Source organism: Rhinolophus sinicus, linkage group LG01, assembly GCF_036562045.2.
Source record: "Rhinolophus sinicus isolate RSC01 linkage group LG01, ASM3656204v1, whole genome shotgun sequence".
Taxonomy (NCBI): domain Eukaryota; kingdom Metazoa; phylum Chordata; class Mammalia; order Chiroptera; family Rhinolophidae; genus Rhinolophus; species Rhinolophus sinicus.
In genome coordinates this window covers 119,923,344-120,067,522 of record NC_133751.1, presented here as the reverse complement: position 1 = coordinate 120,067,522, position 144,179 = coordinate 119,923,344, and the positions used below count along the sequence as shown (strand labels likewise).

The following is a 144,179-nucleotide window of genomic DNA, read 5'->3' as shown; positions in this document are numbered from 1 at the left end:
TTGAGAGACTTGAAATAAAAATATGACTCTCCAGGAGTTTCTAGTCAAGATGGCAGATTAGGTAAACGCTGTGCTTCCCTTCTCTCACAACCACATCAAAATTACAACTAAACTATGAAACAAAGAGAGGTCCCAATAACTTCTGGCTGTGAAAACTATCAGAGATTGTGGCTGAGATGGACGGCAGGTGGAATCCAAGGCATTCCTCTTAAATGGCCCACATATGGACTTACTCACTGAAGGATTCACTCACTCTGAGTTTCAGTAGTCGGACAGCAGTTCAAAAGGCGCCAGGGACATACAGTGAAGAACTGAATTATCTGGCTGCAGGGCAGAAGCTGGAGGGGCAGCTTTCTCTCAGATAGAAGTGCTAGAAGGAACCATTGTTCCTTTTTTGAGTCCTCCCCCATCCAGGGTGCAGATGCAGGCCACTCTATATCTGAGTCTCCATCAACCTGCCTAACACCATTCTCCCCACCCTGGTGATTCCCTGAGACCCTACCCCATCCAAATTGCAGGCCCACCCAAGGCACTTCCAGTGACTTTTTGGTACAAATAGCCTATCTTGGCTCATGCTACAGACTTTCCTAAAATCTCTCAAAGGTTTGCAAGCCCCAAGCAAGCAGCATCTGGCCTCAGCATGCCCCATACCTCTTGCTATGCTGCCCAGAGCCCGGCATTAACAGCAGCCAGCTTTGGCCTCTCCCAGGCACCTCCAAGCCCAACACATGTGGCAGCCATCTGCTGATCACTTTGTAGCTCATACCAGGTAAGGCACAGGCAGCAGCTGACTTTGGCCTGCAACAGAGCCACTCCCAAGAGGCCCCAGATCCAAGATACCCAGTCTCCAGCTTCAGACCACAAAGAGAACCACCCAACCACCTCCACAAAAGACACACCCAGTGGGCACACTGGGCAGTTACAAGAGCTCTGCTAAAGCAAATCATACCCCTGCACAACAGTACCTCCACTGTAGTTAGGGTCAGTCCTCACAACCAATCAGCCTAACGGTCACCCCTTCCCATGGATGTTCCAGGAGCAACCAAAGCTCAACTACAACAGAAAGGCAAACACAACCCACACACCTGGAGCACTCTGCTCAGGTGACCAGGGAGACTGCACCACTAAGACCTACAGCACACCTACCACATAAGGCCACTCTACTAAGACCAGGAGACATAGCAATTCTACCTAATACATAGAAACAAACACAGGGAGGCAGCCAAAATGGGGAGACAAAGAAACATATCCCTAGTGAAACAGCAAAACAAAGCTCCAGGAAAAGAACTAAACAAAATGGAGACAAGCAGTCTACCAAATTCAGAGTTCATAGCTCAGTGATCTCAGCAAGAACTTCAATAAAGAAACAGGAAACATTAAAATGGAGATAGAAAACATAAAAATGACTACTTCATCTTGTAGTCAAAAATGAAGACTACGATAATTGAAATGAAGAATACATTGTAGGGGGGCCGGCCCGGTGGCTCAGGTGGTTAGAGCTCCGTGCTCCTAACTCCGAAGGCTGCCGGTTCGATTCCCACATGGGCCAGTGGGCTCTCAACCACAAGGTTGCCAGTTCAATTCCTCGAGTCCCGCAAGGGATGGTGGGCTCTGTCCCCTGCAACTAAGATTGAACACAGCACCTTGAGCTGAGCTGCCTCCCGGATGGCTCAGTTGTTGGTTGGAGCACGGGCTCTCAACCACAGGGTTGCCAGTTCAATTCCTCGAGTCCCGCAAGGGATGGTGGGCAGCGCCCCCTGCAACTAAAATTGAACACGGCACCTTGAACTGAGCTACCGCTGAGCTCCCGGATGGCTCAGTTGGTTGGAGCGTGTCCTCTGAACCACAGGCTTGCTGGTTCGACTCCCGCAAGGGATGGTGGGCTGTGCCCCCTGCAACTAGCAACGGCAACTGGACCTGGAGCTGAGCTGCGCCCTCCACAACTAAGATTGAAAGGACAACAACTAGACTTAAATAAAATAAATTAATTAAAAAAAAAAAAAAAAAAAAAAAGAATACATTGTAGGAAATCAACAGTAGATTAGATGAAGCAGAGGATCAAACCAGCAATTTGGAAGATAAGGTAGCAAAAAACATCCACCAGAACAGCAAAAAGAAAAGAGAACCCAAAAAAATGAGGATTGTTTACGCGGCCTCTGGGACATCAAATGTACCAACATTTGCATCATTGGGTTATCAGAAGGAGAAGAGAGAGAGAAAGGAATTGAAAACCTATTTGAAGAAATAATGACAGAAACTACCTAACCTGATGAAGGAAATAAATATATAAGCCCAGGGAGTTCAGAGAGTACCAAACAAGATGAGCCCAAAGAGGCCCACACTAAGACACATCATAATTAAAATGTCAAAGGTTAAAGACAAAGACAAAACCTTAAAAGCAGCAAGAGAAAAGCAGTTAAGGGAAGCATCCTTGTTATCTGCAGTTCCCCCAAAGGCACAAATCCCAACTTTGCCACAGAACTCCATATGTTCATTGCAGCATTATTTACAATAGCCAAGATATGGAGGCAACCAGGGTAACCATCAATGGATGGATAAAGAAAAGGTGGTACACACAAGATGGTCATGGGGGTTTGAAAATTAATTTGGGGAACGTACAGAGGGATAGTGGATGGGGGGAGGGGGGTTCACACAGTGTGAGGGATATAAATGATAAACGTCTAAGTTTTGCTTTGTCTTATGCACCTGAAACTAATAAAAAAAAAAGTGGTACAGTGGAATATATACAGTGGAATATTACTCGGCCATAAGAAGGAATGAAATTTTGCCAATTGTAACAACATAGATGGACCTAGAGAGTACTGTGCTCAGTGGAGTAAGTCAGGCAGAAAAAGACAAATGTCATGATTTCACTTATATGTGGAATCTAGAGAACAGGATAAACAAGCAAACAGAAACAAGCTCATAGTTACAGAGAGGATTTTGATGGTTGCTGAATTGGAAGGCAAGGTTGGGAGGATGGGTGAAAGGGGAAGGGGGTTTAGAGGTACAAATTGGTAGTTACAAAATAGTCATGGGGATATAGAGCATAGCACGGGGAATACAGTTATTAGTATTATAATAATTAAGTATGGTGTCAGATGGGTACTGGATTTATTGGGGTGATCACTTTACAAGTTATGTAAATGTCTAATCACTGTATTGTATATCTGAAACTAATATAATGTTGCATGTCAACTATAATTTAAAAATTTTTTTAATATGACTCTCCAGCTTCATTTGAAAAATCAGACCTGTCAATCCTGGGCTTTCGTTCTTACAGTCTGATGGAGTGAAGAAAAGGTGCGCTCCCCAGGCCAGGGGCGCTTTCCAGACGGCCACAGCTCAGATTAGGTTCCTCCCTCCTTTACTCCATCTGCCTAACGACTGTAGGCATTCAAGTTTGCAGCCTCCACCCTAGATAACCTTTGACATCCCTTCTAACTCCAAAAGTCTAGTAAGGGCTATCTAGAAAAGAGTCTTAAGCAAACTGCAAGCTCGTTAATGTGTCCATTTTAATGGAATAAGGTGCTTTTATTTTCTTCTTTGTGCTAAGATAGCTAATTTTCTATCTTCCCTCTGCATCAAGCCCTCATGTCTTAAATCCCACATATGCCGAGTGACTCCAGGTTTTAGAATTTCTGATTTTCTTGCATTTACCCTGATCCTTCCTGTTCCATATCTGATGAATAAAGATCCTGTATCACAAACCATGGGTGGAGCTATTCATGTTCATTCACTTTACCCGTCTCTCAAAGGCATTATTTCATTTCCTGTGGCTGCACTGGCCCTCAACCCCAAGCCCCTCCCCCATACCAACATCTCAGCTCCATTCCTTTATACCCTAGGCCAGGGTCTCTCAGCCTCAGCACTAGTGGCATTTTGAGCTGAATGATTTGTTGCTGGGTAAGGGCAGTTTGAAGCTGTCCTGTGTGTTGTAGGGTTTTTAGCAGCATTCCTTGCCTCTACCCACTAGAATGTCAATAGGACCTACATCCCAGTTGTGATAACCAAAAATGTCTCCTGACATTGCCCAATGTCCCCCAGGACCAAAACCAGCCTGGTTGAGAACCTCTGCCCTAGGCCAACTCCTCTCCTCTTCTCATGAGTGTACTCTCCTAAGAGGCAAACACTATTCTATGACAAATCAATCATCCTAAGGAAAGGGTAGACAGAATTCTAGGACAGTCCCCCAGATTCCAGCCCACTAGTGCATATGCCTTGTAGAATGCCCTTCCCTTGCGTGGGACTTGTGAATATAATGAGATCTCACTCTTATGATTACGTTACATTGTATGGCCGAAGAGATTTTGCCAATATAAGTAAGTTCCTAGGAGCACACTGCTTTGTTGTGGAGGGGACCACATGGCAGGTGATGGCAGGCAGCCTCTAGGAGGTAACAACAGCCCCTGGTTGGCAGCCAGGAAGAAGCAGGGGTCTTGGTCCTACAACCACACGGAACACAATTACAAGTGGAAGAAAATGCCAAGCCTCAGATTAGACCACAGCTTCAAGTGACGTATCGAATTCAGCCCTAAGTAAGAACCCAGGAGAAACTGTGAGATAATAAATTTGTGTTGGTTTAAGCCACTGAGTTTGTGGTTATTTGTTACAGCAACAGGTAATTAATCCAGGAGGGAAAGTATCCAGGGTTTGGAGTGTTCAAGACATTTTTGGATGGAAGGAAGGAAGGGAGGGACTTTAAAGTGTCAGAACCCAGGTAGCCATTTCTCCAGCATGAAGATAACCCTGCTGGGCTACCCCCATTGGCTCTTCTGGGGGAGTTGGTTTTCCTGCAGTGGAGATGAGTTTGTGGGGGCATCCTTTTCAGCCCTGCTGGCAAGGAGCAAATAGATCACTAGCTGGTAACGCCTCCTGCTCAGACCCAAGCTCAGGAGTCATCTTCTAGGAAGACTTCACCTCCTTCAACCAACCATTTCTGTCCAGGAATGCCCTAAGGTTACGGCTTTCAGACTTAGCTGTCAGTCAAATCGGTATCTACTCTGTTCATTCACTGAACACATTTTTATAGAGCACAGTAGAGTGCCAAGCGAAGTGCACAATCCTGGATATACACTGGTGAACAGGAGAAACATCAGCATACCTGCCTTGATAGAGCTTACGTTCTAGTGGGGAAGATGAAGAGGAAAAATCAATAAACAGAATACATCTGAATTGTGTCAAATACTGAAAGGAAGTAAGCAGGTGGTTGTGTATGACCAGACTGTTAGAACTTCTCTGGTGCACACCCCATCACACAGCACGAGCCCCACCATAGGTTTGCTAAGGCCACTCTTCTCACCCACTCCCACCAAGAAAGATTAATTCAAGTGTCTCAGCTCCCAAGACCTGTCAAGGGGGACATCAAGGGAGGGCAGTCCAGTCTGAACTGACAGTGGTCTCCAAGCTTAGAGATATGGACTTATATTTCTTTCTTTATTTAAAATCTATACCCCCAGTTTATTCCACACATGATTGGAGGCAGCATAAGCAATGCATACAATACAGCAATGCAGAAAAAGATTTTAAATAATGGTTAAGGATGACATAAGTAGAATAGGAAGCCAAAGCCAGTGGTTAGGTAGAATATATACATATACATATAAAAGAATCTCTAGTGATGAATTTTGAACTATAACTTCAGCCCTGAGCTTCTAAGCAGCCAGAAAGAAATGAGAAATAAGATCATCTACAAAATTTTCATTATGTAAAGGAAAATAAATTCACTTTAAGAGAAACAAATATTTCAATGAGACTTAAATCACTGGCATGGTTTTTCATGTATGGGACACTGAGGGCACATGCACTTGTTATATTTTGTCCTCTCAGTGTGATTAAATCTTTGAAAATAGGGACCATGACTTATGAATAAGAAGAAAGAGAAGAGCAACAGTCCTACCTTCTTGCCTCAAGTGAAATTTATTTTTATTAGTTTCATGTGTACAAAGCAATGTAATAGCTAGACATTTCACCCCTCACAAAGTAATAACCCTCTCCCCTATCTATCGCCCCTCTGACATCGTATATCTCTATTACAAGTCCATTGACTCTATTCCCTATACTGTACTCCATATCCCATGATTATATATACATATATAAAATTATAGTTGACATCCATTATTATTCAGCTTCAGCATCAGGTGTACAGCGCAGTGGTCAGGCACCTACACCGTCCATGACGTGGTCTCCCTAGTAAGACAACTGTCCGTCTGCAAGTGAAATTTTGAAGCAGCTACTCCATCTCATGATCTCTATGTTCTGCTCATGAACATAAGGCTCAGGTCTTTGTTTAGGGTCTTTTTACTTATCACTCCCTTTCTCCTCTTAACATGCATCTTGTTGTATCCGTGTACTCAAAAACAGAAGCTCCATACTGTCAAAGTAAACTCAAAAAGAGTTGGGAGGCTTTGACTAGAAATAAATGGTAAAGATTTACTTAAGGGCTTTAGGGTTTGCAAACTGGAAACACTAACTAGGAAATACCCAGAGTGTTCTGAAGAAGAAAGGAAAGCTGAGGGTTCTTATGTAAAAAGCACGTTCTTGTGAAGCATCAGTCCCACATTCTTAGTCTCTGGATTGGTCTGAGATGGTAGCAGTCCTCTAGACGACTAGTGGTCTGGATAATGGATGTCAGGTGGTTTGAATACATGCACATTCTTTCCTTAGTTCTTCAGGGGGTAATAAGAGGTCTAATGTATATCCAGGCACTGATTCAGGACTGTAAAGTTCAAAAGTTTAAGTTCCCAGGCTACTTAAAACAAGAATAGAATTGTTTCTCATGTTTCAACCTACTTGATTTTAGTAACTTAACAGCTTGACTATAGTAACTCCATTTTATTTCTTCATTCTATTTATCAATGAGGATGAGGACTTTGTCTGTTTTTATTTACTGTTATTACCCCAGCTCTTGGGATAGCATGCAACAAATAGTAGGTGCTCAACAAATATTTGTTGAATGAATAAATGAATGAATGACTACATAAACCTGTCTACTGCTTATAGGATTTAAGGAGTAGTATCCCCATTAATGAGGACAGATTATGTCTCATTCATTTTTACTCACATACCTTTAGCGCTTTGCACATAGCAATTGTTCTGCAAATTTGAGATCCCTTCGACGATGGTACATATAGTCTAAACAGCCACACTTCTCATCGCACTTCCACATGCATTGTTTTGTTACACCTCTACATGATGTCAGAAAGTCCTGGACTATAATGCACATATTTTGGTGGCTAAATTGAATGATAGAGATGTTAAATGACTTCTTTAAAGTTGCCCTTACTAACAAGGCCATGCTTGGCCTCTAGGCCTTTGATATCTAGTCCAATGCTTTTCATTTTCTCCATAACTATGTTCCAATACCTCTTGAACGCTTCACATCGTATAAGCATATTTAAACACCTAGCACTAAAAATAAAACTTGAAACCACTTGAATTACTAGCCAATCTTAATGTTCTACTTACACCTCTATGTATGAGTCTTAATTCTTGACCAAGTCAAAATCCTTCTTACCCCTAATGGTCACTGAATGGAAAATGATCAATTTAGCAGAAAAGCTGGAACGTTGTGTCTCTCAGCTGTCAATGGTTAGATTACCTCTAGCTGACACAAGGTGTGAATCTCCACAACCTCTCTTCCTTTCATCTGTTCCTTTAGAAAACCCTATTAGATGAAGTAATTCTACAAAGAGCCATTCAGAAGAGTTTCATTGGATGACTCAACCCAACCATTCTTGGGCCGTAGCATGGTTCTCTGACCCCAGGACGATGTGAAAGATAGCAAAGAAAAGGGGAAGCAATGAGGAACCTTACCAGTGTCCAGCAGCCTCCAGAAAATATGCTGTTCCTACAATGCAACAAAATGATAACCAGAAAAGCAACAGCTTGGTTCCTCATCCATTCAACTAACAAATATTAACATCTAAGTGCCAGACTGTTCTAGGCACTGGGACAATTACAATATAATATGGTAAGTACAAACATAGACTTATTAACATGGCATTATTGGATAACTGAGGAAGGTAACCTCCACCAGCTTGATGTGGGCGTGAAGGGTCAGAAAAATCTTCCTGAGGAATTGATACTTTGCATATGGATTATGTAGTTCAAATGACGTCTGCTGATTCTCTTTTTCATTGCCTCTCTCCCCCTTCTCCTGAAGCTGTGCTCTCCAGCAAATGGGCTTCATTCTCAAACATGGTAGAAAAATATCATCATCAATCCAAACTTAAATGGCCCTTAGAAAATGAACTCTCTCCTTGTATCCATGTAAATTCCCAAAAAGGATTCTCTTAGCTAACCTGAGTTATTAGATAAGGTCATACCATAGAAAGCCTTCACCCAGGTCAGAGAGAAAATAGTTCCAAAGGCAAAAGAAGGATTCTGTTATTAGAAGAACAGGAAAGGGAAGAAGGCTAACTCACCCCCCACCAGCCCTGTTCTGGACCCCTTGGGACCCAGGCTAGAGTGTTGCCTGTCTAGTTTTAAAATAAACATCTCACACTGACCTATGATTCCTCTCCTTTTATTTGAGCCACTGTAGAGTCACCCTCCCCAGCCCCTCCGCCACCCACAGCTGTGGTATTCAGTTCTCCACTCTTGCCTATGCCCCTCTTGCTCTCCCCCATGAGGACTTTCTCTGGCACCATGGAGTTTGCTTAGCTGACTCAGGTACAACCCTCAAGAGTAGGGGGCTACTGTCCCCCAAGAATGGATGGGATAGAGTAGATAAACTCCCAGCATCTCCATGTCCCCTGGGTGAACTCTGAGACATGTTCCTCATGGTTCTGCAGAGGTTACCTCGTGCACGTGAGGGCCCCCTCACTAACACACACTTCACTGGAGTTTATCCCTTCCTTGCTCACTTCTCCTACTTCTTCATTTAAGCTTTCTAAATAACCACATGCAACCAAGACTTTACCCCCGGGTCTGCTTTCGGGGAATTCCAAACCAAGAAAGCTGGGTAGACTAAGAACCCCGACAAATATGAAAATGCAATAGGAATGTACTGCTCTGACCACATCTGTCTTGTAAGTGAAAGAGAGAATTCCTTGAGGCATCAACTATGTGTCCCATTTATCTTTGGTTGTCCTCGGTGCCTAGCAAAGTGAACATTCAGCAAATATGTATTAAAGGGAATCAAATTACCCAATGTGTATGTCCGGGAGATGTGGTCTTTTGTCTGTACAGCCATGCTTTAGCTGAGAGGTCGGTGCTCCCATCGGCAGGAAAAATAATACAGTATTTTTAACCAGGGATCTAAAAGCAGAGAGCAGAGCTACAGATGCTTCTCACAGCTAGAAGAAAGATAAAAAGAGTGTTGGTTAATAAGTGATTAAGAGAAAGTGGATGGTGGTGTGCCCCCACCTGCACCCCTCACCACTGTTACATTTTCCTGACAAAGTAGTATGGTTAATCAAAGTCACCCTCACCACCAGGGGGAAAGATCCCTATGTCTGGGAGCCTCAAAATTAAAGTGAGCACGGGTTTGCAAATCTCATCTTTCGTAACTCATCACTGATCCTGAGAGACATGGGTAGTCAATAGCATCATTGACAACTGTGAGACCATCACGTCCTTTCGGGTAAGACCTTGTGAAGCTTAAAGAATTATCCCAAGAAATCCCAGCCTTTTAAAACTGAAGTTTAGGTATCATCTTTTGACAGAGAAAAGTGGAATCATGTTGTCTCTATAAATTTCTCCATTTCCATCAAGTACAGACCCCCGAGTCCCAGCCAGCAGGACAGGAATGGCTGCCCCCAGACTCATCATAGAGCAGAATGGTTATTGGAGAGATTGGACTCTGGTGAATTCCAGACCCAGAACATTCATGAATCGCCACCCCCCTCTTGAAGGGGTTGTCTTTTCCTCTGAATTCAGAAGTAGACGACTCCTGTAAGATAAATAGATGTACGCCTCTGCACAATATTTTACACAGGTACATGATTTGGAAAATTAGGTCAGAGGAGGTAGGGAAATGGTGATTCATTACAAGGGCTTGAGAGAGGCGGGATTACCTCATCACAAATTCAAAGGTAATCAGTTTTTCCCAATTGTCATGATAATGAATCACCATTGTTAATAAATTGGGAAGTCAGTTACACCTTTGAGTAGCTGGATAAACCAGAGTTGCCTGGCATCTGTCTTCATTAGAAAAGAACCAATGAAATTGTAGGTAGAGAGGGGGCACTTCATGATCCCCACACCTTCGTCACCTGAGGACCAAGAAACTAGACTTTTTACTTAACATTCTCTTCATGGCCAAGTCACCCAAAGCCAAAGGATCCCAAATAAGTCTTTAAACCTGAAGTCACCCATCCAAGATCTGTCAAAGGCTCCTGATGAAAAATCAAAGACAGGAGCAATCTATTTGTTTAATGGAGGAACAGCAGCAGGATATCATTTCTGAACATCGCTCAGCACAGACAGAGGTCTTTATTAGAACAGCTTTTTTTTCCCATGCAAATGAAAACCAGGAATGGAAAATGAGTCCACCCTCCTCCCCGCCTCCCCCATCTCTCTGAATCTTGAGGGTTTAACCTCAAAGCTGGTCACTTCAGAAAATCCAAGCCCAGTGGTTCAAACAAAGTGGTCAGCATCAGAACTCCCTGTGGCATTTGATGGCTCAGTGAGGGATCAGGCCTCCAGCTCCAGCAGATAAATCAGCTCAAACTCCATCAGCCTTCAGGACAGACAAATCTTTGGTCGCGGAGTCGTCAATAATCCAAACAGAACTCGGAATGTGGTTATAACTCTTTATTGCTTTTAGGCCCACAAAAAACCTGAGACGAATTCTGAGCTATATGATTTGATAATGGCATTTGACAAGTTCCCATTTATTCGAGGGGTGGGGGATAAAAATCTTTTTTGTCTGATCATTCTGTCAAAATCCTGCAAGTCATTTTCATTTCTCTCTCGGGCAAGATTAAAAAGCAAAGCCCCATGCATTCTGTCATATGATCCTGATGCTGAGAGTTCGAAACATTTCAACAGTAATTTAATATAGGGGATTTGAGGAGAGAAAGAAAGAGAAAAGAGAGAGAGAAAAAAAGAGAGAAAGAGAGAGAGAGGGAGGACTTAGCCCCCAGAGGACAGGGAGGGCTACCTGATAGGAGACAAGATGAATATCAAACCTGTTACTGTATCTCGTTTCCCCACTGTGTTTGCTATCTTCCACAGCCCCACAGAGAAGCCCTGAAGGAATTGGAGCAGGCGGCCAGTTGCACTATCAGAACCAGGAAGAAGGGCCTGCGTTCCCCTTCCTGCCCCGGCTGTTTCTATCAAAGCAGGCTGCACTGATTGGCACTGATGATGCTCTTCTACAGTGAGAGGTTCAAGACAAATTCATCATTCCTTCAAGCACCAGCCCCCAATTGAAGATGAGGATGGGGATGAGCGACTTCAGGTCTTCATGGCAACTTTAACTCCACCCCTCTCCCTTAACCTTTCCCCCAGTACACATGCCCTCAATTCACCCTTGTTTTTGTCTCTTGTGAAAAAACCATGACTATGCATTATGCAAAAATAATTTACATAATGGGTGGCTCCTGTTGAGATATGGAATCAGAGCATAGGAAATATCAATCCCCACTCCTGGATATGGAGGCACAGGACAAGCTGAGCCACTCTGTCCTTTGGAGCCACTGTAAAAAAACCTCTGCTAGCTTCCTTGTGAAGGCCTCCATGTATATGAAAATGGTCATCTTCTCCTCCCTGGATGTTCCCTTCTGCAGGAGTGTCTCAGAGACACTCAACAATCCTTAACAAATATTTATTTGTTAGTTTAGGGCATTGTTTTTTACCTCCCAGGACCCACTCTTCCCCCACATACTTAGGATTTCTCCTTTTTTCAATGGCAGTTAGAGATGGGTGGACCCACCCATTTCTAGGAAAGGAACACATAGCCTGGACTTCAGCCCATGGACGTATCCTACTCCCTGTGAGGGTGACTGATTCCGTGAAGAGGCTAGGGACAGCTGGGAGAATGGCACATGCCCTTGTGCTGGGCTAGAAGCTGAGATGATGTCAAGTCTGGAGCCCCTGCAATTGTCTCTGAGGCTAAGGGAGAGCCTTCCTCAGTAGACATGGAGCCAACATGGTGACTGACAGATAGAATGTGAAGGCCGTGTCCCAAGTATGTTATTGGGCCCCCAAAGGCATCAACTATAAGAGTTCTTGAACTTACCTTTTGTTTTACACCACTCTAAGTTAGCTTTTTTCTCCCTGCCACAAATCTCTCAACTCACCCACGGAACATACGTAAAAACAAGTCACTACATGATGGATAGCACCATAGCAGAAACACAACTTCCTTTCAAAATTCCCATCTCCTCCAAGTATCTTTATGAGGACCCAAATAAAAATTGCAATGTTCTCGTGTTCCTGTTTTAATCTAGTACACTGCCCGACCCCACCTCTGCCATCAATCCCTCCAGGATATCAATTTCACTGCACCCGTGGGCCTCATGCTCTTGGTTGCTCTATAGAGGTTCCCTTAGCTGATCTGCTCAAGCGTTGCCACCTCGCCCAGGGCTCTCTGTTGATCTGGACTCCTGGACTCACTTCTGTCCCGAATGTAGACAAATTCCTCCCCTTCTTTGTGGCCCACATTTCTGGAACATTTCCTCAACAGAGTTGGGTGAGCCCCTAGCGCTCAGCACTTGTACCCATCACCTGTCCCTTCCTCCTGCAGCTTGGCACAATCTCCTGAATGGCTGGATCACATTAAAACTGTGGATTCAGGTCAGAGCTCCATCCTAGACCCACAGTGCATCCCAACTGTGGGGAGCTAGCAAAGGTCCCTGGAAGTCATAGGGTTCTTGGTGTGACCTTATGAAATGCTGGCACATAAACTGAAGATAAGTATAATTTGTAGTATTCTAGAAATGCCCATATGGTCAAAGAACCAACATTTTAATACAAAGTCATGGTAGGAAAATCAAAATGGTGGAAATTATTCTTATTTATTCAATTTTCTACAAATTAAACTGAGAATGGTTACTAGGTTTTAATAGTTCAGCACCTTAGTTGAACTTGGGGAAACCCACTGTTCTGCAGAAGCATGACTGGTAACTGCTGTTCTAGAACAAAGTAAAGGAGCTGCAGTCCACCAAAATATCAGCTATACACAGCAAGAAAAAATAAGTGAAAGAAGCAAGTTGCAGAGTGATACAGAGTATAATCCTAGACTTTTTTAAAAAATCGTATTTGTGTGTGTATGCGTATGAGCATAGCGGAAAGACAGGAAAAGGGATATACCAATGGTAACATCATTTGCCTCAAGTTGATCAAATTTTGCTATTTTTTATTTACTGGTTTTTAAAAGGTACTCAACTTTGTTTTGTTTGACCTAATTCCAAAACAATGTATTAGTTTTTTAAATGTTTGAGAGGACCTCTTATTTGAGGTGACCAAGTTTAGAGATACCAGGGTGAAAAAGAGCCAAGTATCCACAATCCACAATCAAGCCAGGGTAAGCAAGTTTAGTGCGTAAGGTCAGAGGTCCAGGGTCAGGCACAGTTGGCATCAAACAGAAGCAGGGCCATCAAGATGGAAAGGGATGGAGCAGAGGGAGTGTCTGCACTTGCCTCTATTGGCCACCAGGCAAGTGGTGTGTCGGGGGTCTGAGTACCTTAAAGGTATAATGTCGGGGAAGCAGCAGTGAGAAAAATGCAAGGGAATGAGGACATGTGTTTCCCTTAGAGACAGGTGCAGGGACCCTCACACACATGGGACTTGCTTCCTTTTCACATGCCTCCAGGTATGTGGTTGAGCCTGGGACACACTCTCAGTGAGATAAGACAGGAGTCGGGGACGTGGGTTCAAATCCTGGTTTTGCTGTCTATTCGCAGTGCTACTTTAGGCAAGTCACAGCCTCTCTGAGCCTGTGTTACCATCTGTGAAAACGGATATAACAGCAACTGTGCAGAACTGCTGTAAAAATGAAATTAAGCACTGTACGGGGAACTGCCTAGCAGACTGTTCCGTCAGTAGGCAGTAGTTTCCCATCTCTCCCCCTGCCATTATCATGGTCTAACCAAGAGACCAGTTAGCCAGGGTCATCCTCTGGCTTCAGCCAGATCGCCAGGTTCTTCTCATAACCAAAATTTCATACTGGAAAACCCAGAAGCAGAGTCCTGCCATTATATCAGATTTTACCAGAACGAATCCCAGAGGCAGGATGGTAAGTCAAAACACAGGATGCGTCAGGCTCCAGGAACTGGGAGCCAGGCTGAGGAGGACCACCCTGACACCTGTCTCTTCATCAAGCCTTCCTGGACCAGCCCTGAGAGAAGGACTGAGTCCAGGCAGAAAGCCGTTGTATCAGCACCAGTGGCCCAGCCTTTCCAATGGCTCCTTTGGAGACCTCAGGCCCGGGAGAGCAGGAAACCCAGAGCAGAAACCTGGATTCAGCCCATCTCCCCAGGACCCCATGCACAAGCAGGCATCTCAGCCCCATCTGCAATGTGTTGCCCCATCAGTGCCTTGTTTCCCATGTGTAATCCCAAAAAGCCCTGAATGGCTTCCAGTGGCTGGACCAAACCAGCCCACACGTTCAATAAGTATCTAATAAAATTAATCATCTTCCCAAAATAACAAATTGGATTTTCATGGATGGAGACTCCACCCATGAACTTCTCTAGATCTTGCAACTATAAGTGAGCTTTCGTTTTCTTTTTTAGATTAGTCTGTGCTTTCCAAGTTGTTGTAGTATTTTTAATGGCAAATGCTTTTTTTCAGATCGGTGGAGGGTGGTAGTTAAAAAAAAAAAAAATTAGAATTATCCTTGAAATTCTCTTGAATAGAAGTCTTCATTCTCAAGCTCACCTTCCTTTGCTTGAATATTTCTCAGAACTCTAGGTCCTTGAGGCTAGGAACTATGCCTTTCCATTCAAATACGTAAGAAGTATCAACCAGGTGCCAGAAGTGGCAAGTTCAGCTGAAAATGTGCAGTGGCACCAGGCATCCAAATAGCCCACGATGGCTCCCTATGACCAAGGCCTGTGAGCTCCTAGAGGGCATGGCCAGAATGTAAGTCATCTCGGAGCCCTCCATGCCAGGCACTCTGCGCCTGGCTCCGAGTTAACTATCCGTCAACATCACTGAATGAATGGGTGAGTGAGTGAATAAAGGACTAAATGACAAATGCACTAGAATCCCCATAATACTGAGGATACTTCTGTGGGGGAAAAATGAAACAAGAACTTAAATGTTTGTAGAAGCAGCATCATTTTTTTTTTCTGGACAGCTTTTGGGAGGTGTTTGGCAACTCATACCTCTCCTTTCTTACTTTCACCTCCTTCCTGGTGAAATCAAATGATAGGTCTTGTTCCAGCCACCGGTAGCGCCAATTCTGAAAACGCCCTGGAATTCCAGGACAGCAGATGGGGTGAGTATCCTTACGGTACAAGGGCTGACAACGCTGTGCTAACACTGATTTCCTTTATGTGACAGTGGGGATGGTCCACATTGACTGCATGCAGGTTCTTGGGAAAGCTGGTGTTTTGCTTATGTTGGTGAGTATGTGAGGCCCTGAGGATTTTGCCTGTACAGTATGTGCAAGAGAATTGTCATATAACCTGGATCAACTGCTTGTTTTCACACTCCAACCTCTCTTCTGCCCCCACAGAGGTTTAAAAATATATATAGTTTGATTACTGAGATAGTGACAGGTGTCACTTCCATCTCCTGTAGGGCTGTGGATAAGGTCAGCAGGAGAAGCAAAAATGTCAATAATTACACATATCTTTTCTCTAGAAACCATGGAGAAAATAATGTTATCAACTGATACAACACAACAGCTGAACACCCAAATAATGGGGCATTACTATGTTTAACCTCCTGACAAAACTTCTAGGAAAATGCAGGAAGGATCTTTACGCTTGGTAGAGAGATCCCAGCTCTCAGGTGGTCTGTGGTGTCAGGTAAGGGGAATGCAATTTGGAAAGTAACAATATAGGACACAATAAAGGAAAAAAGAATTCCACATATCTTAGGAATCAAGACATCTGGATCTAGGTCTTGGCCCCGGCACAAGTTATGAGGTCTTAGGTAATTATGAAATCTCTCAGCGTCTCAGTGTTATCATCTATAAAATACAGTTGAAGTGGTCCACTCTTCCTCTGTCTCTTTCCCTTATATTTTCCCTTCTCTCCTTGAATAATTCACTCCCAAAATCATTAAGTGGGACTGAACAAGACCTGTGCTGGGCTGAGTAATAACCTTCCCCCAAAGAGGTCTACATCTTATTCTCGAAAACCTATGAATGTTATTTTACTACATAGTAAGAGGAACTTCGAAGCTGTGGTTAAGTTAAGGATCATGAAATGGGGAGATTATCATGGATTATCCAGGTGGGTCTGATGTAATCTTAAAGGTCCTTATAAGAGGAGACAGGTGATCAGATATACAAGATCAGACAAGTTCACAAACTCATCCTAGAAAAAGTGCTCCATACCTCATTGCTGAATATCACTGCAGTCACCTTTGAAGTACTCCCCTTGGGAAGCTATGCACCGGTGCCAGCGTCTAGTCCACCCTTCAAAGCAATTTTGGAACTTTTTTTCTGGAATGGCCGTCAGAGCTGTCATCACATTACCCTTGAGGTCCTGAATGTAATCAAAATGTCTTCCTTTCAATATGTCCTTTATCTTCGGGTAAAGAAAGAAGTCATTGGGGGCCAGCTCAGGTGAGTAGGGAGGGGTTTCCAATACAGTTATTTGTTTACTGGCTAAAAACTCCCTCACAGACAGTGCCGTGTGAGCTGGTGCATTGTCATGATGCAAGAGCCGTGAATTGTTGGCGAAAAGTTCACGTCATGTAACTTTTTCACAGAGACTTTTCAGCCCTTCCAAATAGTAAACTTGGTTAATGGTTTGTCCAGTTGGCACAAACACATAGTGACTAATCCCTCTGATATCAATAAATGTTAGCAACATTGTTGTAACAAGTTCACAAACTTAATTGTCAGACCTCGTATAGAGAGAGGATGTGATGACAGAAGCAGAGGTCAAAGAGGAAAGAAAAAGCTGCCTTCAAAACTGGGGAAAGGGATCATAAACCCAGGAATGTGTGCAGCCTCTAGAAGCTGGAAAAGAAATTGATTCTCCCCTAGAACGCTCCAGAAGGAACTTTTCAAATTTCTGATATCCAGAACGCTAAGATAATAAATTTGTGTTGTTTTAAGTCACTAAGACAAAACTAATACAATGTCCATGAGGGAGGGGCTGAGCAGTATAAAAAGAACATTCTCATGGAGGACAGGTAGCTTTGGTGGCCCCACAACAGGTGCTGGAGCCTGAGAGGTTGAGATAGACATCTGTGCAGGAAGCTGCCCAGTGCAGGTGACAGAGCCCAAGTGGGAATATGAAAGTGTCAATGCCAGGGGGTGAGAGAAGCAGTAACAGGAGATTGGCTACATAGAGAGAGATTTGTCAAATACATAAATATTTTAAGAATAATGCAAGTGAGATTTGTCACTGTTAGAGAAGATTCTAGATTGAAATCAGAGGGGAACTCATCATTTGCAATATATATAGAAAGACACAAAAATAAATGTACATCTATTCTCAAGTTCTATTCACTGAGACTAGGAAAGCAGCAATAGCCCAATAAGAATGAGCACACATAGAGACCCAATCTTGGCTTCTAAATACCTTCTCAGTTAAAGGAAGCCATACTCCTTAAAGAAGTGGCTGATTTCCGGAATGGGGCAGGAAAGAATAAAATGAGCCTGGAAAGTTTTTTGTGCCAAAAAGTATAGAATTGCTCAAAGATTGATGGAGTTGTATCTAAATGACACAGAAGGCAGCTTGAAGGTGTGTGTTCCCAATGACCAAATTTAGGATAATTTGAGCATCAAGATAGATGATAGGTAATAGATAAATAGATAGATAGATAGATAGATAGATAGATAGATAGATAGATAGATACTGTGTTTCCCCCAAAATAAGACCTACCCCAAAAATAAGCCCCAGTTAAGATCATCAGCCAGACGGACGCATTTAGTACGTTATGATGATGTTCCAGAAGAAGATGACATGACTGTATTTGAATAAATATAGATTGTTGTACATAAAAAAATAAGGCACTCCTTGAAAATATGCCCTAATGCATCTTTTGGAGCAAAAATTAATATAAGACCTGGTCTTATTTTCGGGGAAACATGATAGATAGATAGATAGATAGATAGATAGATAGATAGATAGATAGATAGATAGATAGATAGATAGATGATAGATAGATACCTATATTATATTACATATTGAATGTATGCATATAATGGTAACATATTCAATAAAATAGGGATCTATGACTTTATACTTTATAACAATGAATAAATACATTAAACTTTTTATGAGAAATGAAATATTTATATACACTCAAAGTACCTGTCCACAAAATACTTGTTAACCACAAAAAGAAAAAAATGTAAATTACAGAAGTCTGGCAGACACTATCTGGATCAAGTGATCAAAGTTAACATCATCAGTGATAGAAAAAAATAAAATTGTGCATTCTCTGACAGGATGTAATGAAAATTACACAGCATCACCTCTGTGAGATTACTGCTAAAGTTGTATAATTTCAGAGACACAAGCAAACCCAAATTATAGGTCATTCCACAACACAAAATGGTCTGTACACTTCAAAAGTATCAAGACAAAGTCAAGAAGAGACTGAGGAACAGTTTAAAACTGAGGAAGTCTGAAAAGACAAGTAAATGCAACAGTGGTTCTGTGCTGAGTCGTTTCACCATAAAGGACAGTATTGAGACAATTGGCAAACTCGAGTGGGTCTAGAGATTAGACAGCAGTATGTAAAAATGTGAATTTCATCATTTGGATGGTTGTCTCACTGGAATGGAGCTCTTAGTGGCCATAAAATGCATAGTCATTGGCTGGGAGCAGCATGGTCTCTACACAAATGCAAAGGAAGAATCCAAAAGGCAGCATGTAAAGCCTGTCATCGATTATGCTCTTGGCAGCAGGAGATCTGAATGGTGCATTTTCATAGCCTTCACCTACCACCCCGAAAGAACTTCTCCTTCCTCCCCAAAAATTACTGGAAGTTTAAATGTTTATTTTAATCATTATAAAATTTATTTTAAAGTCCCAAGTCAAAACTACTTTTTAAGAAGTAATATATATATATATATATATATATATATATATATATATATATATATACTATATGCAAAAGTTCTACAGATGTCATCTGATTGACACAATAATGAATAAAAGAAACATTTCTCCCAGAATTTGAAGCCATGAATATTGCCTCTCATTGGGAAAAATCCAACCCAAATCTTAAATTAACTTAATCCTTTCTTGATCTCTTTTGCCTTTTCCTCCTGCCTATTTGGGAACCTCCAGCTCTTACTGGTCCCACTGGAGACTTTTTATGTCCTTCCAAACTTGTCCATTGACTAATTTCTCCCTCCATCTCAAAGGGATCCACTCTGCAATCAAGACCATGCCTATTGCTGTGGCTTCTTTTCCCGGGAGGCCTCTGTATGTTCTGAGGTCTCTACCATCCCTCACTTTGTTGCATCAAACTTCTAATCAGGCTCCCTATTTCCAGTCTTACTTTCATTGGCCCAATCTGTTCTCCATTGTACAGGCAAAATGTTATCCTGAAATGCAAATCTAATCATGTCACTCTCCTGCTTAACATTTGTCAGTGATTGTTGCCTAAGAAAGAGTTCTTAGACTGGGCTTCACAATAGAGGCAAGTCCCGCCAGATTGCAGTCACAACTTTGGGTACATGAGGAGAGGGCCCGTAGATTTCATCAGATTTCCAAAGGCTCCATTGAGAAATGGTTGCAAACCCTAGACTGGGATTCAATCCAAGCAGATAACAACTTTAGCCATCTGACTGTTGCCCTCCCACCACTTTTCAATTCGTATGTTTTTGCTCCAATAATTCCAAACTCTTAGAATTCTCCACTTCCAGCGTGCTCTTTCTACACCCCCATGGCTTCATTCCTGCTATGCTTTCTATCTGGATGCCCTCCCTCCTTTCTTCCCCTGGCTGCCCCTTGCTGGTCCCTAAAGGCTCAGTGCCAATAGCTCCTCCCTACTCAGAAAACCTTCCAGAACTCCCAGAGTGGACTCCCCTGTGTTCCTCTAGGATGCCCTTTGCACATCTTAATGACCATATGACCTTAATCTGTTCTTCTTATTAATTCATGTGCCTGTCTCCCCACTGGACTCTGGGAGCCAAGACCAGTTCTGCCCATGTCGGCATTTCCTGGATTTCACACAAGGCCAAGGATGGGGGTGAGTGCTCAAGATACAGTGATGGAGCTCAGCAGAACAGCACACAGACCGCTGCTGTGGTTGTTTTACTCTCTAGCATTTTATTTGCCTGGGCTGGCCATTTGGGGAGGGGCTAACCTCCACCTGGCAGAGGTGAAGGACCAGGGCTGGTTTCTCTGGGTCCAGGAGGGAGACAGCCTGGCTCCACTAGTGACCTTGGGCGAATCGCCTCACCTCTCCATTATCCTCTCTTTCTCCTGCATAAAAGAAAGCTAGTAGTCCTGGCCTGCCCTGCCCCACCCTGACATCACAGACAGAGGAGATGATGAGTCTGGGAAACTTTGGGGAAGGAGACCTATGCGTGTGTGAAATGTGCTCACCGCTCCACTGAGTGAGGAGAGGACAGAATGTGTCTGAGTCCAAGATGAGGCATCGCAGGGATGGTGGGTCTTGTGCTCGCTTCGGCAGCACATATACTAAAAAAGGGATGGTGGGTCTTGGTTCTGGTATTCACAGGGAACAAAGAAAGTCAGATGAAATCTGAAGCCCAAAGCCTCGGCCCTTTAGACCCCACCCTAACTTCCCCAGGTTCTCTTGACAAAGGCAGTGGAGGGCGCCTGGACCTTAATCTTGTCTCCTTGATCGGGTTTGGGGCAGAGGGCTGAGAAAGGAAGGCGGGGGCGAGCACGCTGATAATCAACCGGGAATAACTGAGAGTGAAGCTGAATGTGACTGACTTTCTGCTGGCAGATGGCAATAATACCATCCTTTGGAATGTCCTTGGAGCCTCCAATTGCTGTCTTTTGGTTTAGATTAAACCTTGAGATAGCTTGCCAAGTTTGAAACCCACCCAACCCTCACGCAGTGTATGTTTTGAGCTCAACTTGAACTTTATGAGGTGCAAGTTAATTTGCATTTGGCAAAATGCAATTTCCTGTTTCTAAGAAAAAGGGACTTTAAAGATTTATTTAAGAGACACAAATGGCTTCCTGGACATCAAATAGCTCTTACAAAGCAATATTTTAATAAGTTAAGTGTAAATGAATTGAAAACACATGAATCTGATTTCCCTTGAACTGCAGATGGGTTTAACAAATAGAGGGGGGAAATAGCTTGGCAGAGGGGCTTGGGGGTTTTCTCGATCCAAAAAGTTTAGGAAAGTAGATCAAGATGTGAGACAAACCCCTCCACACACCAGGGTTCCCTCACTCAGATTGTGTGTCTCCAGGATTCTTGCTCCATAAACAAAGGGAAGATTACAAATCGACTGTACTGGGCACATCCCTCTTACCCACTGCTTTCGGCCTCTTCCTTGCCAAGTCTTCTTCCCTTCTGCCTCCTTCTCCTCCCTCACTCAGAATTGCTGAGGTTGTGCTTTCCTCCCGCCCTCCCCAAAGCCTCCTGCGCAGGTTCCCTTGCTGAGACAATACAGGCACTTGTGCTGGTGCAGGCCCCATGGTACCTACTCCTTCTCTGCTCTAGGGAACCATGGAACTGCCCCCACTCACCTGCCCTGCGCATCACCTGACTCCTCTCCTCCAACTCCATCACTGTAAAAAGCCTGCCACTGGACTTAAGGCTGACTGCAAGGATACAACCTCTCCCTTTCTACTGGATGCCATCCTTATTGTGGGAAATGTGGGCTGTACGAGAACAAGGTTATGTTACGCAGGCTGGGAAGGCAGCTGCACACCAGTGTGTGGGAGGTGGAGCTATCCCACCAGGGGGTGAGGAAGCATTCCTGGGGTCACAGGAAAAGACTGTGGTCCTCAGACAGAAAATCAGACGATAAGAACAGGCTCTAAGTCAGCAGGACTCGGGACTTAGGAGTCAGTCTCGCTTTCTTGTTCTGGATACCAAGGCATCACAGGTCCTTGTGGGACGGCAGGCAGAAATGTCTAGAATTGGTCACAAGTTGCAAAGGAGGAGCATATCCTGGGAACCAGATTAACTAGGCGGATGGTTCTGTCTGTGGTTATTTCCCTTTGCGATCCCCCATCACTTAGGGCAGAAAGAGCAAACCAAGAGCAAATCAGCCAGTCTTCCCTTCACATCCCCAAGCCTAGATGAGACAAGCTAGGACACACAAACAAGTCTGCTGTAAGTAATGTGGGATGGCAAAGAAAAACCTATCACAGACGGGCCCGTGCCCCTAGTAACAGCGCTCCCTGGGGCCTTCAGCTCCCAAAACAAAGGCAGAGCTTCTGGTTAGAGTTAGGGTGCCCACATTGAAAGTGGTCAGGTTTGTTTTTATTTAGGAAGGTGGTAATTCCTTATGTGGGAGAGTGAAAGGACAGTTCTTAAGTACTCTAGAAGGAGCCATAGCCCTTTTATTTCTTCAACAAAATTTCACTCTGTCAGTCAGCATATGCTCATGCTAGGCCCTGCTGGTGAGATGCTGGCTGCTATGGTTTCAAAAAGAGTAAGACTCAGCCTCTGCCTAGAGGAGCTTACAGGCGGCTCAGGCATGTGCAGAAACAGTGTGCTCACAGAGCAGGAGTGCGGACGCTTCAGCCATGTGGGTAGGATCCACAGCAAAGGAATAAATAGAGAGTCACAGGAGGCTGAGATCAGAGGGCCTGGTGCTCCCCAGAGGAGGAGGGACTCAATGTGGGCCTTGAGTGAGATTAGTGTTTAGACCCCTTATTTCTCCCTCCTTTCTTAACTTGCAGCCCTCCCCTCTGGCCTCATTGGGTTTATAAGTAAAGTCCATTACTCAAATTGTCATCGAGCAGTAAAGTTGTTCAAAATTGCTGATAGCTGTGTGGTACAGAAGAAAGGGGAGACTGCTGACACAGGAAGTCTGACAATTACATTTGTGAGCTTTGTTGCAACGATGTTGCTAACCTTTCTGGATATCAGAGGGATTATTCATTATGCATTTGTACCAACTGAACAAACAGTTAGCCAAGTTTACTGTTTGGAAGTGCTGAAAAGACTGCGTGAAAAAGTTAGACGACCTGAATTTTTTGCAAACAATTCATGGCTTTCGCATCACAACAATGCACCAGCTCACACGGCACTGTCTGTGAGGGAGTTTTTAGCCAGTAAACAAATAACTGTATTGGAACACCCTCCCTACTCACCTGATCTGGCCCCCAATAACTTCTTTCTTTACCGGAAGATAAAGGAAATATTGAAAGGAAGACATTTTGATGACATTCAGGACATGAAGGGTAATATGACGACAGCTCTGATGGCCATTCCAGAAAAAGAGTTCCAAAACTGCCTTGAAAGGTGGACTAGGCGCTGTCATCAGTGCATAGCTTCCCAAGGGGAGTACTTTGAAGGTGACCACAGTGGTATTCAGCAGTGAGGCATGTAGCACTTTTTCTAGGATGAGTTTGTGAACTTAATTGTCAGACTTTTGTACACAGGTCTGGGTTCCAATAGTATCTGCCACACTTACTAGCTGTGTTACCATGCGAAAGTCATTTAACCTCTGTACACCTCAGTTTCCTCATCTGTAAAATTGAACTAATCATATACTTAACAGAGGCATTAAACAAGCAAATATATATAAAGAGTTTGGCAGAGAGATAACTGACCCATAAAACCATAGTAGACCACGTAAAATCTAAACCTCAAAGAACTAGCTCTCTCTCTCTCTCTCTCTCTCTCTCTCTCTCTCTCTCTCTCTCACACACACACACACACACACACAGCTTCACACCTTACAAATACAAATATATCCCTGTATGAGTTTTCCATTGTGCATAACAAGTTAACACAAATATGTTGACTTAAAACATCCCCTGTTTATTAGCTGGCGGTTCCGTGGGTCAGACAGCTAACACAACTTGGCCAGACTTTCTGCTGGGCTATCATAGGGTGAAATCAAAGTGTCAGTGGATTGAGTTCCCATGTGAGGATCTGCAAGCTCATTCAGGTCATTGGCAGAGTTCAGTTTCCTGCACTTGTGAGGCCACAGTCCACATTTCCTTGCTGGCTGTCACCTGGAGGTTGTTCTTAGCTCCAAAAGCCACATGTCCCCTTCACCTTCAAATCAGTAATGGAATATTTCTCTGTCAAATACTCTTTGTGCTCTGAAACTCAGACTCCCAACTTTCTGACATGTAGTCCCAGATTTAAAGGGTCATGTGATTGGGTCAGGTCCAACTGAATAATATCCCTATTTTAAGATCAATGGATCTGGAACCTTAATTACATTTGCAAAAAATCTCTTTACAGCAGAATCTAGAGGAGTGGTTGAATAACTAGGAATTAGGAATCTTGGGGCTAATCTAGAATTCTGCCTGTCATCATCCCCAAAAAAGAGTAGAAAAAAGAAGAGAAGAGCATGGAATGAAGGAAGGAAGTAAAGGGGGAAGGGGAGGGAGGAATAAAGGGGTGCACTTTACTAATTTGACTTAAGGACTTTAAAAATATTCACACCCTCTGACTCAGTAATTTCATGCTGTGGAAGCTAAACTAAGGAATTAATCTGAAATGAAGGTGAGAAAGTCTTTTAAATGAAGATGTTCATTGTAGAGTTATTTATAATAGTGAAAAAATAGAAATAACATAAATATCAAACAATAGATTATAGATAAAACATAATAAAATCATATGATGGAATGGAATGGAACAATTTTAAATGATGCTTTAAAATATTTTTCATTTAAGGGTAAATGTTTAATGTGATAACTTTTATTACATATGTAAAATCCTATGTTTAGTATGAATTTGACTGTCATATTTATATATATATATATATATATATATATGCACATCTACATATATAAATAGCTGGCTTGATATGCACATAGATAGATACAGATAGGATGAGAAGAGACTATATCACAGTGTTAATAGAGATTACATTTGGGTATGAGGAAGACAGATTTTTATTGGCATTAATGCTTTTAATTGTGGTAAAATATACAAAACACAAAATTTACCATTTTAAGCTTTTTAAGTGTACAGTTCAGTGGCATTAAACACAATTCATATTATTGTGCAACAATTTCCTTCATCCACCTCCAGGATTTTTCATCTTCTCAAACTGAAACTCTGCACCCATTAAACACGAACTCTGCATTGCACCCTCTTCCAGCCCCTGGCAACCACCATTCCACTTTCTGTCTCTATGAATATGACTACCCTAGGAACCTCATATAAGTGGAATCATACAATATTTGTCCTTTTGTGTCTAGCTTATTTCACTCAGCATAATGTCTTCAAGGTCAATCCATGTTGTAATATGTGTCATTGTAAAGACTCTCTCCATAACCAAACTTCAGTCAGGCTCTTCTGATCTCACTTCTCAACTAAGCCTCAACATTGGGCCCCATACCTGCTGGGCTTGCATCACCCAGTTTTAGGTAGAATTCTGTTAAGTCAGTTTAGCAAGAAGCTCACTACCCTTAATGTCTTCTCTTAGTAATTTTCCATCCACTAGCCCCCAACTCTGTTTGTTGGCTGTAAATCCCCAGCTTTTTTTGTTGTTTTTGGAGTTGAGCCCACTTTCTCTTCCCTATTGCCATAGTCTTGACACCAATTGGAATAGTTCTTAAAAAGTCTTCCTTACCAAGGAGAAATCCAAGATGATGGGGTAGATAAACACTGTGCTTGCCTTTTTCCATGAACACATTAAAATTACAATTAAATTATACAATAATCAACCTGGAGAACCATCCGAATTCTAGCCAAACAGAAGTCCTATAACTAAAAATATAAAGAAGAAGCCATGTCGATAATGGTAGGAGGGGCAGAGATGTGGAATGGGCCCCACACCTGTGTGTGGAGTTTGAGAATCAGAAGGGATAGCTCAGCTACTTTGGTTCCCCCAGAGAAGCAAGGAACCCCAGCTCCCACTCCCGGCTCCCCAGCCCAGAGTACTGGTGTTTAGAAGAGGAGCCCCTACAACATCTAGCTGTGAAAAACAGTGGGGATTCTGACCATTCGGGTGGGGCTGAAGGTGGCGGGAAACCCAGACATCCTCTTAAATGGCTCTGTGCACAGACTCATTCACAGACTCACAGGCACTCACCTTCGGCTCCAGCAGAGGGACAGTGTCTTGGAGGCCCTTGGAGACATATAGGGGTGGAGAGCAGACTGAGGTGTGTGGCTTCAGGGGGAGGACTGGAGGACAGTTAAGATTTTCCCAGTGAGGGATCCATCTTCTGTGCAGCCATCAGGTGGGAGCCATCCCCCTGTGTTGAGCTCACCTCTTCTGGCCAAATCTGAATCTGATTGGCCTGGTGAGCTCCACTGCGCCACCCTGCTGACTCAGCTGGGACTCCACCCCACCCCACTAGAGCACCACCAGAGGCACTTTTTCTGCATGCAGCCGGCCCACCCACATTGCAGTATTCCTTGAAAAATTATCGGAGTCCAGCTGGCCCCAAGTAGGCAGCAACTGGCCTTCGTGTGCTCTGAGACTTTTGCTGAGTCACTCCAGGCTCATCACTGTCACTAAACTAGAATTTACATTAACCCAGTGACAACAATTCTTCCCACTCAAGTGACTCCCTGAGACCCTGCCTCACCCAACTCGTATACCTCACCAGGCATTATCAGTGTCTGAACCTTAAGAAAGACAGTAGGTGGCAACAAGTCTCAGGTGTTCTGGCATGTTGCAAAGCAACCCTAGACCCAGTACTAGTGGCAGCCATCCTCAGTTTGCAATGTGGCCTCTCTCATGTGCTTCCAGGTCCAGCACAGGCAGTGAACAAGTAAGGATTGCTTTGTAGCTCCTACCAGGTAGCCTCCAGCAGGTCACAGGCAATGAGTGACTTGGGCCTGCACTGGAGCCCCTCACAAGAGGTTCTAGAACCTATTTGGAGGTTGGCTTCAGACCATAGCAGAGTACACTCAAATAGCTCCACAAATGGCACACATAAAGGGTGGTCTCAACAGGCACCAGAGCCTGCTGGAGCAAATCCCACTCAGTGCAGTAAGCCTCCTGCACAATATCTCATAAACTGTGGATATGGCCAAACCCCACAGTCAGTAAGCCTGAGGGTCAATCCCACCCAATGACATGCCAAGAACAATCAAGGGTCAACTATAACAGGAGGGCACACACAACCCACACAATGGACACTCCTATAGCACCTGGAGCAGTTGACCAGGGAAAATATGCCACTAGGCCCCACAGGACACCTACTACATGAGGCCACCCAGCCAAGACTGGGAGATGTAATAAATCTACCTAATACATAGAAACAAACACAGAGAGGCAGCCAAAATGAAGAAACAAAGAAATGTGTCCCAAAGGATAGAACAGGAGAAGACTCCAGAAAAGGAACTAAATGAAGTGGAAGAAAGCAACCTACCAGAGACAGAGTTCAAGACAATGGTTATAAGAATGCTTAAGGTACTTAGTGAGAACTTCAACAAAGAGATAGCAAGCATAAAAAGGGACATAGAAACCATGAAAAGAACCAGTCAAAAGTGAAAAATACAATAACCTAAGTGAAGAGTGCACTAGAAGGAATCACCAGCAGACCAGATGAAGCAGAGGATCGAATCAGCAATTTGGAAGACAAGGCAGCAGAAAACACCCAAGCAGAAGAGCAAAAAGAGAAAAGAATCCAAAAAATGAGGATAGTTTAAGAGACCTCTAGGACAACATCAAACATAACAACATTGCATCATAAGGGCACCAGAAGCAGAAAAGAGAAAGCAAGGGATTGAGAATCTAGTTGAAGAAATAATGACCGAAAACTTTCCTAACCTGGCAAAGGAAATCAATATACAAGCCCAGGAAGTGCAGAGAGTCCCAAACAAGATGAACCCAAACAGGCCCAAGCCAAGACACATTACAATTAAAACGGCAAAGATTAGGGGTGGCTGGTTAGCTCATTTGGTTAAAGCATGGTGCTGGTAACACCAAGGTTGCCGGTTTGATCCACGCATGGGCCACTGTGAGCTGTGCCCTCCTTAAAATAAACAAACAAACAAACAAACAAACAAATAAATAATAAAATGGCAAAGAGAGAATCCTAAAAGCAGCAAGAGAAAAGCAGTCAGTTACCTACGAAGGAGCTCCCATGAGACTGTCAGCTGATTTCTCAACAGAAACTTTGCAGGCCAGAAGGGATTGGCATGAAATATTCAACATGACGAAAAGCAAGGACCTACAACCAAGATTATGCTAACCAGCAAAGCGATCATTTAAAATCAAAGGACAGATAAAGCGTTTACCAGACAAGAAAAAGCTAAAGGAGTTCATCACCACCAAACCAGTATTACAAGGAACCCTTAGATGGACTTCTTTAAGATGGAAAAAAAATCAAACTTATGAATAATAAAATGTCAATAGCTACATGTTTATCAATAATTACTTTCAACATAAATGGATTAAATGCCCCAATCAAAAGACATAGGAGGGCTGAATGGATAAAAACTAAAACCCTTACATTTGCTGCCTATAAGAGACTCACTTGAGATAGAAAGACACACAGACAGAAAGTAAAGGGATAGAAAAAGATATTTCATGAAAATGGAAATCAAAAGTAAAGCTGGGATAGCAAAGCTTATACCAAACAAAACAGACTTTAAAATGAAGGCTATAAGAAGAGACAAAGAAGGATCCAGTAATTCCACTTCTGGTTACTTATCTGAAGAAACCGAAAGCACTACTTCAAGGGGACATGTACATCCATATGTTCATTGCAGCATTGTTTACAATGGTCAAGATGTGGAGGCAGCCAGAGAGTCTGTCAATGGATGAATGGATAAAGAGGAGGTGGTACATATATGTGATGGAATATTGCTTGACCATGGAAGAGAATGGGTTCTTGCCATCTGCAGCTACAAGGATTCACATGAAGGGTGCTGTGCTGAGTAGAGAGTATGTCAGACAAAGAAAGACAAATGCAATGTGATTTCAACAAATAGAAACAAACTCATAGATACAAAAAACATTGTGGTGGTTGCCAGATGGGAGGGGTTTGAGGGTGTGGGTGAAAAAAGGGGAAGGGATTAAGAGGTACAAATTGGTTGTTGCATAATATTTATGGGGATTATAGCATAAGGAATATAGTCAATAATGTTGTAATAAGTATATATGGTGTCAGGTGTGTGCTAGATTTGTTGGGGTGATAGATGGGAAGGGGTCCTCGGGCCGGGTGAAAAAGGTGAAGGGATTAAAAAGTACAAGTTGGTAGTTACAAAATAGTCATTGTGATGTAAAGTAAAGCATAGGGAATATAGTCAGTGATATGGGAATAGCACTATGTGTAGTGCCAGGTGAGTACTAGACTAGTCAGGGGGATCTCTTCTTAAATTATATAAATGTCTGACCACTATGCTGCACACCTGAAATTAATATAAAATGATATTGAATGTCAACTGTAATTGATAAATGTAAAAGGGGGGAAAGGTGAAGGAAAATAAGATATCCAAATTTCCAAGTATAAAACAAGTCATGGGGATGTAATGTACAGCATTGCGAATACAGTCAATAATACTGAGAATGCATAGTACACAGTATTATTGATGGTTGCTGGACTCATCATGGTGATCACTTCTTTAGGCATATAAATGTTGAATAACTATGGTGTATACCTGAAAATAATATAATATTGTATGTTAGCTATATTTTTAATAAAAATATTTTTTAAAGTCTTCCTTACCATTTTAACAATAAGGGATTGATATCCAGAATATATCAGAGAACTCCTACAACTCAGCAACAACCACAATCAAAAACAAACAACCCAATTTAAGAAATGAGCAAAAGACTTGAATAAACATTTCTTCAATGGATGAATGGATAACAGAAAAATTTTTTTAAACAGTCAAAACTTTATTCCCTTTTAAGACTGAAAAATATTCCATTGTATGTATATACCATATTTTGTTTATCCATTCATCCATTGATAGAAATCTGGGTTCCTTCCACCTTTTGACTATTGTAAATAACGCTGCTATGAACATGAGTGTACATATATCTATTCAAGTCCCTGCTTTCTTTTGGGTATATACCCAGAAATGGAATTGCTGTATCATACGATAATTCTATGTTTAATTTTTTGAGACACCGTCATACTGTTTTCCACAGCAACTACAATATTACATTCCAACCAGCAATACACAAGGGTTCCAATCTGTCCACATTCTCTCCAGCACATTATTTTCTCCTTTTTTTTTTTTTATATAATAGCCATCTTAATGGCTGTGAAGTGGTATCTCATTGTAGTTTTGATTTGCATTTTCCTAATAATTAGTGTGATTAGATTCTAGGGCAAAGGTCATCCACATCCTCATGTTCCCAATTACTATGTACAGATGTGAAAGTTGGACAGTGAAGAAGGCTGATAGGAAAAACATTGATTCATTTGAAATACCGTGCTCTGTGGATAACCTGGGCAACCAGAAAGATGGACAAGTGGGTCCTGGAGCAAAATAAACCTGAAACATCACTGGAGGCAAAAATGACCCAACTGAAGCTGTCTTACTTCAGGCACCTCATGAAAAGGCGGGGTTCTTTGCAAAAAACAATAATGTTGTGGGGGAAAAAGCAGGCAGCAGGAAAAGAGGAAGACCACATATGAGATGGATTGACTCCATAAAAGAAGACAGAGGCATGAGTACAGGAGCTGAGCAGGGCTGTTGAAGACAGGACAGTGTGGACGTCACTCATTCACAGAGTCGCCAGGAGTCGGCATCAACTCAACTGCACCTCACACACACACACACACACACACACACACACACACACACACACACACACACTAGTGCTGTTCAGCATCTTTTCATGTACTTACTGGCCATCTGTATATCTTCTTTGAAGAAATGTTTATTCAAGTCCTTTACTCATTTTTTAAATTGGGTTGTTTGTTTTTGATTGTGGTTGTTGCTGAGTTGTAGGAGTTCTCTGATATATTCTGGATATCAATCCCTTATCAGATAGATGATTTGCAAATACTGACGGTTGCCTTTTCATTCTATTAATTGTGTCCTTTGGCACTCCAAATAAAATTTTTTGTGGGTATTCCAAAGTTTCCACAATAAGCATGTAGTATTTTCAAAATAGAGGGGAAAGCTTTAAAAATTCTATATGATGTTTATGAAGTTTTTTAATGATATGAAGAAATAAATATGTAATATAGTATTGCTAATTAAAACACAAGAAACTCAGTTATAAATATAATCAGATCTCAATAACGAAAACAATATACGCCCAGTACAAAAAGATGAGAAAACAACGAAATTGTTGTTTTTCTCTCAATGGTGAAATTATGGGTGAAATGTTTACTCTTTCTACTTTTCTGTGTTTTCTAACGTCTGATAATAAACACGCATCACTTTCAAACATAGAAGAAAACACATCACTTAAGTGCGGGGAGGGGTAAAGAAGGGGGCGTGACCTCTGGCCTCTCAAGTATCAATAAACTTTCAAAAGCGCAAAGAGAAGTGAAAATGCTTTTTGGCCTTCCCGTGTCCTTAGGTTCTCTCGGTATTTTTTTTTTTTTTTTTTTTTTAAGCATCTGCGTTCCCTTACTCAGGCACTGGGAGGGGCGGGCGGCTGGGGAATGTCTAAATGCCCTTTTTCCTCTTAGCCACGTCTTCGTTGCAAATTTCCAGCTCACGTGCTAGCAAGGCAGAAAAAGGAGCAAATTCTTGCGAGAAACAACGTTTCCATTTCTACTTCTAAAGATACTGTGACTGAAAACTACTACTGCCTTTATATAAACGAGAATTTGCAGATGACATTTTCTTTCACTGAGTTTTGTGTTAGTTCACCTCCAGGTATGAAACTCAGCAAACACTTTCATATGCTAATCTGCAGAAGAATAAACCTCATCTTAAGAAAAGAACTGTAAATGAGCAGGGTCTTCATGATTTCATTTCCTCTCGTTCCTCTGCTTTGGGCAGTAGCCAAGCCTGTGTTATCTGCCCATCTAAGGTGTGTGTACACGTGCACTTTGAGGCAGGATTCATCGCGTGCTCTTTCTGGAGTAATAGCCAATTCAGGACTGTATTTGACGACTGAACTACAGGCTTCCTTGAAGGCAGGGGCAATACTTTAAAACTAGGTGGTACAAGTTACAATCTTGAGACCAGAGCAGTGCCCCAGCTCAGCAAGCGTCCGGTTGTGTGATCCTGGGAAAATCATTTTTCTGGTGGTTCAGTCTCCAGAGGTAAATGCAGCAACACTGTTCCTCCCCCAGGGACGTGCCCAGCTGATTTTCTCACTCTGTTCATGTCTCTCTGCTCAAAGCCACCTCCTGTCTGCCAATACTGTGCATCCACCATGTCCAGCCCGACTGTAGCGTTCTTCATAGTGCCATCAACTCCTGACATTGTAATACATGCTTATGTGCTTACTTATTTATGTTCCATCTCTCCTGTAGAAGGCAAGTTCATGTCAGCAGGTCTTTACTTTGGTTACTATCCACTCCCAGCATTTAGCACAGTGCCTGGCACATGGTAGTGCTCAGTAAAGATTTACTGCATGATTTAATGAACCAATCAGTCATTCAACAAACCAATCATTAAAATAAGTTCACTTCTACCCCTCCTCATATTCTGAAAATAACATGAGATTTTTTTTTTGTGAACCATAAAATTCTATACATTTTCAGATGTTATTCAACTTTGTATACCCTCAGCACCCAACTTAGTACCTTGCCTATAGTTAGTGATTAATTAATCTGCTGGATGGATAAATAAAATAATACTTAATGTATTATATAGTCACTCAACTTCCAATCATCTGCATTAATAAATGGGAAGAGGGCAATGGATAATGTGAAACAGAAGCTAATCTGAAAATAGCTTCTATTGGCTGGAACGCACCATACTAATCATAGCTCGATCCCCCAACAGAGCCCATCAGGCTGTGAGCCAGGCTGCTCACTAGCTCAGTGCACCTGATGACTCACCCTTCAAACATTTCAAGTCCCCTTTGCCATGTGTTCCAACAAATGTATTCATTTCCTGCTGCCTTTTGAATCCTGGCCTGGCCTGAGTTTCTCCATCCCATCCCTTCAGATCTGATTTACAGGACCTTTTCTCAAAGCCAGAGGTGTCTGCAGGCGGCCAGAGCTGGGGTTGGCTCTGAGCACAAAGTTCTCCTGGAGCACAAGGCTGTCAGGGCACATGGGGGAGAGGCTGGGAGGCTCATTCCAGCACAGTATGTCCCCTTTGTCCCCTTTGGCAAGACTGTGGCTCTTCCCCAAGACCTCAAAGGTCTCCTGAAGAGCAGAAAACTTCCTGGAACCCTTTGCCTTCTTCTTTGATTTACTGCAAGGGCAGCCAGCAGCTATCATTTATTTCTTAAGGCTTATTTTGTACTGTTCACGAATTATCTCATTTAAAGCTCAGTGGAACCCTTTGAGATCAGTAGAGATATTCTCTCTCTTATAGATGAGGAAGTGAGGTACAGAAAGGTGAGCTTCCCACCCAGTGTTACAGAGCTAGACAGTGACCCAGGATTGGCCCACTTATCCCTCCTGCCCCTCATACATCATCTCAATAATCACATTACCTTGAAATAGGTGTTTCCCCCAAATTCACTGTATTCATAAAGGAGATTTTTATTACCACTTAGGAGCACACTCCCAGTGCAGTCGAAAAGAACAAGGAAAAAATGGGATTCAATATGCAAAAATTTGGTAGGAAGTTAAAAGACAGATTAAAAGTTAATCTGGAAGTTAAAAGACCACTCTGATCATTTTTGCTCAGCCAGTATTCATTTTAGTTTGTACATCCAATCAATAAATATGTATTTATTGAGTGCCTGCTCTGTACCCAGCACTGGTTTAGGCACTGAAGATACAAGCAAAGAACAAAGCCAAGAAATCTCTACCTACATGAATCTTATGCTCTAGTCAGGGACCCACACAGTAGAGGCAATAGTTAAGGAAAATACAGAGTAAGTGAGCTGGCGATACAAAAAAATAAAGTATGGGAGGTGGGTGAGGAGCACAGGGTTGGTGGGGGGTATTCAAAGGATGAAAGTGGTGTTTGAGAAAAGATCTAAAGAAGTGAGGGAGTGGGCCATATAGATGTGGGCAAGAAGAGCGGTGCAGATAGACAAGAGCAGGTTCCAAAATTCTGGAGCAGAAATGTGTCCGCAGTGTTGGAGAGACAGCAACAAGGCCAGTGTGGCTAGAGAAGAGTGAGGGGGGTGAGTAGGTGAGGGGTACGGCCTGAGAGCTTAAAAGCAGAGGATGACATCATACTGGGCCAGGTCCCTGGAGAGAATTCCATGTGTCCATGAACGGGTTTGGGAAAAGAGTCATAGCTGCATTTTCACATCCAACATCACGCGCGTTTGTCTTGCCAAGGACCACCCCATGGTTGAGGTTCTTATTCAAGTTAAGCCACTATAACCTTCACCCTAATATGTCCTTCAAAAATCAATTTAAGCTTGCTAATATTTTTTAAGTATTTTTATTATATACTCCATTAATTAAAAAGTACATATATTAGTATGTCCTAATTTTGCTTTTATTTAGTTTGATAACTATGTTCCAATATAATTGGTGTTATGGACTGAAGGTTTGTGTTCCCCTAAAATTCCTGTGGTTAAGCCGTAAGCCCCCATGTGATGGTATGTGGAGATGGGGCCTTTAGGGGGAAGTTCGGTCATGAGAGTGGGGGTCCTTCATGATGGAATTTGTGCCTTTATAGGAAGAGAAAGAGATCTCTCTCTCTCTCTCTCTCTCTCTCTCTCTCTCTCTCTCTCTCTCTCTCTCTTTCCCCCACTTTCTCACCATGGCCATGCACAAAGGGAAGGCCGTGCGAGGACGCAGAGAGAGAAGGCACCCTGTGACACCAAGGAGAAGAAACCAGGGTGCCAACATGCTGGCACCCTGATCTGAGACGCCCAGCATCAGACCTATGAGAAAAATAAATGCCTGTTGTTTAAGCCTCCCAGTCTATTGTATTCTGTTATAGCAGCCCAAGCAAAATAAGACAATTGGTTTCCTTTGAAATCCCATGCCTTTTATTTTGTACATTTAAAGACATCCTGGGATGGGATCCACAGGCCTCACTGGACTTCCGGAGGGCTCCAGGGCACAACAATGTTTAAGAACCCCTCCTGTGGGTTCTTTACAAGAACACGGACTTTCATTCCAAGTGGGAAAGGAGGTCATTGGTGAGGTGAACTGTGACATTACTTGAGCTGATGTGTGTTTGTTAATAGGATCAGAGTGACTCCTGAGTTGAGAGTATATTTTGGGTAAAAGCGAGAAGACCAGACCAGTTAGCAAGCTACTGCAATAATCCAAGCAAAAGACGCTGATGTCTCAGACGGGGGTAGTTATTTTTATATTTTCCCAGATCAAACAGTAACTACTGAATGAGAGGCTGACAAGGCCAAGGGTTAGAAGTCACTGAAACATTAAAGCCAACAGAGACCATTGAGAGGTGACTACAGTGTAGCCAGGAAGGAGACAGCAATTACACCAGAGCAGCTGGGTACTAATTTCTATAAATGGCAATCCTTTCATCAGTAAAACATTATAAAAAGCCATTTATGGGGCAGCCCAACGCAGACAAATGAGACAGTAGGATTAGCAGTAATTAACCCCAATTAAATCCAGTCTCAGTGCCTGGGCACACCCCTTTCCCAACTCCCCATCCCTCTCCTCTTCCCCCATGAACCCTACCCATCAGATGAGGACAACACGTCCCGATAAGATAGAGCTCTTTCAAAGCAATTCAGCAGGTACATCACTGCAAAGTACTCAGTAGGCACCGCTGGAGGGTCAAAGGCAGGAGTCCTGCTCCAAAAGGTGGGAAATGAGGCATACAGTCACGACCGGCTATGCAGCTCAAGCAAGGACATATTGGGAATAAAAGCCAAGCAAATAGGAAGCACTCCAAGGCTACGGAGGAGGGGGAAAGAACGATTGGGCATCAGGACCTGGGATGTCTGACTGTCAGGAGGGGTTTTGCCAGGTGCTAGAGGGATGAACCATTTGGGAAATTCCTTCCAATGAGGAAGCTGTCTTAATCGTCTTTGTAAGTCCCATGCCTGCTTGCACCTGCTGTCCGGTGGATGGAGGACATAGAAAAGAGCAGACCCTCCAGGTCAGAATAACTGTGAGCAGAGACAATGAAGAAAGGACACAGGGACATTTGGAAGATAGGCCACTACATGGTTATGTCAGGGTCGGCAAACTATAACGTGTGGACCAAACCCAGCCTGCTGCTGGCTGTACAGTCCAGAAACTAAGGATGGGCTTTACATCTTTTAATGGTTAAAAAAAAAATCAAAAGAAGATTCATCTTAACTATTTGAATTTTATGTTGTAATTCAAATTCAGTGTCCATAAATTGTATTAAAACAGTCTTGCCCATTCGTTCATATATTGTTTGTGGTTGTTCTGGTGTTACAATGGCAGAATTAAGTAGTAGTGACAGAGACCATCTGGCCCACAAAGCCTAAAATATTTACAATCTGTCCCTTTACAGAAAGTTTGCAAACCCTGGGGTGCATGCATGGCTCTCCCTAGAATTATGCAGGGCACAACCTCTATCACCAATTATGGCAGCGTTGGCCCAAGATCTTAGTCCTGGTTCCTGGTTGGTTTCCACATTGTGCACCTTTTACTCAGGCCAACACCTTCCCACTCTGCTCCAGCCCTCTGCCTTCTTTCACATCAGGGATTATGCACACACTGCTCAGACAGCCAGAAACCCTCCTACCAGGTCATCACACACAGGGACTCCCGCTTATCATGCAGGTCTCAGCTTAGATGCTCTGTTCTCAAAGCAGCTTTCTCTCACTCTTCACTCAGTGTCCTGACTTAGCGTCTTCCCACCAGGCATTGTTATCTGAAATGACCTCATGTGTGCATTTGTAAACTTCCCTATGTCCCTCTTCCCCACTACAATGTAAACTCGAGCAGAGGAAGCACTGGGTTTTGTCACTGCTGTATCTCCAGCACCTAGAACAGTCCCTGTCACACAGCAAAAGCTCAACCAATATTTCTCAAAAAAATTTAATAGAAAATTTTTAAATACCCATGAACAAAAGAGTTTATGATGTTATCCTATTTTTATATATGTTTGAAATGTTTCTTAATAAAAGTTTTTTAAAAAATCTGCACACAGCCAACCTACCATTCAGGTGTAAAAGTAAAATAAAAACATTTCAGATAAAAGCAAAGAAAAGCCATGAGTAGACACCAGGGCAAATTATAGACTCAGGCAACACCTGCTCCCCTGTGTCTTTTGCCAAAACTTGGGGCTAGGTATAAGAAATGACCGTATCACAGAAAAAGTCTGGAAGTATAATGGGCAGGATTCTTTCAGTTGCAAGTGTCAAAAATTAAATGCAGACTCATTTAAGAAAAACAAAATGTATGTATGGTTTACAAAGCTGAAAAGTCCCAGGAGCACACTCCCTTCAGGCTCAGTCTAGGGATTGAATCTCTGTCCCCACATCGAGGCCTCTCTCAGAGATGTTTGGCTCACCTTGCTTTAGAAAGGCTCTCTGCACTACTTCAGGTTCTCATGGTCCTAGAGACCACATCATTCCTGCTAAGACTGTCAGAAAGCCCTGGTGAATCTGATTGGCCCAGCTTGGGTCACGTGTCCCTCATGAACTAATCACTGGAACTAAGAAGGTGGTATCGTCTGGCCAGGCTGAGCTGCTGGGGTTGAGTGGAAGCCATAGTCTTCTCAACCCAAAACCCATCAACTGAGCAGAAATACTGTGGAATAGTAGAAGGAGGGTTCCCTCAAAGGAAGAGATGCTGAGCTACACACAGGACACGTGGAATGGGGCATGGTGTTAGGACCTGGCTTCTGACCATAGGGACAGAGATCAGGAAACTGGCCCTGAGAGTGGAGCCTGGCAGGTAGGGTCCCAGCAAGCGGAAGGGTACTGACTCAGGAGCTGACCTCAGGCCAATCCTGGATTGTTAGGTAACTCAGAACAAGGAAAAAGGCCACTGTACCACTCAGAACCAGGAAAAAATTCAGTCCTGGAGGTGAAGACAGAGCCTGTGGGGGAGGCAAGCGCTTCCACTCAGGGTCAGCCCCAGCAGCCAGGGACCGTGTCCTGTGTCTCCAAATCCAGGGCTGTACCAACACCAAAGGAATGAACCAACAGAACGGGTGACGGATGTGAGTTCCCTCTTGCCTGCCTCAGTTCAGGACCTAGAAGCCAGCCACCACGGGACTCCATACATTCTGCAATGTATCCCTGAGGACCACAGAGGCTGGAAAATGGGGAGCTTCAGACAGATCTGCCCAATCAGAATGGACATGGCCCAGGGCCTTAGACGACAAAGGAGAAAGAGAGAGAAACAGTAAAAAGGGCTCAAAATTACCCCATGTCCTGCTTCTCCTCTCAGGACTAACTTTCCCCTCAGGGGAGAAAGAAATGTTTTCTATACAAAGAAGCCAGCAGTTTTCTGATCTGCAGAAAAGAGAGAGTAACAGCATGTGCTTCATGGAGTGGTGGGGGGGCGGGGTGAGGGTGGTGGTGGGGGGGTCCTATGGAGGGAAGGAGAAAGTCCATGGAACACAGTTAGCACAATGCCTGGCACAGAGTAAGTACCAATATGTTTATTTATCTGTAGTTATTATAGTAGCAATACCAAGTATGTACTGGGAGTGAATGAATGAAGGAGAGATAAATTCATTCACAGGTAGCTATGCGGCACGCTTCAAAATGACATATCCTTCTTACTTACACAAAGACGAGTTCCTCTTATTATTTTTCTAGTTAACAAAAAAAAAATCCAATTTGAGCAAACTCTCCATCAGGCTCTTGTTGCATCCTGTGCAAACGGCTTCCTTAATTAAAAGATCTTAATCACAGTACAGCTTTTCCCATAGAGCCTTCCAAGAGGAGGCAGGATCTGCCAGGGCGGGTCCTGTGAAGCGACTGAGAGAAGGAGTCACTTCCCTCTACAGGCACCTTGGAAAATCCACAGCACAAGGCTCCCTTTTCCCAGTCTCATTTCCTCCCTTCCCTCCTAGCATCACCTCTCTCCTCTCTCTTCCTAACAATCCTCCTTCTCTGTGAGACTCACAGTCTCTCTTTCATCGCCTCCTCAGCCTGTCTTGTTCTCTAGGTCATCCCGACCTGTGTTCCCTCACTCTCTTCCTCTTCCAGTAGGTTCTACATGCTTAGCCTGGTGGCCAGTGTTGCTTCCACAGCCTTCGGACTTGTTACTATGGAAAGTCCTTTAACAACTAATGTTGCTTGGTTGTGTGTGGGGACAGAGTCCCAGAAAGCAGTTTCCAGGCTCTTGGCCACACGTGGAAAGGGGCTGGCTTGGTTATTAGATGGCCATCAGCTATAATCAGATGGCCATCAGCTGTTACTGGTTAGCCATTAGCCACTACTATAACTGCTGTGGCTCCGCTAGGGGTTGGTTGGTTGGCAGAGACAAGTGGACCGCGGATTGCGGACCATGTGGCTCCTGCTTCCTGTGTCTCCAACCCAGCCGCCAGTGAGAAATAGTGGTATGACTCCTCTACGCATGGCTCTGTGGGTGTTCCTTTTTGGCCTCACCATGTCCTGCGTTCTTGTGCACGGAGCGGGACCAGAGACCCTGCATGACATTGTGTCTTGGATAACGCTGGGCTTCCATCTTGGTGCCTTTCCTCCAATCCCTCCTCACACCTTGCTCATACCCAAGACTTGTCTTTTGCCTCCTTCAAGATACATACAAACAGCCCCAAATTCCCCTCCTTTAGGAAACTTTGTGGTGATGATGAGGGTATTGATGATGATCGCTAAATTCTTCCACAGCGTATAGAACTCCCTCCAACCCGCTGCCTCTGAGGGCCTCATTGGCACGGTACTCAGAGCCCCAGCCAGCCCATGACTGTGCAGCAGTTCTTGGAGGGCCCCCATCACCATGAATCTGCCCAGATCTGCCGCCTTCTCCCTAGGAGCGTTTAGGTAACCATTGCATGACCAAAGTGAGGTTGGCTTTCCATTGGGCCACATTTGGACAGAGTATTACAGATTCGTTCCACATGCTGCACGCCAAAAGAGAGACCTGACCATAGATTATAAAAAGGGACAGCTCGGTCCCGAAGTCCAAGTGAACAACTAATTTGGGAAACCGAGGCAAGGGTCACAGCTGAAGTCAGGGAGCCAGTTGCTGAGCTCCAAAGACTGGGCAGAAAGGGAGGACCTTCAGCCGTTTCTGGCAAGGCCAGCTGAGATCCTCTTCCGGACTAATATGAATGGTGGTTAGGCCAGCAGGGAGTGTGAGTCAGGGGACTGGTGAAGGAGAAGACATGTTCAACTAAAGAGGACCACAGAGCGATCCTATTCCAGGATTTTTTCATATAGTTTTTGAGTCTCAGAACCTTCTTCAAACAAAATATGTTGCAAAAGGTATTCTTTGACTTATTTCATCATCTAGTTCAGAGAGGCCTCGCTTAGCTCATACAAATCGTCCGTTTTGTAGGTCAAAGATGGTAGAATATTGACGATTTCATGTAGTTCAACCTAATAGAAATGTTTCAGGCTACATTTCTGTGAATTCCTTCCAGCACTGGCAGCCTCCCCACTCCCTTTTACTTTAACTCTAAGGAACCACAAAGTTTGCACTGCATTCACTGTCCTTTTCTTCCAGTGAACATCAAAGAAATGTCCACCCTTCATTTGAATGGTGTTTTCCTTGTCACTACTAGAATAAGCTAGAAGAGGTGAACACAGACTGCATTGATGGGCCATGAACAGGTGCTCTGAGAATCTCCATTGTCCCAGAGACAAGCAGAGAAAATGTGTGTATTCATGCTGCTGTTACTTCTTCCCCATGTGGAACTATTTTCATAGGTGAAATTTGTACAATAAGTTTCATAACCCAGGAGTGCTCTCGCCACAGTATAGCAGGCAGACAGAGTGACTATACTCATATGTTACCTGTCTTTATTACTAAACTTATGCTACTTATTATAAAAGCAATAAAAACCCATTACGTAATACAACATAGGAAATACAGATGAGAAAAAGATGTGTTTTGATCACCAACAATCCTATCCCTCAGAGATAGTGATTGTTAACAATTTAATACATTTCCTTCTGGTGTTTTTTCCCAAGAAGTAGAAACACACTGTAAGTATATGTAACCATTTAGTGAGATGTTTTTAATGAAAGTAGAGTTACATGTATGTATTGATTATAACCCTTTTCTCACTCAATAACATATTTTCATCATGTGTTCATATCAGTAATTATGCCTCTAAATTCAACACTCTCGCTCACTCTGTGGTGATGTAGCATGTGGGATGAACGATCAACTATTTCCCCACATTCTAATTGTTGAATATTAAGGGCTTTTTTTCCCTTTTTTATTATAAGCATCATACTAATAAAGGTCCTTGTATATCTATATCTCTCATTTGCCCATTTATTTCCTTATGAGAGGAGAATTGTTGGACCAAAACAATATATACTGGTGTGGACACTAATGATTGGATGACCAAACCCCCATCCATACCCCAATTTCTAGTCACAGTATGTATTAACCATGGCTTTAATTTTCTGTATTCTGATAACATCTGGGGCCTTGCTGACTTCAGAGATACTGCCCCTCTTAGGGTTAATCAATTCCTAGCAATAGTAAAAGACTCACCTGAGAACCAACCAACCCACAGCCCACACCCCACCACCCCTTTTGTCAGGCTCTCACACTCTGGGCCACTAGCCACCTACCCTGATACCCCAGGACCAGGTACCAGACAACTAGGGACAGCCTCTGTTCCCCAGATGCTACTGAGATTATTCAAATGAGCCAATCCTGAGTTTTCTGACCCTGTCTTGCCTGTTCCTTCCCATGAAAATCACAATAAGACTCTTGTTTACATTTTCCTCCTTGGTCTCTCTGCCTCCTGACCCTATGTGGCCTCCTGTGATGTGATATGCGCCCTCCTCTTGGAAACTATAAGTAAAAGACAGTATTTTTCATGGCAATCATCTCCTGTTCCTGTTGGCCTTACTGTACCTTGAATTTTCTATCAATATATTATATTTAAACATACGTTCAGGGAAGGGGGGCAGGCACAGGTCTTTCCACCTGTTTCTTTTGTGACTGGTACATTGTCTGTAGACAGAAAGCCCTTTGGAATACTGCATGTTTCAGGGTGACTCTCCTGTGGTAACAGGAGGAGGGTTTGGGCCCAGAACTGACACTAACAGAACAGGCTCATCAATAGCCCCATGCCCGCCACCTTCTCCAACTGCATCTCCACCGAGCCGCCCTCAAAGGGAAGCTGTATGACATCTGCCACTTCTTGCCTGCTGGCCTCCCGTAAACAGGTATGAACTCCAAATGGGTCAGCTTCTTAAACCTATACTTTGATGCAGTTCCAAAAGCGTGGTTTGGATGCATGAGCACAAGCAGAAGTCAGAATGTGAAGGGAGCAAAAAGAACGCATTAGCCCAAACAAGTTGGTGCTGATGGAAGCTGTGCCGAAAATTTTTGAAATCACAGCTGTTGGAGCTAGACAACCTGAATTTGAATCTAATTCTGTTATTTGTTTCGTGAGCTTTGGAAAATTCTTTAGACTCATTGAGTGTCAATTCCTTCACCTCAAATAGAAAAATCCTATCTTAAAAGGCTATTATCAGAGTGCCTCCGATAAGAGGCTAATATCCAAAATATACAAGGAACTCATGCAACTGAACAAAAAAACTCAATTGAAAAATGGGCAGAAGACCTGAAGAGACATTTCTCCAAAGAGGACATACAAATGGCAAATAGACATATGAAAAAATGTTCAACATCACTAATCATCAGAGAAATGCAAATCAAAACCACAATGAGATATCACCTCACCCCAGTTAGAATGGCTATCATCAACAAGACAAATAGTAACAAGTGTTGGAGAGGCTGTGGAGAAAAAGGAACCCTCACACACTGTTGGTGGGTATGCAGATTGGTGCAGCCACTATGGAAGGCAGTGTGGAGGTTCCTCAAAAAATTACGAATAGAATTACCATATGACCCAGCAATCCCTCTCCTGGGTATCTACCCAAAAAATCTGAAAACATTTATCCATAAAGACACGTGTGCTCCAATGTTCATTGCAGCTTTACTTACGGTTGCCAAGACATGGAAACAACCAAAATGTCCTTTGATAGATGAATGGATAAAGAAGTTATGGTATATATACACAATGGAATACTATTCGGCGGTAAGAAAAGACGAAATAGGACCATTTGTGACAACATGGATGGATCTTGAGATTATAATGCTAAGCGAAATAAGTCAGACAGAAAAGGCAGAGAACCATATGATTTCACTGATATGTGGTATATAAACCAAAAACAACAAAGAACAAGACAATCAAATGAGAAACAAAAACTCATAGACACAGACAATAGTTTAGTGGTTACCAGAGGGTAAGGGGGGAGGGAGGTAGTAGATGAGGGTAAAGGGGATCAAATATATGGTGATGGAAGGAGAACTGACTCTGGGTGGTGAACACACAATGGGATTTATAGATGATGTAATACAGAATTGTACACCTGAAATCTATGTCACTTTACTAACAATTGTCACCCCAATAAACTTTAATTTAAAAAACAACTCATAAAACTCAACACCAAAAAAAACAATCTAATTAAAAAATGGGCAGAGGATATGAACAGACATTTCTCCAAAGAAGACATATGAAAAAATATTTAACATCACTAACCATCAGAGAAATGTAAATTAAAACCACAATGAGGATTACCTCACACTTGTCAGAATGGCTACCATCAATAAACCAACAGACAGCAAGTGCTGGTGAGGATGTGGAGAAAAGGGAACCCTCATGCAATGTTGGTAGGATTGCAAATTGGTGCAGCCACTATGAAAAACAGTATGGAGGGTCCTCAAACAATTAAAAATAAAACTACCTTACAACAGAGCAATTCCACTACTGGGTATTTATTCAAAGAAATCCAAAACACTAATTTGAAAAAATACATGTACTGCAGCACTATTCACAATAGCCTAGATATGGAAACAACTTAAATGCCCATCAAAAGACAATTAGATAAAGAAATTGTGGTACCTTTATACAATAGAGTATTACTCTGCCATAAAAAAGAATGAAATCTTACCATTTGCGACAATATGGATGGACCTGGAGGATATTATGCTAAGTGAAATAAGTCAGACTGAGAAAGACAAATACCACATAGTCTCACTTATATGTGGGATCTAAAGAACAAAATAAAAGCAAACAAAACAGAAATGGACTCACAGATACAGAGAACAAACTGATAGTTGCTAGATGGGGGGGCTGGGGGACTGGGTGAGAAAGGTGAAGGGATTAGGACGTACAGATTGGTAGTCACAAAATAGTCATGGGGATGTGAAATACAGTGTGGGAATATAGTCAATAATGTTGTAAAGACTATGTAGGGTGTCAGATGGGTGTTGGATAAAAAAGAAGTAGACCTACATATATGTGATCAAGTGATATTTTATAAAGGTGCTAAAGTAATTCACTGGCAAAAGAAAGGTTTGTTTTTTAATAAATGTTGCTGGGGAAAAAAAGGCTGTTATCAGAATTCAGTGAAATCATGCATGTAAGTCACTCTATTAGTTAACATTCTGTCAGTTGCAAATGACAGAAACTAAGCCCCCAAAGTAAATGTATTAGGTTACATAACCTGGAAGTCCAGAGTGGTTAGCTTCAGGCAGTACTGGATTTAGGGGCTCTAAGGACATGACCAGACCTCAGCCTTTTTCTCTACCACTCAGCTTTGTTGACCTTGCTGTTCTTTTCAGAGGGGTTTCCTGCATGTAGTGCCTAACTGGCTGCTGGAGACCCCAAGCCCACATCTTCCCTATGTCTTGGGATCATTGTAAAGCAAGGGTGATTGATGTAGTAATGGTTCCAATAGGAATCCTGGGAAGGTCTCTGATTGGTCCAGCTTGTCTCACATATTCAGCCCTAAGTCAATCATCATCTGTAGTCAAGACGAGTCACTTTGGTGATAAAAGGAGGGAGGAACACCAAGGAGTAGATAGAGTGCCCTGATGTCCTAAAGATAGGGATGCCGAGGTCCAAACCATTCGTCCACTACAAGTTTCAGCAGAAACTGAAACTGAGCTTACAAACTGGCACCCCTACGAGAAACTCTAGTCTGCAGACACATTCTATATGGCTCCAACAGTGTGGTCTAAAATGGACATTAAGTGGTCACATCAAGTGTTGCTGCAAGAACAATAAATTGTCACAATTTTCATGAAGGGCAATGTGGCGATAAATATCTAAATTAGAAATGTACATGCTCTTGACCCAGCAATTCTACTTCTAGGAAGTTATCCTACAAATATACTCACACACATTTGGTTCTGGGAAATAGCCACATGGAAGGTTATTTACTGCAGTACAATTTGTAAGAACAAAAGGCTGGAAACCACCTAAACGCCCATCAACAGAGGATGAGTTAGAGGAAGTACGAGACACTGATTCAAAGAAATCCTAGAAACAATAAGAAAAAAATGGGGGGAAAAAATGTGTTTATGGACTGATATTGACCAACCTGTATTTTGTTAAATAAAGAAAGCAAAGTTCAGCGTAGTACACATAGCACGGCTCCTTTTGTTTAAAAACTGGGGCGATCTCTATATGCTGTGTGTTTTGGCCTTTGTGTGCCTAGAAGGATTCAAAAGACACTGGTAACATGAATTATCTGTGGGAAAGAAAACTGGAGGGGTAGGTCTGGGGATGTAGGGGAAGGCCAACTTTCCACTGAACATTATTACATTCGATTAGCTCATATGTACATTATCTTTGTGAACCATGTTCATATGTTACCAGTTTTAAATTAAAATGAAAACATTATTACCAAAAAAACTGTTAAGTAACAGTTAGTTGAGCTGAGGTTTATATTTGAAGTTTGTACGCAGCCTGGAACCTGAAAGGAAAAATGCCTCCATACTTTTATTTCTTCAGCTCTTCCTCCACATGGCTCATTTCCCAGGTGTTTAAGAAAGGCATAGGAACGATTTTCCTGGGGTGAAGTGCATCAGGGAAGGCTTCCTGATAGAAAATTCCAACTGATTCTTGAAAGATGACTAAGAGCTCAGCGTGTGCAGGAGGAGGGGCTTCCAGACAAAAGGAACAGCCTGTGCCTAAAGCCTCGGCATTATCAGAAAACATTATGAAAGGACCCGCCTAAATTCCAAGAAGCTGAGGGAGCGTGTGTGTTTGGAGTGGGGACAAGCCTGGAGAGGTCATCTAGTGTCAGGCGACCTCAAAGAGCTCAGGCTCTATCTCATAGGTGACAGGAGCTACAGGTGGGTTTGGTGCAGGGCAGTGTCTTGTGCTATGTTCAGCTGGGCGTAAGGAAGCCGGGCTGGCCAAACCACAGCCCGGGGAGCTAATGAAAGGCCCAACACCCAGGAACCAAAAACGTCCTCTCTTTGGTGGCTTTATCTTCACAGGCCTGTGTTTGCGGCCTTCCCGTTATAGCATTCTGCCTTAAAAAGGAAATACTCCTGAGAAAGAAGCCAATTACCCGGGGCCCTTGGAGACAGCTGTATTTATCCCTCCTCCTCCCAGCACCGGTCTGCATGTTCCAGTGGGAGGAGCCTGGTTCCTCCCAGGGCTCGACCCACGCCCAGAAGCCAGCCCCAAGTGCAACACCAGCCGCCCCTTTCCCTTTGCGACCCCATGGAGGCTTCTGTTACAGGAAGGCACTAAGTTGTGTGGCAAAACTGGAAAGAAGCCACGCTGCCCCCCAGCCCCACCTCTGAGGCTCCAAGGCTTTCCTCCTTCCCTTCACCTCCTCCTGGACCTAGGTTCTCACTTTTCTGGTCTTCCCACCTTATCTTGTCCCAAACCTGAATTACCTGTGACCGCAAGGGCGACATGGGCAGCTGGATGACCTGTCCACCCTGTGTCCTACCAAGGGCCAGTAACTGAAAACATCAGTAACAGGAGTTTATCTCCCACACAGAGAGCCTGCCTGTCGGCTGGGAAAGGTACGCTCGGTGGGGCATCAAGGAGTGGGAAGTGGGAATTCAGACAGAGTCTGAGGACCCTGAAATCCCACTGTCCGTGCCGCTCCTGCCCAGCCCCGAGCAAGCCCAGCCTCCCAATGAGGCCCTTGGAGTTCTGCAGGTTCAATTTAGAAGAAAGACTTTACAAAAGAATGTTTTCCCACTTATTAAAAATTATATATGTAGACCATATTGGTTCTTTGTAAAACTCAGAATGTAGAAATAAACAAAAAGAGAGAGAACATATAAAATAACCTGTAATCCAACTCTTCTGAAGTAACTGATGTTCATTACTTTCGTATACATCCCTAAATGCTTTTTTTTTCCAAAAAAGAATTATATGGCATATTTTGTTTTATAGCCTGATTTTCCACCTACCAAATCATAACCACCGTCTACTACATTACTGTTCTACAACCTCATCTTTAATTGGCTGCAAAGGACCCTATCGTTTAGATGCACCATCGTATATAATCAGCACCTTTGTTATTTCACTCCCATTGTTTGCTCTTGCAAACAGTGCTGCAGTGAACTTTTGTACACCTATACCTTTTATGCTTGCTCAGTGATTTCCTTCACGTATTATAAACTTCTGGAAGGAAAAGGTTTGGCCAAAGGGCATGTACTGTTTTAGGCATTTGAGCTCTTCAGCCAAATGATAGAAAATAAATTTTCTCCATAGAATGAGATCCCATCCCAGCAAAGTGTCAAAGGTGCAGGTCCCCTGCACTTGACACACACCCCCTGGGGATGGGGGACCATGACCAGCAGAGCAGCCTCAAGAAGGGACAGGGAGCACAGGAAACACAATGTGAATTCAGCCATGTTAGGGACCCAACCCATTAGGTCAACAGTGGTGGCTTCATTCCATATGGTGATGCTTATATGTTAAAACACTGTCTCCCTCAGTCCTCACAATAAGTCCCCAGTGAGGTGGCATCACTGTTTCCAGCTGAGGATACTGAGGCTCAGAGGGGTCAGGATGCTGGCTCAATATCACATAGTTGGTAAGAGCAGAGCCGGAGTCAAAAGAAACATCCGGACTCTGAGGAAGGGGCACCTGCCACGGCCTGAGAAGAGGGCACTGACCGCAGCTCAGACCTTGGGTCTGCTGCAGGGGGACTGGGACCACCCTCCCCTTGTTCCTTACCTAATGTTCCCTGGTCACTGGCACAAACACAGGCCACTCAGAGCCAAAGGCAAGTTCCCAGGTGACCTTCCTTAGAACAGCTCTCCCAGAAAAGCTGGCTTGAAGGATTAGAATTCCAATTCAAATCACTTCCATGTGCAGTTGGTGGTGGGAGAGAGTGCTGACATTTGGGTCATTCCGCTCACGGAGATCTGTGGTGTGCCCAGAATGCGCCTCGATTCCTGCTAGAATCTATAGGGGAGACTCAGAGGAGCTTTAATGCTGAGGCTTCCAACAGAGGCTGGAAGGAATGACTAAAGCCATGAACAGTGGATTGCTCATCTCACCGCCAGCACACGAGTCAGTGTCGTGTGTGATAGTATGATTGGAACCAAATAAATAAAAATCGGTGTCTGCAGAGCCAACGTTAACTTTTCCCCACCCTTCTCATGCTCTGGAGTACCTTAAAGAATCTGATCCCCATGTAGAAACATGTGTTCTATTGTTGAACGGTTGTTCCACCTGAGATGTAGCTTCCAGTTACAAGCCAGCTCAGGCAGAAATCCATGTGCATACTTTGCCTAGGAGAAATATTCTTGTCACATAAGAATCCCCCTATTAATCAAAAATCACATTATGGCTCCTGGAATTAAGTTTCTTTTACTACTCTTTATAATAAGCCCGAGATAAGATAAAATTGGTAATTGCACGTTCTCTTCTGATGGGAGATAATACCAAAGTGGTATAGAAATTTGACTTAAAAGAGTATATTCACTTGGCTAATAGGCTTCCATTATGCGGTCTTTACTTATTCGTTCATTACAATTTTTGCCACATATGGAAAACTTTAATTGGAAGTTACTTATTACATTGTTCCTGGGTGTCAGCAGCAGAGGAAAGTTTCAGGTACTCAAAGAAGGATGAACGCAATAGAAGCCCAGGTTTTTATAGCTGGTGAAACCTGCTGAGTAGAAACCTGTTGAGGAGGGCTTTCTCCTCAACACATGACCTTCAGATCAGATTAAGAACCCATTTCATATTGACAAAGCAGTTTTTTTCAGTGGATGAAAGTGCAATAAATAGATTCTAAGTAATGTATTAATACGTGTATTTTATTTTATATATATCACCCATATTGCAGAAGGTAGCTGACCCTACAATGGAGCTACAATCCACAGACAAGGGAGAACGATCAGAAACAAGGCCACCCTTCCTTTTATAGGCTAAACAACAAGCTAGTTTTATGAGATTTTTGCAGCTAACGGTTTATGCCTTAATTACCTAATGCCTGTTAATCAATTAAATCATATTTACATTGCCAACATCAGCAAGCCAAACTCAAGTACTTTCACAGGACATATTCCTGATCAAGATACAAAGGCCAACAAACATCTGACTCAACTCATGCAGTTAGAGTAGAAACTGCAGCATGCCAGGGGTTCACACCTCAAAGGTATGGACAGAGCACAGCAGGTGGGGAGGTTGGGGTGCGTGGCGGAGGGGGTGAGGGGGTCTGTGATCCAGAAATAACAATAAGCAGCTTTGTGAATTGTTTTCACTTATATTGCAAAACAGAAGCATTTGGAGCAGAATTGTTTATCCAAGTTGGTTCTTCAGCTTTGGTTTTAACCACTAAAATGAGAACGTGTGCATTTATAGTTGAGAAGAAGTGTGCCTCGTTCAGTCCAGGTAGCAGCTCTACAGGGAAGGCTGGCAGGGACTCCTCAGCATCATCATCGCCACTGTAGACACCAAAGCCAGAAGGATTATGCGCCAGCCCAGCTGGTAAGTGATGCAGCGTGTCAGGAGCCCAGCCTCCCACTCCTGCCCTGTACCAGAGGTGCCAACTGCTCAAAGGGACCCAGGCAGAAAGTTCTCTCTAAATAAGCCAATGACCTGCTTTGGGCTGAACAAAAAGTTGTGAATCAACGCTTCTCTTTGGATTTGACCAGTCCCATATTTATAGAACATGGATCCTTCTCCAGAGTAGTCTTGTGGAAAATCTCTAGCTAAGCTTGCATCTGAACTCTCCCTGCCCTTACAGGTCTCTTTAATGAAACCTTGGGAGACTGATAAAATGAGATGGCAGCCATCCCTGTATAAATTATGGTGGCTCCTTCATCTCTCCCTTCCAAAATCACCACCATTAATTAAGAGCACACCACAGGGGGAGGGGCATGAGGTGTTGGCAGTGACTAGTGAAAAACTGCACCAAAATAGAGAAGCAGCTCACTGAGTGTCCACAAATCATGATTTCAGGAGCTCGTGTGGGGAAATCCAGCACGAAGCAAACTTAAGATGCTGAGAAAGGCCCACCAGCCACCATCAAAAGTAATGGAGCTCCTGGGACACTCCGGCCTCTATCATTTATTCATTCAACAAAAAATGCTGTGTTTGCTGTTAGAACTGACCACACCACCTACCTGCTGCTGCACAGAATGAGTTGAGTTGGTAGTTCTGTTTCTCGTTCTTTCTTTCTCCTTCATGTGCTTCCACTTTACCAATCAACGGTAGTGGGTCTTTGGAGGTAAGAAAATTAACTTTATTACAGGGATAAATGTTAATGCCCACTTGCCATTACCTCTCTACTACCACCCACTAGATCCTGCCACTAACTGAAAATCAGCCCTGAGAGTCCTGCCCCCAGGGAAACCCTCCATCCCGGGCACACCAGAACCGCTGGGTAGCCTTGCCTGGGTACCAAGCAGGTCTTATGAATCTCAACTCCACTGCGTAATGAGACCTCGGGCAAGTTACTTATGACTCTCATCCTCCATTTCTCATCCGGAAAATAGTGATAATAATACTCATCACACTGTTGTGTATGCTTGTCACAACAGTGCATGACAATAAATAAATACATGACAGCTGCTTTCTATTTTTAGTATCACTGTTCTCCCCCTTTCTGACTCTGCGTGGGTGTCCCACTGACCTGGGCTCTCACCATCCCCAAGAAGAACCCATGCGGTATCTAACTCCTAAGTATTTGCTGACTCCACTCTCCCTGACAGGAATACTAGCCTTCTATTCTATATCTCTATCAAATGACTGTGGTTCTCCTCCAAAACCCTGGAGAAGAGACGCCCTCCTGCAGAAGTCTTCCTAGGTGGACTTTACCTGTGTCCAGTCGCACTCTTTTTCAGTCTCCCAGCAAGAAAGAGAAAACACACTCAGATGAGATTCCAAACAGATTTTAATAAAGGGTCCACTTACAGAAATATGATAGTGCTTTGAAAACCACCATAGGAAACCAAAGCCCCAGAGATTAGCAATAGCAGGAAACTATATCCACCCCTTGGCCTAAAGAGGATGGTTTCCTTGGAGCCTGGTGAGAGGTGGAGGCAGGCTGGAGCTGGCCAAACCCAGGTAGAAGCCAGAAGCAGGAGCCTAGGAGATATGCGTGCAAGTCAGCCATGTTGGACCCAGAGCACAGGACAGGGGAGGGAAGGGAATTCATCTGAGATGCGGGTAGGGGCATGAGTGGGGAATAAAGCATACCCCTGTTATTCCAGCTCCTCCGTTAGGCTCTGCAAACAGGATAACTGGAGAGGAATCTGCTATTTGGGACACCTACATTTTCCATTTGAGGATCTGTTGTTGCTATGGTATTGTTAACACCCCAATATAGTTATATGTTCCCCATAAGCCTTAATCCATGTCTTCTACTTCCTCTGGATTTCCTTCTAGATGGCAGAGCATGTACCATTTATTGTGTACCTACTAGGTGCTCAGCATGGAGCCACATTTGATCCTCACAATAATCCTGTAAGGGCTCAGGGTTTGAAGACGAAGACACGGAAGCTCAGAGAAGATAATTCTTGCCCAAGATCACTCAGTCAGATCTGAATCTAGCCCTCGCTGTGAAGCCTGCAATTCTGTCATAAGACTCTGTGGTTTTCGTGAAAGAGTGCCAGCCCTGCCTGTCCACCGTGGTCAGCTACCTCGCAGCCTCTCTTCTGGCCTTTATTATTTGTTCCATTAACAGGATCCACTCAGCACTCAAACCTGAACCTAACCTGTCCTGTCTATTATCACCTCCCTGAGTCGTGTCGGATGGCCCAAACTGCATTCGTGTCCTTCTCCTGCCACTTCCCTTCTGTGGGCAAGACAAGATTCATCTCCAGCACAAGGATTCATAGTCCAGCCTGCAAAGGGAGGAGCGAAGGCGAGGAACTGACTTTCCAGCCTCAGAAATGAGAGGAAGTTTCTGACTCCCACTCTGATTCAAAGGGTCAGGAAGTCCTACACAAAAAAGGAATTTAAGAGGCAGGGCAGTCAAAAAAAAGAAAAAAGAAAAAGACAAATGTCCACTATGAGGTAATTTAAAATCTTTTAAAAATAAGCAAGATTCTCATCTCTGTGCAAGCTTTGGGGCATAGTTCCACCAGAAGTGACAAAGGAGAGCGGCTGGGCCAAGGGTCCTCTCCGGCCTTCACTGTGCGAGTTCTGTGTGTTGGCATGCTCACCAGCTAACTCAGTGGCAGGGTGAAGAGGCAGTGGCTTGCTATTTTCAACATGAATACAGATCTTTAAAAAGCTATGTTGTCCATGTTCCTGCCTCTGAACGCCACCACATCAGCTTTCCTGGTTCCCATGCTGAGGTCCTTGCCTGTCTCACCGTGCTTCCTTCCATCTAGCTTCCATCCCTCGTGCTGCAGCACAGGCAGCCCATTTCCTCACTTCACAACCTTGTAGAGATGGGGAACAGCTGGTGCTTGATCCTCTGGAGAATAACTTTTCAGAGGTTTGTTTTAGTGGAAACACCAGGATCCTGAGGAATTTTCCTCTTTGTTTGAAAATGAATGACTTCCTCTTGAGGCTGCTCTGAGGGGCTTCCACCTGAGTTGTGGTAACTTCAAAGGCTCCCCACATTTCTGTGCCAGAGGCCAGAGGCCAGCTGGGGCCTCCTCCCGCAGCTTCTGCCCGGGACTCTGCAGCCTTGGCCTCAAACCCACCACTTAGAAGCTGGAAAAGGGTCCTGTGCACATGTGTGATGGGCACAGGCGTCTGCGTTTGCACGGACGCATACGTCGGCTTGTGTTTGGGAGTGGGTGTGTGTAGCCAAAATACATTTCCCTCCTTCCATGGTTAAGAATCAGCCCTGGAAAGCAAAGAGACGAGGGGAGACAGCATTCGGCTAAGATCTTGCATCTTCAGTTTAAGTTTGTAATAAATATTTATGACCAAGTTACAACAAGTCCTGAAAAAGAGGCTTTGACTAGAAACACAGATACTTACCATTGTGCTAATTACAGGCTTCTGCTGGCCATCCCCATATATACTTTATGTTCATTTTTAATGCTCTGCAGTGGTTCTTTTCTTCCTTTTTTAAAAACCGTGCCTAGCGAGCAGCTGTTTCCTATATGCAGCTGGGTTCTGTAACAGACAACTGTTTCTCTTTTAGTAACTTTGTCAAGCTTAATTTGAGATTAATCTGACTGCAGGTGTCAGGTAAGAACAGGACTTTGTTCCCGATGACCAAGAACTCTGCGGGGGGCGGGGGAGGGAGGGAGGCCCAAGAGCAAGAGGGCGGGCGTGCTGGTCAGGAGGCCAGAAGACCAGGAACTGGGCTGGGCCTGGGAGAGCTGCATCCATCCTCACCTGGCTGTGAGCTGGCACCACGTTTCCATCATGGACTCCACGCCTGGGTCCACAGAGAAAGAGGCTCTATAGGCAGAGTAGCAGAGCATTTTAATTGCCATGTTGCCAGTGACATAGAACCTCACAAACAACCCCCATAAATCACACCCTGACAGCTCCCGGGCTTGTCCAACGCTAAACACAAGTGGACGCCTCTTTCACGTCGACTCCTCTTAAGTTGTAGGCAGCACCATCACCCTTCAGCAAACATCTGTAGTTCATCTTATCGTTTGAAGAAATATATGAGTTTCACTGTCTTTTTTTTTTTCTTTAAGTTTTTTGCAGCTTCTGCTCCTTGATTTGTTTGAAGGCCATCTGCTACATATAAAATTGGGGGTGAGGGGCAGACTGTGGAAAAGAAACATTTGGGAGACGTACAGGCTGGGAGAAAATGCAAACCCTGCAAATGCTTTTGTCAGCTTCGAGGGGCAGACCACTTTCCTTTCTGAACCCCCAGCCCCTCACTGAGTGTTGGACTTGGGACATCACTGTGGGTTCTGGCTGGTGCTTGTTCTGGTTCTGTCTCCTGGCTGGTACTCTACCACTCAGAACAAGAATCCCAGCACTGGTGATTCTGAGGTCTCTCAAACTTTGAAAACGCATGCTGGAGCTGACCTCCCAAGCTCCCTAAAGATGTCCCATGAACTGCAGGACTAACAGGGGCACCCAGGAACCTTGGACGATGTTTCTCACGAGAATTCAATGAAGCCCCAGTCTCAGGAGTGTCTGTCATGGCATGAAGTTACCACAGGGTGGTAGAAGTTGTGCAGTTGCCTGTTCTCACTCAGTCAAGCGTTCTTCCATAAGAAGCAAAAGAGAAAAGAAACTAAGTGCCTGTATGCAAATAACGGCAGGCAGGGGCTTCCTGCACCTCCTGCCCAAAGGGAGGTGTCTGAGCTGAAGCTGGCTTCAGGAAGGAACCAGATGTTTAAACATTTGACCCCTGAAATCCTCGCCACCCCTAACTATGCCCAGTCGGGTTTCCTCGGCCCTAACATGGGCCAGGCAGCCTGCGTTGCTCAAGTTACAGGGACTACCACTCTGCTTGCCAGGAAACAAACTCAAAGGATGTGTCTGATGACTAGGGTAATGGCCGGTTTGCCACTGAAGCAGAGCTAAACAGTGATGACAATGGTGGAGATTTCATCATAACACCAGCTTTCCCTTCGCCCTGGAAGATTCTGTCCTTATTGTGTCAACCAAAGAGGTTCTTACAAATCCCAAAGCTTCCAACAGCCAGTTTCATTTTCCCATCCTTCTCACAAGGTCCAGAATGCTTTGGTAAAACTGAGTAAGCGTTTGTTGTTATCATCATTAGTATCCGCAGTATTTGTTTGGTCACTCTAACTTACACACAAGCGGTGTGAAGTTCCCGATCAGTCCTTTGTAGGGTTCTCCTGCCTTCATTTCCCCTGCAGTGCTCTGGCATGCAGCCACAAGTAATGCATCGAGCCACAGGTTTTTAAGCCACATTTGAGCCTCTGCTATTGAATAAATTAAAGTATTATCAGCTTTGTTGTGTTCAATGAAAGGCCCTTCTCCGGCGAAGTGCTCAGAGTCCATCCAGCTGGGCACCCCAGAAAGGTCTTACTTGGCCATGTGACTTTGCCAGTGGTGAGAAGGCAGTGTGGGGCCACAGTGGCTTCCTTCACGTACCAAGGGGCTGTCACTGTCCCCACCCCACCCCGCCCCCCTAACAAGGCCGGTGGAAAACCCAAAGCAAGTAATCATGGAAATTCCTTGAGCAACAGCACAGATTTACCGAACTCTGTCAAGCCCACAGATTTATGGGACAGAGAACATTTTACCTGAAGGAAAAAAAAAAAGAAAAAAATGACTTTCTTGTCAATCACCTCCTACAAGCCTAGAAAAGAAACTTGCTTGCAGTTATTAGCCGCTTGGTGGAGAATTGCAGAAAAGTTGCTTAAAAGAGTTGATTCATTGGTAAAAGTGGAGGGGGTAGGGACTCCAGGAAGGTCTCCTCCCTGCCAGAGCCGCGTTTTCTCCATAGCTGCCTGTGAAACACTTGTGCTGTCCTGCGATTATGGTATGATTTGTTGGTGCACTTTCATGTAGAAACGCCTGCATCACTGAGGTCGGCAGCGCTACCTTCTTGACAGTTCCAGATGTTGTGAAGATGAAATGCCTCCTGCTTGAGGAACGGTGCAACTCGGAGCCCCGAAAGGTGTTCTGAATACTGTTTAAAAAGGCATCTGTCTTAAAATAATTTCAACATCTCACTCGTCTATTTATAAGCCCTGTCAGGTGGGTTTCTTGGGCCTTCTCAGACTATTTTAAAGGGCTCGCTTTTACATCAAGATACTTTAACCAATGATGACTCAAACCTTTGCCCTGTTTCTTTCTCTGCCTGGGCCCACCTATTTGACCTGCCTTCCAATACTGTTGATATCTCTTTATATCAGTCTTGCTGCAGAGGGGACTTCATGTCTTTCTGTCGGGTCCATCACCTCCAACAGGGCCTGGCATCAGAGGAGGGAGTGACAAGCTGCCTATCACTGGCCTGGATTGACTCAACATTCATGGGTAAAGAGGCAACAAAAGACCCTGGGCCCGGCCCCACTTCTCCCTCAGACCCCATAACTCACCACACTGTCGACCTCTTCAAACAGGAATAAGCACTGACCCTTACCAGGGTTTTGGAGTGACGTCTGAGCTTGCGTCTCCACGGGTGAACACGTATGCCCGAGACCACCCTTTCGAAGACCATGCTAGCTCGTCCCGGTGCACAGTAATGTTATTCTTGGGTCATTTAACTTCACTCTCAGAGAAGAGTCGAGAATGGTGCTAAGTTGTAAATCACTCTCCTCTGGAATGGATTTGTGCCAGAACCGATCGGCCTGAGCATTCCTGCCTTGCTTGACATGGTAAAGAGATTATGGTATGTAAAATTCGGCTAAACATAGCTTGTTTCGATTTCCTACTTTCCTGGTTGTCTGTCTTGCTATGAAAGGTTAAGACCTGGGAGGGAAATGGCATCCATGCTGTGGAATCACTCTCAATCCAGGGCAACACTTCCCACTTAGATGGGGTCCATACATGGCTATCATGCAAGGCTCAGGCCCATCAGATAGATATTTGTAAACTTGGCCTTTGGGTGATTTTAATTGGTCCTTCTTCCAAAGTTACAAAAACAGACAGCAGGAAACACGGAAGCTGGTCTGTGGTGGTCTCAGCTTGTAAATCCCTGTTCACATGTTCACCATTTCACACAGTTGATATTAGCCTTCACTTTTCCCTGGTGTCATTAGCTGAGTCCTAAAACTGCAGTGACCTCAATTTTAGCTGACATGGTTGCCATATTGGGGACTCTTCCTGAAATTCTTCAACCCATGTGGAGAACGGTTTCTCAAATTGCAGTCTCTCGAGATTTCATTTTGTGGTCTAAATATCCAATTTAAAAATAATAATAATAATAATAATAAGGTTTTCTCACTTCTTGCTGTGCATTGAACCACATATGTCCCCCAGCCTAGAGATGAGAACAGTGACGCACATCAACAACGTCACTGTCTTCAAATCCCCGGAGCGCTTTGGCTTTCTGGAATGTAAATTTCCAGCAGGTGAAAGACCCAGAGTGCTTACCTGAATACACATGGCGATGGTACCCAGGTTGTGGAATCAGGTCAGCAGGCGAGAAGGCGAAGGTGCCCGGTGACAGAGAGGCCCACACTCTACCCCTGCGCGCACAGAAAGGAGGGGGGCTGCCAACGTGGTCAGATACACGTGAGCAAAGACATCTGCAAATTAACAAATCCCAGCCTCTGGGGCCGTGTCATGCATTCGTCCTGCTGAATAAGGTAGAACCAGAAAGTAATTTTGATGAGCATTCGTCCAAGCTATTTATCAAAAGAAATTACACAACCGCGTTGGAGGCTGGGATTTTTACCCAGGTATTCTTGGGTTCATTGTTGTGATTTCACAGAGGGAGGCAGACTTGTCAGGCGGCAACGTCCTCTTAGCTTGTTTTCTGCGCGGTGGTAGTCAATATAAAAGGAACCCTGAAAGAAGACATTTTAACATTGTAAGCTCAAGAAAACAAACCAGAGGAGAGAAAGTCCTTCTTTCATTTTTTCCCACTACAGGAGTAAGCAGCAAAATGTCCCCCTTTTGCAGGGAACCAATACATCAGCAGTCCTAACTGAGAGAGAAATTTCCTCTCATGCAAGATATGAAAGAAATACTTGAATCCAAAGGCTTACTAAGGGTGATGGAATCTTTATTAATTATTATTTAAAATTATTTTCCATAAAAGGAAATAGCTCTGGATTAAGATGAATATTCTGAAAATGGCATTTATAGAACTTATAAATCTGTGCATAAATGTCTTTGTACACGTCTATGCATTTTTTTTTTTTGCAAAAAATTTATTTTCTGTTTCTATTTGTGCTGCCACTGATACACTACTTCCCAAGTGATCTGAAGCAATAATATTTGCAACTTTATGCATTTTCTGGGCTCTGTAGAGAGGATAGGAAATGTTCTTTGAAGCGTGGAATGCATTTTTCAAATAGGTAAAGTCAGACCAACAAATCACTGGCAACTTCACCTCTGATTTGCCGGCCTTTGTTACAACTCACAGGATCTAGCACTTATACTTGAAACACTTCAAGAGAGTGTCTTTTTTTTCCCTCTTCAGACGCTTCTCTTGACCTTCTTGCCTCCATGCAGTGGGAGGGTCTGCAGCACAATGGGAGATAGCCAGGCCGGGCCTCAGCCCAGAACTGGAGGAAGTGGTCAGTGTCCTCATCCTCCGCAGAGCTGGGCTCCCAGCACACAGTGAGGCCAGATGCCTCAATGCGGCTAAGGAAGGCCGAAATACCTGCAGTGAAGCAAAGTTTAAAAAAACAAAAACAAAAAAAACAGGATCTTTTTCTTCATTTCAGCAGTCTCGACTGGCTGCCTAAAGAGAAGCTGTCATTCCAGGTTTGCAGAATGGCTGTGCAGACAGGACTAAACCAGAGGTCTCCAAACTCTGCCACCTGGCTTAAGCCCCAAAAATTCAGTCAGCAAGGTATGACTTCCCAATACTCCCAAGTAACTCTTCTTCTATTTGAAAATACCTGCATTTCTCACCCCTGGCATAGAGATGTTTCATGTCATTCAGATAAAAGCCCAGTTTGACTGCACGTGGATATTTATTGGACATGTTAGAAACAAACCTCTGAAGGACAAAGAAGTCTCCTTTCTCCACAGGAAACCCGAATATCTTTATGGCCACAACAACCTGGGGTCTTTGGAAACATCTGGAAGCCTACAGTCGACGCTACCTCTCCCCCACATTTGTTGTAGAAGCAGCATCCAGCCACTGGTGCCGAAGGAAGCAGCCTCAGACCTGATCCCCCCTCCGTTAGTGTGACAAGGGCCAAGGGCCCGCGGTGCCTCGCCCAGCCCTGGCCCACTGTGGGCACTCCGCCAGTTCTTAGCAATGCAGCGTGTGTGGAAAACAGGGCTTTGCGTACAGACAGCCGCTTCCCAGGGACCGTGCTTGGGGCTTGATGTGCCCTGTTTCGTGGGAGCTGAGCAGCTGCCTCCCTGAGCCTGGGGATTTCTCAGTCGGTGGAGGAAATCCTCTAAGTATTTACAACCATTTAACAACTGCCTATATCCTGACAGTTTTACCTCCCAAATTTCTCTTGATACATGCCTCGCAGCCTCCACACCACCCACACCTCTGACCCCTGCCTGCGCTGATCTCCCTGCTTCTGCCTTTCTCCAAGGGGCAGCCAAAACAATCTCTTTACAATGCAGATCTGCTTAAAAACCTGCAGTGACTTCTCAATGTGTTCAGGATCAAGATCAAAAAGCTTACAGGAACCTTCTAGGCCCTGATGGCAGAGCCCTTGCCTCATCCCAGTCACTCTCTCTGGGCCCCGCCTGTACTGGCTTTCCTGCATTTGCTCAGGGCCTTTGCAAATCCTGTTTCCTCTTCTTAGGGCATGCCTCCCCCCCCCCCCCCGCCCCCAACTGGCCTTTATGAGCTCATGCTGGCCTTTCAGCTCTCAGCTCAAATGCCATGGCCTCAGGAAGGACCATCTTGACAGGTCAAATTGCTACCCTCCCCACATACATACACATATGTCTCTGCAGCAGCCCCCATGGTGCCCTGCTAAGCATGGCCCCAATTATGAGATCATTTGATTAGTAGGGGTTTTCCTCCTAGACTCTAAGTTCCTTGAGGGAGGAGCAAAGCCAGTTTTGTTCAATCTTTTATCCCCAATGCCTAGCACAGTGCCTGAAGAACGTGGCATATAGTAGGTGCTCAATAAAAATGAATCGAATGAAAGAATAACTGGCAGACTGACAGGCAGGGGAAGGAAGGAGGGAAGGAAGGAAGAATGAGAGGAAGGGAGGGAGAGAGGCTGGCTAGCTGGAGAAACAATAACAACCAACTCCAACACTACCTGAATTCCTCTCCATTTCTAAATCCCCAAATCCCTGAATCCCATATATATCACTTCTCTTATCTCCACATACTTTTCAGTGAATCAAGAAAGCAATGTTGCAAAGTCTAAGAGGAAATGAGAGGGATGGTAGGTTCTTCCATGATTACTGGTTCATTCATTCATTCCTTCATTCATTCCATAAACACCGTGTGCCAGGCCCTGTGTTCATTGCTGGGAAGAAACATGTGGCACAGGGGGCAGGAGCTGGTATATCTTGCTGACCCGACTTCACCTTAGCCAAGTCACCCACCACCCTGAGCCACAGGTTCTCCGTCTGTAAAATGAGGAGGTTGGATGGCCCCTAAGGACCCTTCCAATGCTAATATTCTATTGCCCCAAAGCGGATGGCGCTTCTGCTGCTGCTGCTACTGATGATGATACTATTACTGATAATAAACATTGTTAACTGAGCACTTAGCCCAGACAAGGCACTATATCATCTCATTTGATTCTCAGCTACCCTGTGAGAGAGCTGCAATTCTCCATGGCAATTTTATAAATAAGGGAAACTGAGGCAAAAGAAGTTAGCTGAGTTGACAATGGTCAACAGCTAAGAAATGACAGCGTTGAGATGTAAACAAACATCCCCCTGACTCTACTTCGCTACACCACCTCAAATTGCATGATGCCTTCTAACAACCTAGGATGTGGGTCAGGTACTGGCCCCAAAACCCACCCCCACCTCTTCCCCAGCTACTCAGCTTCTCCTGCACACAACAGCAGATTCATAAGCAGCCACACTCTGCAGAGGTCAGAATGAAGGGGCTCAGGGTTCCCGGGACGAAGGCACAACTACCCTTCACACGATGAGTGTTTCCCCTGTATTCGGTGTCAGGTCAGCTTTCTGTCCCCACGCTGAACCATCCCCGCTCTATTGCAATGGGAGGGAGTTGGGTTAGATGTGGCGGGAAATGTTCTGTCACCCGATGCGGTCATGAGCTCTGAGAGGCACCCAGGCACTCTTGGGGGGTGTTGGAGATGGTCTAACAGAAAGGGTGATGTGTGTCATAGAGAAGAATTAGAACACTGATCAGGAACACAGAACCTCAGTTGCAATAGTGGAATTACATTATTGCAATACCACATCTCCCGATGGAGATAGAGCTCAATTCTGTCAATCAACCCAATAACTATTTATAAGAGAAAATGCTATGTGCCAGGCACTGTTTCTAGGTGTGAGACAACAGAAAAAAATCCATGCTGCCATGAGGCTTATAACCTAGTGCAGAGAGACAGAGAGGAAAACAAGAACAAAAGGGCAGGAAATGTTTATGTACACAGGCGCCTGTGGGTTTTCAGGTGAGGAAGAGTTGTAATGACCTGAGCAGCTTACATCATATGGTGGGAGACAGGGGAACTCAGCTCTGTGCTGAGCAGGTAGCACATGTGTCATGCGGGGTGGCATGTGGGGTCTCTGGTCTCGCTCCCCGCATAAGAATGCAGCTATGGTGAGGCCAAAAAGGAACACCCACGGAGCCCTAGATAGGGGAGTCATACCACTATACTCTGTACCTCTGCAATCCGCTCTTGCTAGCTCAGCCGCCATCTTCTTGCTAGCCCCTATTTCCTGCTAGCATAGCCACAGTAGTTATATTAGTGGCCAATGGCTCACTGGTTACAGCTGATGGCCAACTAGCCACAGCTGATGGCCATCCAATCACAGTTGATGGCCATTTACTACCTGAGCCAGTACCTTTCCATGTGAGGCTGAAAGCCTGGAAACTGCACTCCTGGCTCTGTCCCCACAACAATGTTAACTCAGTTGGTCCTCACCTCCATCCTAGGAGGTAAGGTGGTACCTCAGGACAGCCATGAAGGGAGCTCCAGGGACCTGGCCTTCTGGTGCAGCCCTTCACTGTGCCCTTCAGTGTGGGCTGTACCTGGTGCCTGGCTTCTAACAAACCACACATGGCACAAGTGATAAGATGTCACATAGAAAATTAAGTAACAAAAAGACTGACCTCTGACTCTCTTCCTCTCTCTCTCTCTCTCTCTCTCTCTCTCTCTCTCTCTCTCTCTCTCTCCCCCGTGTGTGTGTGTCCCACTCAGGGAGAAGCAAAGCTGCCATTGCGAGAAGCCCAATAAACCCATGTGGCAAGGACCGAGTCTCTGGCCAATAGCCAGCGAAGACCAGAGGCCACCAACAACCTTCTGAGTGAGTTTGGAAGCAGACCCTCTCCTGGTGGAGCCCTGAGAAGACTGCAGTCCAGACCAGGCCTTGATGACACTCTCAGGAAAGATTGGGCCTCAGAGGCACCAATGAGCAATGCCCACACTCCTGACCTACAGAAACTGTGACACTAGAAATGTTCGTTATTTTAAGCCACCGAGTTTTGAGTAGTTCTTTGCACAAAAGGCAATACATTATCTATGCAGGTACCATTTTAAAGGTGATAACACTGACGCACAGAGAGGTAAATTAACTTGCCCCAGGACATAGAGCAAGTAAGTGTCAGAGCCAGGATTTGAACTCTGGCAGTCTGGCTCCCAGAGCCCACATGATTAAGCATCACGGGATGCTTCCATAAGATGGCATTTGATTAAAGTATCTATTTGTACATCTGTTTCTCTCATCAGACTGTGCTGTCTGTTTCAGGTCTGTGTGCCTGGCACGTGGTCAGCACCCAGCTCACAGGAAGTGCTCTGCAACAGTCAGATGAGTGCAGCCAGGAGGGTGGAAGTGAGCAGAGCAGGTTGTCCCCGTGACTGTGGCCTCACACCAGAGAAGCACAACACAGTAAAGGTGGGGAGAAATGCCCCCCAGGTCCCTATCAGCCCCAAGTTTCCTGCATGGAGTTTTGTGGGGTTTTTCTGAAACCCATTTTTTTGCTGAGACATATACAACTCCAACAAAAGCATGTTAGATTTGGCCCAAGTTTAATATCCTTGATATGATCTCTAATCTTTTTCAGGTGCATCTCACATTCAGGAATCTTTATTTGGCTTCCAAACAGCAAGTTGTCTCTTATACCAAAAAATATGTGAGTTGTATCTGTTTATCTTAAGTAACCACTGAAAGATATGTTTATAACTTTATGGGAATGTCCTACAAGCCTGTTAAACATCTGTTATTGTTGAGTGTACACTTTCAGATGGGTATTTTGGATCTTCTTTTTTTTTAACAAACATCTAGGGAGATTTTATTTTATTTTATTTTTTCTGGTGCTAAGTAACTGTGAACTCACCTCTTGCAAGCTTGAGGCTTTGTGCAGGAGGGTGGGAAAGCCTAGGGAGCTGACACCCAGCAGAGGCAGAGCCAGGTGGAGGCGGAGCTGACCAGGGGGCGGGGCTTCCACAACCGTAGGGCTGGAAGTGTGTGGAGTGGGGAGGGGCGCAGGAGAGGGGCGGCTCGACCTCTCCACCCGGCGGAGCAGATCCGTGCAATATGAGGGCGCATCGTCAGCATCAAGCTGAATCCTACGTCTGCAACCTAGTGCTGTGGGACTTTGTCTCCGAGCCTCAGTTTACTGGTCTACAAAATGGAAGTCATGATAAACACCTAGACAACGTAAGAAGAGGTTTGCTTTGAGTACTTCCTGTAAAAGTAGCACCTTTTCGACACTTTTAAGGTAGCATGTTGACTTGACAGCAACTAAGCCCGAGATGAAAAGCTGTTAAAGGAAACTGCCTGAGAGCACACCTGTGCAGGGCTCTGGGAAGGGGCTTAAAGGGGCGCCTGTTTTCTATGCTAGCACCTCGGGTGGAATATGGCTCCCTAACTGGAGGTAAGTCAGGAAGGCTCTCTGGAAGCCTGCAGGGTCCTTGGCTTTATGGGAGGGGCGCAAGAAAGAGAAGCCTTTGGCACTGCCTGGAGTACATGCCCGAGTGCCTTGCAATCCCAGGAGCACCTATACATGCATCCTTTGCTTTTTTAATTAATGGACCTTACGTTGAGCAGTTTTAGGTTTACAGAGTAAAATAAATGAAAAGTATGAGCTCCCTTATATCCTGTCACAAGCCCTAATTTCCCCTGTTTTTAACATCTTGCACCAGTGCAGTACATTTGTTACAATTGATGAGTGAATATTGATACATTATTAGTAATTAAAATCCATGGTTTACATTAGGGTTCACTTTGTGTTGAACATTCTATGGGTTTTGACAAATGTATAATAACATACGAGTGTATCCACGATTATCGTACCACACAGAAAAATAGCTTCACTGCCCTAAAAATCACCTGTGTTCCATCTGTTAATCCCTTCCGTCCTCTTGCCACCCGCCCCCACCCCCAGCCCCTGGCAATCATTAATCTTTTTACCATCTCCATAGTTTTGCCTTTTCCAGAATGTTATATAGCTGGAATCATATAGTATGTAGCCTTTCAGATTGGTTTCTTTCACTTACCTGTATTCATTTAGGGTTCTTCCATGACTTTTTGTGGCTTGAAAGCTCATTTCTTTTTACTGCCGAATAACATTGCATTGTAGGTATGGACTGCAGTTTGTTTATCGATTCATCTATTAGAGGACTTCTTGGTTGCTTCCAAGTTTTAGCAATTATGAATAAAGCTACTATAAACATTTGTGTGCAGGTTTTTTGATGGATATAAGTTTTCAACTTATTTGGGTAAGCACCAAGGAGTACAGTTGCTGGATAATATGGTGAGAGTATGTTTAGTTGGATAAGAAACTGCCAGGCTGTCTTCCAAAGTAACTGTACTCTTTTGTACTTCCACCAGCAATGAATAAGAATTCCTATGGTTCCACATCCTCACCAGCGTTTAGTGTTGTCAATGTTTTGGGTTTTGGATTTTGTTGGTGTAGTAATGACATTGCCACTACACACCATTTTAATAGTGTGTGTAGTGGTATCTCCTCGTTGTTTTAACTTGCAATTCCCTAACAATATATGATAATTAGCATCATATGCATCATTTAAAATAATGAACTCAAAGGAAATAAGTGAAAATGGAATTTGCCAGCTCTCTAAGGTGTGCTATACAGTCATTGCTGTATTTAGTGTATGAATTTCACTGAAGATCACAGGGGAGAAGGTTCAGGCCTCCTTGCCAGGAAACCTGGGCTTCTCTTAAGGAGCAACTTGTTCATATTCATAATCAATCATTTGCTTTGTTTACTTTTTGCTTTAGCTACCAGGAAGCTCAAGGTGATCTCTAAAAACGACACAAGATTTATGGTAGGTATTGCTACACACCAACCTTACACGTCATTTTACCTTACAATCCTACCCTTATTTTTCCCTTCTCTCTAATTTCCTCAGTTATTTGGAGCTGAGAAATGGGGCAGGGACCAAAGTGATAAATAGGTACACACAGGCTTCTGTTGTGTTGGACCCCATCTCCATTGAACTGGTTTGAGCTACCAGCTCCCTCCCTACACCCAACCCAGAAGGCAGGAGGAGGCTGACAACCCCAGCATCCATCACAGATACTGTGGGAATTCCATGGGGAAACAGAAAGTAGTTGGGTCTCATTCCAAGGAAAAAATAAGCTTTAGTGGCAGAAGTCCCTGGGGCCACTGATGGGTGATAAGGAATGAGAACTAATCACAAAATAAAATGAGAGGAAAACTACATGCAAAAATTACATTTGCCATGGCTTTCCATGAACTGCTCGACCCAATTTTGTACATCTGAGTGCCAGATAACAAAACAAAACAAAAAAAAATACCAAAAAAAGATGCAATTGTGCAAAACAACCAGTTTTTAATTAAACTTTCTCCTCTCTGACACCTACAGCCCTACTCATACTACCATCATTCATTCATTCATTCTTCCATCTGTCGACAAATACTGTGTGTTTATTGTTCACGGCATTGTGGGAAATGCTAAAATGGCCATTGAGACAGACCTGCCCTCTAGGAGATCGCAGCCAGTGAGAAGACATCAGACATGTTTTAGATAGATAGATAGATAGATAGATAGATAGATAGATAGATAGATAGATAGATAGATAGATAAAAGATTAGATAGATGGAAGGAAGGAAGGAAGGAAGGAAGGAAGGAAGGAAGGAAGGAAGGAAGGAAGGAAGGAAGGGAAAAGAAAGACAAGAAAAAAAGATAGATAGATAGATAGATAGATAGATAGATAGATAGATAGATAGATAGATAGATAGATAGATAGATATGCCAGGTAAGAGTAATCATATTTGAGCAGAGGTTGGTCAAAGAAGAGAAAAGTTGCCTTCAACTGGGGTAATGAGATGGAGAAAACATTATCAAATAGAGACCCTGGTTTTTAACACATCTCCTACTACACACCTTGTGATGCATTTTCATGCCTTAGTGATCCGATGGCCCACAACTCACTGGAGGGAGAGTCAGCCCTCATCTTTGGGGCCCTTCACACCCCCTCCCCACTTTCTGTGCTTAGTACAGAAAAGTGACCTGAATAGATGTTTTAGAATGAGGTTCTTGCTTGAGAGCAATTGCTCTTGCAGAGCATAGCTGAGTCACAGGAGGAAATGTGTTTGAATGACTCTCCCTTTTAGAAGGTGAGTGAATTGAGGAGCAGTGCCAGCTCAACACAGGTCCTCATTTTCCCGCTGAGTTAGTTGGAGGGTTTTTGCTCCAATTCTGTTCCCAGAGTGGGAGGCTGAATCTAAAGGTCTAACATTTGATTCCTTCAAGTGTTGTTTTCTAATTTGCAATAAAAATACTGACATTCTCACTCTTAACTTGGCTCGGGGTACATGCATGGATGGATATGGACCCAGCTACGTAGAGTTTTAAGAAAACAGACTTTGATCTACAATGACTTGCCTGTTACCTTCTTGTCAATGGCAAATCATTTTGCAAAATCTGGCCCATGCCCTTGTTAAACCACTCCTTGCCCAAAATTCACCTGGGCTAATGGCCCATCACGAAGACAGGGGTCATCTATTAAATAACATACCATTGTAATATAAACAAGACTTCTCAATCTAAGAATGTCTATTGATTTTCTTGACTTTAAAAATATTAACCTTCACAAACCCAGCAAAGACTCTGAATGAAAGTCATAGACTAGGAGCCAAGAAACCTGGTCCAGGTCTAGGCCCAACTCAAGTCCTACCTCTTCCAGAACATTCTTCTGACTTTTCTATCCTTCCCCACACTATCTTTCCTTGGCATTTTTATTTCACTGATGACCTGTTCCAAATGATTTACATAATGAGTTTAGCACATGTTTGCTACACATTTGGCCCCAGCAAATATTCAGTTTTATCATTGTTACAAAACAGTCTACCCCTAAGTATATTCTATCTTAAATTATGCTCTCAAAATGTCATATGTAAGTATCTTCTATTATCAAAAAATCCTAATCTTTGAAAATAAAAGTTAGATCTGTACCTCTTGGGTATAAACCAAATGCTTAATATTATTTTTTCATTTTTGTTTGTCAATTTTGAAACCACAACAGCTTACGCATTCAAGCTATCTATAAGTATAAGAAGAAAATATGGGAAAATCCTCTCTAACATCTAACATCAGTGGGCCATATTGTAAGTATGGTTGTAATCTTCAAGGTTAGATTCCAAAAGGAAATGTGTTAAACAGGATTGTTTAAAAAAAAAAAGAAAAAGATCCAGAGTCAGGATAAAGAAATAATAGGTAGAACAAATATACAATAAAGGCACACACAAAACAAACAAACAAACAAACAAAAAACCTAGATAACCACAGTGGACCACAAGTATAATATGAGTCATTTAGGTAGGTCTGTGGTTGTTAATTTGTGTGACTGCTTTTAATGGAAGGGATTGTGTGGGAGTGGAGAGAAAGGTCCATAATGTACATGGTCTGGAATAAAACAGGCCCACTTAATCAGGACTGCTTTGAACTATCCCAATTCAACAATGATGTGGGAAATATGGAAAAGATTTAGAATAAGTTTACAAACAGGTCCTATGAAGAAAGGTAAAACCCTCGACTAAATTGCTCCACTTAAACCTGAAGAAAAGGATAAAGGGTGACATTGTGGCAATTTTCATCTGAGCAGGTAGAGCAGAGAAAGAATGGTGAGCAGCTGTTCTCTCACTCCACTGAGTCCCAGGATGGAGGAGGAAATCGTCAACAAGGAGAATTTAGGTTAAATGTCAGGATTCATTTCCTGACCATGAGGGCTATTAAATGCTGAAATGGTTGACCCACACATGTTAGGGACTCTCCTTCGTTGACACACTTTAAAAAGGAAAATGAATGAAAAAGACAGTTCTGTCTTGCACAAGTTAGGGAAAGACTACCTTGAAGCAGAGGGATACAACAGATTACCTTTGAAAGCTCATGTCTTTATTCGTATGTGTTATTTGCTACACATCTGCGAGGACTATTCAAGAAATACCTACCACACACAGAAAATTATACCGTGCCTCAGTGTATGCTTCTCCCTGTGGTGACGCTGGAGGGTAAAATTGCATCTAGTATCACCAATAACCACTATTACCAAAACAAGCATCTTTAAGAACAAACTGCAGATTAACCAAGCTCTACATGCGCTTCAGTGATGATCTATAGCCATCCAACAAGACAGTTGCCTTCCACTAATTTAGCAGGTAGTGCAGGAGCTGCCCAATGTAAGCTGAGTCTGCCTGTGTCTGGTGAGATGGACAGTGTTAGGTGTTGGGGCATGCTGTGCTCACAGGCAGGGGACTCAGAGCCTACTCTTCTGTCTGACCCCAACATGCTCTGTGGCACCAGGTAGACATTATAACTTATCTGATGTAGTCAGTGTTCCCATCTATGAAATGGGCTGCCAACAAGGACTAGTGTGAGTTACTATCAGATATGGCTACGGAAAATAACAGAGCTTTAAGGCAATGTGTGGAGTCATTAAAGCTACAGTGAGTTTCTCAAATGAACACCCTGCTAGATAAGAGGCTGCTGGTTTTAGCTGATCTGGACTGAACTAAAGTTTCTGAACGCAGCATTCAGACCTGGCTACAGGAAAGGCCAGGGTGAGTCCTTGGTTTTCCAAATGCAATTAGCTCCCTGGGATCAGCCAGTTGTAGGGGAACTGGGAGTCACAGCACCTCTTTTCAGCTTACCACATATTTTAGACAAAAGGTCCATTTAAAAATCCTGCCCTGACTCAAGAATAGTTCAACATACGCACATCAATCAATGTGACATACCACATTAACAAGATAAAGGATAAAATTATATGATCACATCAATAGATGCAGAAAAACTATTTGACAAGATACAACATCCATTTATGATTAAAACACTCAATAAAATGGGTATAGGAGGAAAATACCTCATGAAGGCCATGTATGATAAACCCGCAGGTAAGATCATACTAAATGGTGAGAAACTGAAAGCTTTTCCTCTACGATCCCAAACAAGCTAAGGATGCCCATTCTCACCACTGTTATTCAACATAGTACTGGAAGTCTTAGCCACAGTAATTAGGCAAGAGAAAGAAATAAAAGGCATCCAAATTGGGAATGAAAAAGTCAAATTGTCACTTTTTGCAGATGACATGATTCTATAATTAGAAAACCCTAAAGACTCTACCAAAAGATTATTAGAAACAATAAACAAACACAGTAAAGTTGCAGGATACAAAAATCAATGTACAAAAATCCATTATGTCCCTATATACTAACAATTAAATATCAGAAAAAGAAATGAAGAAAAGAATTCCATTTGCAGTTGCAACAAAAAGGATAAAATACCTAGGGATAAACTTAACAAAGGAAATAAATGACCTATACACTGAAAACCATAAGACATTGTTGAAAGAAATTGAAGAAGACAAAAAGAAATGGAAAGATATTCCATGTTCATGGACTAGAAGAATCAACATAGTTAAAATAGCCATATGACTTATAGCAATATACAGATTTAATGCAATTCCCACCAAAATCCCAATGGCATTATTCAAGTAGGACCCCCAAAAAACAAATTTGTAAGGAACCACAAAGATCCCGAATAAGCCAAAGCAATCCTGGGGAAAAAGAATAACTATAGGTATCACACTCCCTGACTTTAAATTATACTATAAAACTACAATAATCAAAACAGTATGGTATTGGCAGAAAAATAGACACACAGATCAAAGGAACAGAATTGAGAGCCCAGAAATAAACCCACATGTATATGGGCAACTAATTTTTGACAAAGGAGCCAAAACAATAAAATGGAGAAAGGAGAGCCTCTTCAATAAATGGTGTTGGGAAAATTGGAAACAACATGCAAAAGAAATAAACTAGACTGCTATTTGACACCATAAACAAAAATTAACTCAAAATGAATTAAAGACTTAAATATAAGATCTGAAACAATAAAATACATAGAAGAAAACATAGGTACTAAACTTATGGACCTTGGTCTCAGAGAGATGTTTGTGAACTTGACCACAAAGGTCAGGGAAGTAAAAGCAAAACTAAGTGATGGGACTACATCAAACTTAAAAGCTTCTGCACAGCAAAAGAAACCATCAACAAAACAAAAAGGCAAGCAACCAAATGGGAGAAGATATTTGTAAACAATACTTCCGATCAGGGACTAATATCCAAAATATATAAAGAACTCATACAACTAAAAAAAAAAAATCCAATCAAAAAAATGAATGAGAACCTGAACAGTTTTCCCAAAAAAACATACAAACGGCCAACAGATAGATATATGCAAATATGTCAACTTCACTAGCTATAAGGGAAATACAAATCAAAACTACAATGAGATACCACCTCACACCTGTTAGAATGACTGTTAATCAACAAGACAACAAATAACAAGTGTTGGACAGAATGTGGAGAAAAGAAACCCTCATACACTGTTGATGGAGATGTAAACTGGTACAGACATTATGGAAAACAGCATAGATGTTCCTCAAAAAGTTAAGAATACAGTTACCATATGACCCAGCAATCCCTTTTCTGAGTATCTACTCGAAAATTTTTGAAAATATTTATTTGTAAAGATATATGTACCCCTATGGTCATTGCAGCATTGTTAATGGTAGCCAAGACATGAAAAAAAACTAAGTGTCCTTTGATGGTTGATTGGATAAAGATGTGGTACATATGTACGGTGGAATACTACTCAGCCATACAAAAGGATGAAATACTGCCATTTGACACAACATGGATGAATCTTGAGAGTATCATGCTAAGCAAAATAAGTCAGATGGAAAAGGACAAGAACTGTATGATTTCACTCATATTTGGGATATAAAACAGAAAGCAACAAACAAACAGACTCAAACAGATAACAATAGGCCGGTTACCGGAGAGGAAGGGGGATGGAGGAAGGATGAAGAGAGTAAAGGGGGTCAAATACATGGTGAAGGAGGGAGACTAGACTTTGGGTGGTGAACACACAATGCAATATATAGATGATGTATTATACAATTTTACACTTGAAACTTTTATTATGTTATTAACCAATGTCACCCCAATAAATTTAATTTAAAAATAAAGATCCTGATCTGTTTAGCAATCAGCTGATCACTTTTCAAAGAAACTGATTTCTGGATGGAACTTGGTCAGAGGTAACAAGCAGAAGCATTAATGACCCAATTTTCCAGTGAATCAAAAAAGTCACTTCCTCATGAGCATGTGTGATTCTTTTTTATTATTATTATGATTGTTTATTAATATGCTCCCTCAGGTCATTTCCAGCTTTATTTTTTGTTTGTTTCAGGTGTACAAAACAAGATAATGATTAGACATTTACACCCCTCACAAAGTGATAACCCCAACAAGTCTACTACCCCTCTGACATTGTACACAGCTATTACAATACCATTGACTATACTCCCTATGCTGCACTTTACACCCTGTGACCATATAGTTGACATTCAATATTATTTTGTATTAGTATCAGGTGTACAACACCATGGTTAGGCATTTACATAATTTATGAAGTGATCCTCCCAATAAGTCCAGTACCCAGCTGACACCATACATAGTTATTACAGCATATTGACTATACTCCCCACACTGCATTTCACATCCCTGTGACTATTTTGTAACTACCAATTTGTACTTCCTAATCCCTTCATCTTTCTCACCCATCCCCCCAGTTCCCCTCCCCATCAAGCAATCATCAGTTTGTTCTCTGTATCTATGTGTCTATTTCTGTTTTGTTTATTCATTTATTCTGTTCTTTGTATCCCACATGTAAGTGAGATCATATGGTATTTGTCATTCTCAGTCTGACTTATTTCACTTAGCATTGTATCCTCTTGGTCCATCCATGTTGTTACAAATGGTAAGATTTCATTCTTTTTTGTGGCAGAGTAATACTACATTGTATAAATGTACCACAATTTCTTTATCCAATTGTCTATTGATGGGCATTTTGGTCGTTTCCATATCTTGGCTATTGTGAATAGCACTGCAATAAATATATGGGTGCATAGATCTTTTCGAATTAGTGTTTTAAATTTCTTTGGATAAATATCCAGAAATGGAACTGGTGGATCATAAGGTAGTTCTATTTTCAATTTTTTGAGGACCCTCCATACTGTTTTCCACAGTGGCTGCACCAATTTGCAGTCCAACCAACAGTGCACAAGGGTTCCCTTTTCTCCACATTCTCGCCAACAATTGTTGCTTCTTGATTTATGTTGGTAGCTGTTCTAACAGGAGTCAGGTGGTATCTCAGTGTAGTTTTCATTTGCATTTCTCTAATGATTAGTTGCGCATCTTTTCGTATGTCTATTGGCCATCTGTATGTCCTCTTTGGAGAAATGTCTATTCAGGTCCTCTGCCCATTTTTAATTGGATTTGTTTGTTTGTTTGTTTGTTTGTTTGTTTTGGTGTTGAGTTGTATGAGTTTTTCTAATAAATTTTGGATATTAACCCCTTTTCAGATGTATCATTGGCAAATATCTTCTCCCATTCAGTAGGATGTATTTTCATTTTGTTGATGGTTTCCTTTGCTGTGAAAAAACTTTTTAGTTTGATGTAGTCCCATTTGTTTATTTTTTTCTTTCATTTCCCTTGCCAAGGAGACATATCAGTAAAAATATTACTAAGGGTAATATCTGACAGTTTACTGCCTATATTTTCTTCTTGGAATTTAATAGTTCTGGGTCTTACATTTAAGTCTTTAATTCATTTGAGTTTATTCTTGTATATGTCATAAGAAAGTGGTCTAATTTCACATTTTTGCATGTATCTGTCCAGTTTTCCCAGCAGCATGTATTAAATAGACTGTCTTTACCCCAGTGTAAATTCTTGTTTCCTTTGTCGTAGATTAAATGATAATATATGGATGGGTTTATTTCTGGGCTCTCTATTCCGTAATATTGATCTATGCATCTGTTTTTATGCCAATACCAAGCTGTTTTGAAAACAATAGATCTGTAGTATAATTTGATATCAAGTATGGTGATACCTCAAGCTTTGTTCTTCTTTCTCAGGGTTGCCATGGCTGTTCAGGGTCTTTTATGACTCCATATAAATTTTAGTATTATTTGTTCTAGTTCTGTAAAAAAATGCTGTTGGTATTTTGATAGGGATTGCATTGAATCTATAGATTGCTTTGGGTAGTATGGACATTTTAACTATGTTAATTCTTCCTATCCATGAGCATGGTATGTGTTTCCTTTTATTTGTAGATTCTTCAATTTTTCTCTTCAATGTCTTATAATTTTCTGAATACAGGTCTTTTACTTCCTTGGTTAAATTTATTCCTAAGTATTTTATTTTTTATGCCATTGTTATTGGGATTGTTTACTTAATTTCTCTTTCTGATAGTTTGTTACTGGTGTATAAAAATGCAACTGATTTCTAAACATTAATTTTGTATTCTACTACTTTACTAAATTGATTTACTAGTTCTAGTACATTTTTGGTGAAATCTTTTGGATTCTCTGTATGTAGTATCATGTCATCTACAAATAATGACAGTTTTATTTCTTCCTTTCCCATTTGGATGCCTTTAGTTCTTTTCTTGTCTGATTGCTGTAGCTAGGACTTCCAGAACTATGTTGAATAAAAGTGGTGAAAGTGGGCAGCCTTGTCTTGTTCCTGATCTTAAGGAGAATGGTTTTAGCTTTTCCCCATTGAGTATGATGTTAGCTGTGGGTTTATCATATATGGCCTTTATTATGTTGAGATATGTTCCCTCTATTCCCACTTTACTGAGAGTTTTTATTATAAATGGATGCTGAATTTTGTCAAATGATTTTTCTGCATCTATTGATATGACTGGATGATTTTTATTTTTCATTTTTTCATTTTGTTTATGTGGTGTATCATGTTAATTGATTTACAGATATTAAACCAATCTTGCATACCAGGAAGAAATCCCACTTGATCATGGTGTATTGCTGAATTTTTCATGTATGGCTGAATTCTGCTTGCTCATATTTTGTTGAGGATTTTTGCATCTCCATTCATTGGAAATATTGGCCTATAGTTTCTTGGATCTTGGTTTTTTGTTTGTTTGTATGTTTGTTTGTTTTTGTAACATCTTTGTCTGGTTTGGGGATCAAGGTAATGGTAGCCTTGTAACATGAGCTTGGGAGCCTTCCCTCCTCTTGCACTTTCTGGGATAGTTGGAGAAGAATAGTTGTTAATTCTTTTCTGAACGTTTGGTAAAATTCACCTGTGAAGCCATCTGGTCCAGGACTTTTGTTTGTTGGGAGCTTGTTGATTACTGATTCGATTTCATTAGTTGTAATCAGTCTGTTCATATTTTCTGTTTCTTCTTGATTCAGCCTTGGAAGACTGTATTCTTCTAGGAATTTATCCATTTTTTTCAGATTGTTCAATTTGTTGGTGTATAGTTGTTCATTGAATTTTCTTAAATTTTTTTGTGTATCTGTGGTGTCCTTTGTCACTTCTCCTCTTTCATTTCTGATTTTATTTATTTAGGTTTTCTCTCTTTTTTTCTGAGTGAGTCTGGTTACAGGTTTGTCAATTTTGTTAAACTTTTCAAAATAACAACTCTTGGTTTCATTGATATTTTGTATTGTTTGTTTAGCCTCTATTTCATTTGTTTCCACTCTGATCTTTATTATTTCCTTCTTGTTTTCTCTTTGGGCTTTGTTTGCTGTTCTTTTTCCAGATCTCTTATGTTTAAAGTTAGACTGTTTATTTGAGATTTCTTGTTTCTTTAGGTAGTCCTGCATTGCTGTGAATTTCTCTCTTAGGATTGCTTTTGCTGTGTCCAATAGATTTTGGGTCATTGTGTTTTCATTTTCATTTGTTTCAAGGTATCTTTTGATTTCTTCCTTGATCTCATTGTTGACCCATTCATTATTTAGTAGCGTGTTATTTAGCCTCCATGTGTTTGTATGTCTTTCAGTTTTTTCCTTGTTGTTGATTTCTAGTTTCATACTATTGTGATCAGAGACGACATTTGATATGATTTCAATCTTCTTAAATTTACTGAGACTTATCTTGTGGCCTAATATGTGATCTATCTTAAAAAAATGTTTCACATGCACTTGAAAAGAATGTATATTCTGCTGCTTTGGGGTGAAATGCTCTAAAAATATCAATTAAATCCATCTGGTCTAGTGTGTAATCTAAGGCTGCTGTTTCCGTTTTGATTTTCTGTCTAGAAGATCTGTCCATTGGTGTCAATGGGATATTAAAGTTCCCTACTATGATTATGTTACTGTTGATCTCTGCTTTTATGTCAGTTAATATTTGTTTTATATATTTAGGTGCTGCTATGTTGTGTGTATAAATGTTTACTAGGGTAATATCCTCTTGTTGAATTGATCCCTTTATTATTATGTAATGTCCTTCTTTGTCTCATATTATAGTCTTCACTTTAAAGTCTATTTCGTCCAATATAAGTCTTGCTACCCAGCTCTTTTCTCATTTCCATTGTGTGAAATATCTTTTTCCATCCTTTTACTTTCAATCTATATGTATTTTTCCACCTGAGGTTGGTCTCTTATAGACAGCATATGCATGGGTCTTGTTTTCTTATCCACTCAGCTACCCTATGTCTTTTATTTAGAGCATTTAATCCATTTACACTTAAAGTGATTACTGATAGGTACACAGTCATTGCCATTTTATTATTCATATTTTTAGTCTTCATTTTTTGTTTTCTCCTTTCTTCTGCTTAAAGGAGTCCTTTTCACATTTCTTATAATACTGGCTTGGTGGTAATGAATTCCTTTAGCTTTTTCTTGTCTGAGAAGCTCTTTATCTCTCCTTCAGTTTTAAGTGATAGCCTTGCTGGTAGAGTACTCATGGTGGTAGGCCCTTGTTTTTCATCACTTTAAATTTTTCCTGCCGCTCCCTTCTGGCCTACAAAGTTTCTGTTAAGAAATCAGCTGAGAGGCGGCCAGATGGCTCAGTTGGTTAGAGCACGAGCTTTTAACAACAGGGTTGCCGGTTCGATTCCCACATGGACCAGTGAGCTGTGCCCTCCACATCTAGATTGAAGACAACGAGCTGCCACTGAGCTGCTGGAGGGGCAGCCGGATGGCTCCGTTGGTTAGAGCTCGAGCTCTTAAGCAACAAGGTTGCCGGTTCAATTCCCGCATGAGATGGTGGGCTGTGCCCCCTGTAACTAAGATTGAAAACGGCAACTGGACTTGGAACTGAGCTGCGCCCTCCACAACCAGATTGAAGGACAATGACCTAGAGTTGATGGGCCCTGGAAAGACACACTGTTCTCCAATATTCCCCAATAAAAAAAAAAAATTTTTTTAAACAAATCAGCTTACAGTCTTACTGGAGCTCCCTTGTAAGTAACTAGTAGTCTTTCTCTTGCTGCTTTTAGGATTCTCTCTTTGTCTTTAATCTTTGTCACTTTAATTATGATGTGTCTTGATGTAGGCCTGTTTGGGTTCATCTTGTTTGGGACTCTCTGCACTTCCTGGGCCTGTATGTCTATTTCCTTTGCCAGGTTAGGGAAGTTTTCAGTCATTATTTCTTCAAATGGGTTCTCAATCCCGTGCTCCCTCTCTTCTCCTTCTGGTACCCCTATAATGCAAATGTTGTTGTGTTTGATGTTGTCCCAGAGGCCCCTTAAACTATCTTTGTTTTCTTTTATTCTTTTTTCTTTTTGCTGTTCTGATAGTATGTTTTATGTTACCTTGTCTTCTAAATTGCTTATTCGATTCTCTGCTTCATCTAATCTACAGTTGATTCCTTCTAACATATTCTTCATTTCAGTTATTGTATTTTTTTCTGAGTGGTTCATTTTTTTATAATTTTTATGACCTACTTTACGCTTGCTATCTCTTTGCTAAAATCTTCAGTAAGTTCCTTAAGCATTCTTATAATCAGTGTTTTAAACTCTGTCTCTGAAGGGGGAGGTATCACGATACCTAACATCAAATCACACTACAAGGCCATAGTAATCAAAACAACATGGTACTGTCATAAAAACAGACACATAGATCAATGGAAGAGAATAGAGAGCCCAGAAATAAATCCATGCCTATATGGTCATTCAATCTATGACAATGGAAGCAAGAATTTACATTGGGGTAAAGACAGTCTATTGAATAAGTGGTGCTGGGAAAACTGGACAGACACATGCAAAAGAAAAATGAAGATGGACCACCTCTTTATACCACATACAAGAATAAATTCAAAATGGATTAAAGACTTAAATGTAAGTTCTGAAACCATAAATCTCCTAGAAGTAAATATAGGAGGAAAATTTGCAAACATTACCCTTAGTAATATTTTTACTGATATATCCCCTCAGGCAAGGGAAGTAAGAGAATAAATAAACATATCAGATTACATCAAACTAAAAAGTTTTTTCACAGCAAAGGAAACCATCAATAAAACAAAAAGGCATCCTACTGAATGGGAGAAGATATTTGTCAATGATATATCTGATAAGGGGTTAATAACCAAAATTTATTTAAAAACGCATTCAACTCAACACCAAATAAACAAACAACCCAATTAAAAAACGGGCAGAGGACATGAAGAGACATTTTTCTAAAAAGGACATACAGATGGCAAACAGACATACGAAAAAATGCTCAACCTCACTTACCATTAGAGAAATTCAAATAAAAACCACAATGAGATACCACCTCACCCCGCTCAGAATGGTTATCATCAATAAATCAATAAACAATAAGTGCTGGTGAGGATGGAGAAAAGGGATCCCTCGTGCACTGTTGGTGGGATTGCAGGTTGGTGCAGCCACGGTGGAAATCAGAATGGAGGTATCTCAAAAAACTGGAAATTGGAGCTACCTTATGACCCAGCAATTCCACTCCTAGGTATCTATCCAGAGAAATCCAAAACAATAATTCGAAAAAAATGTATGCATCCCAATGTTCATTGCAGCACTATTCACAATAGCCAAGATATGGAAACAACCAAAATGCCCATCAGTAGATGACTGGATTAAGAAACTGTGGTACATTTATACAATGGAGTATTACGCAGCCATAAAGAAGAATGAAATCTTAACCATTTGCAACAATATGGATGGACATAGAGAACATTATGGTAAGTGAAATAAGTCAGACAGAGAAAGACAAATATCATATGATCTCACTTATACGTGGAATCTAAAGAATAGAATAAAAGAACAGGTTAATCAGAAACAGTCTCAGAGAAAACACTGAGGGTTGCTAGATGGGAGGAAGGTGGGAATGAGGCAGAAGGTGAGGAGATTAGAAAGCACAATCAGTAACCACAAAATTGCCACGGGGATATGAAAGACAGTTTGGGCAATATAATCAGTAATGTTGTAAAGGTGTTGTAGAGTTTCTCATGGACACTTGTCTTAATAAGGAGACCACTTCATGGGTGGTGTAGGTGCCTGACCGCTGCGGTGTACACCTGAAGCTGAAGCTGAATAGTGATGAGGGTCGACTACGGTTTTATATATATATATATTTCATAGGCTGTGGAGTGCAGCACAAGGAATTGGGTCAGTGGAACTGTGGCAGCTCAGTGCCATGTCGGAGGGGTGGTAGATTGGGGGAGAGGGGTTGTCATTTTGTGAGGGGTGTAAATGTCTAACTATTACATTACTTTGCACACCTGAAACTACTACTACTACTACTAATAATAATAATAAAAACAACTCTGTCTCTGGTAGTTTGGTTGCTTCCATTTCGTTTAGATCTATTTCTGAAGGTTTCTCCTGTGCTTTTACTTGGGATATGTTTCTTTGTTTCCTCATTCTGGCTGCCTCTCTTTGTTTGCTTCTATGTATTAGGTAGATCTCCTATGTCTCTCAGTCTTTACTGGGTGGCCTTATGTGTAGTATGTGTCATGTGTGGTCCAATGACATAAGCTCCCTGATCTCCTGTGCATGTGCTCCAGGAGTGTCCCTTGTGTGTGTGTTGTGTATTCTCCTGTTATAGTTAAGCCAAGATTGCTTTTGGCACATCATTGGATGGGATTGACTCCCAGGCTGGCTGACTGTGAGGATGGGCTATGCCCACAGTGTATGAGCTGCTGTATTGGGACTGACTCCTCTGAGTGGGGTTCACCCCCATGGTTTCTTGTGCCCGTTGAGTCTACCCTTTGGGTGTGCCACTTGTGGGGCTAACCAAGTAGTGCTCTAGTGTGGTTGGAAGCCAGCCTCTGGGTGTGTTGTCTCTGGTGTCTCTTTGAAGGTGGTCCCATGCAGGCCAATTTCAGCCTTGCCTATGACCGGCCCAGGACAACCTGGTAGGAGCTCTGCAGTTATATATGGTTGGTTGCTACCTGTGCTTGACCTAGAGGCTTGTGGGTTAGCCTCACTGTGAACTGAGGCCAATTGCCACCAGTACTAAGCCTGGGGCAGCTTAGCAAAATGCCCAGGGCTACTTGTCTATTGCCACCTGCCACCTGCCAGCTGCCTGTAAGGCTCAGCTGTTGAAAGAACCTCCTTAAGTGCATGGGTCAGTCTGGTTGACCCAGTGTTGACAATGCCCTCAGCAATGTAGCCCTAGGGGGCAAGGCTGGGTTCCAGGGAGTTCTGGGTGTGGGCAGTGGATTTTACAAAGTTAATGCAGTTTGGGTTCTTGCACCAGTGCCAGGCCTACAACCACTTCGCAAAAATGCCATGAGAACACTGTGGCCAGCCGCTGCTCATCTTAAGCCCACAGGTCCCTGAGAGCTGCCCAAGAGAGGCTGTGGTGCAGGGTGTAGCTCACTGCTCACCACCAAAAGCTGCCTGGGCTGCCATGAGCCATCCACTGCTGTAAAAGGCTTCTTCAGCTCGTGGGGCAGGACTGGCCACTCTATAGCCAAGAGTACCCCCAGTGATGCAGAACTAGCTGTGAGGGGCGGGGACCCAGGGCATCACCAAGGTGGCACACATGAGCAAAGGCTATCAGACCAATGTGCTCTCAGATTTGGCCCTTTGGGGGAGGGTTCAACATAGAAAATGTGTCACTCTCCTCTAGGCTACATGTGAGGCAGGCTCCACACAGGGACATTTTCTGGTCCCTCTAGCCCTTGCTCCAAAGCCACACAACTCAGTCTTTCCCTGTAAGTCTCCGGCACCTCTTGAGTTGGTGCCGCCCCTCCACCAGAGACCAGGTGAATGTTTGCAAGTGAGTGAGCCTGCGTGCAGTCCCTTTAAGAAGGCATCTAGGTTTCTATTTCCCTTCTGTCTCAGTGCGATGGACAGACAGAGTTCTTGCTGATTTTCACTACCAGGTGTTGTGAGAATTCTTCCTGGCACAGGACCCCTCGGCTAGGAAACCCAACACGGGGGCTGGAACCTCTCCCTCTTTTGGGGGAAGCCCTGCCAAGGAGGTGTCCCTCTTGCTGTTCAACCACTATCTGTAGGTTTGGGGTCAGCACTTTTTATGTCTCCGCCCCTCCTACCAGTCTCGATGTGGCCTCTTCTTTAGATCCTTAGTTGTAGGGTCTCTGTTCAGCTGGTCTTCAGATGATTCTTGAGATTAATTGTTCCATAATGTATTTGTAATTTTGGTGTGATCCTGGGAGGCAGTAGGTATAGCATTTACCTAACCTGCCATATTGGCCCTTCTCACATTTCCAGTGTTAGATCTCCAATCTGTGGGAGCAGAACTAAAAAAATTCCCTTCCCTTCTCCTGCCATCTTCCTTAGGAACACCCTTCAGCCTGCCTGGTCCCCCAGACTTTATAGCAAGATCATGGGAGTGAAAGTGAATTCACCAAAGTTGGACTTAAAGGAACTTGCAAGGCTATCAGTGAAAACAGCTGTCCATTAAGGCAGAACAAGAACCATTGACAAGAGCAAGAATACAAAGGCTGGTGCTTACTGCCAGGTGATAGCTGGCAGATGATGAGCAATGATTGCATCTTTTTGCACTTCTTTTTTCAGAGTGATGTACCTAAAGCAGGATTGTTTGGTCCATATTGTGGGACTGCCATGGACACACTTAGAGGTCTCAGCAAGTTTTCTCTGGGCTTCAGTTTCTCCAACTACAGGTAAGAGAGATTGGAGGGCACATCAGCGAGGGTACACCCCCTCTAGTTGACTGACAAGAGCTGCTGGGACACTACATTGAAAGAGATTCTGAGGATGCATCCTGGCCCACTAGAAAAGAGTACTCTGGTCAATTAATGATACCTGTAAACAGCAGTTACGGAGTGTGTGCCATGGATTTGCCATCCTTGAGGTGAATGAGCAGGACTTCCCAGGGTTGTATTCCACAGTTGTGGGATTCTATGAAACCTTTATAGAGTTCATCAGAGCCCAGAGAGAAATCATCCTCCCCTTTTTGACTGACGTGAAGATTCTTCCAGCCTTAACTACCCACCTCACCATCTCCAAACTGCTTGTTCTGAAATGCCTTCCTCGGTCCCGTCCTGCTTGTCCCACCTGCCCCAGCATGCACCTCACTAGGTCATAACCTCCTCCTGTCAGTCAACTTGTCAGGGTTGTGAGATACCCACCGAAGAGGTGAACAGGAGATAAACATTTTTTCATAAAATCCTGAGTGACAAAACCATATCACATGAATAAAGGGAGCTAATGTGTCGTACAGAAAACTGAGCCATTGAATCCAGAGTCCTGGATTATAGCACAGGACTTTCCATCGACCCAAAACCTCACATGCACCCGGCTCTTCTGAAGGGCCCCAAGCCTCACTTTTCCACCCCTGGTGGGTGATAGCCTCACCTGTCCCCTCTTCATTTGTCACAGCTCTGAGATTGTGACTGCTCCCTGAACTTTTTTCCTGGAACTAATTACCCCTTGAACCCGGAACTTCAGAGCTGGGATGGAGTTCAACCTCTTCATCTGAATGAGAAAACCAAGGCCCCAGAAGAATGAGATTTCTTTCAGGGACTTGAGACTACACCAGGACATCCCAGCCCCTTACTCTCTCCTTGGATAAGGGTTGCTCTTCCCACCCTGAAGGGAGGCTCCCACAGGCAGGGGCATTGGGCAAACAGCAGTAAGATGTCATGGAATGCGTAGACAGTGGTTCCCTCCCAGCCCTGCCAACACCCAGATGGGCCCAACACACCTCCCACCCTCTTTGTCAAGCTATCTCCAAACCCTTGTCCACAAGACAGAATTACACGCTTCCCTCCTACACCTTATTCATGTTTCCTTGCTCATGAATTACCAGGCGTACATTAACTTATGACTTGCCTATCTCCCTACTGGCATTTCCCGGAGAGTTTCTTATTTGTGTTTACTGTCCCCTAACCCCCAGAGCCAACTGGAGCAAGGTCACATCTTCAAATCTCAGTTTCCTCATCCTAATTAAAAATAAACACTAAAACTGAACTGAAACGAAAACAGCAACATGTATTGAGTGCTGGGCACTCTATCTCATTTGATTGCTACATCACTACTTCCATTTTACCAGTGGATGAAGTAAGGCTTCGTGAGGTTCAGCGACTTGCCTAAAGTCTCCCCAAAATAGGAGATGAACCTGGGAGCCGACTCCCAGAAACTGGAGGCCAGGGCCCTCTCTCTACTGCTATGCTGGCTACCTCTACGGAAACCCCTCACTGTGCCCACCTGGACCGATGGTTGTGGGGAGCATACCCCCAAGCCAACGTCCTCCGTGTCAGGCATGCCCTGCTGGAACTGATCTGGGCCCTTCTCTAGGCTGCCCTTGGCCCATCGCAGCCCACACTCAAAAGCATCAGAGAGATGGAGGAGGCAAATGTTCCGGGACTGGAATCTTCCAGTACTTCAGGTCCCCTTTCCACACTGCCATCTCTCCACACAGAAGGGAGGTCCTGAAGGGCATGCACAAGCATGTGTCAGGGCAACAGGGACAGCATGATTCCAAGGGAAGCAGAGGCTTGAACTAGAAGTTGTTCTGAAAAGGGTTTGGAGAAGCTCAGGCCAGCTGGGCTGCAGTCAGAGATCAAGGCTGCCAGAGCCTCATCCAGCCTACAGCTCTCCATTCACCATGGTCCCCCTGCCCAGAGCACTTCTGTCATCCTTATGGGAGAGGAAGAGGCAGGCAGGAGTGACAGGCGGGTGCCTGCTACATGCCAGGGGCTGGGCCGGAGTTCATGTAGCCATAAAATGGGTGCTGTCAGCCCATTTCACAGATGAGGACACTGGGGCTCAGAAGGGAAGTGCTGTCCCTATGGACTCCCCCAGAGCACAAAGTGGTCCTGGAGTAATATACTCTGTTCACCTGTTTCCAAGGACGGAGACAGCTTGGGGTGGAGTGGGGAGATGATGGAGCAGTCTGGTGTGAAAGGAATATGCCCATCCTAACTGGGTACAAATGACCATCCCTCCAGTTTATCACCTTTTCCCTCCCCCACCCCCTCTTCTCCACAGTATACCCTTGGCACAGGCAAGTGAGAAGCTTGTCTTAGCAAAGGGTGCCCGGAACGAGCCTCTGACCCCCAGGGCCTCAAAGCAAGAGGAACGAGTGGCTGAAACGGTGACCACGTTCCAGGAGGGGCAGCCAATGGCCAGAAGGAGGTGAACGTGGAGTCAGCGCTCTGGCCAGGAGCTGCTGGAGCTGCCGCAGACTAATTGCCAGGAGCCTGAGTGAAGTTAATAAAGTTGCATCCTAATAGTCTCCAAGGTCTCCTGGGCTTCGGCTCCCGAAGGGCACAGGCATCAGGATGTGCTTTGTTCATTTATTTTGGCAAGTTTAGCTCTGCGTGCTTCTCGCCGCACTTCCTCGTCTGTTTTGCAAGCTTAATAAAGTCTTCGTAATGAGGCTCCTCTTCAGTGAGGCTGTGCAGAAGCCACTGAGAAATGGGGCAAAAGTGACAGGTTTGTGTTTTTTTCTTTTTTCTTTTTTTAAAGAATGATTATGCTTGCAAGAGAGAGAAGTAAGAACTAATGAGCGTCTACTCCATTTAGAGCCTATTTTCCCCATTTCTATAATGCATCTCTCCGGGGGCACCCCATTTCTACTTGATTATTTCCAGGTTACGTTTTTATATGGTCACTCAGGAATTGGGGTTCGGGAGGTAAAGACACTACATTCCTGATGCTGGGCAGAGTCTCCCCAACATCCACTCAAAGGTGGCACTTCCAAGTGGTTCCTTCTGTGTGGCTCCCCATGTGCTCAAAGCTGACGGAAGCCACGAAAGAAAGAGTTAGCGGAGGGTGAGATGGAGGCCGCACCGTGGCCCTCCCAGCATGGCAGGTGATGGGTGAGATCTATGGACCTGAGGGAAGAGCACACACAGTGTACACTCAAGCCTGGCCTGACGGTACAGTCAGTAAGCCCAACTGCAACTCACTGCAAGGAAACGGCTTTGGAGCTCATAATTCCCAGAGAAAGCTTCTTGGAAGAGGATCTTGACATGGGTCTGGAAGGAAAGGGAAAAGGAATGCTGACCATCATGTGAGGCATACTACCTCATCCACCACCCCCAAAAGGCGAGTGTTGTTATTATCCCTATTTTTACAGAGGAGGAAAATAAAGCCCAGAGAGATTAAACAACTTGCCCAAGGTCCCACAGCAGAGTCAGAACTTAAACCCACAGCTGTCTGACTCCAAAGCCCATGCTTTTCCACACTTCTTCATGGTCCCTGGAAACTGCAGGGCTTAGCTTAGCAAGAGAAATTTAGGGAGAAGTTCAGAGAGGGAAAAAGTTTTTTTTTTTAAAGGATGAAGAAAAAGATGAACGCTCAATCTCTAAAGGTTAGGGTGCCAGCAAACCAACTGTAAATTCTAGAAGAAGAACCCAACTAAAGCTTAAAAATAAATTTCTTCCATCGAGGAGAGCTCTCCTTTACCTGTTGTATTAATTTCCTCAGGCTACCATAACAAATTACCACAACTGGCAGTTAAAACAACAGAAGCTTCTTTTCTCACCATGCTGGAGGCCAGAGTCTGAATCAAGGTGCTGGCAGAGTCATGCTCCCTCCAAAGGATCTAGGGGAAAATGCTTCCCTGCCTGTTCCAGCTTCTGGTGTCTCCAGGTGTTCCTTGGCTTGTGGTAGCATCACTCCGACCTCTGCTTCCATCTTCACATAGCTGCCTTCATGTGTCTCTCCGTGTCTCCTCATTTTCTGTCTCTTGTCAAGATACTAGTCATTGGATTTAGGGCCTATTCTATTCCAGGATGATCTCATGTCAAGATCATACCTTAATTACATCTGCAAAGACCCTATTTCCAAACATAGTCACATTCACGGTACCAGGGGTTAGGACTTGCACATATCTTTTTGAAGGAAAACAGGTCAACCCACTACACCTGCCATGTTAAAAAGTTAATTGAATCTATTTTACCAAAGTGACTGCACGCTAACCATACCTACGCCGCAGTTTAAGAGGGATTAATGACCTCCCAGTAGAGGGCAGGGAGCACCTCCTCCCCAGTGGGAAGCGGGATGGGAAGGACAACTCCTGTGGCCTCCTCCTCCAACCCTTGGAACTTCGGTCAAGGGGTGTTGTGACAGGTCTCATCCACGGTTGCTGGCCATTCTTTTCCTTCCATCCTTTGTAATGTCTTTCAGGTGTATGTTTTGGAGGTAACATGGTAGAACAGAAAATGATGAGCTTTAGAGACAGATGAGCTGAGTTCAAATCCCAAGTCTGCCACTTACTAGCTCCTTGACCTTGAGTCAGTCATTCACCTGTTCTAGCCTCAATTTCTCCATCTGCAACATGGGGAAATGGCAGTACCTCTCTCATCAGGGTGTTATAAGGATTCACAAGGTAACCCATACCAACTCTCATCATAGGACCCTCTCACATGGGTTAATATGTTTATTGGACCTTTCTTTTAAACATCCCTGCAGCTCCAGCACCTAGCACTGAGCTCTCCCTGTCAGGAGCATCAGGAGATGATTGCTAAAAGATCTACACATAAGCTGAGTCAGCTGGAGCTCTAGAATCCTGGAAGGTGGTGGATGCTATGAAGTCATTTCTCAGCCTCCTTTGCTCCTTTCTTCTTGAGTAAATTCCCATACTGCAGAGGATGGAAAGCTAAAAAATATACTTCCCAGCATCCTTTACAACTGATGTATAAAAAGCAATATGGGTTCCGTCAAGATTTGGAAGGTAGAAATGAAATGATGGCTCCTTTGGGTGTTTTTTCTATCTTCCCCCTCCTTGTCTCCCCTGCCAACAAGGAAAATTATGGAGAGCAAGGAATTTCTATAGCAGCATTCCAGAGTCCCTTTTTCAACTTCCTGAGTATCAAGAGATACTTGGGGTGATGGAGGCAGCTTCATGATTCCAGCTGATACTTGGGTCGCAGCGATTCCATGGTGGCCTCAGAGGCGGTCACTCCCCTGGGGGTGGGTTTTACAATGCGGTGTTCCAAGACACATTCCTGAGGCCCAGCCTAGACCCTACTTCTCCTGCCCTTCCAATTCTAGTGTAAGCACCTAATTCCCTCTATGAGCTTTCTTCCTGCTCAAATCATTGATACGTCTATCCCCTCACTCGTATCACACTGCCTCACTTACTGTAGCTTTACAGTAAATCTTGAAATCAGGTTCCGTGAGTCCTCTAACTTCATTCTTCCTTTTAAAAATTGGCTAGTGTAAGCGCTTGGTTAGTTCACATAAATTTTAGAATTAGCTGGTCAATTTCTAACAAAGAAAGCCTCCTGGCATTTTCATTGGAATTTTGTTGACTCTTATTTAAAATATCCAGTTGACTTTATTTCCTGCTCCTTGTCCAGACTGACAAAGTCTCCTCCCTGCCCCTCACTTCTGGGCCACCCCTCCACTCAGTTCACCTGTGGGTCCCCAGTCTAACTGATAAGAAAGACAAGAACTCTTTTAGCCTCTTCCCAAGCCCTGAGCCATTGGCTCCAGTGGGCAGCTGCTGAAATATATTCTTGGTGATTCAAGCCTCATTCCCCATTCCCCTCTCCCATTGCCTGACACTCTATTTTTCTTCCCTCCCCTGGCATCCCCTCCTCCCCCAAGCTCCCTTTGGCCACCCACCACCTCGGCTGAAAGTTAAAGAACTTTTAAATCGACATGCAGATTTACTTTTGCGCAAGAAAGTACAGCTCTATCCATTTCCCTCACTTCCCTCTCCCTCCACCCCACCCACTGCACCACCAGCCCAGGCTCCCTACCCCAATACACAAAGCCACAAACACTCCCGCCAGCCCTAGAGAAAGAGATGGCCAAATCCTTCCTATTCCTGGCCTCCAAATTGCAGGCTTCTGCAGATGGAGAAATATAAGGTGTGAAGCCCCAGAAAGTTCATAAACTTTTATGCAGATTGGTTTTAGTCTGGTTTAAATTAGGCAACAAAATAGAATTTCCAGATGTTCTATTTGGAATTAACTTGGCTACAGAGAAAAGGCTACTAGGAGGAGGAATTGGTAATAGGGTTATTTTTACATTCCAGAAAGAGTCACAAAAAGCATATGGACTTAATTAGAGGAGAAGAACCTGCTGGTTGGCACATTAAGAAGACTGTTCTCATTTATTCTGGTTGAGGACATGCAAAGGTGCGATGAAACATTCTCAAGCCACTGGGAAGATAAAGGGCCAGTGCAGTGGTGTTTTATCTCAGCCGTCAGCTAAAAGCAGCGAAGATTTTGGCCAGACAAAAGGAACTCTTTGAATATTAGGCCAGCGTTTCTCAAACTTTCATGCATGTATGAATCGCCAGAGGATCTTGTTAAATGCCGATTCTGACGGGTAGATGACCCCAATGCTGCCTGTCCACAGGGTGTGTGCAATGGAACAAGGCATTGGGGTGCTAACATGGAGCTAGGAAGGAAGATCCACTTACACCAAGTGCTTCTTAAGGACTTAACCATGGGTGAGACACATGCCCAAGGCCGACGAGTGGGAGAGGCAAAGAGGGAACGTGTGAAAGTTAGGCATCGTCATAATCTCCAGTGACAGCAAAGTATGGACGAATAACTGAACCAAATTCAGTCAGCACGGTCAGAAGTATAGGACTCAGAGTTCTAGCAGGACCCTGAGGACGGAGTGGCCAATCCCATGGCAACTGGAGGACGTAACAAACAACACAGGTTGTGGGGATAATGCGTCAGGGAAGAGAAGGAAGGGCATTCCTTGTGAAAGGAACAGTATGTGCAAAGTCCAGGAGGTATGAAAAAGCTACAACACGTTTAGGAAACGGTAAACTGTGGGTGGAGCACATGGTAGGTGACAGAAGGGTTAGAAAGCTATATGGAGGTCAGACTGGAGTGTCCAGTGAGCCTTGCTAAGGAGTCTGGAGTTAGAACAAAAAGAATCACTGGGCACATGAAGTAAGAGTGAGAGTGGCTTGGATTTACGTCAAGGGTGATTGTTGCAGAGGAGGGAATGAGATACCTCCCTCCTTGTTTGAGATGAGATTAGAGGAGTACCTGCGTGGGTGGCTTGGACATTAGTCGACAGGGAGGCAAAAGTTAGACTTGGTACACCACGCCTGCCTCCCTCTTTCCTACTCAGTTCAAGGCTAATCAGCCTGGTGCATTCATCGGTAGAATCAAGGCTCCCAAAAAAGAGCAGAAAGGCAGGTGCCCGGGACTCAGGAAAACAAGCAGAGAAGGAAGAAAACAAGAAATCTCAGGATCATGAAAGTGCTGGGCGCTTGCATTCACTCAACAGAACCCGTGCTGTGTGCCTGGCAGCGTCCTCCGTGTCCTCTGGGAGACGGTCCATGTAAAGATGAGTAGAGTGGAGCAAAAGTCATGCCTCGGTAGAGATAGTTGAGGAGTTGGGTAGCTGCAAGGTTGTGCCTCTGCCAACCTGGGGTGTGCAGGAATAGAATGGAGTCAGGAGAGAGGCCTAATAGAGTTGTCCCTTGGCTGAAATTTGAAGGGCAGGTAGTACTGAGCCAGGCAAAGAGGAGGAAGAAGAACTCACGTAGCTGAAAGCACGCAGCATAGGGTCCTGCATGGAAGGGGCAACAGGGCTGGGTATGAGTTGGGGCCCGGCGCGAGGTGAGTGTTGGGTAGAGGCTAGATCTTCAAGGGTCTGGGGTCAGAACATTCACACTGGAAAAGACTAGCCTAGGGTCCCAGCAAGCAGGAATGAGATATAACAACAGTGGTTCCAACAAGAGGGCCTAGAAGCTGCCTAGGCCAGGACCACATCGGCCAATCTGAACAGCTCAGGCCAGGCTGTGGTGGCCTCATGAGGCTGGGCCAGGATCCTGCCAAACACCTTTCCGTGAATATGTCGGGTGCACAGATGAGGTCAAGGCCTGCTTGTAGGTTCATGGTGTCATGCTTCCTCTCAAAGCCGCCTTGAGAAGAAGGTGGCTTGTCCCTATTCCTGTCCCCACTGGATTCCCAGACCAGCTAAGGAGTATGAGCAGAGGAGGTAGGCTCCAGGGAGAAGCCCCAGGTCTATACCTCATTCAGTCAGAGAGACGCCGCCATTGTCATCGGTTACCGAAGAGGTTTCTAAGATTTCTGAAACTTCCGCTTGGTTTGAGCATCGAAAGCTAGATGGACCATCCCAGTGCATCACCAGTCTGAGGGGACCAGGAAGAGACAGTGACTGGGCATAACCACAGCAAAATGGAGACTGGAGGGGCCGGACATGAGGGTCCCACAAGGCACAGGTGGTGAGACAGAACTCAGGCAGTGTCGATGGGAGGTGTCAGGATGTGTAAGATTGCTGAGCCCTTCCTTGTGGCGAGGACAGTGAGGACAGGGGGAAAAGGGGAGCAGTGACACTCAGTGGTACAGAGAGAGGCCGCTGATGTCCAGAATCCCAGCTGCTCTGAAAGGAAACCCAGGTTGGGGGCTGGAGGAAAGAACCTGAGATTTATGCCTTGTTCCTGTGCAATTGCAGGGAAGCTCCTCAAGGTGAGATGGCTCCTCACCCCTGCGGTGGTTAAAGACAAATTATTCTGATGCTTTTACAAATGATGAGGAAGGCTTTGTCCCAGACTATTGCAGTAGGTGTCAGGACTCTTGCACAGGGGAGAGAGACTGAGCCCAGCCCTGAATACAACAAAGTCAGCTGTGGGTTTACAGCCAAAAAGCAGAGTGAGGGGTCGGGGATGGAGAATAACTAAGAGGAGACTTCAAGGGTAGGGGCTTCTTGCTAAACCAACTTACTAGGATTCTTGTTGAAGACAAGTCAGAATGATCAGATATCAAGGGTGGAGGATTTTCTCTACACTGACTTAGAAGAATGTTTGCTACAACTGGACTTAGCAGGCCAAAGACAGGGCCCAAGCGCAAGGCCTAGTCAAAAAGAGGGCTCTGAGGAGACTTACTAAAGTTGGGTCAATACAAGAGTCTTTGTCACCACATCTGAATAGAATATGCGTCTGGCCCAGAGGCCCCTGGATTCAGGAGTCCCTTGGAGTGAGGTACTGGCTACCGGAACACGAAGTTCCCTCACTCTAAAAGGGAACACGACCAGTGGGACCAACATTGCAAGGGGGCCTGGATCATTCAGTTACTTGGGACGTGCTTATTGAGTATCCTTCCCTCTGCCAAGCACCATGCTCCATTCTGCGTGGATACCAACGCCACCAGCAGTCCCATCCTGCCTCAGACAATCCAGCCCGGTCACCACATCCTTTTCTCAAACCTCCTAAATGCCTCAGCAAAGCTTAGCTCCACAGGGAGGCAGTTCCAGCAGCCCAACCTCTCCCTTTAGTCTGTCACTACTGCCCATGACATGTCTGATCAGTGGAGACAGGGGTCAAACATTGGCCAAGTAAAGGATCTGGGCCCTGGTGGTCTGATACGGAAACACATCCAAAGAGCCTTGGGAATAATGTAATGCAATCCCCTCATTTTAAGATGAGGCACTTGAGGCCCAGAGCAGAACAATGGCTTGTCTAGCCAGTGAGAGATGGAGACAGGCTAGGTTAGAGCGTGCTGTTGAACCCAGGATTGTTGAAAACTCCCAGTTACTAAGCACCTGCTCCATGCCAGGCCACTCCGCTAAGCACTTTAACGTAAATAACACAGTAGCAGCCACAACCGATTGACAACTATGTGCCCAACATTTGACAGACATAATCACATTGATCTTTATAACCACCTATGAGAAGAGAAAGTGATTATTACCATTGCTTAAGGAAACTGGGGTGTAAGGATGCGAAGCCATGTGACCAAGTCACCGGGCTGAGTTCACACCCAGGTCGGTCTAACTCTAAACTCTCAGTCTCTTTTACAAATGTCATGATTCACAACTCTACAAATTGGCATTACTATTCTTTTGATTTATGACAATACTGAGGCTCACTGAGGTAAAAAAAAAAAAAAAACAGCCCAAGTTCTCAGAGCTAACATGATAGAATGAGCCCACACTCTTCCTCCTGATCAGTGTGTCCTGTACCCTGAGCCCTCTGCCTCCTAGGACCAGGGAGGAAGGGACATTCAGAAATGGACATTCCAGGATGCCTGCCAGGGCTCTACGTCATTGCATGCCATCTTGGTGGTCCAAGACACCAGCAGGCCAGCATGGCGCCACCTTCTGGAGTCCCAAGGCTATGACCCAGAAGGAATCCTCACTAAAGACCAGAGGTGCACAATCTGAGTGTGACATTTGTGTGGAGGTGACTGAAGCCACCAAAGTGTGCCTGAGTGTGATACGTATGTCAGGGCCATTACAGGAGATCAGAATGGCATTGAGACCGGCCAAACAGAATGTCCCTTAGCACACTGCAGAATGCTGGAGCACAGATGGGGATTTGTAAACCAAACGGCATTACTGAACAGTTTCCCTGCCAGAGATCCATCTCACTGGTTGTACTGCCTGAGTCACTGCCCAGAACTTTTCTGCCTCCCCACTGCCTGCAAACAACATGAAAATGCTTTGCCATGACATTCAAGACTTCCTCCCACCAACACACAGACATACACACACACACACACACACACACACACACACAGAGGCACCTACACATTTAATACTCCTGCATACAATTGGTTATTATTTCCTAAATACACCTCATGCTTTCCTGCATTTTTCCTCTGGGCCTTGGTTTGTGCTGCTTCCCAGGCAGGAATTCTCTTCCCTCTTCCTCTTACTGCTGACAACCTACTCATTCTTCAAGGCCCATCCTGGATACCTCACTATCGGGAACATTGCTACATCCCCTCATTTGAAATGAATCATTCTTCTCTCAGACCTTCCCAAGAACACTGCTCACACTTCACTTCTGAATTTACCATGGGGGCCTAGTACTTTATTTCCTGGTGAATAGGTTCATCTCGCCCAGTTTAGAGTGTAAAGATGGGGCAAAGTTCATCTCAGTGGCCCCCCTGCGCCAAGCACTGTCCCTGGCATATAGTAGCAGCTTATTAATGTTTGTTGAATTTCAACCACGGTGTATTTAAAATGTGTACTCACTGCCTGGCCAGATGCATCCCAGGCTGGTGGCAGCTCAAGGACTAATTCATTGCCAAGGAAGGCTGTCTGGCCGGCAGATCCCCAGCCACAACATGGCACACCCAGGAGTGAGTTCTTAGCAACTTGCTAGTAAAACAGGGGTTACTTGTAAGCACTAGTATCTTAGTAAATATTTAACAACTCACTTTCCAGGGGAAAGAAATCCCTGATTTGCAGCATTTGCTAATTTCTACGGTGTACATATAGTCACCTTAGCCGATTTCAAGATACCAGATGACGTGGGGCAGCCGGATGGCTCAGTTGGTTGGAATGCAAGCTTTCAGCAGCAAGATTGCTGGTTCGATTCCCGCATGGGATGGTGAGCTGCGCCCCCTGCGACTAAGATTGGGGACGGCGACTGGACTTGGAGCTGAGCTGCGTCCTCCACAACTAGATTGAAGGACAATGACTTGGAGCTGACAGGCCCTGGAAAAACACACTGTTCCCCAACATTCCCTAATAAAATCTTAAAAGATAGAGATATAGATATATATATATATAGACATAGATATAGATAGAGATAGAGATAGAGATACCAAATGACGTCACTGAACTGAGCTGGAGAGAAATGCTAAGAATAGGCTCTTGTGAGCAGGTAAGAGCCCCTACCCTACGTAAGGCTCCCAGGCCTCGTTACTGTCCATGCTAGAGAAATTCTGATAATGATATTGGCTTCCTGGGTTGTATTGTCAAATGTCTCTTTCTCCCATATTATTCATCTTATTCTAAAATCCTCCACTATCTTATTCTAAGTCACCATTATCAATAGCTTTCAACAGCCTCCTGTCTGCTCTTATGCTTTCTTCTCTTGTTCCCTTCAATCCACCCAGCCAGGATGACCTTCTTAACACACAATCTGATCATGTCACTTCTGGGTCTGAAACATTTTGTAGCTTTGCATTTCTACTAGCATGAAGTCCAAATTCATTACCACTGCCCACAGGCCAGTTGAGGTTTAACGTCTGCCCACCTCTCCAGCTTCATCAGGACCCACTTCCAGCTCAATCACACTAACCAGCTTTTGGGTCTTTGCCAGAGTCAAGTTTCCCTTCGACTCCAGGGTCGTGCGCATGCTTTTCCTCTGCTTACAACACTCTTCCTCCAACATTGTCTCCTTAGATAACTCCTACTTGTCCTTCAGGCCTCAGCTCAAAGTTTCCTCCCTCAGAGATACCTTCAGTGCCCACCCCATCACCACGATTATTGTCTACCACGGAACCCAGATTTTTCATTGGTAGCACTGGTCCTATTTGTAATCAACACTAATTGGTGTGCTCACCTGCTGAACATGAGCTTCCCCCACTGGACTGTAAGCTCCTGCAGAAGAGACTATGATAGTCTCACTCACCATTGGCTATTCAGCATTTAGCACAGAGCCAGGCACTTGATGGAAAATAAATATTTGTTAATTGATTAATTAGTTAATGCTCTACAAATGCAAGGAGCTAAATAAGATCTTCATGGATGGCAATTCTCAGCATTGCTCTTTCAGGAAAGAGGAAGAAACCCAGAGAGAAAACTAGAAAAGCAGATGTGGGGATAGCCAGAGAGGCTACCTGTCTGACTCTATCTACATCTAGGGCTTCACTCTCTTGAACTTGGACTTTGAAGAACCAAGGTGTCTAAACCTGTCCTGAGTGTTGAGTGCTAAGAAGGTATGCACTTATGAAGATGGTAATACCTATAACCCAGGTCTCCTAGAGACCCTGGTTTATTCCCCAGACTTGGAAAGAATGGATGGATTTAAGTTGGCTAAGTGGAAATTAGAGAGCCTTGAACCCTGAACTTTCTAGTTTTGTGATGCAGTCTGGAGAGGAAGATATATTCTGTCTAAGTTTGGGCCAGAGAGGAAAAAAAATAAGCAGCAATATCTCCTAAGGACAAAGTGGTGCTGGTGGGAATTAGCTGGAGAGCTTAGGAGGATGCTGGATCCTGGGGTCTGAAATAAGAGATAGAGTTCTTGGTCCCACTACACCTACTCCATGCAGAGACTCGCTCCATGGCCAACCTTGGAGGATCTAGCCTTGGTTGTTATGAAGCGTGGCAGGAAATGTCTTCATGGTCCAGTGGCCTACATTACCTGAATTTCTACCGTAAGGGCCATAGATTCATGAGAGCTGCTACATTCAGGGTTGGCCAACATTAAGGTACCAACTATAGATAAAAGTGCTTCAGGACAATGACGCCCTAAAGGAACTATGCATTGGCCTGGTCAGGGTGGCTGAATTTTTCCTAGGAAAGCAGGGAGCTAGGATACTACCATGTTTCCCCGCAAGTAAGACCTAACCGGAAAATAAGCCCCCGCATGATTTTTCAGGACATCCCCTAAACATAAGCCCTAAAGTGTCTTTTGGAGCAAAACTTAATATAAGACCGGTCTTATTTTGGGGGAAACATGGTATGAAAGAAACCAGCACAAAGTGATGGCAAGGCAAAGATGGACACAGATGGGATGGAAATGGGGATGGGGAGTGGCAGGCAGACAGCCCAGACCCTGTGGCTCTGCCAGGCTTGAGAGAAGCACCAACCCCTCACCCTACCCCCAATGATGTGCTACTCCGACTCCCTGGCTTCTGGTCAGCTGTCAATCTTTGCAGGGAGGAGAGGCAAAGGGGAACCCATGCCTTCCCAGAGGCTGCCCGGGGATCCTGCTGTGTGGAACCTGGTCAGCTGCTCTCTCACTTCCGAGTCACTTCACTCATTCAATGTCAGCGCATGCCCACCTCCTCAATGAAGCCTTCTGACCGTCCAGCCCACATTCCTTAAAGTCTACACCACATAATTCTGCATATTATTCTGGACCTTTCTCCAATTCAATCACCTCCAGCGTAGGCTGTGCGGAAAAAAAATACGAAATTCTGCTTGAGTTTACTATCTGTCTAAAGAGTAACACAAACTTTACAAATATTTAATTCAAGATCTAGCATCATTGCTCTCACTGGGTCATTATATCAGACCTTCATGTGTCACATGGTATGTGGTGAATTCAGAAGGGACAGTGTCCTGTCCACACATGGTAAGAATAATAGTGGCTCCTTTAGTCCTCTGATTGTTTCAGCATCTCGTGACATGTGCAGTTTATGTATGATTCATATATTACATCATTTTAAGTAGTAGAATGTTTACAACACTTCTCAATGAGATGTAGAGTGACAGCGACAATCCTTTGTACAATGACAGGACTGTAGGTTATCTCGTGGCAAAGTATTTTTAAAAAGGTAATTGATTTCAAGGCAAGTTATATATTTTTCTTTTACAAAAATATGTGTTCTAAATTTGTTGGGCTTTTGTGTGATGAAACTAGCTATCATAGTATAACAGCTGGAATGTTCTTAATTAAAAAAAAAATCTATCCTTTCCAGGTAAAAGTAGTATGTTAACAAGGAGTGATAAGTAACTGTTTTGCCAAAGTAATGTGTGCTATAGTAAAAGTACTCTGAGCCCAGATTTTTGGAAATGTTTCCATCATTGTGTGGTTTTGTTCTCCGAGATAATATATGTGATACCTTTTCTTTAAAAAAGCTTTAATATTTGCATATTTTAAAAACTTGGAAACTATTTAAAACTCTTCCAAAAGAAGAGCTTCAGTGGATCTTGAACCCATTTGTTAAAAATATAACTTTTGATTAGTTTACAAGAATTGACATTAAGGAAGATGGAAACTGACTAGCTGACTGAATGAATTTCAATAAAAACCTTTGCATAATTGCTGGATGGGATTTTTTTTTTTTAAATGAGCATCTTGATTTAGTAAGCACAGCCAGCATTGCGTTTCTTCCATTCTATGTCTTTGTAAAGATTCTCTTTTCAGTTCTGACAACCATTACAACTAAGTACTAAAAAAAAAAAAAAAAAAAAAAAAGCTGAACTTAGAACCAAAACTTCGAATACAACTGTCTATTACAAAGAGTTAAACAAACATTAAAACATATTCAAATACATTTCTCTAAAACTAAAAATAATTTTGAGTGAGAACAAATTGTCTTTTTGCCATTAACAGAATTAAAATAATTTTTTAACTTAAAAATCATTATTATTTAATGCATCTTTATCACATCCACTTTTGTTTCTATAGTATTTAGTTTCCTTTGTATTTCATTACTTCTTAAATTTAGTTTCTTTTGTCCTGTTGATAAATAAAATCTTTCAAAATTTAAAAGTACAACTTTACTTTGAGCTTACTCTCATTAGTTTGTAAATTTTGGGTGTTTTATCCTGAATATAGCACTAGCGCCAAAAAAGATGCATACGAGTATGATTCACAACAAGGGATCATAATGGGGGAACTGACCTGGTTGGCTGTATGATCAAGAGGGTATGGTGATCTCTCCTGATTCACATGAGTGGCTCGTGTCACCAATAGAATAAGGCTCCTTGGCAACAGGGAGGATGACATAATTCTCCCACAGCTTCTCTATGCCACCCAACCCTTGGCCATTGCTGCCCAGGAAACCTTTGCTGAGTGGAGAGATGACAGGGCAATGGCAGAAGAAAAAAGATGAATGCCGTTGTTGGTAGATGCTGGGAAGATGCTGTCCTCCGCTTGCAATTCCACTGCGCTCACGTGAGAGTTTTGCCACCAATTTGTTTAGTGACTTTAGTAAGGCTATTACTAGATCTTTTTTCCTTAGCTACAAAATTACGTTTCCCAAACTTCAGGCGTTTATATGCCAACAGGATTTTTTTTTTTTTTTTTGAGATTAAACAGGAAAATTTTATTATCAACTATAACAATTCTACAAAAACTTAGTAGTATTGTCATAAGTACTACTGCCTATCATAAAGTCTTTCAGAGCTTTGGGCGGGTAGCATCTTAAGGCATCAAGCACATATAAAGAACTTTTTTCTGATCTTAAGTGCCAGTTAGCACCAATTTTCGCACAAAATGGTTGTTTTTATTTATTTATTTCCTACAGCAGTCAAACGGCTATTTATTGCTGGTCAGCCGAGGAGGGGATGTTTGGCTCTCTATTCGAGGTGTTAATCTAAATAATGTAAAATAAATAAAAATGGCAGCCACATAAATCTGCATGGCATTGCAGCCAAGAAAAGCCATTTTCTCATAATCCTTATCCTCTAATTAACCCAGTACTTCTTTTTTAAATAACTCACTGATTTATAAGCCTTATCCTAGACAATAGCCTGAAATTATGGGATTAATGAAATAGTCATTTTTATCTACTACACATTTAAATAAATGTGCAACTGTGAAAATGTAAAATGTTATTAGCAGGAGTATAAGCACCCTTCTTTGGGAAGCACAGGGCCTGATGGTACTTCCAAGATCCATTCAGCTCTGAAACCTATGACTCCATAATTCAATGAATGGGGGGTGGAGGGGGGGGGGAGTCCCGCTGATTTCCTTGGAGCTCTCCAAGTCTGGGCACTAGGTTAGGACTGAGGATTTCACCTTATTTTCTCAACTCAGGAAACACTTCCTGCTTCCCACCTGGAGCGTGAACTCAGACAAAGTTTTGGGGATAAAAGTGGGATCTTTTTTATTTTAATACGACAAGCCCTGTCTTGGTGTCAACCGCTCCAAACCACAGCAATATGACACTCTATCCGTGAATCTGACAAATTTTTTTTAATTGCAAGCCTTTAGCTCAATACTTCCTTTCCACCCACGAGCACCAAAGCAACAGTCAGAATTGTATTGCCAAGACTGTGGAATTTATGTATGAAGTGATCAAGGACTGTCCCGTGCTTAGAATCAGGGGACCGGTTTCTGGGTCTTGTCTACCAGTAACTTTTTAGCAGCGTCATTGTGAGCAAGTTATCTGGAGCACCTCAGACATAAATGGAGCTGTGACTGGTCCCATCTCATGCATGAAGAATGGAGACAAATATGACTATCTGCACATTGCTAGTATTATTCATACAACAAACACTACAGGTGCCCCTCTGCTCCAGGCCCTGTGCTGAAAATGGCGGGGCATAGTGGGATGGGAGGGAAGGCACAGGGGGGAAGAGATACAGCAGCAACCAAAACAAAGAGCTCTGCCCACGTGGAACTTACATTCGACTGGGAGGAGACAGACAGTGAAGACAATGCATCATCAAAGAGTGAGGGATATTAAGAGGTGGAAACAAAATAAAACAGGCTCAGGGAAACAGGGACTTTCCAAGAGTCAGGACTGCAATTCCCTCCACACCCTTCCTGTTAGTTCCCCTTCCTTCTCCCTCCACCCTCAGACCAATTTCTAATCCCCACTATGTGTCAGGCCCCACTACTCACATCACAACTAGTAACCTGAACCACCTACCAGTCCCTGGATTCAAACAGTGTGATATTTCCCATCTGGTCCTTGTCAAACAAGCGCTTAGCCTAGCCTTGGCCTGAGCAAAGACAGAGCTGGAACCACAAACCCATCTACAACTAAACAGAAGTCCAAGGAGCCCACTGGTAAGACCTTGGGTCAGTCACTCAACTTCTCTGGAAAGTCAGGTCTCTTTTTCTTTGAAATATCGAGGTGGGACTAACTTATTTCCAAAGGCCCTTTTAGTACTACAATTCCTCAAGTGTAATTATATCAACAACAAAGAATAATGAAAGAAATACTGAGAGAAGTGGATTGTACACAAAACTATAATGATGTCCCTAAGATCATATAAGTGACATTAACCCTGATATGGGAATTGAGGTGGCCCCCAAAAGCTACAGCTAATCTAAGTCATCTTCAGAAAATATTCACTATAAGACATCTAACACAATAACATTGAATTCCTGTTATCTGCCAGGCACTGTGCTAAATATTCATTTAATTGTCCCCACTGTCCTACGAGAGCTGGCATAGACCTTCACAGCAATTTACACAAGATGGAGGGCCTACTAGCATCTGCCAGGCTCCTGCCTTTCTTGGCTCCTCCCTGCCTCATGCTTATCCAGAAGAAGGCAGAGTTCCTGAGCCCGAGGTCACACATGGAGACCTGCATCTTGCCCATAGACATGCTTGGTGTGGCCCACGCAGAGCTGGCCTGTACCATATTTTCAGAAGATATTAAGCAGTTACCAGCTAATTTTCACACTGTAAAACAAAAAATTGGCTTCTTTTGAAAAATCTAACATTTTGACCCACATTTATACCTGGCATTGGCAGGAGCTGAGCCAAATTGCCCCTATAAATCAAGGCATGGGCACACCTGTTTGCCACAGACCCCACTACTCTCTATTGCCTCCTATCAGGTACCTTTACTCATTGAAACTACTTACTTGGCCTTGTGCCAGACCCCCTGGTGCCTATTCTAGACTTTTGTCACAGTGCTACAGGATCCAGTGGGTAATGGTACACTGAAATGTACTAGGCCATGTGAGCTATAGAGAATGTACATGAGATTTAGGTGGGAGTTAGAAATGCAAATAATAACAGCTACACTTGATGGAGTACCCACTCCATCCCACAAAATGTGCAAAGTATTCTGCATGGGTTATTTCATTTTGTCCTTATGGAAATCACTACTAATCTTTATTTCCAAAAAAGGCCACAAAAATTCAAGAGAGGTGAAGTGACTTTTCCAAAGTCATACCTTTGGTATTTCAAGCCCAGACCAGCCCTTCTCTTTCCTAAGCCAGACTTCCTCTCATCTCCCACTTTACATTTGTATAGCAGTTTTGACTTTTCCAAGATTTAAATTCTCACCTTATTAAAATCAAGATTTTATTCTACATTAAAAGATGTTTAAGGGATCAACCAGATATATTTACTCTCCTCTGTTGGTGGCGAGGGACGGCAGGGGGCTGGGCAATGAGGCTGAGGCAGTGCTAGAAGCAGACAGACACGGCCTTGCAACTGTTGAGCCATATCAAATTTGGGACTGTATGCGAGACCCACCAATAAACACGTCTGTGTCTTTTGCAAGACTTCAGACATTCCAGGCCACCAAGCTGATCAAACCAATTTAACGGGGCTAGGGGTGAGGGTGAGCTCAGATTTGCTCAACGTTAGGCTGTGTCTGGGCATGCGACGTAGTGCCTTTCTCACTGACTGGCCAATACCACTGCGAGAAGAGAATTACAAAGAAAAATGCACAATGAAAACTGCACTTGGTGGTGGTGATACATTATCCTACTATTTGCTGGTCTGTTCTTGTAATAGATGATCCTCTAGAATCTGCTCTCCCAGTCCCAGTCAGACTGGGAGAGTCACTGCTTGATTCAACATGTCCTTACAGAAGGTCACTTTGTGCCAGGTGTGTGCAGCATATGAATCGAACATGATCCTGGCCCTAGGAGACATTTGCAGGCCACTGGACAGACAGACATAGAAATAGAGTGTTCTGGGTACCCCTCTAAAGCTCTGAATGAGGGAGTTGGTCACTCAGCCACTAGCTGTATAACTTTGGCAGGTTAAAAACCACTCTGGGACTCACTTTTTGTCTCTCCAAAATGGTGACAATGTAATACGTACCTCACAGGTTCATTGTGAAAACGACTTCACTGGGAACCAACAAATTTTCATTCTTATCTTTCCAATCAAAAGTAAAGTCACTGAGGGCAGATACTTCCTTTGTCCCCCACTTCACCCCAAAGAAGCCTAATGCCCTGGTAGACCCCCCGCCCCAGGGGAACTTAGAGAATACTCAAGCACTGAGATGTGAGGAAGGATTCTGATACCCAAGATGTGAGCATCTTGAAGGAAGGACTCCAGAGTATGCAGAACAAAAGAGAAAGGCCCTAAAAATCACTAAGAAAAAAAAAGAGGTGAGGGGTTCAGTGGCCTTTTGCAAAGAACATCCAGAAGGGAAGCTATGGATTTTAAATCAGTTACACATATAGTTTTTGAGTGTCTCCTAAGCAGTACGTGTGGGAGTAACAAAGATGAATCCTATCCTGCTGCCTATCTCAGAGTGTTTACATCGGTGAGATGATCATCTCAGGACTAGCCCCATGTCAGCCTACCTTGTGCTTTGCTTCTCATGGAGACGCTCAATAAGGATTTGGTGACAATGTGACTAGCCTCCTGCGTGCTCTAACATAGAGCATTCTCTATGTTCTTCAAAGCCTCCCCACCATTCTATCCCTGCTCCATTATCACACAAGCACCTTCCCCCGCCCGGATAAAGCCACCCCTGGGCTCTCCAAACTCCTCACACCTCCTAGGATCACGCTCACTACCAGAGACGCCTTGAGACCAAATTGCATTCTGCCTATATTGTGCACTGTTCAATTTGCTCCGCAGAGTAGGAGGAGCACAACAAAAATTAATGAATTAAAGTTCCTTGCAGGCAAGGGTCTTTTTCTACATGCCAGGGCTATGTTCCATGTTTATAAATTCCTGTAGCTGAGTTGTGTCCTTGCCACTAACTAAAAACATGTGGGCAGCCTGGGAAAAGGAGACTTAATATCAGTGAGCGGGCCCCCAAGTCCAGAAGTGGCACTGGCCATCTGTCCCAGGGTGGACCCAGGTACACACCCACAGTGGCTAAACAGCCTGAGTGCCTGTGAAAAAGACGAGCCCTCCGGTCCTGCCGTAGCGCAAAACCCTGGGCTGCGCCTGCGCCATGTGCTCGGCCACTGCGCACAAAAATGAGTGCAGAACAAACGAACGTTCTCCGCGTGACCGACACTGCAACCTGAGGCGGCTATGTGTGCAAAGCCCCAAAGTGGGGGAAATGGGTGCTTGCCAAGTGATGCTTTCCAAACCCCTCTTTTAAAAAGTTTAGAAGAGATGGGTCCACAACCCATAGCCTTTCCCTTCTCTGGATCAGGGTGATAAGCGATTCAAGGATAGCATTAGTATTTTTCCCAAATTAAGTGGCATTAACCTGTTTAATTAATTAGACAAACCAAGTTAGCATCTTCCTGGTTTGCATCTTTAAAGAAGAAAAGTGAGATAATCTAAATTTCCTGGAGCTTGGCACTGATTATTTTTCAGTGAAATGATAAGATTTATAGCTGCAAAACCAAATCCAAGCAATTTAAGAAATTGCATGTCAAGCCCCTCGGGGCCTGGCTTGGTCTTAGACGATTTTTCTGCTCACACTTGGGTGAGGGGAAACGGCACACAAAAAACAAGAGGCCACTGGCTTGTGAAGGCTGGACGTTCCTCCTACCCGGAAATTCTCTTCAGAGCTGTAAGTAGCCGAAAACCAACCTACATTCTTAAATTCCACTGAAAAAATATCTCACCCTAATTGCAATGAATTTGATACTTCTGTGCTCTGTACAATACGTGTGATATATAATCCACATCAGGATTTCTAATCCTAAATGTAATATGCATCCTGGAATGAGAGTAATTCTTTGCTAATCTTTTTTGAGTTTACTGCAGTTGCTGTCTGGAAGTACTCAATTCTAACAAATCCACTTCTGGTCTTAAAAATCACTCATGTACATTGTTTGTCTATCTCGTAATGTTATCAATGGAGTTCAGTTATTTATTTGATAAAGAACAAGGATTGTCCTATGAGACTCTTTCTCTGATGCTTTAACAATTGCAATAACTGAGTCATTATTCAGGAAACTAAACTCCCATTCAAAATGAATTTTAGATTTTGTTCCTATGCTTTCTGAACATTGAATTGAAAGTTCATGAGTTTTATGACCCATTTGTGAGTGTGTAGATGAGTGCTGGGGAGGGTGGGGAAATTTGAAATCTATTGGATTGTCATACAGAGAAATAACTGTATGAAATTTTAATTATCTATCTTGAAGTAATAATAAATGTTTGATGAGATAATAATGAGACATGCAGGGAAATGTTAATGAATGTGTGCAACATAAAGAGTTTAAATAAAGGAAGAAGAGAACTTGCTCACTAATCAGCTGTTGCAGTCAGAGATTTGCGACAGTGTCCTGGAGGATGCTGCTTCCTGGGTCATACTGTCGTCAGGAGAATACTGTGTTTGTTTATGGTGGAAACAAAGATCTTTGCATATTTTTCCCCTGGCAAAACTGTTACCAAAAGGACTCCGGGATTTCAGCTCGGATCTGGAGCCCTGTCCTGAAGTTTCCTTGAATGTTTTTGCATATCACCTCTGGGTTAGTTCCTACTCCTCGCTGCTACCGTCCAGGGAGGACGTGTACGAGAAAAACGACAGGGTCAGAAGCCCCAGATCCCTTACGTCATCAGCAGTCATGGCGCTGAGACTGTTCCCAACTTAATCCAACAAAAATTAGAGGTTGGTTTCTCTTTCGGTAGTACTGTTTACTTGGAAAAACACCATATAATTAAAACCATTTTATGAGTTGTCGCAAGAACAGCAATGATGACTCAGGCTTTAGGATTCATGGTTGGGGTGGGGGGTTGCTACTCAAGCGAGAAATAGAAAGTATTAGCCAGATGGGACATTTGCAAATAGTTTTTATTTTCCACTTACGCGTATCAAGGCCTTACTCCGGGACTCTAGGAAGGTATTTGAGAGGAAAGGCAGAACCAGAGATGAGTAGAATGTTCAAGTGAATGAGATGCACCTCCAGACCGCGGACCTCGGCATCAACACTGAACCTAGCTTTGAGCAACACCAGTGCCCTGCCACATGACAGGAGAAAACGGTGGGGGGAGATGACCACTCAGAACTGGCTCCAGGCAGATTTGGCATTTGACTCTTAACGAAATATTAAAAGGACCAAAAAGGACTTTTCATCTGATAATGTAGGAGTAGCAGCGTGCTGAGTAAGTCTTGTAGTCATAGGAGGTCGCTTTCGGTAAGTACTTACCATGTTCTGAGGGCCATATCAAGCATGTCACTGCTATTAGCTCCTCTGATCCTCAAAACCCCAAGAAATAACTACTTCTACCCCCATTTTTTGCAGATTAAATAACTCAAGTGTGGAGAAGTTAAGAATTTGCTCCGAATCACAATGCCAGTAAGTGGTAGAGCCAGTATCAAATCCTAGTCTCTCTTAAGTTGAAGCCTGTGGGCTCTCTTGCACTAGGTGACACAACCCCTCAAGGCCCTTCCTCTGTACTATTGGAGTGACATAGTCCATGGGTCAACACTGCACACACATCCAGCACCGCCTGGACTGTCAGAGGCCTAGAAGGAAGCTTAGGGACCCCTCGGAGAGCTCCTTCACTCTGCAGACCAGGGAATGGAGACTTGGCTTGAGGGGTAGAAAAGATCTCTTTGCTCAACGGCAGATTTTCAGGACCTATTTGTTCATACACTTTCTGGCCAACTTCATAAAACCAGCATGACCAAAACACGCTATTTCCGAAGGGTTCTGCTGCTTAGAGCGTCCAGGTAGGGCTGGTGGAGTGCAGGGAGAAAGGAAGAGAGTAAGAGGAACAAGGAGTGAAGAAGAGGAGAAAAAAAGTAGGAAAGAGAAAGCTGTGCCTGAATTCAAACCAAACATATCCTATCAGTATTGAATTCCTTTTTGTTTCCATGTGTCTCAGACTCCACATTTGGGAGGGTGCACCAATGTTCTCACGAAATTAAGTCAGACTCAGAATACACCATTACAACTTAATATATCCAGTATGTAATTTGTACTTAACGCAGAGATATTTGGGGCCATTTGCTTCCTCCCCCACTCCACCCTTCAGACTTCCAGCCACATGGTGGGAGGTAGGCCTCAATACGACCTTTGTTTCTAATCTTCCGATACCAGTGGCAGTTGGCTGGCTCTAAAATTACATCAGTCTCCGAAGTCCTTAGGGCCCTGACACTGGCTCTCCTGAAGGGAGAACAGACCCAGGAACTGCTTCCCTTGCATTCTGAAATGAGCCCCCAAGGCCCAGGACCCAGAGAAAGTTGGGGAGCAGAGGATCCCAAGCTCTTATTTCAGCAAGAGTTACCAAATCAAACTCCATGCTCTCTCTCCTCTCTAAAGTCAGAGGTTAGCCTGGTGGAAGCCAGAAGGTGGGCAAAGAGGCTGGTTTCCTTTCCAAGGCGTGCTCAGTTTTGCTCAAAATATCTGTCTGTCCACATAGCTTCTCACCAGGCTAGACCAGCCGGGGGCCTTGTACAGACCTCCCCACCCCCACCCCACACCAGGATCGGCAGCGCAAGCTGGGTGGTGGTGAGGACATAATTTAAAACTGTTGCCTAGTGTTCTCCTAAACCATGCCCTACTTTGGGGGGGGGAAAAAACCCTCATCCTTCAGGCAACAGCTGGAAGGCTAGGCTGAATGGTGTGGCTTCAATGTGGAGGGTCACAGGGTACTGATCTAAGGGCTGTGAAGTCTTGCTCACCCAACTGTTGACACTCAGTAAACGGGACAGGCGGGGCTGGTGTGAGCAACTGAGGAAGAAGCCCCCCACCCCACCCCCAGTCAGAGAAAGAATAGGAAGCGACTTCTATTCAAGGTTCACAGGGGTCCCCAGCCCCCCTCCGCCCCCTGCCAAAGCCACCAGGCCCTTTCCCTGCCTCCAAGTTACCTTGTATTATAACAGGATTAAAGTATATTTAGCTCCTCCATTAGCATACGTTAGCTCCATTTTGGCCTACTTAAGGCTTCCGGCTGGCTTTGATCAGTTTTGCGTTCTACTGGCCAACAGGAGGGCCCGGCAGGCCAAAAAGAAAAAACAGTGGGAGGAAGGGGAGTCAGACTGTGAAATTATCCTGATGCTCCCTCTCTTATTCCCAATATTCGGTGGCTTTTCTTAAACGGCCCAGTGTATACACCCAGACTGGGCAGGAGGAAAGGGGGAAGGTAGCAGGAACCAATAATAATTAGGTCTTAGCTGGAAGAGGAGAGAAAGGGTTTGCGCATCTCCTAAGAAAAGGAGGGGGGAAACCCTATAATTTCTACAGTGTCTGCCTTTTTATTGCTTGCATTTGCATATAAATTAAATCCATATTGTAGCTTTAAGGCAAGCCCCAGTTTAGAATTCCACACAGCTCGGGGTCCCATTGTCTTACATCCAGTTCTAGGCGGCGGCGAAATGAAAAGGGAAGGGAGAGCAGAGGAAGGAGAAAGTCAGCTTTGTAGCATTTTTTTTAATTGCCTGTTGTCTTTTCCGCCAATTACAGGCAAATTAATATTTAAACTGTGGGAGGCTGTGAGGAAATGCTTACAAAATAGGTTTCAAATTCCAGGGTGTGCAGCCTTGTGATTTTGACCATCCCAGGGTTGAAATTTAATGGGGGTGAAATAAAAAAAATAAAAAAAAATAATAATCACAATTAAGTAACGGCTTGGACCTAGATCCTGTTTCCAATTTCTTTTCTCATTGTACCAAGAGCCCTGAGATTCCACTGTGCTTCTGGAATGATCTGGGGTGGGTGTCACCACAGCTGTCCTCAGTTTTCCTGTTGACCAGAAGTCTAGCCCAGCTTCCATTCTGGGGAAAGTGGCCTCGGATTAAATTACAGTTCAGTAGAGTGTAGCCAGGGATTCTGGGTTAAGCCAATTTCAGAAACTCACACACTATCCTAGCAAACACATCATGATGGAAGTGACTGCATAAGAGAGGTCTGCGAGGAACATGGCGGGAAAGGGCCCTCCGTGCTTCTGTCTTACATCGTCCAGAAGCAGAGAGAAGGAGCAGGTTTCTCCCCGGAGTTTTAGCCTGGACCAGCCATAGAATGGAAACACACTTTGGGAAACCTCTGAATCAAAACGTAACTAATCACACAAAGTTCTAATAAAATGTCAGGGAGGCTGTAGGCCCTAGCTAGGGCCAGGTATCCTTTGGGTGGGATGTTATTTTCATTTATTATTTAAATTAATGTGTGTGCCCTGCAATGATTCGTCTCCCATCCCACTCCCCTCATCATCCAAAACATTTCTTCTCCTCATTATTCGTGTTGTGGAGGTGTGTCACCTAATTTGGGGGTGGGGCAGAGGAGTTATTGTTGTCATGCAAGTCTCCTAATCAACCTCGATTCTGACCTTACTTTAGTCATCAGTTCTATGCTGTCCTGGGCACCCCTTCGGAACTATGCCTCTGTTAAACCCCTTCAAAGCCATTTCTCCAACCTCTGCAATTGTCTATACTTTTCAAGTTGTTCTATCTGGAGGTTTTCTGCCCCCACCCTCTGTTTTTCTTCCTATTTCCATGTTTCTGTCCTGGAAAAAGAGCCAAAACTGCAGCAACTTCCCAAGCATGGCCTCTCCCTTCCTTTGTACTCGGATTCTCAGGAAAAATCCATGGCACGGACAGTACTTCTCCCTTCCACTGACGTCTTCTGAATTTCATTTTCATTTTCTCCGTGGTCATCACAGAGCTGCACAGTATTTTTCATTTCTTTGAAATAAGCCCTTCGTGACTCCTCCCTGACCTGGTCCCACATGGGCACTGCCAGATGGGATGCAGTTTCCCAGGAAACAATGCCGAGTCTAATTCGGTGCCTTTTGACCATTTGCCTGATCTGTATCTCTGGAAAACATAAGCTGCCCAAACTAGAGAGCCCCATTCCAGAACTGCCCACAGAGTGTCCAAAAAAAGAAAAAGTTCAGCCTGATAACCAAACATTTTTAAGATCAATAATTGACTGACTAAATATTATCAAGTTGTTTCAAAATAATAAGAATGACAAGAATGATTGCTGATATTCTTGGCTGTTTACTCCAAGTCAGGCTCAATGCTAAGTGCTTTACAGCATAATATAGATCTCATTTTTATCCTCACACCAACCCTAAATGAGCTATTATTAACCCAATTGTACAGATTATGTAACACAGAGAGGATAAGTAACGTTCCCTAAACCCCACAGCCTATAATTTGCACAGCCAAGATTCAAACCTAGGCCACCTGCATAGAGTTTATTAATTGATGCAACCATCTGTCATAATCCAACAATGTTACCTTGGCGACACCAGACAACATGGGCACCTAGGAGGGGCTGAGAACTCTGCACACTCTATCCTCACATCAGGCCGAATGACCGCCCTGCAGGGTGGATAGGATGCTCCCCATTTTGCTGATGAGAAACTGCAACTGAGAAAGGTGAAGGATCTTGCTCCTACTTATGTTAAAAGATAAACTGAGGCATACTAAAATTTTTAAGAACTTATTTGAGCAAACATCAATTCTGATGGATCAGCACAAAACCAGCGCTCCTCTGACAGGAGCCAAGGGAGTTCATAGAGAGAAGGTGCCGAAGCAAAGAAAGGAAACTATTTGATTGGCTATGGCGTAGTTGGCTATTTGTGGTTGGTTGTCCTGAGGTTTCAATTCCGTAACCTTGAGGCATTTACAGGCTTAGATTTTGGTTTGCTTATGTAGGCCACCACACTATTAGAACCACCTCAGTCTAACAGACTCCTTGCTGAATTAAGTTAACACTGTACTCCTCATACATCTAGAGCCCAGGTCAGCGTGTCTTCAAATGCCTTGCTCTTTCTGCTATAGCACCTGCTCCGTTTAACCCTCACCTCGGAGAAAACAGCAATGGCGGTAATACCCGCCGTCATACCCAGCAGCCAGCTGACCTCATCGCCACCCTCCGAAGTGTCCGCAGACATGTGCTCAGCACTCCTCAGCAGGCCACACAAGTCACCACAGACTCTACAAAAGCCTCCACTCCTGCCCCTGTCCTCACACATCTCCCCCTCCTGGGGTCGGGGGCAGAAGTCAGACTGACACTTGGAAATGGGCCTGTGATTTGACCCAACTCGTCATTTGTTTTCAAGATCACTGGTGATTCAAAAGCTCTGTTTTGTTTCCAGTGTCTTTGAGGATTCGCAGACCTCTGAGCCAGCTGACTTCTCCCGACCCCCAGGCCTGCTCTAGCCCTCAGCTGAGTGGGTCCCAGGCAGCCTCATTCTGGGGCCCATGCTATGCCACGTCAAGGCCAGTGTCATCTGGGGTGTGATTGTCACTCAGAGCTGAGATTGGCCTGGAGAGCCTCTTCTCTGAATCTCAGGTAGATGAATTAAATGATTATTTGTTCTTTTTTAAAAAAAAACCAGGAAAATACGCATGATACAAAATTCAAAAGGGACAAGAGCAAACAGTGACAAGTCTTCTTCCCCACTCCGTCCCTCAGCCACGCAGTTCTCCTTCCCAGAAGTAACCACTGTTACAATTTTGTGTGGGTGTATAGTTCCAAAGATAATCTGTGCACATATAAGCTACTTCATATGTAAATGTCCCTGTACAGAGGTGTGTATATATATATATATTTATTTGTTGCTGTTTATACAAATGGTAGCATTTATTCTACAATTACCTTTTTCATTTAACAATGTACATATATTAGGGATTATTTCATATCCATACATACAGCTGTCTCATTCTTTTTAATGGCTATGTGGTGTTTTATTATATGGCTATACCATTATTCATCTAATAAGTCCTCTAAGTAATTTCTTAATTACTTGGCTCTTAACTCTGTTGCTGTTTCCAATGTTTTAGCGAGAATCCTTTACATGGTCACTTGGTAGGTATGCTAACGTGTAATATTTTTGTAGGAAAAATATCTGGAGGTAAAAGGGAATGTGCCCTTTTTTTCATTTTGATAGTTATTACCAATTTGTACTTCTACCAACATTGTATAACACTGTCTGTTTCCCCACAGCCTGGGCAGCACAAGGTGATGTGAAACTTTTTGATCTTTTGATCTGCCAATCAAATAGGAGATAAACATTTCAAATTTATATTTCTGCTGTAGTGAATGAAGGCAAGAAACTCTACAAATGTTTAAGAACCATTTAAATTTCCTATCCTTTGAATGATGTATATCCTTTGTCAAATATTCTGTTGCATTGTTGGTTCTTATTAATTTATACTGAATGCCTCTTTATATATTAAAGAAATTCGCTCTTTCCTGGGATGATGAGCTAGAAACATTTTCCCCAGTGTTTCATTTCATTTTGTTTATGGTGTTAGTTTTGGGTTTTTGCTTTTTTTCTAAACTGACTTATTTTTTTAATAGCCTGGATTATAGTTTCAACCCTGTCCCAAACTGTGAGTTACTTAATAAACATGCTGGTGTTTGGGATGACAATAATAGTCAAGGGAATCAGAGATGCTTAATGTGACAGCTGAAATTAAAATTGCCAGTGATTCCATAGCTCCAGACCTCGGTTTCCAGGCCTGTGAGACGAGGTGCTTAGACTAGATGCCGCATGAGCTCCTGGTGGGCTCTAGAGTCCCCTGCTTCTCTGAATCATTCCTGCAGCTCCGGGGATCCTGTGGGCAAGGGTCTTGCTGCCCATTCTACTATTGGGCAGTGCTGCTGGCTGCAGATGTGAGAGGTGTCCCCTTGGCACAACGATCTTGACTGCCCTGAACCCCAGATTCTTGTCCCCCGCCTTTTGCAAGCCTGCCACCACCTCCACCTGGCAGGTGTACTGAGTTCAGACCCAGCACTCTCTGGCCTTCACAGTACAAAGCAGACAGGAATCTGGGTCACGAATACAGTGTTTAACTTCAGCCCTCCCTGCCAAAACCTCAGAAACCGGGATTTACACATGGATGGTCGCTGAAGCCCGCTGGTTCTGCCTTTGGCATCGAGGTTTAGATCTGCACTACAATACCTGTGATCATGTAGGAAGACACCCACGTTTGTTTTCAGTTACCCGGATAATGTATGCAGTATAGACTAGGGGGCGTGGGATCAGGTAACGGGATGCAAAGGACCTAGACAGCAGCGAGACTGCTGGCTTCTGTGCTGCCATCATGGTTCGGGACAAATGCTGATTTCCTTCAGCTGGTCTGTGTCTTCCCCTGGGAAATTTCTATTTCTTCCTGGCATCCATCCTACATCTTCTCTGGCTACCACGGAGACAAAGAACTCCTTCCCTGGCTTGGAGAATGGCTTGCTTTAGTCAAAGAATTCCTCTCCAACCTCTCAAACAAGGCCCAGCTCTGGGTACAAGCCCCTTTCTCCCTCCTGCCTTAATGCACAGCCTCCACGGACACATTCCGAAGACAAAAAACCGTCTCCCCAACAAAACAGCAAAACCTCGCTCTGGCCTCATGGCAAAGGACTGTCACTTAGACACTTAAATAATTTAAAGGGAGTTGGGAGTCTTGGCCAAAGGGAACTTTCTTTACAACCCCTGAGCTGGCTAAGCATTTCTACCTTCAGATCACTCCTTTGGGTGAGAAATTGGTAAGACTATTACATCCAAATGCCCCCTTAAGACTGACTATTTTAAATCCCCCGGGCTGGGGCTGCATGCTGGGGGCAGAGGGGGGACGGAGTCAGAGTGCCCCAGGGGCCCAGTGCAAGCAGCCAAAGGATCTCCGCCCTGTTCCAGAAGCCAGTGCTTGCCGGCCTCGCCTGGGAGAAGAGCACCGCGTAACACACTTACAGATGTCACCTTGGAAGGCCCAAAGAATAACTGACCTTGAGAAGATGAGCTGTGGGGCAGGGGAATTTCGTGGCAATACAGCTCTGTTTGTGGCATCAAAAGGAGCAGAGAAGAGGGACAGCTGAAAGGAAGGAGGTGCCCAGAACACCTTGGCTTACTTCCCAATTTCTCCAGAAGTAAAGTCTGGGTCCAGCCTTGAAGCAACACGCCTGCCAGAGCCAGTCCCAAATACCCCTCGCACAGCCGTGCTACAAACTGTGCCGTGTTGCCTGTGTGCCATGTGCCAGGGACTAGGCTACGGGCTGTGCGTGCATTATCGTACTTAAACCCGCACCCCTAAGAGGGAGGAGTGGAATGATTTACCTGAGGTCGCCCAGCTAGGAACTGGAAAAGATGAGATTAAAACACAGGTGTGTCCACCCAAAACTGACATATTCAACCAACTGCACTTGCTGCTGGGGATGAAGGCCAGAGGGACACAGAAGCCTCTTCTTCTTTCACGCTGCCTTTAACCTCCCCTGTCACCCAAAACAGACTAGAAGCCACTGTGGGGCTGGACCCCAAAGACATGGCCCTGCCATGTGTTCAAGCTTCTCTACAGAGCAAGTACTCCTCTGATAAACACCAGATCACACGGTGTTAGGGCTAAATGGGACGTCAAAAAGCATCGTGTTTCCGGAGGTCCAAATGTGCTCCCAGGAACCCAAGGGGCCCTGAGGCATGGCCAGCACAGCATCCAGGCAAGGCCGGCCACCAGGCCACAGGGGTCTTTCCATCCGCAGTCAGCACAGCACAACGTTGCTGTACTGAGCTTTTGAATAAGACGCCATTTAAACAAAGAGATCCCTGGACCCAAAGGTTTAAAAGCCACTGAGGAATTTGGAGTCCCTCATCAGGCCCAGTGAGAGGGTGTCAGAAAGTCGAGTTGCTTCAGGACTGAGGTCTGTGCTGTGCTGAGCGAAGCCCTGAGGTCTAGCTCCATCCTCGGCTTGGGAGCATTAGTGAGAAAGCCGAATAGCCATGGAAACCTGCTCCTGGAAGGCTGAGCATGCTGCAAGATGCTAGCTTAGGGGGTTCAGAGGAGTCCAGGGGTTCTGAGGGCCCCCTGCAGAACATGTCTGTGCTTCAGGTCAAAAGGCTTAGGTTCGGGCAACAGCTCGCACACAGCATGAATGCCGTCAAGGGCCTACACATTACACACCAAGGCCCATCCATAATCCATGTCTGGTCAGCAAAGCGTAGATTTCTGCCTGTTTCTGAGTGATTCTGGTCCCCTTGGCCTTTCTGAGTTTCATTTTCCTCAGCTGCAAATGGGGCTCATCATACCTTCCCCACGGGATTTGCACTCACTGTGGGATCTTACAAGCATTATGTGATCACCTCGTGCCTCCATTTCCTTGTTAATAAAAGGGGGTTAGTAATTCCATCTACTTCACCTTCTCCAAGGAGTGAAATGACTTAATGTATAGCAAGCACCTAGAAGAGTGTCTTGCACATTCTGAACGTCCACAAGTATTAGCTGCTGCCATTGTCGTTACTGATCATGTTACATCCTCGCGGCTGCTTGTTTGTGTGTGTGCTGTTCTCTGGCAGGTGACGCCCTCATCTGCTCTGTTGCTTGATGTCCTCCATGGTATCTGGAATGCTCTTCAGCTCACAGTGGAGGCTCCACGACTCCAACCCCTGTTTCATCAATGTGTTTTCTCTGAGCCCTGCCTATGTGTCAGTAGGTACTAAAGATACTCAGGAGGATCTGGCAGAAAACTATTACTATTTTGAACTGGCTGATTGAAAAATAATAACTGTGGCCACACAGCTGGGATGGTTTGGGCCAAATTTAGAAGCCCTTCGATTGTCACAGTGAGTTCAAATGACCACCCTGACTGTCTCCCAGGAGGCTGTCTTCTTCTGCTTCTCCCATGGCATGCAGGAAGCTCTGTTAAAGGAGCCTGTAAGCCAGCTGGCCATCCCGGCCTGCCCTGGGCTCACAGCCTGTCCCACCTCCAGCAGGCACAGAGGTGCAGGGTCTCCAAGGCAGCACCCCAATCCTGGTCTCGGAACCTTGCCCATCTGTGCTGGCATTGTTCCTTCCAGCCCTTTGTCTCCTGGCTTTCATCCCCCCACAGTTTCACACAGCTTCCAGAAGGGGCCCTTCCAAGAACGGGTTGCCATCATGTTGGGCGTGCGTGCACACACCACACACACACACACACACACACCACACACACACATACACACCACCCGCCACTGTCAGGCTCATTTTCACAGAAACTCTCCCCATCCCCCACTTCCCGGGCTGCAGTCCCGCCTGGCAGGACTCCACCTGCCCCCAGCCATGCCCTGGCAGCCTCTGACAACCCCTGCTCCCCGCCATGGTGCCCGCCCCTGCACACAGGCCCTTTAGAAATCCTGTCAAAGGGGCTTTACAGCCGAGGACTTGTGGAAAATTTGCCACATCTGGAGTTTATCTCATTCTCCTGTCTGCCTCTGGGGCAGGTAGACCAGCACCCTCTCCACAACAGGCCAGTTTGCTTTGCCATCATCGTTCTCCCCAGAGCCATCTTCCTGACTGGGGCTGACTAACACCATCCCAGATGAGACTGGGAGGCTGCTGGCCCTGCACCAACCTCGGCCAAGTGGAGCAAACTGGTGCACAGGAAGGCTAAAGGGACAGTCCCCTGACTCCCGGGAGGGGGACAAGGGATCCCAAGGACATCAGCAGTGCTTTCATGGCTGAGACTCAAAATCCATTCCAGACGTTTGGTGCTGGATTGTCCATCTTGGCACCGTCAAATCTGAGTCCCTTGTCCCTGTTGCCTGAGTGTGACAGCGCTGGGAGCCGGGGCTCAGGAGTAAGCATGACTGCCACCATGCTCACCACCTTTCACCACGCATTGCTCATTCAGTCCTCACCACAGCCCTGCCAGGAAGGCTCTGATAGCCTGGCCTCTTTAAAGAGGAGCAAAATGAGGCACAGGGAGCCTAAGGCACTTGCCCAAGATCCCTCAGAAATATGGATCAGTGATTCAAGCCCAGGCAGTCTGGTTCCCACACTCTGAGCCACAGCTTTGTGTGCCTGGGAAAGCTTAAACCCAAGTCCTAGCTCTGCCACTCACTTGCTGTGTGACCTTAGGCAAGTCACTCCATCTCTCTGAGTTGCTGAGTAAGATGGAGAAAATAATACCTACTTTGAGATAGCAACAGTGCAGGTCCAGGCTTACCCATCATGAGGGCTCGATAAATGTACCCATTCGTTCTTACCTGATCTTTGTGAAATCTGAGAAAAGCCCACTCTCATTCTGACATGATTTCATGTGGTTGCCTCCCTTGTTTGCATTATTCCATTAATAACCTGAACTGGTTTCCCAGCTAACCCATCCAGCCTCATGATGGAAACCAGTCAGAGTTCTTGAGAAAAGAGAGTAGGATTTTCTCAGGGTCACAGGTAGATTTGCCTATAAGATGCACCTCCCACCTCAACTGTGCACTTTATGTGCAGACACTTTTAAGGCAGCACGTGACCATCCATTTAAAGTCTCCATGCCTTTGCACACACTGTTCCCTCTTCTTGCATCCTTCAAAACTCAATGTGGACAGCATCTCCTTCAGGAAGTCTTCCTGACTGCATCCACGTCCACACATTCCAGGCCTTAGGTCTCCTGCTCTGGGTTTCCTCAGCCATCTTGTCCCAGCACTTATGACCCCACTTTCTCCTAGCACTTACCGCTCCACCTTAGCAGCTGCTTCTTCCTGTCCTACCATTCAGTGGTCCCCACCTTTCAGAGTGCAACAAAAACCCCTAGGGAGTTTGTAAACAGACATACACTGTGGCTCCCTCCTTGGAGCTTTCAGGTAGGTAGGTCTAGCATGGGAGCCATGGAATCTGGATTTGAAATTCTGCAGGAGCAGGGAACCCTCAGAGCCAGTCCTGCAGCCTGGTCTCCATGGTAACTCCAGCATCTAACAGAGGACCTGCACCCATTCGGTACCCAACAATTGCTCACTAGATTGATGAGTTTCTGCCTCTCTGTTCCTCCTATCCCCTAATTTTTACCAACCCCTATGCACAATTTTTAGAATACAGTTGGTGAAGAAGTTGGGAGATAGAAGGAAAGGAGAAGGTACTTCTGGAAAGGAAATGGGGGAACTCAGCAATTATCTGGCTAATTCAGGCCCCTGAGGGCCTTTCTGAATCTAATTATTAACAAATATCATCTTAGTACCCTTGTTTTGGTGGTTCTTGATGGTTCTCAAAAAGGTTCCTCCGATGAAGGAAGTAGGGCAAACTCCATTTCACAGATTGGAGAATTTCACAGATTGGAGAATTTCAAAGAATTTAGAGAAAGTAGAGGTTCAAGTGATTATTCCAGTGATATCCCATTCATTTTCAGGTCAGGAAATGAGGTCCATGGGGAGTGAAGGGAACTCCTGATGCGCAGAATTAGAACTCATGTCTCCAGAAGTCCCTCGGCTGCCGTAGGGAGGTGTGTCACTCAACAGCCGAGGGGAAGGGAGGCCAGTGGGGAGGGGATTCAGCTGCCAGTTCGACAGTGCAGCTCCACCTCCAAACAGACCCCGTCTCGCCCGGCTGTCACATCATCTCTTCCTTCCTGGATCCTAATGGTTTCAGACATGCTGAGGAAAAGTTCTCAGAGGTCCCTGAGGCTCTTTGATCCACTGAGCCAGTAGTGTGAAGTTCCACCCACAGCAGCTCTTCTGTTGTTTCAGTTCTTCTCCCCAGTTGATCTTCACTCAATGCCACATGTGACACACCAGGGGACCTGTCCCCTGGCTTCCATAACAGCCTCTCTACCTGAGGCTACATACTCTTCCCCACCCCCATCACAGCTTCCCTGCCCCTGGCTCTCCCTTGCTTTCCCCTGGGCCTCTTCTCCTTTACCCCCCCCCCACATCCTCCATGAGTCTATGCTTGCTCCTGCCCACACACAGACCCCAAATCTGCACCTTTGGCCCACACTCTCCCCACCCCTCAGACTCTACCCAGGACCACTATGGCCATGCCCAACTAAAAGTCTCACTGCCCATCCGCAAACTCAGTATGTTTGTAACAAATCTCACTATCAACCTTCAGAAGAGACAAGTCTATCCTTCTTCCTGTGTTCTCAGCTTCAGTCACCCAAACCCCAAACCTGGAAGGAGGCTGAGCTTCTGCTGTCACAACCCCCTCCACTGGTCCCATCATTCTAGTTTATAAGCATCTCTTGACTTCTTCCTCAGCCAGGCCACCAGACAAAGCCTCACCTGCCAGCTTCACCCGTCCACCCGCCCTGGGTCTGGCCCTGACACTCTGCTCTGCCCAGATCCAGGCTCCCCTCCAGCGGGTGCTTCTGGAGGGCAGGGAAAGGGTGAGGTCTTCTTGTATTGCCTGCCATGGTGCTAGACTAAGAAATAAGGTTTAGTGGTGCTTTCCAAGCAATTTTTTTTTTACGACAAATCATAGTAAAAAAAAAAAAATTACATTGCAATCCAGTATACCCACATGTATATATTTGAAAAAAAAAGTTCACAGGATTATACTTATCCTTACCACATAAGACAGACAGAGTCATATTTCCTATCCTATTCTATTCACGTTTATTGTACTGTTTTTGAAAGTTGGTTACAACCCACTGAATTGATTTCATGACCCACTAATGGTTAATGAGTCAGTTTCCAAATCTCCGGTCTATTGGAGTAGAATTTAATTATGGAATTTGCATTTTGAGACTGGTGGACAGTGCATTGTACCCAGACCTGGTCTCCGGAGGGAGGGTCCAGGAGACCAAGGCTCTTCTGCATGTGCAGCCCTGTGTATCAGGAGTTTGGATGTGAATTGAACAGATGCAGGGAGTTTCCTTTGCAATCACCAAATGTGTGCAGACACCTGAGAGTTGCCAGGGTGTGGTGTGGTCGGGTCCAGGTATATGTCAATACACATAAGAGGGTCTGTAAGCGGATGTGACCAGAAATGTCCGAGTGCATGCACACATGCGGGTTGATGGATAAGCACTCCATCTAAGAGAATCACGAAAGAATCACGAAGGATCATCACAACTTCCCACTGCATTTCTCAGGGTTCCCTGTAGCCCTGACCTGACTTGCCCCGCCCTTTCTGGACAATCCACCCTTGTTGGCAGCAACAGAACTGGGGAGAACCCTTGAGAGAAGCAACAGGGGCTAGTCCTTGGAACCTAAGCAAGCTCAGGACCGCCTTGGGAGAAGGTATGCACCCTGAGGATTGGGGAGTCCACAAACACCTAGGTCATTGCCTGGGGCAGCCACATCAGGGAGAAGATGAAGAGAGAAGTGTTCTTTGCCCAGCAGCCCCCAGCCCCAAGTCCCAGCCTTCCTCTTCCCTACATCTCAGTCACTGTCCCCCGCCCCCAGCATCTCCCAGACTCTCCCCACATCTCCCCTTTCCCTCGTGGTCAGAAAACATCCCAACTGTGGCATCTCTTCTTCTGAATCACGTCTCCAAGCCTCGCGTGGAGGTCTACTTCTATCAGATCACTTCCTATTTCTTCCAACAAGACACAACACATGAAACATTCCCAGATATGCTGGACCACACCAGGGGCTGCGGTTCCCACTTGCCACTTCACCTAAAATATTCTAAAACGTATAAATGCTTAAACCCTCAATCAGATCAAGGCGCCCCAGCCCTGCTCAAAGCCCTCCAGTGGCTCCCCACCCTGGCAATTCAGTCCTAACAACCTGTGCCCTGGCCCACAGGCCCTGCCCGCTGCCTCCCTGCACCCATCCCAATGTCCTGCCCCACTACCCCTCACAGGTCCCACAGGCTGGCCCTTGGCTACAAACTTCTTCCCCCAGAACTTCGCGTGTCTGATTCCTTCTCGTCTTGCAGAACTTGGCTCAAACATTAATTATCCTCTGCACAGTGTTGGCACTAAAGGATGGGCTTTGGGGAAAGCACACATTAGCTTCATTCCCCAGAAAGTCTTAAATAGCTCACTCCCAAAGACACCTCCAAATAAACTTCCAACTTAAGAAAAAAACAATTTGAGTTAAACCTTCTGGCCCCACTTTCCAACCAAATGCCCCTCCAGACACTTTCATATAAAATTCAGCTGCCACCACTGACTTTCCAATTTCAATAGCATCTGTGATCCTCCCATAGCAGTTATCACTATGGAAAAAGCTTATCTTTGTGTTCACCTGTTTATGGGTTATCTCCAGACTAGGCTGTGAGCTCCATGATGGCAGGGGTCCTGCATATCTCATTCAAGTCCGTGTTCTGGAACATAGTCGCTGCTCCATACACATCTGTTGACTACATGGGTTGACCACCATCTAGCCAGGCCCATAGCCAAGGCCTCCTTATATAGAGATGGCTGCCTTTGTCATCATCCTCCCCAAATTGCTCAAGATGTTCTGAAAAGAGAAGGAAGGAGAGGGCAGTAAGGGGACGAATGTTTATTGAATGCCAGACACTTTGCAAACATGATCTCATTTAATCCTCATAGTAGTTTCAAGAAATAAAAATCAACAACTCTAACGGTACCACCCAACCCTCCACATCTTCACTGACTCCCACCAGCCCCCTCTACCCCAGAGACACACTGTCAGTCCGCTGATCGCCTGCCCTCTCCCATACCCAGGCAGCCCAAACCCCTCAGCATTCTGCGCCCAGAGTCCCCAGGCCCTGCCCACCTCATGTGTCCTTCAGTGACAACATTAGCTACAATGGAGCCCCCAAAAATAAGCAACTAGAAATGCAGCCGTGGTAGGAAGCTTCTGTCCATCAGAGCACCCCCAGCTCAGTGGGATGCAGGCAACCATTTACGACTCTGTGATCACAAAGGCCACACAGAAAGATGTTCTGACATCAAAGTCTGAAAAAATAAAAAGACCTAAGGTTGTAACTACCGATGTTTACAACTGTGTCAACATGATGTGAACAAATGGACAGAAGCTGGAAGGGGTTGTAGAAAAGCAAAAAACGATGGTTTAATGGTAGAGTAGTAGAACTATATATACTATAAGTGATTTTTTAAATTAAATTTTATCACTGCTTAAATGCTGGTTTAAAAAAGCAAATATTAGGAGAGAGAGAGAAAAAGGAAAGAAGGAAGGATGGGAGAAAGGAAGGAAGGGAGGGAGGGAGGGAGGGAGGGAGGGAGGAGGGAGGGAGGGAGGGAGGGAGGGAGGGAGGGAGGGAGGGAGGGAAGGAAGGAAAGGAAAGAGGGAAGGAAGGAAGGAGGGAAGGAAGGAAGGAAGGAGGGAAAGAAAGAGGGAAGGAAGAGAGGAAGGGAGGGAAGGAGGAAGGGAGAAAGGGAGGGAGGAAGAAAAGCAGATCCTTTGCAAGTTTTTCCTGGAATCTGGCCATTATCTACAGAGTAGGAGTTCTGGAGCAGCCCCTGCTACCAGTGGGCAGAGAGATTTCTGGTAGCTAGAGGCCTGGGAAAGAGAAAGTTGTCCAATACCTGTCACTTGTTCCCAAAGCAGTGACCATGATGGTGTCACTTCCAGCCTAACCCTAAGAGCTCAGCCTTTGCCATCACCCCAGAACCCGTCCACAAATCACATCTCTATCCTTTGCACACATCACCCCCAGCTCAGTCCACCACAGTCTACCCACCTATCTCGTTCCCCGTCTCCTTTCTCTTTAAAGAGACAACTAAAAACTTTCCACTTCCTGGAAGTATTTCTGGATTACCTTTCACTCTATGAATCTTCCAAAGCTTGCTGAAGTTTGCTTCCTGAAGGACAGTTCATCATATAGAAGCAAATCTTTAGTATTTGGAAAGAGGATGGGCTTTAAATTCCAGCTCTGCCACTTTCTAGCTGTGTAATCTTTGGCAAGCTATTTAACCTCTCTGAGTATCAGTGTCCAAAATTATCAAATAGAAATACTGATACATCCTAAAGGGCTATTATAAGGAGTCAATGAGTTAATATATATGTAAACAGCCCAGAAAAGCATTAGGCAAACAGGAAGCAGTCAATAAATGATAGTTCTTATTATGATGGATGGCATAAAATTCTATGAAAGCGATCGTGCAATTGTATCCTGAATTGCATCACCTCTACATGAACTAGAGGTGAAACTCACTGAAGAAGGAAACTGTCCCTTCAAAGTCTTATGTCTCTTCCTAATCACAGCCCTAGTCCCTTCAGAGCATGCAACCCACAGTCAGCCAACAGGCAAGCAGCCGGACTCCTAGGCTTTTCAGGTGTAGATAGTCCCAGGACTCTGCCTGCCAGAGCTGGGCTGCTGGTCCATCTGGCAGCCAGTACCCTCAGGACTGAGAAGGAGCTAAGAAGGAGAGGGGTGGGCTCTAGGTGGAATGGGAACTGGAGATTCTGCTTCCTGAATTGAAGTTCAATGCCCAGGAGTTACCCAGAACCACCACGCCAACCTTGCCTGCCTGCACTAGGAGCCCACCACCAGAAGAAACTAAGACCATAGAATTTGCTGGAAGGCCTGGGAAACCAGCACCACTGGGGTTCCCAACCATCTCCTCATGAAAGATCACATGGTTCTGCTATGGTCCACATGTTGAAAGATTTTGCCAACCAGATAAGCTACGATAATATTAATAATAATAATGACCACCATTTACTAAAGGGCCAACAATAACATGCCAGGGAAATTATAAGTGTTATTAACTTTTAAATATTTATTAAATAATTATAAATTTATTTTCCCATTTTTATTAATGAAAGACCCATGGAACTGCCAGTCGTCTTCCTGTCAGCAGGAAACAGCATCTGTGAGCACAAGGGGCTGCTCCGCCTCCATCCAAAGCAAGAAAATGTCAGTTGTGGTTGGCCAGGGCTGCCTGAGCAGGCGGAGGGAGCATAGATGTACTTCCAGCAATCCTCTGAAAACAGTGAGATTTACTACCGACACCTCCTTCCCCCAGACACCCCTCAAGGACCTTGAGTAGGGGACTGCTGAGCTAATCTAATCCCCTCATCTTGCGAGTGATAGGCTCACACCCAGAGATGACAAGAGTCCTACCCAAGGCCACACAGCTGGTGACAGGAGCAGCCTCCTGACCCCAGGGTAGTGTCCTATGCTGAAAAGAGCAGCCTGTGTTCCTAGAGGTCATGGTCAGAACGGCCAGAGAAGTGGCCCCACACTACTCCTCTGAGGGGAGTCCCTGCAGCCTCCCCTCAGCCGGCTCATTCCATGCACCCTGCCCAACTCTGCTCGCCCCACCCCCCTCGGCTCCCTGTGACTCCGGGCTCCTCCCCCCAGGTGCACTGGGCATGAAGGAATTCTCCCTCCATTTTCATAAAGAGAACCCACCTCCAGCAGGGCCTGGGCAAGCTCTGGCGAGGTGAGAGTGCCCACAAATGTAATTCCAAATCAAACAGTTCTAACAAGAAATTTAGATACAAGGAAATCCAAGAGAACTCTGGTCTTAGTCATGATGACTGTGTTAATGCTGTCTTTCAAATGTCAAATATCAAATTCTCTCCCCAAAAATTGCTTTGGGAGCCCTTGCTTTACTGATGTCACATGCTCAGACCTCTCAGGGTTTACTCTACTCTCTCCCAATCAGCCCTCTTCAAGGTCCTTGTTTCTGGAAAAAGGGTAGGTCATCCTAGGGCTCTTTAAAATATATGCATATAATATACACATTATACATATTTATTACAATTAATACCATATATATGGTGCCAAAAAAATGTATACACATTTTAAGAAAGTAAAAACTGTATTAATTGTAATACTCAATATATACCGATAACACAAGATGAATACACGTCACATTTGACTTCTGCAATTACAAGAGGTGCTCAAAGCGGTTATCATCAGCGTCAAGACACTTCTGGTTATGGCGAACTACTGCTTGAGCAACGTTGACCAAAGTGCCCATTTGTAGACATTTTTTTGGCACCCCCGGTATATATACCCTGTTTCCCCAAAAATAAGACCTAGCCGGACAATCAGCTCTAATGCATCTTTTGGAACAAAAATTAATAAAAGACTGGGTATTTATATTATATTATATTATATTATATTATATTATATTATATTATATTATATTATATTATATTATATTATATTATATAAGACCCGGTCTTATATTACAGTAAAATAAGACCAGGTCTTATATTAATTTTTGCTCCAAAAGATGCATTAGAGCTGATTGCCCGGCTAGGTCTTATTTTCGGGGAAACACGGTATGCCCGCTGGATCAAACTTCAGGCTGGCTGCGGGGGGGCGGTGGTGGGCTTACAGCAGGTCTGCTGGCTATAATGTTTCAAGACTGGAACTTTTATCAACCCAGAACTTTCACATCCAATGTATTTTGCCCCCTTCCAAAGAGACACGCTGGGAGCTCATATGTTTATTCCAATTACATTGCAATACTTAAATCCCCTAAGAATTCCTCTTCTAAAAGTGCCTCAGAGCCTGTGGCACATTCTTGAAAACCCCTCAGTGCTGCAGAAGTGTCCTCCTTGAGAGAGGATCTGAGTCTGGGAAAGGGTTGGAAGTCATTTCTGAACCAAGTCTGATGGACCAGGTGAGTGATGAGACTGGGAAATGCTATTTGGAGCAAAAGTGAAGTTCAGATATAAAATAAGATTCCTTTTATGTGTTATGACAGGCCTGTGTATGAATACGTGATATGTAAATGAACTCATAAAGGTAATTCTGAAAGAGAGGCTCTTAAAAGATTTTGAGCAGTTGCAGTACTGTTGGAATAAGGGCCTATCTGTTCAAAGCCATTGCTTCAAAGAGGTCAACTGTTATTTGTTACACAAACTCAGGTGTGAGTCATTACTTCCGATCCCCACTTGGTGAAAGAAAGCAGCAAGGTCCCACCAGAGCCTGGAGGGGAATCCACTCTGTGGCCAGGCCTTGGGCTGCACACATGTTGAAGGAGTCCCCTCAGTGAAAAGGTGGGGAGGGGGCTGGGCCTCCCCTCCTCCCAGGCCTGCTGGCTTGTAGGCTCTGTTCTGAATGACACAGCTAATTAAGGTAAGTACTATTGCAGCTCTGGGCTGGAGCTGCCGAAACAGGCTAGCCTTCCTTGTGTCACAGCTTCCAGATGAATCCATATTTCAGGGGTTAACAGCTCATCTGTAAATAAAATAAAATGTCCTCTGGGCTGCAGCCAGGTAGCCCAGTCCTGCCTTTGGCCTGAATGTGATTAGCACGTTGGGGTGGAGGCAGGGAGAGAGTGAGAGGGGACCGCAGAGGAGGGAATCGATTCAAACATGTTAAGACCTCGGAGAAGTGATTTTGCTGATTGATTTCCAAGAGGGGTTTCCCCTTGCACACTCAACCCCCAGGCCCCAACGTTTGAAATTTAGCCCATTTTAAGACAATACCTAAAATAGTAAATTAGCTACTTACTCCTCAAGACCTCAAAACAGAATGAGTAAAGGCAGGGGCACCAGACAGTTCTTAGAAGTATAAAAATCTTCCTTAAACTTGGAGGGGACGGGGGAGGACCCAGCCTTCAGGTTTTGCCCAGTTTTTGTCAGAATCTCAAAGGTGACACCGAGAAAGACACATAATTCGTACACAAGATAATTCCTACTGCGTCTATAGAAGCACACAGGCCAGGGGAAAGACAAGGTGAGGAAACCACTAGGGCACCTATTTGAAAACACCCCATGCAAAGCTGGTTCTTTGATTAAACCTAGCTATTAAAAACAAACAAACGAAAAAAAAAAAAAAAACCCTGCTGTTTAAATACATTAAACTGTTATTTTATTTTCTAAACTGATTTTATGTGTGAACTCCTGCCTCTTCTTCAAGGGAGACAGGAGCCCTGATAAAGCTACACAAACTGCATTGTATTTAACCTCAGAAGGAAGCCTTCTGCCTCTTGAGAATGTGTTCAGTAAGAGGTCAACTTGTAAATTATACCGGCAATGGTAATAATACATGTAAGGCCACAATCTTCACAACTTTTCTGTAAATCTAAAACTCTTCAAAGGTAAAAAAAAAAAATTTGATTTAAAAAAACAACAAAGTGACATCACTTAGGTATAACACACATCTACATAGCAAGGAACCATCACTCATACAGGGTTATTTTGTTTAATTTTCCAAAATCCCCTACGTATGGGACCAGGTGATATTTTTATGTCTATTTTATCTGTCTATCTATTTAGTCTATTTAATAAGCTCAGAATGATGATGCACATGGGTTACATTAAGGGCTTGAAAAGTTTTCTCACATGCAGCAACACGAGAAATTACTCCCAGTATATCTAACTTGTCTACTTGTCTGCTCCCTTGTTAACGGTCCAGCAACCTTTCCTTTCTTCACCCCAATTCCAGCATGTGGTGAAGGCATTAGCGAGGGTTGTAACACATTATTTCCCGGTTCCAGTTAGGAGAGGTGAAACAGTCGACTGTACTTTTAAAAATGCAGTCATCTTTGGAAAGTATGGTTTTGTTTTGATTTTTTACAAACAGCCCAGCTGTAAGAAGCCTGTCGTTTCTTAGCCTGTTGCAGTACTCTTTAACAATTGTTTTCTTACACATTAGCAAAAACAGAAAACCACACACCCAAATACACACACAACCCAGCTTTAATATTGCTTATATCATCCTTCAAAATACTTTAACAAATTATTCCTACATTGGAAGTTCCAAAGGAAAAGTTTCCCAGAGTAAGGCTTTTTCTAAAATCTAAATCTGCACGGGAGTTTTCTGTTTGCATGAAAAGGTTTCTAAGATGTGCCCAGAAAATGAACTTCCAAGTATAAATGAACTTCCACAGTATTAATGTGTATCTTCTGTTGGGAGAAAATCTGTAACCTCATCAAGGAATAGAATTCAAATAAATTTTCATTGTCCCACTGCACAAAGCTAAGCTTAGGCGAATCCTAATTTGTTATTCATTCTTCTTGTTTAATTCATAATTTGATGCTAAACGTGGTGACACAGCAGTGCCCCACAAATTCGATTGCATCTGTCCTCACATACATTTCTTGCAGCTCCACAGTCTTATGTTTTATACTGAAAATGTTTTTAAGCTTAGAGATGTGCAACATAAATAGAGAGTGAGTCAACATTAATCTCTCTCCAAATTCAGGGTCTCTTTTTGACTTGTTTTTGCTCTTTTTCACTTTTTTTTTCCATTCCGACTAACTGTGCTTCTCAGTTTTCCCCGAACTCTTACTTGAAGTAAAAATTCCTCCTGACAAATGCTTTTGGTTTAAAACTAATATTTGCCCCAACTGGGTAAGTGCCATAGAAGTAAAAAGGCTTTCGCAAAATAATCCACAACCTGATTTTTAATTTACTGCATCATCAGCTACTTTTATGATAATATTTAATCGACTGAAACAAAACCAGACTTGGGGGTTGGGGGGACAACAACAAAGAGAAAGAGAGTTTGTTTTTAGCAGATCCACTACACGGAAGGTGGCTAGTGAAAACCGAAAGCCTCACCTAAGGACATGAGTGTCTCCCTTTTTTTCTTTCTCTGTCTGTCTTCCTTCTTTCTACTTCTTTTTTTCCTCTTTTTCCCCCAGTGGCTGAGCTAATCAAATTAAAGGTTATATTGCACTAAGTACAGTTAACAAGTCTCAATAAGCTGAAGGTTCCAAGAACGAAACTATTCCCCTACAAAAAAATGCATAGAGTGATGATAAGTGTAAATAGTCAACCGTGGCCCAGATGGACGAAACCCTGAAATAAAAAGAAGTGTAGTAACTGTGCCACTTCATGAGGTCAAGTTTGGAAAATGTGGCTCAGATGCCCCAAGTGTCAGGCCGCAATGCTTATAATGTCATTATTTGTAAATCAGAAAAGAAGAAACGAGAGATAATAAAATGCCTCAATATTCAGTGGGCTCCTTCAACTTAGACACTTCAAACTTTTTACTCTACTCCAGAGCTCACTATTTTACAGCCAACTCAGACAGAAGAAGTGGCAAAGCAAACTACCTATTCTGGGGCCTTTTTTTTTTTTTTTTTTGGTCTCTATGTCTGTTAAAACAGATTTCCTGGGAACTAAGTACTCTAGTGAGAAACTGTTAAGGCTCGCACTGTGTAGACAAAAACACTCCTGAAAAACTATGTCCTAAAGATGTAAACCATAATGGAACCTGAGCCAGGTCAATAGACCCCTCCTTAAAGGAACTGCTTCCAATCAAAAGGTAAGCCCCTCCACATGCCTCCACATTTTTAAGAACTGGCCTGGATTAGGCAGCTCCAAACCACTGTAAGGGACCTTTCCTGAGTGGGAAGAGATCGTTGGTAGTTTTGCCTGTGTCTTTGGTAGAAAACGGTCCTTCCCGGGAGCACTGTGCTGGTGGCTCCTTGTTCAGCAAAGTAGAAAATGTCACTCGAGCATGAGCCGTGACAACAGCGTGTACATGCCCGCACATAACCTTTTCTCTGCAGAGCAGCTGCTGCAGCTGCAAACTGCAAGGCTCCAGAGAGGATGAAAGGAGCCAACAAACCAAAATCTACAGTAGCTACACTTATGGCTGCTCCGAGAGAAAGTTCAGGTTATGTTAGGATGTTTCCCCTGGAAAGAAGGGGAAGTTTCCTTTAAGCTCTGTAATTAGCTTGTTTAAAAGCTCTCCCCACCCTAATTCTTACTATCATGAATTTTGCATTATTCTATGCACAATAATGCACATAAAATTAAATAAACAATTTAATTAATTTAATTAAAATTAAATATTAAACATATTGTGTATAAGGAACCTGCGCCTTTGATTTAATTGGGCAGGAGTACCCAAAGCAGTTTGGGTAACAGCAGAAAATAATTAAAAACAACAAGTACGTTAGCCTCTGGGTACGAGAAATAGTTTGGAGCCTCCTCTTGAGAAAGGTTTATTTAATTAAAATTAAACTAATCTTTGGAAAACATTTGATAAGCATTTCATAACACAAATCATAATCCAAAAAATGAGGCTCAGCCTGCCTCTCCACAATACAGGAAAATCATGTTAAATAATTTATCTCTGGCTGTAGCTACTTTCTCCTTTACACACACACACAAACACACCCACAATAATTCAATAGACAACATGGTTGCTCAGTTTGAATTCTGGGTAAGATGTGATTCATCTAGAATCTAGATAAACATTAGCAAAATGCATTAAGCATAATATGTCCACCATGAGAATTGAGGAGACTTAGTGCTTGATCTTGAACTGGGTACGGATTTTCAGAGCCAACAAGCCCCCATCAAAAAAAATCCTCATGAACCTATTTAAAAGGAACCTGTAAGTGTTTTGGCAAGTCAATATCCTGGTCAGCGCTAATATAGCCCCAAAATACAGAAAGAGTGGGGTCTCCCAGTCATCTTCAGATACATTTAATTCACAAGGCATCACGGTTGGGGCTTCATACCAGGAAAGGAAGACTATTTATATTCCCACTTGTTTCCTCTGGTTAATGTGGCTGGATCTGTTATTCAGTTGCAGAGCGTTAGATAAGATTAGACACAGACCACAAAACAAAACAGTAGCCAGGCCCATGCACTCACTTCCCTGGTAGCTGTTCCCAGGGCCTGACCTGCCATAGTCTTTACCAAACTAAAGCCCATTTTGACACCTATGGCCTGAGCAGGAATATCACCAGAATCAGCTTTGCAGTCCAATTCCAAAGTGACTGAATGCATGTATCTCCGCTGAGAAGTACCTACAGGCACAACTCTGAGTCTAAGTTATGTAAATTCCAATTCTCCACCTCTTAAATATTTCACACCCCTAAAGGAAGATCAAAGATAGACCATCCATTGGCTCTTCACTTCTATTTCAGTATATAGAATAACTTAGTCTATCAGAGGAGTTAAAATATTTTATATTCTAGTGATTCATAACAGTTAAAGCAAATATATTCACCTCCAAAGACTCACTGGGTGCTTCTAACAATGCATTTTGTATCGTCTTTACAGCAAAGGAGACTATATATATATATATATATATATATATATATATATATATATATATTCTGACACCAAATCATATTCCTCAGTAGTCATATGTACCCTAAAAGTCATTGTTGTGGGCTATACATACCCACAGGTGTCACACAAATAGAAAAATCTGAATCAAATCTTAGTCCTGTCTATACCAAGATAATTTTGTAGTGCCTTTGCCCTGTAAAATAAAAAAAAAAGCCATAACAGTATACAACATGCTATTTTGTAAGCAGTAACTCATAACAGCAAGTAATAATTATTCCTGCACTATCAAGCATTCCTCAAAAAGTCAGATAAGCTTTTACCCTTTTCTCTGTTTGGTTCAACTTTTCTTTGATCAGAAAAACAAAGTACCTTTGGAGACTTCCAGTTGGGCCGAGAGACACTCCAATCCAAAGGGTGGCCTCCCTACTGCCAGATTTAAATTAAAAAAAAAAAAAATCTGGATATTTGGCACAGCTAAGAAGGATGCAAGCAAAAGATCCTAAAGCTATCTCCAGTTCAATTAACTCTTTCACATAATTATTGTAAAAGGGTGTTTAACCCTCTAGAAAACACCCAGCGAAGAGCCTGGTGCGGCCCTGGCTTCCTCCGGCCAGGACCACAGCTGCAGAAGGGTTTCTCCTCTGCCATCCAGGGCTTGTCAGTGGTGCCCTTCATTTGCATGTCAATCCTTTTACATGATTAATATGTATTTATTGACCAGGAGGCCTTCCCAACCTAGGACAAAGGGAGACAGGCAGTCCCCTTTTATAAGGCAGCCATAACTTTCTGGCAGGACTGACAATTGTGCACAGAAATAATTCTCTTCCAGATAGAAAGTTCCCGCCATTCAGACCCAGGAAGTGAAGGAAAGAAAACAGTCTAAACTGAACACCAAAAGCTCAAGTGCACCCCTTCACTCCTTTCCCCATACAGCCATTCGTCTCCATTTCTTACCACCTCAACTGGGGAGTGAGGGCAGGCACTTCGAAGACCAAAACAAAATGACCCACAGCCTGGGAGTCTGGCCGTCTCCTCCTGCTCATGAAGGGCTCTGAGCTGTGGCCTGACACAAGGAGAGGCTTAGCCAGAACCCTGGGTTACCTGAGGGAAGACAGCTGCCTCTCCCCAACCTAAATCTAGAAACAGAAAAAAGCTGCACCCAACACATCCCGTGATTTGATGCCTTATAAATCTTTTATCCACTCAAATAAACGTCATATTTCCCAGACTGACATGTGCACTTTTATTTATTAAACAGCACACTCCATTTTTTAAAAAAAGATCAGCCTTATGTCTACCATTCAAGATTCCCAGAAATTCTGTCCCCTTCCATCCCTTCACTCCTCCCACATAGGAAAATAAATAAATAACAGCCTGTATGGTCAAAAATGGCCACAAACTTCCATTTTCACTCTGGCATCTGCCTCCCTCGGAATATCAGAGACGAGATTTTAGAGAAGTTTAGAAAAAAATATGCGAGGGATTATGGTGACTTGTTTGTTCTGATGCCAAGGAAACTGAGTCAGATCATCCAAGAGGGTTTTTTTTCTTCTTTTGTCTTTATCCTGGGTGGTTCTGGGACTTACTCAGTTGGCTTTCCACTACTATGCATATAAAATTCTTGGCCCCACAAAGAGGCTGACAGCTCACTGTCTAGAGTTTCCAAGGAAAAGTACATGGAGCCATCTTTTCTATAAGGTCCTCAACAGTAGAAATTAAAGGAAGGAAGGAAGGAAGGAAGGAAGGAAGGAAGGAAGGAAGGAAGGAAGGAAGGAAGGAAGGAAGGAGAGAGAGAGAGAGAGAGAGAGAGAAAGAAAGAAAGAAAGAAAGAAAGAAAGAAAGAAAGAAAGAAAGAAAGAAAGAAAGAGAAAAAAAAGGGGGGACTTTGCCTTACGTTGAAGTAGTTCAAGTGCAGCCTCTATAGGTAAGTATCAGAACCTCTTGAAAGAAACACACACACTCATCAAGGGCCAGGGCTCAAGTTCCTAAACTGAACACCAATAAGGAATGACTCATCTTTCAGCTCAAAGCCCAGCTCTGAATTCCTCCCCCAGGATTCAGCATCCTTGGGTTTTATGAAAGGTATTCATTAAGGGCAAACTTACTGGATTTAAAAGGGATTCTGGGGTATGAGTCCTCCCAGCCTGTCCTTTACCTACACCCTATCAAACTCCAAGAAGTCAGTCACACATGATACGCTTTTTAGGAGGACCAGCTATAGGCCTCCTCTGCACCCACAGTCTGGTCTGTGCAAGGTAAGGAAAGCAGTTTAAATAATCACATTGCTGTTTGTTTGACTTCAACCAATGCCTATTCCACGGTGTCCTTTTTACTCAAAATGGTTTGCATGTATAGACGGTGCCTACAAGAATCACAGAAAGAGTCCTAGAATTCCAAGAATGTAAACGTCAAGGGTTAAGCCCGCCATGGTGAACCTACCGCAACCAATTAAACATAAAATGGCCCCCGTAGCATGTTTCAAATTTCTGCCCAAGTTTTGCCCATACAGAAATGTGATGTGTATGATGAAGGAGGTATTTTCCTTAGTAATAACTCTGAAGAAGATAACTCAAAAACAGACCGCGAGTCATTTCAGGGATTCTCCTCCAGTTTCACCCACTTTATATGACACCCAGAATGCAAGGAGTCACCCTGCATCCCAGCTTTAAATGTCCAATTCCAAACTAAGACCATGCTCTTGAAAGCTATTTGACACTATTCTCTACGGCCACATTTCCCAGGAAAATCCATCAAAAGAGGCACATGTGTTGACAACACCTGAGAACAAATACAAGGATGAGAAGGGAAAATATCAAGGAAAAGCGAATACAATCTCTAAATTCTGTAAATCAGTGTTTCATTCTACTAACCTAAACAGATTCTATGTGGTGAAAGCAGGGAAGTAAATTTTTTTTTTCCTGAAACTATCACATAATAAACTAAGGAAGTGCACCCAAACCTGACTTTGTTTTCTATTTCACAGATCATAAGTTCAGCTTAGTAAACCAACCAAAAAACGGTCCCACAGGTATTGCCTCTGACATTACTGAAGTTAAAAGATCGGCTCTTATTGTGTTTACAATATTCCAAACACCAAGGCATAGCTTTCAGGAATTCATTTGGCTAATCTAAAAATCTCGGCTATACCACATCAACATGGCCACCAGAACACTAGGAATCCATCCCACTATACCCACTTCACTGCATCACAGGTACTTGGGTTAGACCAGGTTGAATGATTGAATAATTGATCAGGACACAACAAAAGGTTTTCCCTCTGATGTTTATCACCATTAGAATCCAACCTCTGTTCACTAAGGAAGCCAACCTCTGTTCACTTTGTTTTAAGTTTTCAAATCACTGAACACCACCTCAGGCATTTGAGGGGAGTAGGGAGGGACAAACAACAACAACAACAAAACCCTCTTGGTTTGAAAAAAGGGTGGAATACTTCTGAAAACCTCAATTCTCCCTTTGGTCTCCTCCTCATCTAATTTTGCAGGCCATTAATCCAGAATGGGCACTAGAGCATTTGGGTATTTGGTTTCACATTAGAATGACTGAGTAATTAATGAAAGTTGGCAACTGTTCATGCAAGCAGCAAGCCCTCTTTCCTCCTTTCCCGACTTACTGTTGTATGTGCACATATACTTCATGTTGTACCCCCTCCCCACCCAGCTAGCCTTGCCTCCCCTTATTGCATCAGTGGTACCTTCCCAGGCTCTGTGGGGTGACTCACTCTCAAGGAACCATTTAGACTGGTCTCTTGGCCACTGAGGATCTTTGTGGTGAAAGAGTCATCATCTATTAAGGGCAAAAGAGGCCCGACTCTCTTGCAAGCTATAGACAAGTCACCAGTTTATATAACAAAGGAAACTGCATCATTTTCAGCCTGGTCCATGTTGACACCCAAGGGCAACTCCCACACTCACACTTACATGAGATATCTTTTTAAGAAAAGCAAGCCCCTCTAAAATGAAAGCAGCACTTCCAGTTCCCTGCAACCTGTGAGCTAGGTAAGGTGAGAAGAAGAGTTGGTGACCCCTCCTGGTTATCTGTGCCCCACCCCCAAACAATAGGTTTTGTGTTAGAGGGGCTCCCAGTGTGGGATAGCCAGAATGTGGAGACAGCAACTGTGTTAGAGTTAATAACACAGTGTCACAAAGGAATTTAAGCTGAACTCGGGAAATTCTCCTTCTAGGAGCTAATACTTTGCCCTCTTCAAACTTCCCTGCTCTGTCTCAAATGAATAAGAACCCTCTGTCATTTTTTTTCCTGGAGGCCATTTCACTTCCTTCCAAGTGCCCCTTGTGAAATGACCAAAGAATCCCTGATTATGGAGGACACAACTGCCCGGTCACTAGGTGAGCTTTGTACACCAAAGGTTAAAAGGCTCTGGATGTATTTCCGAAATGACCCACCCTTTCCAGAGAGGACTGCCTGCCCTTGGGGCTGTATATATGTACCAAAATAAAATTGTGGACAGAGAGCGGCCACAACCTCTGGGCCAAGCGTGGAGAAGGTCACAAGGGTTGGTGTACGGTTAGAATGGGACCACAAAGAAGGGCAGGAAGTCGTACATGAGCTTCCTGGCTCTCTCCTGCAATCACCCCAAATTCCACTGGATTCCACTGTAAATAGGAAGTGAAAGGGAGGTGTGGCAGTGAGGATAACCAGCATCTCCCACGCACACATAAACAACACCTCAGGGATCCTCAGGGTAACACTCTGGTTACCTCCACCTTACACACATACACACACTTTCCCTGGTCCCAAATCCCTCAGCTCTCAAATCAGGATCCGTGGCTAGGTCTTTATCCCAGCCAGCCTGTGCCTCCAGCCAGGGCTCCAGCCAAAGAGTTATAGTCCCTTCCCCAGGTAAGCCCACCGCAGGGGCTTTCCCGGACGCCGGCTCACAGCCAAGTGAGCGTGTGAACACGGAGACGGCTGAGGACGCAGACAAGGAGTTCGTCGCTCGGTGTTTCCAGGGCCGTGTTTGCCATTTGCGGGAATAAATGAAGCATCCGTAATCTCCATAAAAGAGCTTTCACGCTTCATTCTCTGAAACTAAATTGGGGCTTAGACGAAAAGGAAAAAGGGGGACTTTTAATTTAAAGTAATGATCATCAGCACCCTGGTTCTAGAGGGTCTGTAGGGGAGAGGAGTGGTTCCCCACCCCACCCCGGGGAGCGGGAAGCGGGAGGGAGGGCCGCCGCGCCTCCGCAGGCTGCTGTTGAATTGCTTGGATTGGTGGGCCAAATACAAACACCGGCCGCAGTCCTGGGGTGAGGGCCTTGGTACAAAAAACTCTCCCTGGGTAACTGAGGAGGTGAGGGAGCCTTGGGAGGGAGAGATCAGGGAACTTTGTCCGGAGAAAAGAAAGTGAACGGTCCCAATGGAGGCCCCGGCCTCGACGAGGCCAGGATTGGAGGCAGCGGCGACTTCTTCCGGAGACAGGAGTCTTGCATTTCACACCGCAACGTCAACCTTGGAGGCGCCTCTCCCCACCCCCGCGTATTTCTGGTTATTTTCACCTGGTGGCCGCTATTGTTTGGGGCAAAGTTTGTACCCAGAGTGCACAGAACACTCAGCGCCTCCCTTCCCCACTCCGCACCCCAAATTCCTGCGCGGTCGGAGGGCGCCAACACTTCTATCACGGAAAAGGAAGTTAGTTCACTTTAGCCGAATGAAAGTGGCATGGGGAGACTGTATCCTTCAAATTCTCCCCACCTCCCATCACTCACCCAACACCCGGGGCCCCTCACTCCCATGCTAGTGCCTCAACCAACAGACAAGACTTCTCACTATGCACCACCACTGAGGTCGGCCCTGTGAGGGAATTTTGGAGGACAGATAAGAAACTCCAGGCCTGATGAGCGTGGAACTGGGTACACCTGGCCTCCCTGGGCTATCTACGTCCTGATTCCCCAGCAAGCTCTCGGCGTCCACCTTCTGAGGAGAGGGCACTTGGACTGACCCGAAGTCGGGGACCGGCAGTAAAGGCCAGACCGCAATCTGCATGGAGCCGCAGGCGCGGAAAGTGAAGCCAAGGATCGATGGAAGCGACCGAGCCAGGTTGCAGTCTCTCAGCGCTCACTGTGCGCTGCCGCGCCCTTCTGGAAGCTCTGCAGGGCCTGGGTGGACGCCGCCCAGAAAATACGCAGAGCAAGGGCAAGTTGGCTCCTAGAGTTTTAAAGCAATTCCAAGTAAACTGTGAACCCGAGCAGGAAACAGCAGCTGTGCCTAGGGAAGCAAATTGAACAAATAGCTCCAAAAGAGGAGAGGGGAGGTAGGCAAATGTCTGCGCCCTGACGGTGGTCGCTTTATTGGGGGAAGAGGCGGCAGGGTGCAGGGCTGCTACTGCAACTTTTTCTCTTCTCAAAAAGGGATCCCGCAGCGGGGATATCCGAAGGTGCTCACCTAGTCCGGGCAAATTCAGTTGACAGCCCTTCGCGGGCCAGGTCCAGCCCAGCCACACATGGAGGTGGCAGGCGCCGGAGCCTTCCGACGCCAAGGCCTCCGAGCCAAGGCCGCGCAGGGCGCTGAGCTGGCGGGCGGAGCAGTGCGGAATTGGGCTCCCTGTGGTGTGTGCGCGCCAGCACGCCTCGTCTAACCTTCAGGACAAGTTGAAGCAACACAACTAAAGTCGGTCAGTGTCCGCAGCCTAGAGGTCCACCCCTCCTCTTCCTGCTTTGACCCCAGGTCCGACCGCTCGGAGCCAAGCTTTCTGCAGCCAAGATTGCAAGCCAGTGCGCGTTACCGCCAGGGGAACGGCGCACCCCCAGTGGCCACGAGTCAAAGGGGGACGGGGGCGTTTGAGAACATCGTGGAGGGGGGCAGCGCGGCCACCTCCAAGGTCAGCGCTGGTTCCCACACGCGGGTCGAAGGAGGGGAGAGGAAGGTCGGAGCACCCGGCCTCCCTCGGAGCTGCGGAGCAAGGCAGCCAGGGAAGCAAACTTGGGAGCCGGGCAGAGCTACTAGAGGAGACAGAGGACAGGGAGCCGAAGGGACGCCCGGGCACCCCCGCAGTGGCGGCGGATCCCAGCGGCCGCAGAGATTGGCCGCAGGAGGGCGGCCTCCGGAGCGACAACGGAAACCGCAGAGCAAAGAATGAGGAACCCAGAGACCAGAGAAGCCTTTAGAAAATTACAGAAAGGAAAGCGAACCCGGCCTAGACCCAAATCGAAACTACACGGAACAGTCGCTTGAGATAACCCGGTGGGGGTGTGGGGTGAGTTGGAGTCTGCAGCTGTAGCGCAGGTCCCTGTCGCTTGCTCGGAGTTCGGCGCAGGGAGATGGCCAAGGTGGCCTTTCCCTTCGCGTTCCCAGCCAATGGATGGGCAGGACCCGCGCCCTGCTCTGGGCGAGCATAACTGGGTTTCGCTGTTCCTGGAAGGAGGGCGAATCCGAAATGCGCCCCCATATCCAGCCCCCCACTCGAGACCGAGCCAAGGGCAGTGGGGCCTGCGGCCTAAGCTGCGCTGACCGGAAGTGCATCTGCGCAGCGCCCTCCACGGACCGCGCAAGGCGCAGGCAGCTCTGGCCTGGGTGGAGCCCGGCCAAGTACGCGATGCCGGGATGCCGCAGGCTGTTTCCGCGGAGCCGCTGTTTCCGCGGAGCCAGCCTGGGCTCGGGTGGGAGAGGAGGGCGTGCGGGGAGGAACTGTTGGCGGCGGGGGGGCGGTCATTTTAATCGGGGAAAAGAACGGCATCTCCTGGGAACCTAATCTGAGACCCGGGTGGAGTGGGTGCGAGAAAAGGAATTCGAACCTGAGTTACTGGCTTGAGGGGGATGTAGAGTGTGGGGGCGGGGGCCTAAGGACTACTCCTACTTAAGATTCCAGAAGAATAAGGCCTTAACCCAAGTCAGCGCCGATCCCTCCCCAGTGTTAAGTCTCCTTATGGCCGCGGAGACTTGATGATTCGCGCTGGGCGAATCATCCTGGTATTTATGATATGTAATTACAAAAGTAAACTGTAATGTGGTTTGGTGTGACCTTGGCAAGACGACCCTGAACCTCACTTTTCTTATCTGTAAATTGGGGATGATAATATCCAATTCATAGTGTGTGAGATTGAGGGAAGTAAATTAAGCCAAATGGCTCCCAATGTGCGTGATTGCCCTCAGTAAATACTTATTAATTTTAACCTTTTGTAAGTGTCATCTTCTGAATTGCCTCCACTCTCTGAATACGTCCTGCACAGGAGGGTGAAGGGAGGTGCAGGAAGAGATCATCTGAGGTGGCTGCAGGACTTGCATTTTCTTCCGCATCTACACTGCCTTCAGCGTGGACGACACTGGGGCTATTAAGGTGCTTCTCCCCAGCCTCACGAGGCCTCAAAGCAGCAGCAGAGCTTTATTGGTCAAGTTTCCCCTGTCTCCGCTTTATCACATGGCAGAACTGTCGGTCTCTCTGCCAGAACTGGTCGGTCTTTCTCAGGGCCCCAAGCCCACTCTCTCAGGCTTGTGGCTGAATTTTAAGTACTTCTGGGACCCTCTCTTCTTGGGATCCTTCAATCTTGCCCACAGGGGGCTTCCTCCCCTCTGAGCTGTGATCGCTGTTCCTGGGGCGCCTGCAGTCCAGGTCTTCCGACCTTGGGGCGGGTAAACGCACCCCAGACGGCTACCACCCCCCCACCCCCCCTCCCCCCCCGCCCCGCGCCCCGTGCACTTACGTAGTGGCGGGGTCAAGGAGGAATCTCCTGGTGGCTGCTAGTCCCTGAGAGAATGCTGGTGTTTTATGCCATCCCAAGGCAGAGGTGAGCAGGGGGTAGGCTTGTGCTCACTGCCTCCCCTACACAGCACCCCTACCTCATCCATCTACCCCCAACCCTCACCCCATCCCATTCCTGTCGCCAAAAGCCGAGTCAGGAGCTGATTGAATCCTCTTCTCAGGATAAGATGTGTGTGCCTGTGCACCCACAATAAAGCTCTGGTGTTCTACAGACCCAGAGTCTTCCATTTGGCCTGAATGGAAGGCCTGAAATTTTAAGTGTCCTCAAAACCACCCATCCCCACATCTGTGAGGAAAATTCCAGAAGGGAGGGGACTTCTCACCTCCAAAGTGGCACTTCAGCAGGGAAAGGATGCAGTTAGAAGTAAACTCAAGGAGCAAATTGTAACTGCCGGGGACTTACCAAGCTCTTTGAGAAACCTGTTTGGAAAGTTTGCCTGCTCCTTCCCTGGGCCTGCCCCACCCCCAAGAGGTACACCTGGGAAGGCACAGCGTGCACCTGAGGGATGGGGACCATTGTAGTAGTAGTACATCTGTGTCCGAGCCCAGAGTCACCAGATCAAGCAATCTCTGGGGAGAGGGAAGGGGCTGCCCTGACTCCAGTCTTCCTGCCCAGACGCAGTCAACCCACCCACTTTCAGCCTCAGTCACCCTGGTGGCCTGCATGGAAAGGAGGGGGCAGGCAGGTATGTCCTGGGCTCTGGAAATGATGCCTGTCCCTACACTGGCTAAAAATGAAGCTCACCAGCTGGGGCATACATGTATGCCTCGGACACCAAGAGTGTATTCCTGGACCATGTATATATGTGTGCCAGAAACTTCTACGCAGTGTCCGTGTGCTTGCTAGGAACACACCTCACACCTCTCGACACCAGCTCTATACATCAGCTCATTTATATATGTTTGTATATGTGTACACATATCTTACCTGTGTGTACATGTATACACATTGCTGAGTGCATGTTTGTGCACTTAGAGATATGCAGAAATGTGTGCGTGTCGGTTGTGTGGCCATGTGTGCACCACACTGCCCACTCAGCAGCACACTGGGAAGAGCATTTCTCAGGAAATCTGGGGATTTTGCTTCTCACTGCTGTGTGCTTTTGAGTGAGGCATTTTCCTTCTCAGGATCCCACCCCCCAATAAAATGAAACCTTTTTATTCAAGAATCCCTGAGGGCCCCTCCAACAATGGAAATGCATTACATGGCTCACCTAAAGCACTTGGAGAGGAGCAGGAGCTGGCAGTTCCCAGCCAGGCCCCTTTCCACAAGTTGTCACACAGAGTAAGTCTCTCACCTGAGTTCAAAGTGGGAGAGGAAAGTGGAGATCTATAGTAGGGTTTACCAGGGATGGAGCCATACTCTGAGGCCTCCCCCGGATGCAGTGAACAGGATCTCCAGTTTGAACCCATGGTGACATGAGAATAAGTGTGCCCCAGGCTATGAGGCAAAACTAGGGGAGGATGGCTACAGAGCCCCCCTGCCCCTCTCTGCCCCTTTCCCAGTCTATGCACAGTGGAAGGCAGAGAATGGGGGTTACTTGTATTGCCAGAGGAATGGCTTTTCTCCAATATGAAAAGGATAAGCAAGGCTGACCGTTGGAGGAACTTTTGGCCACCCAGAGAAGCCATAGCAGACACCTTCACCCAAGGCAAGGATTCTGACAAGGGCCGCTCTGACCCTGGCCTTGGCGTTGGCCTCTAGGAGTCAACCAAAGCCCATCCCTGCCCGGAAGCTAGGCCTTTTTTACTGAGGGCATTGGGGGCAGGGTGTCTGGAGCACAGTGGCCTCCCTGGTGATATGATCTCTGGAAGCCCTGCTACAGGTGACAAGGCTGGGTCAGGTAGAAGGCAGGTTAGCAGGCCACTCTTTATCTATGCCCTGGGCAGCCCAGCCTAGTGAGCCAGAGAACTGGGCACATACACCCACAAACACCAATCACCACTGATCTCCATACACCCAAAACATACACTTCCACCTCCCAAGCCTAAATAAATATACTCAACACCACCCCTATACAAATGCCTACACACAGTACAACCCACATGCCTACAAGCTCACAAAGAAACACATGCAGCCCCACACACCCAAATACGGCCTCCCTCTGCACCTCCCTCTGCACCTCCCTCTGCAGCCTCCTCCCCCTGCCCCTACTGAAGGAAAGGGAGTTTCCAGGAGGAAAACAGAGACCTTTGGCCTCAGAAAGAGCCAGGGATCAATATTGTTTAGACTCGGCTAGTGTGTATTTCCTCCTGGACTGAGGAAGATTTAAGTTTATGGTTTAATCCAATCTTTAAAAAAAAAAAAAGGGGTAGAAAATAAGGAAGTTGGGATACCACAGTCCAGTATTTATTTCCATGCAGCCCCAGACTTTAATATACAGGCGGCTGGCTCACTAAGCCAGCCCCATAAATCAGAGCTATCAATGCCTGTTTATGGTTATTACTACTTTCTTTTCTTAGAGGAGGTGCAAGAAAGAGGTCTGACCAGAGTCCTTCTGCCTCTACTCTGCCCCAATCAGAAGGAAAGAAAATGTAGATGGGGGAGAGACAGAAGATCGGAAAGTCATTATGGACAATCACTTCAGGGCCCTGGCCAGATTCCTGAAGTAAAAGCAGTTGTACTGAGTAGATGTGACACAGAGAAAGATACACAGCCGCAGAGGAGGCATGGGCCAAATGTTTAAGTCCTGAGAGCTTTAGTTTCCTCCACTTTCAATCACTATTTGCCCATAGTGATTGAAAGATAAAAAGAGATAATGGGCAAGAAATCAAATGACATAATAATGACACATCTGAACACTTTACCAATACAGTCATGTGGAGGGATAACCACCTCCTCCCTGTCCCCCAGGGTTAGGGGGAAGAGCTCTTGGCTTTGATCTCTTAGAAGATGTGAAGAGGAGCCTTCAGGAACAAGATGCCCCCTGGAGTTGCTGCTCACGTTGTTACCTGCCCTAGCCTCTGGATCTGGAGGTCTTGAAGAGCTTAGGGGCCACACTGGAGAAGGGAAAAGAAAGGGTAGCCTAGTTTCTAGCCACTCAAAACAATAGGTTTCTCTTTAGAGCTAGGTACCACACAACATCGCATCTGGATGTGGCCAGGAAACTTCTTGATGTTCTTAGCTGTCTGGATCCAGGAAGGTGCACCCAGGGCCCCAAGTCTCACACCCGCTAACCTGAAGGCCTGAAGATTTTGAAGATTCCAGGCTCCCCTCTCCCCTAAGGAAGACAAAGAATTTTCTTCCAACCACCAGAGAACGGCTTACCTGGGCCAACCCAGGGAAGGCCCATCTCACTGCTCCCAACTCTTCACACAAGGATTGGTTGAGCACCTATTATGTGTAGAGGTTATTCCACACACCCCAAGGTATGAAGGTGATGGAAGAGATTTACTGCAATAAAGTTGGGAACCCAATGGTAATGTCAAATGTGCTCTCCAACTTCAGGCCACCAAACACCTAAGCCCAAAGCCTGGAGCAGAGACGTGGAGGGCCGCTGGGCTTCCTGGACTTGGAGCCTAGCACTATCACCTCCCCAACAGAGGCCCCAATCAGGGGAAATTTTTCAAGAAAAAAAACGGCAGAATGACTGGCCATTCTCACTTCTCACAAAATCAATCCTGCAAAAACAACAGGAAAGAAACCCAAGGGAAGAGCACAGAAACAGAGTTCCCATGCGTGTACACACACACACACACACACACACACACACACACACACACACACATCTGCAAACATCCCGGTGTGCAAACACAAATGAGCATAGGTAAACACACCATGAACGCACAAATATCCAAGTGTGCATCTAAATACAGAGAAGCGAACACCCAGTTGCACAACACTCACACATGCAGAGACACACAAAACCAGGTAAGTACTCATACATCAATATCTGCATACAATCACATATACACACGTTTTCAAGGACACCTACATATCTAGCCGCACACATACACGTTCACACATATCGCAGAAGAGAAGGGGGGAAAGGGAAAACAGGATTTACTATTTTTAAAAATCCTGGACAGAAGGGAGAGGATACCTCCTGAGGAGAGACCTCCCCTTCCTCCTCCTAGTTCCCCAATGTCCCTGTCCCAGTGCCTGCCCAGGAAGGCTACGCCCCAGGGTCAGGTGCATGAGTCCAGACATTCCTCTCTGGGAAGCCCTGGTGTCCTGAAAGTCCTGGAAGGTTGTTTCTGTGTCTGCCTCGGTCAGAAAGCAAGCCAGGCTTTGTTGGGGATTCTGAAAGCCACCCCTTAGGTTTGGGGTGGGGACGAGGCAGGCCTGTGCCCACGTCGGGGGTCGGGGCCCAGTGCAATCGCAGCAGCTGACCGATGGGCTGCCACTTTGCATAGCTTCCCGGCATCTGGGCCTCCACTCCCCAGGCTTTGCAGGACCATGCGATCCGAGCTCAGCGAGGCTCCGTGTGCTGCCCTCGCCCCGCCTCTGCGCCAACTGAATCACTTCTCCAAACGAAGAGCAGTGAAGTCCAAGCGGCGGAGAGGTAGAGCTGAGCGCCCGTCGCCCTAGCCCGCCGCTCTGGACCTGAGGCAGCCCTCAAGTCTGCCCAGCCCTGGAAAGGCCTCTTTCTAGAGGAGAAAACCACAAAACCTCGAGCAGAACCCACACCAGAACAAAAAAGAAAGGTATAGTCTGGAGGGAGGAGCAGGTTGAACAGGAAGAGGCCGCAGGCGGGCAGGCCCTGGCCGGGCGCGGGTAGCAGCCCGCAATCGCGCAGTGCTTCCGAAGGCAGGCCAGGGGTTTCCGGCCTTTGGGCTTCTTTGAATACAATCGGAGACCAGGTGCGTCCTGCCAGACCCTCCAGACCCGGATCTGAGCCAACGGTACCACAGCGCTCCCCCTTCGCCCCGGGTATTCGTTGTGCGGTGATCGCTGGGCCGGGTGTGTGCGCGGTGAGCGCGGGGACGCCGAGTGCCCCGCGCCCACGCCCTTCCCCAGCCAGCAAAGAGGAGGGCCGCCAGCAGCTCGTGAGCACAGTGTACACTTTATTTCAGACTACAGGTTTCTGAACATAATAAAATCTTTGGCTTGTAGCGGCGGTTCAGTCTCGCAGTCTGTTGGGTCGAATTTCTCAACAAGTCTCCGGAAAACGAAAGGAGGGCAGGACAGACAGACAGACCGACAAAAAGGGATTGGGAGGTGGGGGAGAGGCGAGAGGAGGACACGCGAGGAAACACACTCTCACGCACACAAAGAAAAGTCCCAGAGAAACAAGGGCCAGCGTTGCGGGGCGGGAGGCACCGGAGAAGCGATAACATCCAAAAGAAAAAGGCAACGAAAACGAAACTGGGCCGGGGGCAGCGAGGCGGGGGTGGGGGATAAAATAATTATAATAATTATAATAATTATAACAATAATAATAAAGGAGATTAATAAAAAGTCCAGCAAATAGAGATCGCTACACATATTTCTTTTCCTTACCTGAAATTAAATATATACAAGGTCGTAAGCGGTTTGGCTAGATAGAGCTTTAAGGAGTTCGCAGTTTCGTCCCTTATGCTGTGAACAGAGAATAGATCTTATTTTTTTCGATAGCACCTGTCCGAGTCTCGCTCTCTTTCTAAAAATGTTGCTTTCAAACGCGACTCTCCATTCTGAGCAGCGCTCTCTCTCTCTTCCCTGTTGCTCCCTCCCTCCTTTGCGCTGATTCTTTCTCCCCGGAGCCAGGCCGGCGGGGCGGCAGAGGCTGTGTTCCGAGGGGCGCGGGCGCGGCGGCCGGACCGCGCGGCCCCAGCCGGCGGCAGCTACTCGCTCTCGTCTTTGTCCTGGACCGTGGTGGTGGAGTGGTTGTACAGTCCCTGCGCCATGAGGTGCAGCGCCAGGCCGTTCTTGATGCCTGTGGCCTTCTTGATCTTGGCGCGCTTGTTCTGGAACCAGATCTTGATCTGAGACTCATTGAGGCTGAGCTCTTGGGCCAGGGTCTGCCGCCGCTGCTCCGTGATATAGCGGTTCGCCTGGAACTCCGCCTTGAGTCTCTGCAGCTGCTCGGCCGTGAACGCCGTCCGCGGCCGCTTGTCCTCCTTCTCGTTCTTCTTCTTCTTCAGCTTCCTGGTGCGCGGACCTGCAGCGGCGGAGAGGGCCGGGTGGGGGTGGGGACAGAGGGCAGAGGGGAGGGGGAAGAGGGCAGAGGAAGCCGTGAGAATTGCTCTGTCGAGCCGGGGTCGCGCGCCCCGCGCTTCCGGGGCGATAGCGGAGGCTCTGCTGCGTCCCCGGCTCCCTCCCGGTGGCCAGCCCCTCCATCATTCTCCTGGCTGCTGGGGTCGCCGGGTTCCCTTCTTGGTGGCTAGGAGGGCCGCGAAGGAAAACTGCCGGAGTTGTATGTGCACCTCACACCCCAATTCTGAACAAGAGAGCCGTGTAACAAGAGAGCCTCTCCTGAACAGGAGAGGCTTAAATCACAGAATCCAAGATGGAGAAATATTTGGAGCCCCATCCCGCCCAG

The 144,179-nt window shown here is 44.7% G+C and overlaps 1 protein-coding gene and 1 long non-coding RNA gene across 2 annotated transcripts in view; both read right to left on the bottom strand.

The window, feature by feature from the left end:
- Positions 1-57,547: 57,547 nt before the first annotated feature.
- Positions 57,548-119,471, bottom strand: LOC141567238 (uncharacterized). Its single transcript, XR_012489734.1, has 3 exons — positions 119,291-119,471; positions 57,833-57,944; positions 57,548-57,734 (listed from the first exon to the last, which is right to left on the bottom strand). It is a non-coding gene; the product is annotated as an uncharacterized LOC141567238 (long non-coding RNA).
- A 23,231-nt stretch (positions 119,472-142,702) lies between these two features.
- The window catches only part of EN1 (engrailed homeobox 1), a 5,588-nt gene continuing 4,111 nt past the window's right edge, over positions 142,703-144,179 (bottom strand). Inside the window, exon 2 of the mRNA XM_074335362.1 lies at positions 142,703-143,798. Within this exon, the coding sequence (XP_074191463.1) occupies positions 143,482-143,798 (317 nt within the window). The 3' untranslated portion in view covers positions 142,703-143,481. The remainder of the gene's footprint in view (positions 143,799-144,179) is intronic.